This window comes from Pongo abelii, chromosome 16, assembly GCF_028885655.2.
Source record: "Pongo abelii isolate AG06213 chromosome 16, NHGRI_mPonAbe1-v2.0_pri, whole genome shotgun sequence".
Lineage (NCBI taxonomy): Eukaryota > Metazoa > Chordata > Mammalia > Primates > Hominidae > Pongo > Pongo abelii.
The window spans coordinates 78,451,438-78,570,277 of record NC_072001.2 but is presented as its reverse complement, the minus strand read 5'-3'; the positions used below and the strand labels follow the sequence as shown (position 1 = coordinate 78,570,277).

General features: G+C 50.2%; 5 protein-coding genes, 1 long non-coding RNA gene and 2 pseudogenes across 26 annotated transcripts in view; 5 read left to right on the top strand and 3 right to left on the bottom strand.

The window, feature by feature from the left end:
* Positions 1–3,925: 3,925 nt before the first annotated feature.
* On the bottom strand, positions 3,926–9,905 carry COMMD4 (COMM domain containing 4). Of its 3 annotated transcripts, XM_002825691.5 has the most exons (8): positions 8,086–9,905; positions 6,056–6,127; positions 5,770–5,835; positions 5,505–5,544; positions 5,087–5,206; positions 4,854–4,934; positions 4,321–4,497; positions 3,926–4,234 (listed from the first exon to the last, which is right to left on the bottom strand). In XM_002825691.5, the coding sequence occupies exons 1-8, from the start codon at positions 8,086–8,088 to the stop codon at positions 4,194–4,196; spliced, it is 600 nt and encodes a 199-aa protein (XP_002825737.1). In that variant the 5' UTR covers positions 8,089–9,905; the 3' UTR covers positions 3,926–4,193. The 3 variants fall into 3 exon arrangements, with proteins under 3 accessions (XP_002825737.1, XP_054388915.1, XP_054388914.1); XM_054532940.2 differs by lacking the exon at positions 4,321–4,497; XM_054532939.2 differs by lacking the exon at positions 6,056–6,127 and having other exon boundaries at positions 8,086–8,163.
* A 1,976-nt stretch (positions 9,906–11,881) lies between these two features.
* LOC129050516 (putative GED domain-containing protein DNM1P34) lies at positions 11,882–48,770 on the top strand. Of its 3 annotated transcripts, none has more exons than XR_010137194.1 (4): positions 11,882–11,992; positions 37,667–37,766; positions 39,305–39,381; positions 45,399–45,535. XR_010137194.1 is itself a non-coding variant. In XM_063716235.1 (3 exons), exons 1-2 carry the CDS (start codon positions 44,345–44,347, stop codon positions 45,498–45,500), a joined length of 420 nt encoding a protein of 139 aa, XP_063572305.1. In that variant the 5' UTR covers positions 43,625–44,344; the 3' UTR covers positions 45,501–45,574; positions 46,745–48,770. The 3 variants fall into 3 exon arrangements, 1 of the variants encoding a protein (XP_063572305.1); XR_008514230.2 differs by lacking the exon at positions 45,399–45,535 and adding an exon at positions 39,982–40,727; XM_063716235.1 differs by lacking the exons at positions 11,882–11,992; positions 37,667–37,766; positions 39,305–39,381 and adding exons at positions 43,625–44,662; positions 46,745–48,770 and having other exon boundaries at positions 45,399–45,574.
* Positions 21,423–22,490, top strand: LOC100435709 (acidic leucine-rich nuclear phosphoprotein 32 family member B-like; annotated as a pseudogene).
* Positions 33,216–64,305, bottom strand: LOC100444017 (golgin subfamily A member 6C). 12 transcript variants are annotated; one of them, XR_008514224.2, is made up of 20 exons: positions 64,104–64,296; positions 62,300–62,419; positions 60,303–60,383; positions 59,408–59,446; positions 59,099–59,149; positions 58,917–58,998; positions 58,714–58,820; positions 57,626–57,712; positions 57,410–57,517; positions 57,128–57,215; positions 56,199–56,746; positions 55,854–55,922; positions 54,446–54,521; positions 53,923–54,014; positions 53,260–53,362; positions 53,073–53,176; positions 52,842–52,983; positions 39,960–40,094; positions 34,614–34,689; positions 33,216–33,322 (listed from the first exon to the last, which is right to left on the bottom strand). XR_008514224.2 is itself a non-coding variant. In XM_054532926.2 (18 exons), exons 1-18 carry the CDS (start codon positions 64,185–64,187, stop codon positions 52,554–52,556), a joined length of 2,196 nt encoding a protein of 731 aa, XP_054388901.2. In that variant the 5' UTR covers positions 64,188–64,293; the 3' UTR covers positions 49,385–52,553. The 12 variants fall into 12 exon arrangements, 5 of the variants coding, with proteins under 5 accessions (XP_054388901.2, XP_054388904.2, XP_054388899.2 ...); XR_008514223.2 differs by lacking the exon at positions 34,614–34,689 and having other exon boundaries at positions 33,268–33,322; positions 55,809–55,922; positions 64,104–64,300; XR_008514225.2 differs by lacking the exon at positions 34,614–34,689 and having other exon boundaries at positions 33,268–33,322.
* LOC129050517 (uncharacterized) lies at positions 58,873–64,739 on the top strand. 2 transcript variants are annotated; one of them, XR_008514232.2, is made up of 4 exons: positions 58,873–59,262; positions 62,125–62,307; positions 62,973–63,106; positions 64,626–64,739. It is a non-coding gene; the product is annotated as an uncharacterized LOC129050517 (long non-coding RNA). The 2 variants fall into 2 exon arrangements; XR_008514231.2 differs by lacking the exon at positions 64,626–64,739 and having other exon boundaries at positions 62,973–63,533.
* Positions 64,740–69,856: 5,117 nt separating this feature from the next.
* LOC100451399 (MKI67 FHA domain-interacting nucleolar phosphoprotein-like) lies at positions 69,857–71,022 on the top strand (annotated as a pseudogene).
* A 22,095-nt stretch (positions 71,023–93,117) lies between these two features.
* LOC100442840 (taste receptor cell protein 1) lies at positions 93,118–96,087 on the top strand. The gene is made up of 5 exons (XM_024232901.3): positions 93,118–93,270; positions 93,443–93,573; positions 93,902–93,966; positions 94,265–94,404; positions 95,857–96,087. Exons 1-5 carry the CDS (start codon positions 93,225–93,227, stop codon positions 95,952–95,954), a joined length of 480 nt encoding a protein of 159 aa, XP_024088669.2. The 5' UTR covers positions 93,118–93,224; the 3' UTR covers positions 95,955–96,087.
* Positions 96,088–110,623: 14,536 nt separating this feature from the next.
* The window catches only part of C16H15orf39 (chromosome 16 C15orf39 homolog), a 16,521-nt gene continuing 8,304 nt past the window's right edge, over positions 110,624–118,840 (bottom strand). For 3 of the 5 annotated variants that reach the window (XM_063716224.1, XM_054532919.2, XM_003778494.4), the window contains 2 exons: positions 113,964–116,795; positions 110,624–112,037 (listed from right to left, as the gene is read on the bottom strand). In XM_063716224.1, the coding sequence (XP_063572294.1) occupies positions 111,670–112,037; positions 113,964–116,745 (3,150 nt within the window). In that variant the 5' untranslated portion in view covers positions 116,746–116,795 and the 3' untranslated portion in view covers positions 110,624–111,669. The remainder of the gene's footprint in view (positions 112,038–113,963; positions 116,796–118,840) is intronic. The other 2 variants (XM_063716225.1, XM_054532920.2) reach the window with 1 other exon arrangement.

Genomic DNA, 118,840 nt, shown 5'->3' with positions numbered 1-118,840 from the left:
ATCTAAATAGTTAAACACATAGAAGCAGCTAGTAGAATGGTGGTTGCCAGGAGCTGCCGGGAAGGAGGAAATGGGTAGTTGCTATTCAATGAATATAAAGTTTTGGGTTTTTGGCCAGGCGCAGTGGCTGACGCCTGAAATCCCAACACTATGGGAGGACGAGGGGGCAGTGAATCACTTGAGGCCAGGAGTTCAAGACCAGCCTGGCCAACATGGTGAAACCCCATCTTTACTAAAAATACAAAAATTCGCTTTGAGATCCCGTCTCAAAAGAAAATAAAGTTTTAGGTTTTTATTGTTGTTGTTTTTGAGACACGTCTCACTCTGTTGCCCAGGCTAGAGTACGATGGCGCAATCTCGGCTCACTGCAGCCTCGACCTCCCAGTAGCTGGGATTACAGGCGGGGGCCACCACGCCTAATTTTTTGTACTTTTAGTAGAGACAGGGTTTTACCACGTTGCCAAGACTAGTCTCGAACTCCTGACCTCAAGCGATCCACCCGCCTTGGCCTCCCAGAGTACTGGGATTACAGGTGTGAGCCACTGTGTCCAGCCTCAAAGTGATTTTCTAATTGTCATTCTTAATATATTTGATAGAATCCATCTGTCAAGTATAGCTTTACCTCATTGACCAGGGCTATTTGGTTATCTTGACTAAAAAGACAGGATAACCTCTTTTTTATTTTTTTTGAGACAGGATCTCACTCTGTCACTCAAGGCTGGAGTGCAGTGGTATGATCATGGTTCACTGCAACCTCGAACTCCTGGGCTCAGGTGATCCTCCAACGTCAGCCTCCTGAGTAGCTGGGACAATGGTGCATACCACCACACCTGACTAATTTTTGTATTTTTTTTTGTAGAGATGGGGTTTTGCCATGTTGCCAAGGATAGTCTCCTTGTGATTTTTTTTATCACTTTATTCCCAGTTTTAATTTTTGTTTCTTCTTGCCCAACTGTGGCTAGTTGAACATTTTTTAGAATACCAGTTTGACTTATCTATAGTTTTATTTTTAATTGACAAATAATAATTGTATACATTTGTGGGGTACAGTGTGATGTTTTGTTACATGTATATATCGTGGAATGATCAAATTGGCTGGGCACGGTGGCTCATGCCTGTAATCCCAGCACTGTGGGAGGCCGAGGCAGACGGATCACCTGAGGTCAGAAGTTTAAAACCAGCCTGGCCAACATAGTGAAACCCTGTCTCTACAAAAAGATACAAAAAATTAGCCAGGGGTGGTGGTGCACGCCTGTAGTCCCAGCTACTACAGAGGCTGAGGCAGAAGAATCACTTGAACTCTGGAGGCAGAGGTTGCAGTGAGCCAAGATCACACCACTGCACTCCAGCCTAGGCAACAGAGTGAGACTCCATCTCAAGAAAAAAACAAAAAAACACAAAAAAAATCAAATCAGGCTAATTAGGATATCCATTACCTCAAATATTTATTTCTTTGTGATGAGAACATTTAAAACCATCTTTTAGCTATTTTGAAGTATACATCATTATTAACTGGTCACTACGCTATGCAATAAATCACCAGAATTTACTCCTCCTAACTAGAACTTTGTACCTTTTGACCAGTGTCTCCCCTTTCCCCCACAACCCACCCTCTCTCTCCTCCAGCCTCTGCTAACCACCATTCTACTGTCGACTTCTATGAATTTAACTTTTTTTTTCTTTTTCTTTGAGACAGGGTCTCACTCTGTCACCCAGGCTGGAGTGCAGGGTTCACTGCAGCCTTGACCTCCCTGGCTCAAGCAATCCTCCCACCTCAACCTCCCGAGTAGCTGGAACTACAGGCATGTGCCACTGCACCCGGCTAATTTTTTTTACTTTTTGTAGAGACAGGTTTGCCATGTTGCCCAGCCTGGTCTCGAACTCCTGGGCTTAAGCGATCCTCCCACCTTGGCTTCCCAAAGTGCTGGGATTACAGGCGTGAGCCACTGCCCCAGGCCTTTTTTTCAACTCCAGGCGTGAGGTGATGCGGTATTTGTCTCTCTGTGCCTGGCTTATTTCACTTAGCATCATGTCGTCTAGGTTCATCCAAGTCACAAATGACAGAACCTTCTGCTTTTTAAGGGCTGAAAAATATTCCAATGTGTATATATACATTTTTTTTTTCTTTTTTTGAGACAGGGTCTCAGCTCTGTTACCCAGGCTGGAGTGCAGAGGTATGATCACAGCTCACTGCAGCCTCAAACCCCTGGGCTCAAGCGATTGATCCTCCTGCCTCAGCCTTCTGAGTAGCTGAGACTATAAGCACGCACCGCCATGATCGGCTAATTTTTTATTTTTTTGTAGAGACTGAGTCTCCCTGTGTTGCTCAGGCCAGTTGCAAGGTCTAAAGCAATCGTCCTGCCTCTCAAAGTGCTGGGATTACAGGCATGAGCCACTGCACCAGGCCTTTAGTGATTATTTTTTTGAATACTTTTTCCATTCCACTCTCTTCCTCCTTACCTTCTGAGACTCTAATCATGGATGTCAGCACTTTTGTATAGTTCTACAGATCTGTGATGATCAGTTTTGTGTCAACCTGACTGGCCCATGGGGTCCAGATTCCAGGACTTTCTCTGCTGTGTGGAGCCTCAGGTCCTGAGGATCCCAGCCAGGCTAGGCTGCCTTCTCTCCATCGCTCAGTCTTTTTGTTTGTTTTATATGTAACATCCAGGGTTGTTAACTGTACTTAGTGGGAGGAATAGGGAGAACACCTACTTCATTTTTCCAGAAGCAGAAGTCAGGAGTGGAGTCAGTACTTATCTCTTGATGTTCAAATTGTCCCATCTTTGGCCAATGGAACAAGCCATTATTCTTTGATAGGTTCCTTACACCAAAAGATATTCCAGGTGAGTCCCCCTTGTACCCTCCATGTACTCTGGCATCAGCCTTTTCTACAAGGAGCCCTGGCTGGTCTGCGCCAGTCCTGGGAGCCCATCTGCCTTAGTCTTCTCGAGCTGCTATAACAATGTCACAGGCCAGTGGCTTACACCATAGAGATTTCTTTCTCACAGTTGTGGAGGCTGGGAAGTTCAAGATCAGGGTGCCAGCAGACGCAGTTCCTGTTGACAGCCCTCTTCCTGGCCTTGTAGACAGCCACCTCGTGTGCTCACATGGCCCTCATCTGGTGTGCACATGTGGACAGAGGCATATGAATTCTGGAGGAACATGAACATTCAGTCCATAACACCGTTCCTCTTGCCAATGACTGATTCAGGCATGGTCACTTCTCTCTTCGTAAAGAAGATGGCAGTGGCTGGGCGCAGTGGCTTACGCCTGTAATCCCAGCACTTTGGGAGGGCAAGGTGGGTGGATCACCTGAGGTCAGGAGTTCGAGACTAGCCTGACCAACATGAAGAAACCTTGTCTCTACCAAAAAAAAAAAAAAAAAAAATTAGCCAGGAGTGGTGGGGCATGCCTGTAATCCCACCTACTCGGGAGGCTGAGGCAGAAGAATCCCTTGAACCCAGGAGGCAAAGGTTGTGGTGAGCCAAGATCGCGCCACTGTACCATCTCAAAATAAATAAATAAATAACAAGATGGCAGTGAAACCTGGGCAAGAGGAGCGAAACTCCGTCTCTAAATAAATAAATAAATAAATAGAAGATGGCAGTCAAAACAAGGGCAATCTCCTTTCTGTACAAGGGGCATTTGTCTTTGGGGTCACCTACTTGCTGCTAGCCTGAGGACATGGCCAGGGGGCAAAGACAGCAGAGCCAAGAGCATCCCAGATCTGGGAGAGAGAACCCTGATTTTCCTCTCACTAGACAAGCAGATGCATTTTGGTCCTCAGTTGGCCTCACTGTGACCTCCCTCGATCAGCAACTGAGAAAAGAAAATGAGTGATGGACCAGGCAGGCCCGTATGCCACTTTTGTTTCTCTCACAAAAACCCTTGATCTGAACCCAAACAGAACCCCCTGCACACATTCCTTTATAGTTCTGTTTATTTTTCCTGCTCATGAAAACAGCCAACAATTGCCTTTCAAGGGAAGGGAAGGTAATGCTGGGAAAGGTCCTCAGGAGCCCTGAGCCGAGTTCTTAAGAGACAAGTGAGGCAGCTGGGGATCTGGGAGGCCAGAGTCCAGGCCAGGGCCTCAGCATCCTAGAACCAGGGCTGCCTCCCAAAGAGCAGTTCAGAGGGTGTGACTCCATACGGGCAGGGCGGCTCCACACAGGCCTGCAACACCCTTCTCCTCAGCCCAGGGAGCTCATCAGGGTCTGGGCCTGCTTCAGTTCTGCAGAGGGAAGAGGTGGGCAGGCGGGAGGCAGTCAGGCAGATCTGGGAGAGCCTCTTACCCGTTGAGGAATAGCTGAGCCTCACCTGCGAGGAGGACCTGGAACTTGTCTGCTGAGAGGGACATGGCAACAGGCTGGGCTGGGGTCCCTGGGGCAGCTGCCACCTCCAGCCGCAGGTGCACCATGGGCTCTTCCACGGACCGCAGCAGGCTGGAGCTCAGGGTGTAGTCCACCCGCCAGCCCACACCTGCCAACCTATTCACTGTGAGATGGGGTGGGTGGCTCTCAGGATCAAAGCAGACGAGACAAGTGGCCCTCAGCCGACACCCTGGCTCAGCTCTCAACCTTTTAAGGCTATGTGGCCTCTAAGAAGCTCCCATCTTGCTGACCCAGGCTCAGAACAGGGCAGTGCCCGATAATAAGTTTGGATCACCCACAGCAGACCTCAGTGACAAGAAACCTTGGGGGGAGTCAGGAGACCCAGGGCCAGGTCCCAGCTCTACGGCTGCTAGTAACCATGTGACCATGGTTAAGTCGTCTCCCTGGACTCTCCATGCACTTTGCGTGCTGCGTGCACTTTCTAGAATGAGCCCGGACCCTGGCTGGCCTCATACTTACTGCGTAGGCTGCAGATCCGCAAGTGCTTCTGCAAGGGGCTTTGCTTCTCCTCATAACAGCGGCACAGGCTGGCCGCGTGCTCTGGGGGTAGAATGGAGTAGCTCTGGAGGTAGCAGGTGGGAGCTGAGCTTGGGCTCCTGGCCCAAACAGGGCAGGGTACACCTCAGGGTCCGTCCCCCTCTCTAGCAGCCCTTGGCCCACAGGCTGCCCAGCTGCCCACCCACAACCCGTACCTTTGGGCAGCCCCAGCTGCTGCAGTTCACTGGACAAGGATTCGCCATCGACACTGTGCTTGGCCGCACTGGAGAGGATGAAACTCAGCACTGCCACTGTGGCCTTCACATCGCCTGACTCTGAGGGACCCGTATATGGGACAGGGGTGTCACTGTGGGCCCAGCCACCTCCCTTTTGCCCTATTAACTTCAGCTCAAAGTCCCCAGGCCTCCTGGAGCCACAGGCACTGCTACTGCTCCACCAGGAGCTGGCAGAGGACAAGAAGGTGGGACTGTCAGTCTTTCTTTCCCTCATGCTCCTCCACTACGGAAGGTAAGTTAAGGATGCTGCTGGGAGGGGTAGGGGGCCCCTCTGTACCAGGTACCAGGCCAAGTTCGCAGGGTTGCCTGGGGCCTGTAGACTCAGCAAGGTACTCACCAAACTTGGCGTCAGCCGTGAGCTTCAGGATCTTCTCATACTAAGGGGAAAGGAGACCTTCAGGGGGTGCCAGGCCCCTGCTCACCAGCCCCTCACCCCTAGCCTGGATCCTGCGATAAGGAACAGACAAGCTGGAAAGAAGGAAGGGAGGTGCCCAGAGAGGTTGAGAGGCTGGTTCACCTGTCTCCCCGGGTCTAGTGCACAGTTTCAGGGCAGTGGGGGTCATAAGGTCATGGGACAATGGGGTGCTGGGTCTTGTACTCACATCAATTCCCTGTCCCAGCAGCTCCTTTAGTACCTGGCTGCAGAGCAGCCGCAACTTCACAGAGGACTGGAAGGGAAGTCCTTACATCAGCCAGGCTGGCAAACCTCACCCCTCCTTCCTGGGGACAGGCTCAGAGCAGGCCAGCCACTGATCAAGGTCACAAAGCATGGTAGCACAGGCTGAGAGCACTGACGCCCTAACCCCAGAGAAACCTCACCATCCTCTACACCCACAATCCCCAGCCCAACACCCCTCCTCCACCCAGACTAGACCCTGTGCACTCAACCATCTTGGCCAGCGTGCTGATTTCTGCCAAGACCCAGTCGGGACAGTCCAGATCACCACAGAACCGGAACCTCTGCAAGGGAGGGAGGCAGGTAATCAGGCTGGAGGAAGGCCTGAGGTGTGGCCAAGATCCGTGTGTCTCCCACACTGCTGCCCACCAGGGACCCCTGGTCCCCGACATAGATGGATACCCTCTGGCCTCTTGTTCTCCCCTATCACCAGGCTTTTGAGTAAACTCTCTCCCTGACCCACCCTGCCACCAAACCCTGCTCTGAGGTCTACTCCAGGCATTCATCTGCTCAGCAAACATCAATTGAGTGCCTTCTCTGTGCTAGCTCCCAACCTAAGTGCTGGGGGTACAGCAGGGAATAAAACAAGGTCCTGTGCCTAACAGAGACGAGTGACCTCTCTCCCCTCTTCCCCATACCCACACAAGTCCAGCCACTCCGGCTTCCCTGCTGCTGCTCGGGGACACCAGCCTTGCTCCTGCCTCCATGCCTGCTGCACTCTCTGGGTGGCTTGCTATCCTTTTTTTTTTTTTTTTTTTGAGACAGTTTCACTCTTGTTCCCCAGGCTGGAGTGCAATGGCGTGACCTTGGCCCACCGCAAACTCCGCTTCCCAGGTTCAAATGATTCTCCTGCCTCAGCCTCCCAAGTAGCTGGGATTACAGGCATGTGCCACCACACCCGGCTAATTTTGTATTTTTAGTAGAGACAGGGTTTCACCATGTTAGCCAGGCTGGTCTCGAACTCCTGACCTCAGGTGATCCGCCCCCCTCAGCCTCTCAAAGTGCTGGTATTACAGGCCTGAGCCACGGCGCCTGGCCAGTGGCTTGCTATCCTTTAAGTGACACATCAGAGCAGCCCTTCTTTTTTTAAAAAATAAAAAAATAAGACAGAGTCTCCCTCTGTTGCCCAGGCTGGAGTGCCATGGCCATGCTGGTCTCGAACTCCTGACCTCAGGTGATCCACCCTCTTCACTCTCCCAAAGTGCTAGGATTACAAGCGTGAGCCACTGCACCCGGCCAGAACAGCCCTTCTTGATTATACTTCTTAAAATAGCCCCTCATACAAGGAAATTATGGAGGCAGGTGGATATGTTATCTTGATTGTGGTGATCCAAGAGCCAGGAAGATTTGTTCTTGTCCAGCCTCATCTTCCCTAACCTCCAGATGATACTCTCCCAGCTATGGGAAATGCATTCATTCCTGGGGAGCCATGCTCCCTCTCACCTGAAGTCTCTGCACATGCTGTTCCCTGTCTGAAGACACACGTCTCCCACCCTTGCCTCCCAACCCCTGGTACACAAACTGTACTTCAGCCAGCCAGCTCCTGCCATCCGCCTTTAAGGTTGAAGGCATCCTCAGGGAGCCCCCTCAGCACTACACACAAGGCGCAGTTAGGTCTCTGCCCCTGGAGCCTTAACTATGACTCCAGTTCAAGCCTCCGATTTCCCCTTCCCTTGGCAGCTCAAGTCCTCCCAGTGCCTAGTACACTTCATGGTATAGACTAGGCGCTTAGAACCTACGGATGGATGGATGGATGGATGGATGGATAAGTCTCAACCCCCAAACTACTACTTTCTGGCTCTGGAAAGAGCGGAGGGGCTTCCTAACAGTGTGCAAGAGCGATACTGATTCTAAGCACCTTCTTGAACAAACCCCCACAGCAGGGCTGGGGAAGGGGGTATCCTTGGGAGGTCCTCTTGGGGATGGGGAAGACCTGAAAGGACTCCCAGCTCCAGACAAGCCCTAGTCTGCCCCGGGAGGCAGGGGCCCTTCCTTCCGCCAGGGAAGCACCGGGACTCTAAGCCGGCCGGCCTGCGCTGTCTTACCCGCCCCCTACCCCCGCCCCTCTCCGTCTCGGGAGCGGGAGAGCGGTGGACTTTTCCCTACCAGACCCGCAGCCCTCACGCCGCACACACTGTGTTTGCGGAGAGGCCAGTACAACCTCCCCCAGTTTCCGGAGCCACTGGCGCCCCCTCATTCCCGCTCCAGCAGCCCAAGCCTGGCTTAGCCCCTGGTGCCTCACCATCGCGCCAAGAAACCAGGGCCCCGGAATTTCTTTTTCCGGTCCGCAGGGTCAGCTGAGTCGACGATCACGTGACTTGGACTAACGTCCTCTGGGAGGGCGGGGCCTGATTGAGTGAGGCTGGGAGCGGCCGGCAGCCCGCTGGAGGTGCCGGAGGCGAAATGCTGGCGTCTCCTCCTCCGTCTCCCAGAATCCTTCCCTGGAAAAAACTGGCGCCAACCGCAGGTTTAACTGAGGACCGAATTAAGACATTAGGAAAGACAGTGGAAGTTATTTCATTTGTTTAACTTAAGGGGGTAGGATCCCGGGAGCCAGGGGGATTCAGGTCGTTGCCATGTTTTCCACTGTTAAGCGAATAGCATTATACACAGCTGCAGGCTGTGGCAAACGACATATGTTTAAAACTTGAAATATACTACATATACAGAAAATTGTACCTATTATAAAGCTTAATAAGTTTTCATCAACTGTACACCTCACATAACCAGCACCCAGGTAAGGAAATAAACCAGATAACTCCTTCAAGTGCATGGGTATTTTAAATCGATGAATCGTCTAGCCTAGCAAAAAGGGCTGTCATAATTAACTTGCTCAGGAAAACTCCCTACAGCTTCAACATCAATAGATGCTTATCTTAATTTTTGCTAATCTGATGGGGAAGAAAAATCGGTTGCTTAGATTGCAGTGGTAGTCTGATTACTGGTGGCTCTGAGCTAATGGGTTGTCCAGAACAACTAAGTTTCCGATGTTGACTTGAAGAGGCAAAAACAAAAAGACAAAACAACAACAAAAATACATTAGAGAATAGACTAATAACCAGAGACGAAATTAAATACAGTCGTCCTTTGGTAACCTCAGGATGTTGGTTCCAGGACCCCAGAGATACCAAAATTCACAGATACTCAAGTCCCTGATATAATATGGCATAGTATTTGCAAATAACCTGTGCACATCCTTCCGTATACTTTAAATCATCTCTATATTACTATAATACCTAATACAACGTAAATGCTTTGTAAATAGCTGTTATAAAGTTTTGAATTTTTTTTTGAGACGGAGTCTTGCTCTGTCGCCCAGGCTGGAGTGCAGTGGCGTGATCTCCACTCGCTGCCAGCCCCGCCTTCCGGGTTCACGCCATTCTCCTGCCTCAGCCTCCTGAGTAGCTGGGATTACAGGGGCCCGCCGCTGCACCTGGCCTGTGTTTTTTTATTGTTTTACTTTTTCCAAATATTTTCGATGCACAGTTGGTTAAATCCAAGGATCCAGAACCCCAGGATACAGAGGGCTGACCGTAGTTTGAGCTCTCTCCTCAGTTCCATGCCTATCCCATGCAACAGGTGCAGCTGGTTTTATTGTTGCAGGCTTTCAGGTTTTCAAAAGACAGAGTCCATGACAATTAAAGTGCACTATAAAATAGAAATGTAAAGTGTCCCAATTCATGGTAAAATGGAGCTAATTTCTGAAGAGTTCTTTTACAAATCATAACCACTAGCCTGTTGAAAACAACAGTACCTTAAGTTACTAGACTATCCTATACCATGTCAAAAAAATTTTTTAAGAACATAAGACCTTTAATCATAGCACTTTGGTAGGCCAAGGCCGGTGGATCACTTGAGCCCAGGAGTTCTTGACCAGCTTGCGCAACATAGAGAGACCCCAGTCTCTGCAAAAAATTACCTGCTTGTCCTGGTGCACATGTGTTGTCCCAGCTACCTAAGAGGCTGAGGTCAGAGGATCTCTTGAGCCTGGGAGGTGGAGGCTGCAGTGAACCATGATGGCACCACTGTACTCCATCCATCCTGAGCAACAGAAGGAGACCATCTCAAAAAAATAAATAAAATAAATAAAGAAATAAATAAAGGCTGGGCGCGGTGGCTTATGCCTGTAATCCTAGCACTTTGGGAGGCCGAGGCAGGCAGATCACCTGAGGTCAGGAGTTCGAGAGCACTGGCCTGGCTAACATGGCAAAACCCCGTCTCTACTGAAAAAAAAAAAAAATAGCAGGATGTGGTAGTGGGTGCCTGTAATCCCAGCCAGTCAGGAGGCTGAGGCACAAGAATTGCTTGAACCCAGGAGGTGGAGGTTGCAGTGAGCTGAGATTGCACCACTGCATTTCAGTCAGCTTGGGCAACAGGGTGAGACTCCGTCTCAAAAAAAAAAAGATGATTTGACTAATTAGAGCAGTGGTTCTCAAACATTAGAGTGCATCATCATCACCTGCAGGGCTTGTGAAACCAGCTGCTGGGCCCCACACCAGAGTTTCTAACTCAATAGGACTGAGGTGGGGCCTGAGCATTGCATGTCTATGTTCCCAGGTGACATTTGAGACCATGCTTTGAAAACCACTAGTGTAGGGAAATATACTACAGAATATGTTATGAATATTCTTGAGAATATGTATATATGTTAACTTACAGGTTTCTGTCCAGTGGAAAAGATAACACCCAAAGATGGCAGTTTTATTTCCCAATATGATTTTTTTTTTTTTTTTTTTTGAAACGGAGTCTTGCTCTGTCACCCAGGCTGGAGTGCAGTGGCACGATCTCAGCTCACTGCAACCTCCACCTCCTGGGTTCACACCATTCTCCTGCCTCAGCCTCCTGAGCAGCTGGGACCACAGGCGCCCGTCACCACGCCAGGCTAATTTTTTTGTATTTTTAGTAGAGACGGAGTTTCACCATGTTGGCCAGGATGGTCTCGATCTCCTGACCTCGTGATCCACCCGCCTTGGCCTCCCAAAGTGCTGGGATTACAGGCGTGAGCCACTGTGCTCAGCCCCCCTTTTTTTTTTGAGACAGAATCTCGTTCTGTCGCCCAGGCTGGAGTGCAGTGGCACAATCTCAGCTCACTGCAACCTCCGCCTCCAGGGTTCAAGTGATTCTCTTGCCTCAGCCTCCCAAGTAGCTGGGACTACAGGCGCCCACCACTGCACCTGGCTAATTTTGTATTTTCCGTAGTTTTAGTAGAGACAGGGTTTCAACATGTTGGCCATGCTGGTCTTGAACTCCTGACTTCAGGTGATCCGCCTGCCTTGACCTCCCAAAGTGCTGGGATTACAGGTGTGAGCCACCATGCCTGACCTCCCTATAGGATATTAACAAGTTTTGTCTCTATCTCAGAATATATTTCAGAATGCCCTTCCTGGAGCATTACAGACACTGTCTCTCAAAAAGCTCCTTGAACTTGCTTCACCATGTTGCTAACTCCCTTGTGAATTAAAGAAAATATCTTATACATATTCCTTCATTTGTATGAAAATCATGCTTTTAACATTGTGAAAATTATACTTCAGGCTGGGTGCGGTGGCTCACGCCTGTAATCTCAGCACTTCGGAAGGCCAAAGTGGCGGGATCACGTGAGGCCAGAAGTTTGACACCAGCCTGGCTAACATGGTGAAACTCCATCTCTACTAAATAAAAAAATCAAAATTAGCTAGGGGGTGGCACACACCTGTAGTTCCAGCTACTTAGGAAGCTGAGGCACAAGAATTGCTTGAACCCAGGAGATGGAGGTTGCAGTTAGCTGAGATTGTGCCACTGCACTCCAGCCAGAGCCAGAGCGAGACTCTGTCTCAAAGCAAAAAAAAAAGAAAGAAAATTATACTTCGATACAGTATGCTAATATAAAGGATATAATATGGTTTGGCTCTGTGTCCCCATCCAGATCTCACCTTGCATTGCAATAATCCCCATGGGTCAAGGGTGGGACCAGGTGGAGATAATTGAATCATGGGGGCGGTTTCTCCCGTGCTGTTCTCGTGATAGTGAGTGAGTTCTCACGAGATCTGATGGTTTTATTATGGGCTTTCCCGTTTGCTCGGCTCTCCTTCTCCCGCCTGCTGCCCTGTGAAGAGGTGTCTTCTGCCATAATTGTAAGTTTCCTGAGGCCTCCCCAGCCATGCAGAACTGTGAGTCAACTTAAACCTCTTTTCTTTATAAATTACCCTGTCTTGGGTATTTCTTCATAGCAGAGTGAGAATGGACTAATAGAGTGTACTAATAACAGCCCAGACAATAGTATACAGGTACTACTATACTTTGATGCTAGAGGTATTTCCATTAAGGTCAGGAGCAGTATGTGCTATCATTACCATGATCTAACATTGTTCCAGAGGTTTTTAGGTCAGCAATTCTCAACTGGAGGTTATTTTGACTCCCTGGGGATATTTGACAATATCTGAAATCATTTTGGCTGTCACACTGAGGAGTGCTACTGGCATGTAGCAGGTGGAGGCTGGGGATGCTGCTAAACATCCTGCGAGGCACAAATAGCTCCATAACAAAGAATTATCCAGCCCAAAATGTCAATAATGCTGCTGTTGAGAAACCCTAGTCTAGACAAATAAAACATGGGAAATCCATTAACACAAATGTGGGTAAATAATAAACTAGTATTTGCCAATGGCAGTCTAGCTAGGAGGTCCAAAAGAAGCACTTGAAGAACAGTTAGATTTTGCAGGGGCTGCATGGTGGCTCATGCCTGTAACCCCAGTGCATTGTGAGGTCGCAATGGGAGGATCTCTTGAGGCCGGGAGTTCAAGACCAGCCTGGGCAACATAGTGAGACCGCATCTCTACTATAAATTAAAACCAGCCAGATGTGGTGGTGTGCTCTGATAGTCCCAGCTACCGAAGTGGGAGTATCGCTTGAGCCCAGGAGTTGGAGGCTGCGGTGAGCTGTGATCATGGCACTGCACTTGGAAAAGATATTTTTTGAGACAGGGTCTTTCTCTGTTGTATGCTGGGTCTTGCTATGTTGCCTGGGCTGGTCCTGAACTCCTGGCCTCAAGCAGACTTCCTGCCTCAGCCTCCAAAAGTGTTGAGATTACAGGTGTGAGCCACTGCCCCTGGCCTTACAACATAAAAATGAAAAAATAAGCTGCAGGATGTTATGTGGACTGTTGAACGATGTTGGAAACAGTTGTGCATGTGACCCAGCTGTAACCAGTTATAAAAGTATCAGGATTAAGAAATGTACTGTGTCTGGGCTTTCCCAAGTTTAGGTTCCCACTGAAAGAATGAGATGGACCTTTTCTTCCTCCCCTCCTCACCTCCCTGCAAGAACCTGGACTGTGCATTTTGACGGGCAGGCTCTTACCTCTGGCAGGCCACAGGGGGCATGCAGAGCCTTTCTGCATGTGTTCTCTGGGCACTTGGATAAAGACCCCCTGTCCAGGCCTTTGTTTAGGATATCTGGCCCATGGAGGAATGAGGCTGGAATCACCTGGGAGGGATAGAGGGTTCAACTGGAAGGAGGAGTGACCTGAACTCCAGGTTCTGGGCTTATACTTTGTTCCCATGCAGCACCCTGTTAGTGGTGACTGGGTCCTGGAAGTCAGGGACCTTGGTGGCCAAGCGTTGGCTGGACAGGAGGAGCTAAGGGAGGTGAGGGGCATCTCTCCAGCACTGCCCCCCACCCTGTCCCCGAATCAGTGCCCTCTGTCGACTCAGACACAGCCGTGGCCAGCAGCAGTGTGGGTCAGCAAGGGCGAGTGCACTCAGCACGGATCTGCTCCATAGTCTCCACCTCACTTCATCTCGGGTTGAGGAGAGTAAGTCCCTGCAGCACTGATAGGATATCCTGTCAGCTGAGAACATTCAGCTTGATTTAGAAATATAAGGTGGGACATCTCTTGGGCATGGCGTGTGGAGCAGTGCCATCCTCTGTGGCAGCGAGCCAAGCAATAAACCAGAATGTGCAAAACCTGCATCCCGGAATCACCGTTCCTGGAGGAAAAGCCTATATTGTCAAGATGCCCACAACCAAATTAACCCAAACATTCCACCCAGCCTCAAAAAACCAGTAGAACTTTGACATTAACACACTAACCCTCAGGTCTATATGGAAATGTGTAAGAATGGCCACATACTGTAATGTGCGGTCATTGAGAGAGGAACCCGTCAGAACAAATGGAACCAAGTCCAGAAACATGTGTGTCTAGGCACAAGATGCCAGCATGTGTGTCAGCCAGGGAAGCAGACCAGAAGGAGATATTTATTAAGATTTAAAACTGAGCTGCATACCTCAGGCCTATAATTCCAGCATTTTGTGAGGCTGAGGTGGGAGGATCGCTTGAGCCCAGGAGTTTGAGGCTGCAGTAAGCTGTGATCTTGCCACTGCATTCCAGCCTAGATGACAGAGCAAGACCCCGTCTCAAAAAAAAGTGCTGAGATGCGCCCTTACATGAAGCCACCTTGGGCACAGTTTCCAAGACTGGTGAAGCCTCACTCAGGACCAGGGAGGAGGCCCAGCCGTAGCTAAGTTTCCACCACCTGAGTGGCACAGTGTCCTGTAGGTGGCCATAGTGTCCTCAGTCCAGTCTCTGTTGGGCCTCAGATCCCCCGATCATGCCCTTTCTGCCCAAGCTCTGCCTCCTTATGGCCTCCACTGACCGCAGCCTCTTCCACCTTTCCAAAGGGACCCCTGCTCATGCTCTCCAGCCCACAGGAGTGCCTGCTTCTCCAGGAAGCCCAGCCTGCTGGCTCTGGGCTCTATGTAGGAGAGCTGGGCAGGCTGGATCCCATCACTGAGTTCAGTCTCAGGGGTCTCCACCCATGCTAGGCTTCCACTGATGGGACATAAGTGGCCAGGGGGGTTCTTTACATCCACACAAGAGCCACATGGTGACCAGGAGCAGGGTTCTGAGAGGTTAAATGACTTGCCCAGGGCCGCAGAGCTGGCTAGAATTCCTGCACTGCCACATCCAAGGCCGTGTTTGGGCCTCCCACTTGGGGGCCCGGACACCCCTCTGCATCTACCAGGCTGGGAAACACATGTCTGCTGCAGCTTCCTCCGAGTGACTTACAGCAGCTGCAGATTTCTGGGGGGCCTTCTATGGGGCCCACCGCAGCATGGAGCCAAGAACTCTTACAGAGCCCTGCATTCTCTCTCTGCCCCCTTCAGCTCCGAACTCATACTAGCTGGTCCTGATGTAAGAACAGGCCTTGGTGAGGGTGTTAGGGCTCTGGTCAGTAGCCCAGGCCTTCAGCAATCAGGTGATGTCGATCTGGAGAGAAGGTGCCTACTGGGGGGAGCAAGAATGGCCCAGGGCCCTGGCCCCCTGCAGGGGCCTCCCCCTCTTCCTTCCCAGGGTCCCCTGAGAATCCAAAGGCATCCAGAGTAAAGTGCAGTGTTCAGCTGTGTCCTGGGGTCCAGGAAAGCCAAGGAGAAGTTGCTCCACCTGCTGTCCACCAGGCACCCCAGCAGAGAACAGCCTCAGCCCACCCCAGCCCAACACCAGATCCCAGGGATGGATCCACCTGTAAGAGGGCAGCATGAGACTGCCCCCATTGTCCCCAGAGAGTCCCCTCAGTCATGGGCTCTGACCAGGGTGCAAGTGGGTCCAGCAGGCTGGCCCAGCGTGGATGTGGCTGCCCACTGGTCCTCTGAAGAGCCTCAGGGGCTTGTAGCAGCTGGTATATGTCTGGGCTTGGAAGCAGAGGATGTCCCCCAGCCAGAGGGCAGGGGACACTTGTTTTGCATTCCAGTCCTCTGCAAGGACAGGGACCCCAGGCTCTGGGAACCCCAGCTCTGCCCGTCCTGCCCACAGCCTACCACCATTTGGCCCAGGCAAGTCGCCCCAGCTCCCACAGAGGGAGCCACCCTTCCTACCTCCTGATGTTTGTCCACACCAGTCAAGTCCATTCTGGAAAAACCCTCCGCGTCCTTGGGAAGGCACCTCCTCCTTGACTCCTTTCCAGAGCTATCGTCCCCACTTCCATTTTCTACCTATCATTCGATGCAGAGACTAGCTTCTTCCCTGGGCCAGGGCTGCTCTGGAGGCAGGGAGGTCATGGCCAGGCTGTGGGATGTAGCAGAGCACTGGGTATAGACCAGGCTCTCCAGGCACACCTGGGCAGAGAAATCAGAGACCCACAGGTGAATGCCTCTCCTTCTGGCCCCACCCACCTCACAGGCAGAAAGAGGGAGGCTTCACAAGGAGGTTGAGGTAAACAGGGGAGCCCAGGTCACCTCTGTCTGATCTCCTGCCCTCCTGGGAGAAAGCCAGAGGTTGGAGCTGGGAGGCCTCGAGAGCCCTGGCCCAGCCCTGGTTTCACTGATGAGGCGCAGGGAGGGGCTGGGTCAGCCCGAGTCACTGAGTCCATAAGGAAGGGCCCTTACCATAACCCAGGACCCTAGAGCTAGCCGAGGCCCCATCCCTTTCCCACCTAGACCAAGGTAGTGGCATGAACTGGCTTCTGGCTTCTAAGGCTGAGGCCCAGCACACCTCTCCCTCCCCTTGCCTGCAGCTGTTGTCACACATCAAAAGTGAGCTTTTCCCCAAGGGGCCGGAGGCGCAGCTCCTTGGACTGGACCAGGTGGCCAATCCAAACAAGTCCCTGTGTGTCCCCACCAGCCAGGAATTCTCACGCCATGCAGCAGCTGGGGGCACCAGGATACCCTGGGGGATTCCAGGGATGAGCCTTCCCCAAGGCTCCCACAGCAGCACTGCCACCCCCAGACCCACCACAAGCCCCATGTCCATGCAGCCCTCGAGAACCCGGCCCCTCACACACACCTGCCCCACTCCTCACACCTGGCTTTCCTGTGAAAAGTGGAACTGGTTCCACCTGGGCCAGCTGGAGAAGGGCCTCAGGAAATCACCATTCTGGGGATTCATTCAATCATTCATTTATTCACCAAATACCCACTGTCCACTTTTCTGTACAAGGCCAGGGCTGATAGTCAAGTGGAACACATGTCCCAAGGAGCTTTCCTCTCTTTAGAGACAGGCAGGTGGACTCTCAGACTGTGAGGTGCCCTCTGGGCTAGGGGGTGCCCAGGGCTGGATGCAGGCAAGGGCCTTACCCACAGGAGGTGCTGGTGGGTACAGATGTGGAGGACACCATGGGGTGAGGGTACCCAGACAGAGAACCCAGCATTTGCCCGTGCCCAGGCCCAGGGCGTGACCTGGGGCAGGTGCAGGGCTGCTCTATCTGGAAGGCTTCCTGACTCTGCCAACGATAGGCCATGGCTAGATCAGGCTTCATGTCGATTTTTAATATTATATTTAAGACATTTTGATTATGTAACTAAACATGATTATTATGATAAAAATTATGAAATATAGAAAAGCTAAAAACCCAAAAACCAGCAAACCACTTCTCTCCCTAAATAACTGCTTCAACAGTATTTTTGGACTTTTGTTCTCATGTATCTGCAACTATAAACATAAGGTGCACAAGATAGTATCCTTCCCCATATTCTACTTTGGTGCTGGATTTTTCACTCAGCAGTGAATAGAGGCAGGCTTTAAACAGGCCAGGCATTGTGAGGGCCCTGGGAAAGGAGACTGACCATGCTGCTGGGTGACCTTGGGCAAGTCTCGCCTTCCTCAGAGCCTGGATTTTCTCTGTCCAGTGAAGGGCAGGAAGGGCTGTAGTAGGACAACATCAGTGCTTCCCAAACTCAGAACTGCCACATGGAGCTGTGTGAGCTGTCACTGCACAACCCCAGGGGCAGGAGCATTCTTGTCATAGCCTCCGTGCGTGGGGCTCCTGCCCAAAACTGTGGTGTGCGAACCTGGGACCCACAAGAGGATTTTAGGCGATATGCAGATGAATTTATTTTTACCATTACCTTCTATTTGTAGTAAATGAGACCGATTCTCACTGGCAGGGCTTGTTAAACCACAGATCACTGAACCCACTCCTCAGAGGTTCTGATTCAGGAGGTCTGGGGTGGCACCTGAGAATCTGCATTTCTAACGTTCTCAGGTGATGGTGATGCTGATGCTGCTGGCTCAGGGACAACACTGAGAATCACTAATCACAAATTTCCTTTAATTAATTTATTTATTTAAGGCAGAATTTTACTCTGTCACCCGGGCTGGAGTATGATGGTGCAATCATGGCTCAATGCAGCCTCAACCTCCTATGCTCAAGCAATCCTCCTGCCTCACTTCTCGAGTAGCTGAAACCATAGGCGCACGCCACCATGCTGGATACTTTTTATTTTTTGTAAAGATGGAGTTTCACCATGTTTCTCAGGCTTGTCTCGAACTCCTGGGCTCAAGCAATTCACCCGCCTGGGCCTCCCAAAGCAAAAGTTTCCTTTTTAAATACATTTATTTAGGTTTTAAAAATGAATTGACTTAAAGCACATGAATAGATCTTCAACACTAACCACTGGGGAAATGCAAATTAAAACCACAGTAAGATATCACTACAGGTCTATTAGAACAGCTCAAATCAAACATAGTGATAATATCGAATATCAGCGAGGATGCAGACAAAAGTAACTCTCTCATACATCGCTGGTGGGAATATAAAATCGTACAGACACTCTAGAATATAGTTTGGCAGCTTCTTTAATTAAACATATACCTCAATATATGACCTAGCAATTGCTTCTGGGCATTTGTACCAGAAAATAAAACTGATGTCTGCACAAAAACTCATACATGATGGTTCATGGCAGATTTATTTGTAATAGCCGCAAACTGGACACAACCAAATACTCCCCAATAGGTGAATGGTTAAGCAAACTGCTACGTCTATTCTATGAAATGCTATTCATCAATAAAAGGGGGCCAGGCATGATGGCTCATGCCTGTAAACTCAGCGCTTTGGGAGGCCAAGGCAGGTGGATCACCTGAGGTCAGGAGTTCAGGACCAACCTGGCCAACATGGTATAACCCTGTCTCTACTAAAAATACAAAAAGAATTAGCTGGATGTGGTGGCAGGCACCTGTAATCCCAGCTGCTCAGGAGGCTGGGGCAGGAGAATTGCTAGAACTGGGGAGGCAGAGGTTGCAGCGAGCCGAGATCACACCATTGTACTGGGTAACAAGAGCAAAACTTCATCTCAAAAAAAAAAAAAAAATGGCCAGGCATGGTGGTGGGTGCCTATAATCCCAGCTACTCAGGAGGCTGAGGCAGGAGAATTGCTTGAACCCAGGAGGCAGAGGTTGCGGTGAGCTGAGATCACGCCACTACATTCCAACCTGGGTGACAGAGTGAGACTCCATCTCAAACAGAAAAAAACAAAAAGGAACATGCACAACTTGGATGGATCTCAAAGGGCATTTGCTGAGTAGAAAAAAAAAGCCAGTCTCAAAAGGCCACATATTGTGTGATTCCATTTATATAATGTTCTTTTTTCTTTGTTTGGTTTTGTTTTATTTTGTTTTTGAGATGAAGTCTCACTCTGTGGCCCAGACTGGAGTGCAGTGGCATGATCTGGGCTCACTGCAGCCTCCGCCTACCGGGTTCAAGCAATTCTCATGCCTCAGCGTCCCAAGTAGCTGAGAGTACAGGCACTCACCATCATGCCTGGCTAATTTTGTATTTTTAGTAGAGACAGTGTTTTGCCATGTTAGCCAGACTGGTCTCAAACTCCAGGCCTAAATGTTTCCACCTGCCTCAGCCTCCCAAAGCACTGGGATTACAGGTGTAAGCCGCCATGCCAGGCCTTCATTCATTCATTCATTGAGAGAGTCTCACCCTGTTTTTCAGGCTGGACTGCAGTGGTAGGATCACTGTAGCCTCTACTTCCCAGGTTCAAGCGATTCTCCTGTCTCAGCCTCCCATGTAGCTGGAACTACAAGCTGGTGCCACCATGCCTAGCTAATTTTTGCATTTTATAATATTCTTGAAGTGACGAGATTATAAAGACAGAAAGCAGATTAGTGGTTGCCAGGAGTAGGAATAGTGAAGGGGAAGAGCCAGGAATGAGTGCAGAGGAATAGCAGGAGGAGGATTTTCGTGGTGGTGGAATGTAGGGAAAAGAGAGATCAGACTGTTGTGTCTATGTAGAAAAGGAAGATATAAGTAAGAAACTCCATTTTGACCTGTACCCTGAACAATTGCTTTGCCCTGAGATACTGTTAATCTGTAACTTTGCCCCAATCTTGAGCTCACAAAAACATGTGTTGCATGGAATCAAGGTTTAAGGGATCTAGGGCTGTGCAGGATGTGGCTTGTTAACAAAATGTTTATAAGCAGTATGCTTAGTAAAAGTCATCGCCATTCTCTAGTCTTGATAAACCAGGGGCACAATGCACTGCAGAAAGCCTCAGGGACCTCTGCCCTGGAAAGCCGGGTATTGTCCAAGGTTTCTCCCCATGTGATAGTCTGAAATATGGCCTCGTGGGATGGGAAAGAGCTGACTGTCCCCCAGCCTGACACCCGTGAAGGATCGGCGCTGAGGAGGATTAGTAAAAGAGGAGGGCCTCTGTCTCCTGCCTGCCCCTGGGAATGGAATGTTTTGGTATAAAACCCGATTGTACATTTGTTCAATTCTGAGATAGGAGAAAAACCGCCCTGTGATGGGAGGTGAGACATGTTGGTAGCAATGCTGCTTTGTTATTCTTTACCCACTGAGATGTTTGGGTGGAGAGAAGCATAAATCTGGCCAACGTGCACATCCAGGCATAGCATCTTCCCTTGAACTTATTTGTGACACAGATTCCTTTGCTCACATGTTTTCTTGCTGACCTTCTCCCCACTGTCACCGTGCTCTCCTACTGCATTCCTCTTGCTGAGATAGTGAAAATAGTAATCAATAAATACTGAGGGAACTCAGAGACCAGTGCCGGTGCAGGTCCTCGGTATGCTGAGCACGGGTCTCCTGGGCCCACTGTTCTTTCTCTATACTTTGTCTCTGTGTCTTATTTCTTTTCTCAGTCTCTCGTCCCATCTGATGAGATATACCCACAGGTGTGAAGGGGCAGGCCACCCCTTCAGTGGAACAGTTCTGTATCTTGATTGTAGCGGTGGTTAAAGGAGTCTACATATGTGATAAAATGGTATAGACCTAGACACATGACAATGTTAGATATTGTCCTACATTTATACAAAATAGAACCTTTGGAGGAAACTGAGTGAAGAGTACATGAAACCTCTCTGTACCATCTTTGAAATTTCCTCTGAATCTATGTTTCCAAATAAAAGGTTAAAATTTTTAAAGTTGCTTTAGACAAAAATATTAAATAAAAGGCCGGGCGCGGTGGCTCACGCCTGTAATCCCAGCACTTTGGGAGGCCGAGGTGGGCGGATCACGAGGTCAGGAGATCGAGACCATCCTGGCTAACACGGTGAAACCCCGTCTCTACTAAAAGTACAAAAATTAGCCGGGCATGGTGGCAGGCGCCTGTAGTCCCAGCTACTCTGGAGGCTCAGGCAGGAGAATGGCGTGAACCCGGGAGGCCGACCTTGCAGTGAGCCGAGATTGCGCCACTGCACTCCAGCCTGGGCGACAGAGCAAGACTCCTCTCAAAAAAAAAAAAAAAAAAAAAAAAAATTAAATAAAAATAGTGTCCTCTCCACTCCTGTGAGTAACTTGGCTCCGGGGGCTCCACTCGCCTGCTCCCATGCCACCCGCCACCCAGGACTGTGCCGCCGGCCTCTGCCATGAGCAATCCCTTCCGACAGCCCTCGCTGCGTAGGCCAGGAGACCTCTCTCCCATCTGTCCCCACCACCGAAAGTTAAGTTTGAAGACGGGGGAAGAGGGGAACATGGACCTGAAGAGGAGGATCCACCTGGAGCTGAGGAACTGGACCCCGTCAGCTGTTCGAGAACTTGTCTTGGACAATTGCAAATCACAAATCAAATGATGGAAAAATTGAGGCTTAACAGCAGAATTTGTGAACTCAGAGTTCCTCAGTTTAATAAATGTAGGCTTGATCTCAGTTTCAAATCTTCCCAAGCTGCCTAAATTGAAAAAGCTTGAACTCAGTGAAAATAGAATCTTTGGAGGTCTGGACATGTTAGCTGAAAAACTTCCAAATCTCAAACATCTAAACTTAAGTGGAAATAAACTGAAAGATATCAGCACCTTGGAACCTTTGAAAAAGTTAGAATGTCTGAAAAGCCTGGACCTCTTTTAACTGTGAGGTTACTAAACTGAATGACTACCGAGAGAGTGTCTTCAAGCTCCTGCCCCAGCTTGCCTACATGGATGGCTATGACCAAGAGGACCAGGAAGCACCTGACTCAGATGCTGAGGTGGATGGTGTGGATGAAGAGTAGGAGGGTGAAGAAGAAGATGAGGAAGACGAGGAGGAGGAGGATGGTGAAGAAGAGGAGTTTGATGAAGAAGATGATGAAGATGAAAATGTAGAAGGAGATGACAAAGATGAAGTCAATGAGGAGGAAGAAGAATTTGGACTTGATGAAGAAGATGAAGATGAGGATGAGGATGAAGAGAAGGAAGAAAGTGGGAAAGGTAAAAAGAGGAAGAGAGAAACAGATGATGAAGGAGAAGATGATTAAGACCCCAGATGACCTGCAGAAACAGAACTGTTCAGTATTGGTTGGACTCCTCATGGATTTGATAGCTGTTTAAAAAAAAAAAAAAGGTAGCTGTGATACAAACCCTAGGACACCCACCCACCCAAAGAGCCAAAGAATAGTTCCTGTGACATTCCATCTTCCTCCATGTAGTCCCTCTTGGTAATCTACCAATCTACCATTGAGCTTAGGGACTTGACCCCAACAAAATTGTAAGCGTTGTTAGGTTTTTGTGTGAGACTCTTGCTGTAGCATAGATAGCTATGATTGGTGAGTCAAACATCTGTGGCTACCAGTTACACCGAGATTTTAACAGCATTTTTGCTTTCTGTACAACAAAAATCTTTGTAAATAAAATCTTAACATTAAAATAATAATAATAATAATGTTGATTGTATGCAGGCCTGGCAAACCTTTGACACATTGAATGACTGGCATCTCTAATCCATCCAATTCACAATTGCCCCTGGCCAGACCCTGTCCTAGGCTAGGTCACCTGCTGGAAGATAAGACTGTGGATCCTCTCCTGCTTGGCTTTGGGGTAGAGATGCCAGATAAAATATAGGACGCCCAGTTAAATTTAGATTTCTGATAAAAAATAAACTATTTTTTAGTATGTACCATGCATATTTAGGACATACTTATACTAAAACTTATTTCTCTAAATTCTTTTTTCACCATCTTCACAGGTGTTGATATTTCTCTAAATTCTTTAATGTATGTATTTAGTTACTTTAAAGCTCTTGCCTGCTAATTCCAATGTGTGAGCCATTTATGGGTCTGCTCTCTTTTTTTTTTTTTTTTTTTTTTTAGATAGAGTTTTGCTCTTGTAGCCCAGGCTGGAGTGCAATGGCACCATCTCGGCTCACTCCAACCTCCACCTCACCTGGCTGGTTTTGAATTCCTGGTGATCTGCCTGCCTCAGCCTCCCAAAGTGCTGGGAGTACAAGTGTGAGCCACCGTGCCTGGCCCTTTTTTTGTCGTTGTTTCGTTGAGATAAGTTCTCACTCTGTTGTCCAGGCTGGAGTGCAGTGGCATCATCTCAACTCACTGCAACCTCCACCTCCCAGGCTCAAGCCATCCTTCCACCCCAGCCTTCCAAGTAGCTGGGACCACAGGCACGTGCCACCAGCAGTCCTGACTGGTTTCATGGAAGACAATTTTTCCACAGACGGGATCGGGGTGGTGGTTATGGCATGAAACTGTTCCACTTCAGATCATCAGGCATTAGAGTCTCATAAAGAGTGTGAAACCTAGATCCCTCACATGTGCAGTTCACATTAGGGTTCACGCTCCTATGAGAATCTAATGCCTGCTGATCTGATGGGGGTTGGGGTGGAGCTCAGGCAGTAATGCTTGTTGCTCACCACTCACCTGCTGTGCAGCCTGGTTCCTACCAGGTCACCAACGGGTACAGTCCACAGCCTGGGGCTTATGGGCCCCTGCACACCACCACACTTGACTCGTTTTTGACTTTTTAGTAGAGATAGGGTTATGCCATGTTGCCCAGGCTGGTCTCGAAGTCTTGAGCTCAAGTGATCTACTTGCCTTGGCCTCTCAAAGTGCTGGGATTACAGGCGTGAGCCACCATGCACGGTGGGTCTGTTCGTATTGACTGGTTCTCTCTTAATTTTAGGATATATTTTCTCGCTTTTTCACACATCTAGTATTTCTTGAGCTGTTGGACGTTGTGAACCTTCATTGTAGAGATGTGGATTACGTTATCCTACTCTAGTGTTGAGTTTTGTTTTGCAGGGAATTAAATTACTGATGGGTTAACTTGATCATGTGTGTCAAGACTACATTTTAGGTTTTGTTAGGGTGAGCTGTTTTTCAGTTTTGCCCTTATTCCCAGGGAATCTTCCTTAATCCCAAGGCATGGCCTTCTAGGCCCTCTGTGAATGTCTGGGATATTCATCAAGATCTGAGATTCCAAGAGTGGAGATGCTGGCTGAGCCAGAATTCAGATGTATCTCCAGCAGTCTGTGACCACTGAAATTGCTGTTTAGCTTTCAGCTCCCCATTGGCCTCAATCCGCACACTCATTGTTTGGGATTTGGCCAAGGACCTGCAGCAAACTCTATAAGATTTCTGGCGCTCCTTCTCTGCAACTCCGTCCTTTCTGATACTCTGCCACACACATTTTAGCAGCCCTGAGTGGCAGTCTCTGTTTCCTTCACCAAACAAGACTGATCCTCTCGGCTTGGACTCTGCTTCCTCATGCTGTCATTGAAGGTTTAGAAACTTTCCCCACCAGAAAAACGTAGCAGTCACTTCATGTGATTCCCTTCTCTCAGATTGTACATGGAACTGCCTATTGCCCAACGGCTGAAGACAATTTCTTCATGTACTTTGTCCAGCTTTGTAGTTGTTTATGCTGGAAGACTGCCATCAATACAGGTACTCCATCATGGCTACAATTCAAGGTATGATTAATATCATATTCATTCTATTCTAAAAGTAGAGAAGACAAAGACCAACAATTAAGAAAAATGGAAAAAATATATGAAAGTTCAAAGAAAAAGAAACCCAAATGCCGCTGACACACAGGAAAAAATGTTTAACTTCACTGATAATAAGAAAGATACAATTTTAGGCCGTGTACAGTGGCTCACACCTGTAATCCCAGCACTTTGTGAGGCTGAGGTGGGAGGATCGCTTGAGGCCACAAAGTGAAGGTGGCAGTGAGGCAAGATGGCACCACTTGGGGTGATAGAGTGAGAGCCTGTCTCAAAAAAAAAAAAAAAACAGATACAAACAACATCCTGCAACCTCTACATGTGGCCATGATTGCTAACAGGGACCGGATTTGCCTCCCACCTTGAACAACTAGAAAAATGGAACAAAATATAAAACAATAGCTTTCGGACATCAGAGAACAGGTCAAGCAGAACAATGATCCCTAAAAGAAGGTGAACCCTACAGTGTCCTCAGTTTACTGCCGGAAGCAATTACAGGCTCCAACGCAAGGAGGGAAATCCAAAGTTCAGTGGTCTTGGTGGATTGAGGAGACAGAGATCAGAGCTTGGGAAGATCTTCAAGGCTGGTAGAATTTGTGAGGTAGAGTACCAGGGAGGAGGTGGGAGAAGAGAGCACGTGAACTTTGGAGAGCTATGGAAGATGCCCTCAAGCCTTTGGCAAAGGGCTGATGTGGACATATGTGAGAAGAAAGTACCCAGGGAAAGAACTGCCAGAAAGCAGACAGAAGAATCCCCAGAGCTCACAACAGGCTAGAGAGAATTCATATTCTCACTAGTCAGAATGAAAACACTTCATAATACTTAGGAAATGGAAGGGAAGCTTTAGAAAAGTATTGCCTTAATAGTGGGGCTAAATGAGCACTGGAGTAAAGGCTTCTCTGAAACTGTCCTAACAAAGATTGAAAGCAAACCTTGATAGATCCAACTTATTTCAAGTAACTTAACTAGTGCTGAAACAGAGTCCCAAACTATTTAAAGGAAAACAAAATCCAGCAGTCACAACACAAAAACACAATGTCTACCAGTCAATAAAACATTGCCAGGCAATGGCCAGGCACAGTGGCTCATGCCTGTAATCCCAGCACTTTGGGAGGCTGAGGTGGGCAGATTGCATGAGGCCAGGAGTTCAAGGCCAGCCTGGCCAATATGGCTAGATCCTGTCTCTACTAAAAATACAAAAATTAGCCAGGCATGGTGGTACGCAACTGTAGTCCCAGCTACTTGGCAGGCTGAGACATGAGAATTGCTTGAACCTGGGAGATGGAGATTGCAGTGAGGTGAGATCACACCACCGTACTCCAGCCTGGGTGACAGAGTAAGATGCTGTCTCAAAAAAACAAACAAAAAAAAACCAGGCATAATAGGGCCTATAACCAGGAGAGAAATAAATCAATGGAAATAGGCCCGGAAATGACAGAGATGATGTAATTAGCAGATAAGGACATTAAAAAACATATTATAAATATGCTCCATATGTTCAAGAAGGCTAGAAAAATATGAACATTATGAGAAGACAGAAATGGAAGATATCTTGGGAAAAAAAAAAACCACAGGCTGGGCGCAGTGGCTCACACCTGTAATCCCAGCACTTTGGGAGGCTGAGATGCAAGGATTGCTTGAGCCCAGGAGTTCAAGACCAGCCTGGGCAACATAGGGAGACCTATCTCTATAAATAACTTTAAAATTAGCCAGGGATGGTGGCATGCACCTGTAGTCCCAGCTACTCAGGAGGCTGAGGCAGGAGGATCACCTGAATCCAGGAGGTTGAGGTTGCAGTGAGGTGTGATTGTGCCACTGCACTCCAGCCTGGGCACATAGTGAGACCTTGTGTCAAAATAAAACAAAAAGAATTACTAGAGATGAAAAGTTAACTCTGCAGACATGGGATTAAAATGAGTTTTAAAAAGTCAATGAGGCCAGGTGTGTTGGCTCATGCCTGTAATCATCCCAGCACTTTGAGAGGCCAAGGCAGGGGATTTCCTGAGGCCAGGAGTTTGAGACCAGCCTGGGCAACATAGTGAGGCCTCATCTCAAAAACAAACAATCAAACAAAAAAACAGAATAAAAAAATTTCAAAAAATTTAATGAAGACAAAATAAAGACTTTTTCACACAAACAAAAGCCAAGATAATCACCAGCAGGCCTGCATTCTGAGAAGTGTTAAAAGCAGTTCTTTGGTCAGAAGAAAAATGACACTGGATAGAAATTTGAGTCTACACAAAGGAATGAAGACCACTGACATAATAAATACATGGATAAATAGAAAAGATCCTATTGTCTTCTTTTTTGATGTCTAGAAATAATTGACCGAGGCAAAAGTAGTAACATATTGTCATGTTTATAACATGTGGAAGTAAAATGATGACGAGAATGGCACAAGGGACAGGTGGGGAAATGTAAGAATACTATCATTATAAGGCGGCGGTCACAGTTGAGGGAGGTGATAAATCTCTGTGATTCCACCTGGAATACTGCATTGCTCCTGGAAGTGGGAAGAGGGAGTTTCAGAGACTTTCCCCAGGCTCTTCCTACTATTGCGGCTCATACCCACAGGTCAGGGAGTAAAGTGAGAGCTCTGTTAGCTTCTAAGCTTACTCATATCAATTGCATATTTAGGGACAGAGAAATGACAACCAGATGGGGCTGCAGCCTCTTCATCCAGGGATCCATTTATTACCTAGACTTCACATGTCCTCAGTCTTACTGGGGAGGGGACATGGTGGCATTGTGGATCTTATGGTGGCACGGTCAGCTCTAATCCTATATGAATGGCCCTCAAACAGTCTGGGTATTCCCTTTTCATCAGCTACAGTTACTTTCGTCAATGACCCCAGATCCCTTTGGAGAAGGATTGAGGTAATAATTAATGAATATCATGTGGTAATGTTGCAGGATCTTTTTCCAAGAATACCCAGCCTCCCCTACAATCCATGAGCTATAGGTCTCAATTGTCTCAGTCTGAAAACTGGGTAGGAAATTGCAATTTTTTGTTGCAGCCTTCTGCATGCCAGATCTTGTTTTTTCCTGAATACACAAATCAGGAAATGTCCTAGGGCTCACATGTGTAATCCCAACAATTTGGGAGGTCACAGCAGGAGGACTGCTTGAGCTCAGGAGTTTGAGACCAGTCTAGGCAACATAGCAAGACCTCATCTTCACTAAAAATTAGAAAAAAAAAAAAAGCCAGGCATGGTGGTGCATGCCTGTAATCCCAGCTACCTGGGAGGCTGAGGTGGGAGGATAGCTTGAGCCCAGGAGGTTGAGGCTGCAGAAAGCTATGATTGTGCCACTGCACTCCAGACTGGGCTACAGATTAAGATCCTGTCTCAAAAAACAAAACAAAACAAAAAAAACCACCCTAGTCAACTGCCTATATAACTCTCCCCTGGAATGCCATCAGTTTTTAGCCAATACAACAGATCCCTGGAGGTCAAGGCATCCTGGCTATCACTCTAGCCTTCCTACCAATTAAGTTAATTACATCCACCTTGTTGATGATGGTGAAGTGCCACCACCTGGCATCTGCCATTCTCACCTTCCACCATTCCCACTGACACCACGAAGCCTGGTCTCATGGCAACATCTCCTCTTGTCGATCCTGGCCTACCAAGGATAGTGCCACTGGGTCTCTCAAAGATTCAGGTGCCCCTCTCACTAGTGCCTTCCTTGTTAGCCTAGAGAGGGGAGTTCCTGTGAGCCCTCCAAGGGCACATAGTCAAGTGGTGGATTCCAAATCTGCTGGCATATAACAAACCATTCCAACGTTCCTACCTCCCTGTACTTTCTGGCTTCTTTGATGCTTTGCGAATGCAGTTCTATAATCTCCACCTAAGTCACTGCAGCAACTGTTCCATCCACATTTCAAGGAGCCACTCCAGCAGTATGTTAGAGCCCCAGGTGTCCTTGCCAAGCCACTAAATCCTGAGAGTGCTCCCAGGTCACTGTATTCTCGTGTATATAGCCTTTAGTCTCCCCCGGTCCAACACCCTTATGTCTACTCCTTCACCTCCTCTCCCAGATTCTGGCAGTACACACTCGGCAGCTCCTGCATTTTTGGCAAAAAAAATCATTCTCCCAGAGCAGATTGTGCTTGTGACCTTGGGCCATGATGAGGAATGACCATAGCCTGGTGTCAATGTTGGGCAGCAGTGATGACACACCTCATCCTGCTGTAAGGCCTTGTTGGAGGCTCTTTGCCCAGTCTCCAGACAAGGGGCAGCTGCCCTTCTCTTAGCAGGGAAAGGGGGCTACTTCTTTTAGACCAGAACATTTAGTGGAAACTGGAGGTTCAGAGTTCTCAGATGTATCCATTTAAGTTTCCCCATACCAGATATCAGGATCCTATTGCTCCTCTCCCCTCCTCTCCTCTCCCCTCCCCTCCCCTCTTTTCTCTCCTCTTTTCTCTTCTCTTGTTTCTTTTCTCTTATTTCTTTTCTCTTCTCTTCTTTTTCTTTTCTTTTCTCTTCTATTTCCTCTTCTTTTTCTTTTCTCTTCTCTTTCTCTGTCTTTTTCTCTCTTTCTTTCTTTTTGAGATGGGATCTCACTCTGTCATCCAGGCTAGATTGTGGTGATGTGATCTTGGCTCACTGCAACCTCTGCCTCCTGGGCCCAAGGGATCCTCCCACCTCAGTCTCCTGGGTAGCTGGGTCCACAGATACATGCTACAACATCTGGCTAATTTTCATATTTTTTATAGAGATTGGGTTTCACCATGTTGCTCAGGCTGGTCTTGAACTCCCGGGCTCAAGTGATCCTCCTGCCTCAGCCTCCCAAAGTGCTGAGATTACAGGTGTGAGCCACTGCACTCACGTCTCCTTTTCCTTAAGTAATTCTAAATAAAAACAAGACTAAATCATAAAATAAAATTTGTATTTTTTGGGGAAATGACACAAAACTTCCATGACAGCTGACATTAAAATAGTTTATTTCTAGATTTTCTGCTGTGTGTGTGTGTGCACGTGGACATGTGCACACTTGTCCTTGCTTGGCACCCTATGTGTGTACTTGCTATAGCTACTGGGTCAATCTGCACAATGTTTGGCTGCACAATTTCCAGCAAACAAAAGCTCTATGCTCTACACAACCTAATTTTCAAGCAGTTGAGACTGAAGCAGCAGTCTCTTTCTGGTTTTAATTTGAATTAAACTGCCAGGCTGTACTTGTGTGGGAAACTGACAATTTTCAGCAAGAAATTTCCAGGTGAGGCCTGTCACCCTCCAGTGTAACTCTAGGGCCTGATTGGCAGGGGGACTGGCTTTGGCTGGAGGCTAGGTCAAGAGGGCTCTCCTGGCATGGCACTTTCCCATCCCAGGGAGGGAGCTCTGTTGGGAGCATGAGATGGACCAAGAAGACCCATCCATTAGGAAAGTGGTCCTTAGTCTGTCCAGTTTCAGTGGAGGAGGGCGCTTGCTCCAATGGCCACTTCTGATGGGGAAACTAGTCAGAGACATGGGCATTCATGGTCTTTCCCATGTGTGCCCCACCGGGACCCAAACTGGAGGAGTGAAAAGTTCCAGAAGACAGATCAAGAGTGGTTGTACATGTCACGACTGCCCAGGCATGGCCCACCCCACCACCCATTGGTCCTGCCCTCTGGAGTCCTGGGCAGGCTGGTGGAAGCCCTTTTTGTGGTGTAGGTTTTTAGCCAGGATGCCTATGGCTTCCTAACACCCATGCGGGGCAGCCTAGTGTAAAGATCCTGAAAGTAGAACAGCAATTGATCAAGTGAACCCAAGATGTGACTAAAACTATCTCTGATGGCAAAGCTTTTGATGACAAGGAGTCTGGCTCATAGAAAGATGGCCCTGAGCATGGCACCTCTGACCAAATCCCTCATTCTGACCTACTGAGCGTATGAGCCCAGCCTTGCTCACAGTCGGGGCTGGAGGAAGACCTCATGGAGGCCACTCGATACCTGTACTTCCTGTGTGCCTGTCACTGCTGATTCCACCCACACCATCCTCTGCCCCAGCCAGCCCAGCCCTGCCATGCCCTGCCATTGCAGTTAGGGCTCTTTGGATGTGAGTGACAGAAAGTTCACTGGCTTAGGCAAGAAGGGAAACTCATTGGTCAGTAAGTTAGCCATGGGTAGGACAGGGAACAGTTGGGCCTCAGGAATACCTGGACTCAGAATCACCAGTGCTGTTAGGATTTGCAGGCTCCTTTCCTTGTCTCTGTCTCCACCTCAATCTGCAGATCAGTTTTGTGTTCTCAGAGCAACTTTCCCCACAAGGTTGGAGTCAGGCTGTTGGTAGCATGCGGCTTCCATCTTCCTGGCTTTGCCTCCAAGAAAGGATGGGGCTCCCCTTCATTAGTTCCTATTCAGAAAATTCCAGAAGAAAGTTTCTGCTTGGTCTGGTCTGGGTTGGCTGGGTAGCTGGGACACAAAACTGCCAAGCCCTCTAGTGTCATGTGGTTGAAGTAGGGCAGGGAGATGTATTAGTCGATTCAGGGTGCCATGCCAAAATATCACAGACTGGGTGACTTAAACCACAAACATTTATTTCTCACAGTTCTGGAGGCTGGGAAATCCAAGACCAAAGTGCCAGCAAGGTAGGTTTCATTCTGAGGCCTCTTCTCTTGGCCCATAGGTGGCTGCCATATTGTGTGCTCACGTGACCTCTTCTTTGTATTTGTGCAGAGAGAGAGTGAGTGCACTCTCTGGTGTCTTGTCTTATAAGGACACTGATCCTACTGAATCAGGGCCCCACCCTTAGGACCTCATTTAACCTTAATGACTTCCTGAGAGGCCTCATCTCCAAACACAGCCACACACAGGGTTAGGGCTTCAATATATGAATTTGGAGGAGACAGAGACACTCAGTCCATGGTGGGAAGAAAAACTATCCATGAAAAAAGGGGTGCAGTGGTCAGAAAAGGGGGCAGACAAAATGTTCTCCCATTTCCCCTGTACACCACACACACATGGCCCTGCCTTTGCCCCTTCCCCATAAGGCCACTCCCCACCCCATGATTATTTACCTCCCTCCTATCCTGCTCTCTGGAGCTGCGCCTTCCCCTAAGTTGTCCTGTGGCTCACTGATTGCTGCATACAGGTAGGTGCGTGTAAATGTAGCCGGGGCTGGGGGCCTCCTGGACCATGTGTGTCCTGAGCCCCACCATGGGACTGGGCAGGAAGTGGGTCTCACTCATGTCTCCTGTCCTGAGGCAGAGCCTAGCCCTGGGACATGAGCTCAGTGGGTGCTGCAGCTTTGTTGGATTCACCTCAGGCCCCCTTTCCCCACATCCACTTATAAGGTTCCCAGGGCCTTGATACCTCTGTCCTTAGAAGAAAAGAATGTGATTACCCAGCTCACATGAACCTGCTGGTGGCTTCCCACAATAGAAGCACATAATTTTCTAGTTCAAAAGAGTCTACCAAGTGACTAGCACAGTGAATGAAGAAAGACCTACAGCAAGGCACAGCATTGGGAAATTCCAGAAAACTAAGGATAGAGAGAAAATCCTAATATCTTCCAGAGAGAGAAGACAGGTCATATGTAAAGAGCCAAGACTCCGCATGACACGGACTTCTTCCCAACAATACTGGGAACTAGACAATAATAGAGCAATATTTCCCAATGTGAGGAGAAGTTACACTTAAATTAGAGCATTACATCCAGCCAAACTAGTAATCAGGAGTTGGGGTAGAACAATGACATTCTCAAATGTGTGAGGGTCAGAAAGCTTGGCTTCCATTCACTCTTTCTCGGGAAGCCACTGGAAGATGTGCTGCAACACAGTGAGAGAGTAAATCAGGGAACAGGAGATGCACACAGAAGAGGCAGCAAGGAAATTCACACGATGGTGCAGAGCCATGTCAGGATGCCAGCCATGCCACAGACTGAGAGCTGAGTCCAGTTTGGGGCAGAAGGTTGGAAGGCAAGGGAGAGAGGGAAGCCTCCAGGAAAATAATGGGGCTGATAGAGTATCCAGTGTGTCTTAGTTTTTGGGTAATTATCACTAGGCATTTGATAGATTGGTTGGAGCATCTGAAAAAATAGGTAGGTAATTGTTAAAAAAAAAAAGAAAAAGCCAGTGAGGGGTAATAATCTGAAGCAATTATTAACTCCAGGGGAAGAAAGGAAAGAAATGAAACAATTTCAGTGTGGGACTTGGGTTAGGGACAATATTTCGATGGCTACAAGAATGTAAATGCTTTTGATTTCATGTGATTGTGATCCAGTCAAATTGGTGAAATGGAGGCAAGGAAATTAAGACCTCATAGGAAGGTAAGCCCTATACTGAGCTATGCCAGTAACTGACAGATACTGGAGAAAACAAAGAAACAGCAACATAAACATTCTTTAGAAATATGATGATAACATACCAGGGGAAGTCACAAAATGAGTTTAAAGTGATGACATATGGGAATTAGGACTCAAAGGCAAGAAAGGAAAGGGCAGAGGAAATGCTTTTTGATATAAGCCTTTCATTACCATTTTGTTCTTTTCTTCTTCTTTTCTTGTTTTACTGAGGATTTCTTGCTCCAGGTACCATTTTGTTGTTACCGCTGTGTATCTAGTACTTTGATCAGAATGAAATATAACATTGTAAGTTCTGGAGATCTCTTGTACAGCATGATGACTATAGTTAATAATGTATACTTGAAAATTACTAAGAGTAGATTTTGCTTTTATTATTACTATCATTATTATTATTCAAGACAGAATCTTGCTCTGTCGCCCAGGCTGGTGTGCAGTGGCACAATCTCAGCTCACTGTAACCTCTGCCTCCCAGGCTCAAGTGATTCTCCTGCCTCAGCCTCCCGAGTAGCTGGGACTACAGGCACGTGCCACCACGCCTGGCTAATTTTTTGTATTTTTAGTACAGATGGGGTTTCACCATGTTAGCCAGGATGGTCTCGATTTCCTGCCTTGGCCTCCCAAAGTGATGGAATTACAGGCATAAGCCACCATGCCTGGCCTGGTTTTGTTATTTTTAATCAACACATAATTGTATATACTTTTGGGGTACAGTATAATATTTTATACATACATAAAATGTGTAATGATCAAATCATCATTAGCATCTCCACTACCTCAAACATTTATCATTTCTTTGTTCTGGGGGCATTCAAAATCCACTCTTCTGGCTATTTAAAAATATATAATAAATTGTCATGAATTATAGTTACCCTATAGTGCTAAAGACACTAGAACTATTCCTCCCATCTAGCTGTACTTTTTGTTTTTGTTTTGTTTTGTTTTTCTTCCCCAGACAGGGTCTCACTCTGCTCCCTAGGCTGGAGTGGAGTGGTGCAATCACAACTCACTGCAGCTTTGACCTCTTGGACCCAAGTGATCCTCCTACCTCAGCCTCCAGAGTAGCTGGGACCGCAGGCATGCATCAACATGCCTGGCTAATTTCTGATTTTTTTGTAGAGATTGGATCTCCTATGTTGTCCAGCCTGGTCTCAAACTCCTGGGTTCAAGTGAGCCTCCCAAAGTGCTAGGATTACAGGCGTGAGCCACTGCACTCAGCCATGTACTCTTGTATCTGTTAACCTGTTAGCCAACCTTTGGCTACTTTCTCCCCCTTACCCTTCCTCACCTCTAGTAAACACTATTCTAAATAAATACATCTTAAATGTTCTTACCACAAAAAAAAGTATGTGAGGTGATTAAAATGTTAATTAACTCATTTTAATCATTTCACAATGTATGCATATATCACATTGAACACTGTCAATATACACAATTTTTATTTGTCAATTATATTTTAATAAAGATAGGGGAAGAAATGAATATACTGTTAAAACAAAAAACAACTGCAAAACTTAAGAAAATTAATGATCTAGTCCAAACCAGCCTTTTACCGATGAGGTCACTGAAGTGCAGAGAGGTGAACTGACTTGTCTGATGTTACACAGCAAGTCACTGGCAGAGCTTGACCTGAAACCCAAAGCCGAGTGTTTCCTATTACCTCCAGGTCTTTCAGTCCAGCCCTCCCGGGGCTCTGCCTTGGGAATTGGTATTGGTGACAAAGGGAATAGAGAGGAACATGCATAGAGCTCTCCATTTAGATTGACATATTCACACTGTGCCAGGGCATCAGCAAGAAACAGTGCAAGCTCCAAGAGTGCTCACCCCAACCCTTTTACCCCTCCCCATCCTCTCTCATAAGCAACTTCTGCTAAAAGGTCTGAGAAGATAAGGGAATCTCAGATGATTCTCACTAGGGTGTAAATGACTCCCACCATGATTTTTATTTTATCAAGACATAACTCTAAAAACAGTTTGATGGATAGTGTGCCAGGCAGTAGGATGAAGACAGATAGGGAAACTGCCTGGGGTCATGAAGAAGGTGGAGGCACTGAGGCCCTGAGTGATTTTATAAAGAGCATCTTAGCAAATGTCCAGTACTATGGGTTCTTACCTTCACTCAGGACCCACAAGGCCCCACGTTCTGACAGATTTTATCAGAAAAATTGCACTCAGTCATGTTTCATTCATTTTCCTTGGAGAGTTCCCAGGTTACATAGAACTGAGATAATCTCCCACCTCACCGCCACTCCCACGAAGACACTTCATGTTTCTGTTTGCAATACGGTCTTATGTGGATCAATATTAGATTTTCATGGTGCTCTTTGCATTTTGCAACTATTGCTCAAGCTGGAGACCGAAAAAGAGCCCTAGCTTTAGAGTCAAAGACCCCTGGGTTCTAGTTTCAGCTGAGAGACTGTGAGCACATCACTAGCCCACTCTGATCCTGTCTCCTAGTAGTATAATCACGTATTTCCCATCAATTATGAGGCTGGAGAGAAAAGTGCCCACTCTGTGTCCAGTACGCAGTAGGAGCTTAGTAAGCTTAAGCTCTCTTGCTTCCTCACTATCCTAAAGTGTTAGCGGAAAGACAAGAGATGTGGGGAACAGCACCTGAAGGTCTTTTTGCCAAGTCCAAGGCTGTCCAGGTTCAGGGTGGGGAGAAGCAGTTCCCCCACATAACCTGCAGGTGACACCAGAGCAGCGCAGGAGCCGAGGGTTCAGCTCCAGCCTTCCTGGAAACCCGGGCAGGGCAGAATAGGGCGAGGCAGAGGTGGTGCACACCGCTCAGATGGGCAGCGACAGGAGTGTGGCTGTGGATGAGTCCATACTGTTTAAAATGGACACATGGGTCTTCTGGCTAATATCCTCTCTTTGGTAGGGTGATCATATGCTTTATCATCCAAATCCAGACACTTCAGAGAGGTGAAAGGGGACACTGTGATAATTGCACCAGGACAGCAGACATAACCTGAGCTGTACCTTACAAACCAGAACATATGGTCACCATACCCTCCGGTCAATTTTTCTTCCTTGTTTCCATTCTTTTAATTGTTTTTCTTTTTAAACACACAGCATTCTCTTTCTCGAAGCACCACTGTCTTTGAAAATGCCCTTGCCTTTGGGATATTTTCAACCATGCAACATCTGCTTTCGCATCTTTAGTCTGAACAGTTTCTCTGAACACATCTCAAAGGCTGGTTTTAGCTTCCAGTCAGAAGACTCTGTTCCTGGCTTACCATCCCCATGACTCAAGAATTAAAGATGTCAGAGGTGGAACAGTGGCCCTTATGTTAACTTTGGTGCTTCTTTGCTAAATTTATTCCTGTAAATTTTTTTTTTGAGACGGAGTCTCGCTCTGTCGCCCAGGCTGCAGTGCAGTGGTGCAATCTCAGCTCACTGCAACCTCCGCCTTCCGGGTTCAAGTGATCCTCCTTCCTCAGCCTCCCAAGTAGCTGGTACAATAGGCGCCCATCACCACGCCTGGCTAATTTTTTTTTTCTTTTTTCTTTTTTTTTTTTAAAGACAGAGGGCAGTGGTGCAATCTCAGCTCACTGCAACCTCTGCCTCCTGGGTTCAAGCAATTCTCCTGCCTCAGCCTCCCAAGTAGCTGGGACTACAGGTGCCCACCACCACACCTGGCTAATTTTTGCATTTTTAGCAGAGACGGGATTTCACCACTTTGGCCAGGCTTGTCAGAAACTCCTGACCTCTCCAACCGCCTCAGCCTCCCAAAGTGCTGGGATTACAGGTGTGAGCCACCGCACCCAGCCCTGTTTCTGTAATTTTGTTCTGAGTGTTCGTGTCCATCATCTGTTTGAATTTATGTATGTTGGTTTGTTGAATTGCAAGTAGACAAATCCCATTAAGCACGATTTTTATATTTCCAAGATTACTCCATTCAACTCCATATTAGCATGCCATTTATCCCCTTGTTTCTGAACCTCTTCACTTAATGTCTCATGAACATCCATCCATTGCGAAAAGGACTCACACTGTTCTCACTTCCATTTTTAGTTGATTCATTGCTATCCAAGTAATGATTTGTCTGGGGGAGTCATTAGTAGAGAATTGTTCTCTTAAATTTATTTTTATAGTTGGATCCTGCTAGTTAATATCTCTTACTCTGTCCTTCTCACATTGCAACAAACGACTATGGGTTTCTGTCTCAACCTAAAATCCAGGTTAGAAATTTGGTTTTATCTGAATAAGGTATTAATAGATAATGTGAGAAAAAAAGTTAATTTACTGAAACTTTTCTCAGCTAATAATGACACTGATGGTCACAAATATGTATGTAAGCAAGCAGAAAATTGAGCTGTAAATATGTAAACTCTTAAAATATTATGTTTAGAGACAAGATTTTCCTTTTTTCTTTTTAGTAAAGTATATTTGCTATGGTTGGAATGATTGTGTCTCCTTTAAAATTCATATTGGAACTTAAACCCCAATGTGGTATCATTAAGAGGTGGAGTCTTTAGGAGATGACTAAGCTGTAAGGGAGGAGCCCCCTCATGAATGGGATTAGTGACCTTATGAAAGGGCTTGAGGGATCTACCTAGCTTGGTTTTCTTCTTTTGTTTTCCTGTCTTTTCCATCATGTTAGGACATAGTGTTCAAGGTGCCATCCTGGAAGCAGAGAGCAGCCCTCGCTAGACTACACACCTGCTGGCACCTTGATCTTGGACTTCCCAGCCACCAGAACTGTGAGAAATAAATTTTTATTCTTTACCCATTATCCAGTCTCATATATTTTGTTATAGCAGCACAAATGGACTAAGACAGTATCTTACATACAGTGAGGTGCATATACCTTAAGTTACAACTCTATATTTTTTTTGTTTTTGAGATGGAGTCTCTCTCCATTGCCCAGATTGGAGTGCAGTGACTCGATCTTGGCTCAGTGAAAACTCCGTCTCCTGCATTCAAGCAATTCTCCTGCCTCAGCCTCCCAAGTAGCTGGCATTATAGGCACCTACCACCACGCCTGGCTAATTTTTATATGGTAGTAGAGATAGGGTTTCACCATGTTGGCCAGGCTATTCTTGAACTCCTGACCCCAAATAATCTGCCTGCTTCAGCCTCCCAAACTGCTGGGATTACAGATGTGAGCCACTGCACCTGGCCAACTCCATAGTATTTACATATGTGCACTTTCATGTAACCACCACTCAGCTCAAGATACAGAATGTTCCCATCAACACAGAGGGCTCCCTCTTGCCCCTTCACAGTTGCTGTCCCCTCAAAGTTAACCAGGATCCTGACCTCTGTCACCATGGATTAGTTTCACCTGTTCTTGAACTTCATATACATGGAGTCATTCAGTATGTGCACATTTGTGGCTGGCTTCTTTCATTCAACATAATCCTGTGAGATTTAGCCACATTTTGGGTACTGGTAGTTGTTTATTTTTCTGGTTGTGTAGTTTTCCATATTTCATTTATTACCCTTCTATTTTTGTCTCTAACTCAGTGTCTTGTGGGGTCTGTTGGTCCTTTTTAGCTAGATTGATATTAAGCATCTTCTTATCAATGGAGCTTAGCACATTTTTAGAAGACAAAAGCCTAATAAACCCAAGCCCCCCAATCTTAAGCCAAGTTTCCTTCTCACGCCTGCTTCAGTTGCTCTTCTTCATGTGGTATTTTTTCCCTCACAAAACCGATGGAAATTAAGAAACCCAAAAGCTCTTCATCATGTTATCAGCTTAGGGACGCTTGTCATATGAATAACAGGGTAGATATTTATAATCTGAAATGTTAAAATAACTATAGCAAACACTTACATAGCACTGACTGCTGTTCAAAGTGCTTTACATATATTATTTTCATCAAAACAACTCTGTGAAATAGACACTATTTTGTCATCCTCATATTTTAGATGGGGAAATGGAGGCACAGAGAGACCATGTAACTTTCCCAAGATGGTAGAGCCAGGACTTGAACCTGTGTTTTCTGGTTTTAGAGCCTGCACCCTTCACCACCACACCATATTGTATAGCATTATACTTCATGTGGTTAAAGCATTTTCTTCTATTTACTTGGGAGCATTTTCTGAATAATTTGAATCTTATAAATTTGCTTCAAAGAATACAAGTAAATCAAAATGGAAGATCTGATATAGAATGTGTGGCATTTGTGAATAAATTTTAGGACTCTCTGGTTTTAACTAATAATTATTTGCTTATCTTGTGACTTTTGTCAGCAGGGCTGTAATGTGCTTGCCTCATTTTCCTTCTCTTCAACAGGAGGAGATGGGCTCAGAGACAGGCACAATTTATCATAAAATCTCATCACACTTGCCCTCACCATCTGGAAGCTGGAGGTAGGTTTGTGAAATTTTATCTGAGAAAGAGTTGAATGCTGCTTGTAGCATAGCGAGTTTTAAAAAGATGGTTTTACTCTCCAATTCTGTTGCACAGGGTCCTGTGAGTTTTGGCAATTAACATATGTGGCCAACAGTTTTCTCACAAAGATTATCAGGGTTCTAGAGGAAATTATCTTCCAGTTTTAATCTGCTGCTTAAGTGCTCTATTTCTTTATAGATGAACTAATTAATTGTAGGTCACTTGTTTTTGTTAGACATTTCTCTGCCTGTGTACGCTGTGCTTTGTCTCTTTATGCCCAGCCCCAGGTATTGTCTTCTAAGTGCAAGAAAAAGATCATTGAAATATTCTCTCTCTCTCAAACTCCTGGGTTCAAGTGATCTTCCCCCGTCTGCCTCCTGAGTAGCTGGCATTACAGCTGTGCACCACTGTACACACACACACACACACACACACACACAAACATGCATATAGGCACACAGACATCCACATGTATACACACACACAGAGACATACACATATTCATTAGATATACATTTACACAAACACACATGTGCACACATACTCATATACACACCTTGTTTCCATCTTCTTCTCAGGATTCAGGGCTCTCAGAGAGTGGAAAGAGTCTTGTACCATGAGTCCAGGATCGACGGTGCAACCTTGCCCAAGCATCTTCCCTCTTGAGATCTTGTTTATAATAATAAACATCCTTACCCACCAATTAGGGTTATTTTGAAGACAAAACAGAAAAAATAACAGAATTATGGCATGTTGTATATTAAAAAAAATTAATCTTGACCAAAAAGAGGTCTGGCCTTTGTTCTAGACTCCTGGCAGGTAACCATCAACATGTAATGTCTGATAGGAATACCTTTTTCTGGGGATTTTGACTCATTATGGATGGTCTAATAATGAGATTTAGGGTGGGGACTAGCCAGGCCAGGAAAAGCGACTATGTGATTTAGAGTCTGAGCTTTAGGTCACTCTGGAAGGACTGGAGACTGGAAACTGAGAGCAGCCACATGGACAATCAAGCATGCCTCTGTGATGAAGTTCCAGTAAAAACCCTGAACACCAAGGCTTGAGGGAGCCTCACTAGCTGGGAATACTCCATGTGTATTGGCACATAGCAAAGCCGGGAGGGTAATGCACTCTGACTGCATGGGGAAGGGATAATGGACCCTCCATGCCTGGTGCCCTACTGGACTCAGCTCTATGCCTTTCTTCCCTTGGCTGATTTTAATCTGTCTCCTTTCCATGTAATCAAGCCGTAACTATGAGTATAACAGATTTCTGTGAGTTGTAGCCAGTTCTTAGAGGTAAGCAAGCAGAGTTGATCTACTGCCTGCTTGAAAAAAACTATTTAAAAATCCCTAAACCAAAGAAGGCCAGAGCTCTCATGAATCTGACCCAACAGATTTTGAAGCCAAAGCTGAGGGCATTGGAAGCCAGAGCCAGGCCAGACAGAGATGAGCCTCCTGGGAGGGAACAAGTGCAGTCCTGCTCAGGCTGCAGTGTCTCTGGGCTATAGCTGGACAAGGGCTCCCTCTGGGTCACAGCTTCTAGGGACAGAGTTTGGGGTAGTTTGACTGTCTGATTTGTAGGACTCTGGTGATGAGCTCAGCTGGAAAACTGTGGTAATGGGAAGAGAATGGTTTTGCTTTTTTAAATCATCTACCCCCTGCATGCTTGGCTCCACATGAGAACTCAGTGTGGAAACTGCCTTTGAACAGCCTAAGCCTGAACTCTGGGCCATGTGTCCAGTTTCCTGGCCTCCAGCTTTGTTCACTCCTTACCCCTACCCATCACTGATGCCAGATCCATCCTCCCAAATATCCTTTCATCATGTTACCCTCCCCACCACCTCATGGCACCTTCTACACAACAGGAAATGCCTCCCACCTCAGCCTGGCATTCAAGGTTCTTTTGATGTGGCCACCTCTCACTACCCCACCACATCTCCCTGTGGGCCCTGCCAACTTGAATCAATTTTTCCTATCCATGAGCTGAACTTTCCCACCTCCATACTGTTGCTTACACTGTGACCTTCCTGTGCGTGTTCTTTCCCTCTTCCCAAGTCCAAATGCTATAGACTGAAGTGTGTCTCCTGAAAATTCATACTTGGAGCCCTAACCCTGTATGTGATTGTATTTGCAAACAGAGCTCTTAGGAGGTAAAGTGAAGTGAGGGAGGAGGGGCAGAGCAAGATGGCTGAATAGTAGTCTCTGCCAATCACTCCCCCTGTGACCTGGCTGGCTTCAGGTGAGACCCAGCACATTCCCAGCTATGGCGGCTGTGGTGAGAGATGACTTCTGCCTGAGAAAAGCAGAGGGAAAGGTAAAAGGGACTTTGTTTTGCAGCTTAGGTACCTGCCTGGCCACAATGGGGTAGAGCATCAAATGGGCTCTTCTGGTCACTGATCTTGGGCCTTGGCTATTAAACAGCATTTCTGGGCCTTTCCTAGGCCAGAGGGGAGCCTACTGCCCTGAAGTGTGAGTCCCAGGCCTGGAAGCATTCACCAAAAGTGACTTAAGAGCCCTTGGGCCCTAAGTGAACATTGACAGTAGCCTGGCAGCACTCCCTGTGGGCCTGTGGTGGTGGCCACAGGGTGAGGCTCCTCTGCCTGTGGAAAGGGAAAGACAGAGTGGCAAGGACTTTGTCTCATGGTTTCAGTGTCTGCTCAGCCACCTTAGAATAAAGCACCAGGTAAATTTCTAAGCTTTTTGACTGCAGTCCCTGGCTCCCAGACAGCATCTCTGGACCTGCCAGGGCCTGAGGAAACTCATTGCCCTGAAGGGAAAGACACAAGCCTGGCTGGCTTTGCCACCTGCTGACTCTAGAGCCCCAGGACCTCGAGTGAACATAGGCGATAGCCAGGTAGTGTTGACAGTGGGCCTTGAGCTTACTCAAGCTTTAGGTCTGACCCAGTGCAGTCCCAGTGGTGGTGCGGTGGCCATAGGGATGTTGTAACAGTCCACCCCCAGCTCCAAGTGGCCCGACAGAGAAAGGGAGGGAGGGAGGTAGGAAGAGAGAGAGAGACAGACAGAGAGAGAGATAGACAGACTGTTTTTTTGGAGAAAAATTACAGGTAGAGAATAAGAGTCTCTAATGCCTAGTAGCCCAGATAATTCTTCTAGATCTTATCCAAGACCATCAGGGCAGTTCCTCTGAGTCTGCAAGAAGCTTAGCATAACTTGGCTTGGAATGTCCCCTAATAAAGATACAGTTTAGATCACCACACCCACATCATTTCAAATACTTGGATAGCTTTCCCAAGGGTCGGTACAAAGAAGCCCAGGCTGAGAAGACGGTGGCAGCTTGAAATCAGCCATGGAATATTTCCACCACAGAAAATGGCAAACACTACAGAACAGACTTCTGTTCCCTCCCCGACGGAGAGCGCCCCTTGTGTAACAACAGCACACCACTGCCCCATCCCTGAGCAGAGTGCTGTGTGTTGCAGCAGAGTGGGGGTGGGTGTCTTCTCCCTTGGGCTACAGAATACACATTTTTTTCCTCAGCACATGGATCATTCTCAGGGATAGACCATATCTTAGGTCACACGACACGTCTTAAAACATTAGAAAAAAATGAAATAATATCAAACATCTTCTCTGATCACAATGCAATAAAACTAGAAGTTAGTAACAAGAGAAATGTTGGAAACTATACAAACACATGGAGATTAAATAATATGCTCTGGAATGACCAGTGAGTCAATGAAGAAATTAAGAAGGAAATTGAAACACTTCTTAAATGATAATGGAAACACAATATGCCAGAACTATGGGATACGACAAAAGCAGTACTAAGAGGAAACTTTATGGCTATAAACACCTACTTTAAAAAAGTAGAAAAGCATCAAATAAACAACCTAACAATGCATCTTAAAGAAATAGAAAAGCAAGAGCAAATCAAACCCAAAATTAGTAGAAGAAAAGAAATAATAAAGATCAGAGCAGAAATAAATGGAATTGAAATGAAGAAAACAATCAAAAGCATCAATGAAATGAAAAGTTGGTTTTTGGAAGAGATAAACAATGTTAACAGTTTTAGCCTAAGTAAGACTAAGACATAAAGGAGACACAAGTGAATAAAATCAAAGATGAAAAAGGAAAATTACAACTGATACCACAAAAATTCACAGGCTCACTAGTGGCTATTATAAGCAAAGCTTTGCATACAATAAGCTATTGTATCCAAATAAATAGGAAAACCTACTAAAAATGGATACATTTCTAGACACATCCAGCCTGCCAAGATTGAACCATGATGAAATCCAAAACCTGAACAGACCAATAAGAAATAATGAGATCGAAGCGGTAATAAAAAGTCTCCCAGCAAAGAAAAGCCTGGGACCTGGTGCTTCACTGCTGAATTCTACCAAACATTTAAAGAAGAACTAATACCAACCTTACCCAAACTATTCCAAAACTAGAGGCTTTACCCAACTATTCCAAACTCATTCTACAAGGCTAGTATTACCCTGATACCAAAACCAAAGATACATCCAAAACAGAGAACTACAGGCCAATATCACTGATGAATACTGATGCAAAAATCCTCCACAAAATATTAGCAAATTGAATTCATCAACACATTAAAGTTGGGGTGCAGTGTCCCAGGTTCACTCAACCCTTCCCCTTTTCCTGTGTGCATCTACTTTGGCTGTGCTCCCTGGTGGCAGCGGTGGTGGCAATGTTGGTGTGTGGGCCTCCCAGGACAAGGGGAAAGTGAGTATGCCCTTCTCTTGCCTCCTGCCAGGCGCCTGTAGCCTGGCACCAGCTCTGGCTAGGTCTTCAAGCAAGGGATCTGGAGATATTCTTTTCCAATTTCTGGATTGGGAAATGGAGGCAAATTCTGGGTACTAGAATCAGAACTAAGATGAGGCTGAATCGGGAGAGTCTGGGGTCCTGAGAGGCAGAGACCTGAGACCCTCTAGATTGTGTGGGGAGCTGGATGTGTGTCCTGGCCAGTTGTTTCTCCCTGTGCCTCAATGTTCCAGGTACGCTTGGAGGGACTGAGATCCTGGGGATGCCTGGAGCCTGGCTGCATGGCCTGGCCACCCTGATGCCTTTGTGTTCTCCGTGGCAGGCCAGCAAGGCCAAGGAGAATGGCTCTGACAGCTTCATGCACTCCATGGTCCCACAGCTGGAGCGGCAAATGGAGACCACCCAGAGCCTGGTGGAATCCTATGTGGCTGTTGTCAACAAGACCGTGTGGGACCTCATGGTTGGTCTCGTGCCCAAGACCATCATGCACCTCATGATCAACAATGTGCATGCACTGCCTCATGGGGGCAGGGGGCTCCTGTGGCACTGGGGGTGCAGGTGGCTGTGTTGACCTGGCAGAGATGACAACCAGCCCTGTGGGACCAGGTCCAGAGAGAGGGGCACGGTCCAGACCAGAGCTGTCCCATAGAACTATAACGTGGGACTGGGCACAGTGGCTCATGCCTGTAATCCCAGCACTTTGGGAGGCCAAGGCAGAAGGATCGCTTGAGCCCAGGAGTTTGAGACCAGCCTGGGCAACATAGTGATACCTGGTCTCTGCAAAAAATTTTAAAAGTAGCTGGGCCTGGTGGTGGCACGTGCCTGTAGTCCTAGCTGCTGAACAGGCTAACCTTGGAGGATCACTTTGAACCAATGAGGTTGAGGCTGCAGTGAGCAGTGATCTTGCCCACTGTACTCCAGCCTAGTGACAGAGAGAGATCCTATCTCCAAAAATTAAAAACTGAGTAGACAGGTGTCCTGGTGGCATGATAGGTCCTGGGTCCCCTCCCAGATCTGTGATCTTGGGCAGGTGGCTTTTCCTCTGGACCTCAGTGTCCCCATCTGAGTGAGAAAAGGTGGTGAGGAGTTGGGTCTTTGAGTCTAAGCGGTGTAGAAGCCGCATCTGAAAAGCCATACTTGGGGCTCCAACTGCAGCACACAGTCCCAGCAGGAGCTGGTGGGGTGGCCAGAGTGGCACAGGCATCAGGTCCCAACCTCTTTCCCTCTTTGCCCACTCTCAGGCCAAGGAGTTCATCTTCTTGGAGCTGCTGGCCAACCTGTACTTGCGTGGGGACAAGAACATGCTGATGGAGGAGTCAGCAGAGCAGGCACAGCAGTCATAAACACAATCAGCATGCCCATGGGGGCCCGTGGACAACTCCTGGCTGCAGGTGCAGAGAATCCTAGCTGGATGCAGGTACCAGGGCTGGCCCCCATGGCCCCAAAGTCCCCCAGCCTCCATGGCTGAGCCTGTAGGCTCTTGGAACAGGTTCCATGCCCAAGTTGGCAGACGTGGGTGCTCTCTAGAGTCATCAGAGAGGGCAGAGAACTCATGGTTTATGGTGTAGGGGCTGGGAACTTGGAGGGCATTGTGTGTGGGGCTGGACTCTGAGGCGGCCAGAGGCCTAGGAACGTCATCCTGGGCACAACATAACTGTTGTGCAGTCTGAGTCATGCTGCCAGGGCAGGGTATCCAGTTCCCAGTCTGGGAGTGCTGAGAGTCAAATCCACTGCAGAGCAGGGGAGATAGGGTCTCACCTCTTCTATCTGTTGGCAACCCAGTGGTGATCTAGGATAAAATCTTGAGCATCCCATACACATGGTCATCCCACAACACACCTCACAGGCCAGGCAGGAACACACAGCCCCCTTCCCTCCCTCCCGGGTACCACCATAGCTGCTAGTGTGTGACCGAAGTCAGAGTCCCTGGCCCCTGCTGAAACACTACCGCCAGCCAGCGGGCTCATGCACCTTGGCCTGTTGCTCCTACGGGTCACCTGTGCTATTCAGCCAAGGGGGCCACAGTCCCTGCTGGCCCAGCTGAGCTCCACCAAGCTAGCCCACCCAACTCCCCTGCCACAGACTCTCCCTCTTCTGCTTTTCCCAGCAGGAGGGGCCCAGGCTCACCTATGCCACCTGCAGCCCCCCGCAACCAGCTGAGGCTCCCCTCTTAGACTTATAAGTCTATGACCAGTGGCGTATACCCTTCCTGCCTCCCCAGGGTCCTTTCAGAGGGTCCTGGGCTTTCTGACCACCCAGAGGGGCCTCTGGTGCTCACTCCAGTCCAGCCATCCCTTTTAGCTTCACCATCCTGGGTCAAGCAGTGTTCCTTCTCTATCAGGCCTGGTGGCTGTTGGGTGGGGCTCCCCAAGGCGAGAGGTGGCCCTGGGCCAGTGGGTTGGAAGGGAGGGTGACCAGAGAAGAGGGAAGCCTGAGAGGGCTGAGCATTGGTCTGAACTGTGGGTGCACTGCCTGGGTGCCATGGGAGAGGCCAGTGTGTGTGGGCTGGGGAGGGCCACCGCAGCCCCCAGGCACTACCTGTGAAGCTCCGGCTCCTCCCTTCATCTTCCTTCCCTTTTCCTTCCAGCCCCTCTTTTCCAGGAACCTCGCCACACCTGCACCTGCATCCTCCCCTCCCCGGCCCTCCCACAGCCACTGCAGCACGCCGGTGCTCTGTGCTTGCCTCACCAGCTCTCTGCTCACTTTTCTCTCTCCTGTTTTCTCTCTGCTTTCTCTCCAACTGCCAGGTGATCGGGTCAGGCAAGTCCATCCCGTCCTGAGAGCCCCAGCCCCACTCTGACCTCTAAACAGATCCTCCTCTTCTCGGAGGCCTCCCTTTCCAAGCCTGCCTGGGTGGGTGTCCAGTGACTTGACAGTGGCTCCCCAGCCCCAAAGCCAGCCCCTTTCATCTGTGACTTAGTCTGTCATAGTGGTGAGCTGACACATCCAGATGTGACCGTTGATGAAAACTTGTGCCCCCTCTGTGGTATGCCCCTGCCCTGTTCTATAAATATCTATAAATACTCATATATATATATACATACACCTACACATGGCCAACCGCCTCACCTCTAGCACCGGGAATCAGTCACGGTGCTGTCCTCATGGAGTCTTGTGGCCCAACAAGAGGAAGGTCTCCCCGACACTGCCCCTCCAAAGTGTGCCACCTCTAGTGAGCCTCCCTGTCATGCCCAGCCTGTGGACAGCCAGCCCCTGCCATCCCTCCCACCCCCCACCAAGCATGGGGTGCTGTGCAGGCAGCCGTGTGGCCTGACAGTCTCTACCAGTCCTGCTGTCCCTCGGCTCAGAATCAAACCCATTTCTGGATGACGGGGAATGTGTCCTCTGCTGGCTGTGTTCTCTGTGGAGCTCAGGGGAGGGAAAAGGCCAAGCCATTTCTAGGGTGCTGTTGGGAGGACTGAAAGGGTCACACCCTTTCCAAGGGACACTTTTCCTGGAAAGCCCCTGGAGCTTAGCTCGCTTTTATCCTGCGAAGCCGGCTCTGGCCACTTGGGGGCAGGGCCATGAACTCAGCCTGGAGGAGCCTGCGGGGCAGCCAGCACTAACAGGCCACAAGGTGCACTGGAGGGACAGACAGAACAGGCCACTGGGTGCAGACAGGCGAGGGAGGCAGGGGGATGGAACAGAAGATGCCTGGGGTGGATGGAAGTCAGTGCCCTTGGGTGCTGGTATCTGTCTTCCCGGCCACCGCTACATCAGGTTTCTGAGCCTGTTGGCTGTCAGGGCCAGACTGTGCCCCATAGGCGCCATGACAGTCAACGTGAAATCCACCAGGTGTCACCAGGCAGCATACAGGTAACAGGCCTGGAAGGTTCCCAACAGCCCAGCTGGACATGCTCAGACACTCTAGGGCTCCTCGTTCAGTGGCACAAACTCCAGGACCCAGTGAGGGAAACGGGAACCCACCAGGCTGAGCAGTATGGCTAAATCCATTTACTCCAAAATGAAAAGCGAAATAAACGGGAGTCACATCACCAGGGAGCCACAACCCCGTCCCCGCCTCCTTCTTCTGTCCTATGCTATCAATAAATAAGTTTCCCAGCCACAAATAATGAGTAGAATCTCCTCCTCATATGCCAGCTCCAACCTCCGCTAGGTACGATACAGGGGGCGGCCCTACCCCCTGGAATATACAAAATGTTACACAGATACTATATGTACACTGGGGAAGGGGGTCCACCCCAGCAGCCCGTGCCCTCTCCTGCTCTACAGTTAGCCCCACTGTCCCGCCTCAGCTGCCTCTCTGAATAAAAAGATGGGAGCCCCCTTAGGGAAAAGTTGCTTTGGTGAGACTAGGGAGGCCATCAGGCCTCCTCCAAACAAACCAGCTCTACCAGCCTCTGGCTCTTAAATAACAATCATCATCATCCAGAAATTTAAGGACTCAGCCCTGGTCAAGGGGGCAAAGGGTCTGTTTGTCTCCCCCCATTAGACAGGGGTCTTGTCTTTCTACCCTAATGGTAAAGGGGTGACTGGGAAGGGGTGGTAGGAACATGGTGGGGATGGAGACTCCAGCCCCACTTCTCCAGGCTTATGCTGACAGGGGCCTGCTTTTATTTATTTTTATTTTTATCCCATGACTTATTTTTTAATCCCATAACTTCTTTTTCATAATACTTTTTTAAGCTTTTGTTTTTTTTTTTTTTTGAGACGGAGTCTCGCTCAGTCGCCCAGGCTGGAGTGCAGTGGCGCGATCTCGGCTAACTGCAAGCTCCGCCTCCTGGGTTCATGCCATTCTCCTGCCTCAGCCTTCCGAGTAGCTGGGACTACAGGCGCCCGCCACCACGCCCGGCTAATTTTTTTTTTGTATTTTTAGTAGAGACGGGGTTTCACCATGTTAGCCAGGATGGTCTCAATCTGCTGACCTCGTGATCCACCTGCCTCAGCCTCCCAAAGTGCTGGGATTACAGGCGTGAGCCACCGCGCCCAGCCCTTTCTTTAAGCTTTTCATAAAACTTTTACTTTTTTTCCACAACTTTTTTTGCCACAACTTTTCCACAACATTTTTTATCCCGTAACTTTTTCATCCCACAACCTTTTTTATCCCATAACTTTGGTTTGTGTTCTTTAAATAAACACACTTGCATAGTTACATTACAATTTTATAAAAATAAAAACCGATCATCTCATGCCAAGCGTGCCCAGCATTTGCACAGTCTCAATACCTTTAGCACCACAGTTTTCAAGGCACACAAAATTTTAAGGCAAAAACAGCACTTTGCAACAATTTAATAATTTATTACATTACAGTAGCATCACAGTAGCAGTCAATAATGCCACTTTAGGCAACAGTGTTTCAGTATTTCCATTATACACTCTGTTTACAAGAATTCATAAATTGGTAAAAGTCATTCTAAGAAAACTTGGCAAATAAAGCTTTGCATTGGAATTGGCATTTCTTTCTCTACTTTTCTTTCCCCCAGTTTCTTTCTTTTAAACTACAGTCTTCATATTTTAAAATGTTTTAACTTATTTTAAAACTTAAGATAGCAGTTACATTTTTGAATAGTTATATTCTTTTAAAATGACTCTTTAAAGTTTTAGAGAAACTATATTATGGATAGGGCTGATTTACATTTTCACATTTTCTAAATATCAGCTTTGGTTTTAGAACTGACTTGTTTTCATTTCTGGAAAATCTATCAGGTTTAATAAAATACTTTAAAAATGATTATATATTGCAATCTTTAAATAGGTTTTTAATTCTTTACTTCCTACAGAAATTCAAATTTATTCAGTTGAACCAACACTTTAAAATCTATGTTTCTGATTCAACTCTACCCTTCTAATGTTGCTTTCTAAGCAAATTGAAAGCTGCCTTATACTGAATGAGGAAGAGAACAAATACTTGGCTGAATGAGGTATTGCAAAGGAACGCATGAATTTTGAAGAAAGACTTCAGTTATTGTTATATGATTTACATGCTATTTAATTTTTCTTAAATATATGACAGAATACCTACACAAAGAGTGGTATTTCAGTTAATATAGTACATTTATTTTCCAGACTGACATTCAGCTTAAATATGCCAGTATGTGATTTAATCCATAGGTACCTGATGAACACATTATTGTCAGATTGGTTACAGATGCTAAACGCTATCTGAAGATCATTCCTAGTCATTTATATTTATCAGGGTAAAAGTGAAGTGATTTGAACTATAAAAATACCTTTGAAATAATTTATCAATGTATTAGGTAAACCCAGTTGCAGAATTATAAAGAAAAACTGTTAGACCAAATAAGATGGCTAATTAACAGTGGTATGATTTCTAGCCTGAGGGTCTAAATTGGACTTAAACTGTCTTTAAACTGAACTCAAAGAATGCAAAAGTGGCAAGTTCAGAAAATAAAAGGCAAGAACAAGACTTTAAGTCCATTTTAAACCCTCGGGCTAGAAATCATACTACTGTTAGTTAGCCACATTAGTTGGTCTAACATTTTTTCTTTATAATTCTGAAACTGAGTTTATCTAATACATTGATAAATTCATACAATTTGGAAGAGTCAGTTGAAGTCACAAGGACTTAATATTTGCACTCTTTCAGTGAATGCAGGCACATCTGTTATTCCATCTGTAAAATCATATTATTGCTGTCCTATTAATGTCATATGTATAAAAGTATCATGAAGATGCCAAATGCTAAAAATGGAGATGGTCTAGTAACTAGAAATGGGCACCCCAGGGAGCGCACATACATCTCTCCCTGCATCCTAATAACGTGATGTATTTTGGAACACAGACATTAGAACTTCATGAAATTTTAGCTGTTGATTCTTTCCCAAGCATCTTAAAGTTATGATTTAGGCAATGTATGACTGAAATAATTCATTCATCATGTATAGGCACATTAACATAAATATGGCACAAAATATGCCTCTAACTGAAACCGAGAGGTATAAAAACATATTTCACTCTTTGTGAAGAACTTTGTGAGGAAACAAAACTCTGTGATTGTATAGACACTTTTCCTCATAATACTTGGACATTCACAAACATTAGATTGCACTGCAGCTTGTAAACATTTTTCATTGCATAAACTTTGCCTTTTCATGTGTAGTATAATACTGTCTACTAAAACTCCTTTTTGTTTCAACTAAGTACTCTCTCATATATTGGTTTATAATAATGGTTGTTATTATTTTTAAAGTGTTTTCCATTCAAAGAAAAGAAGTAAATTCCTATGTCAGAGTAAGCAATGTAGCTGAAGAATAGGTATTAGCCAGAGAGGTCTAGATGGTAAAAATCCATCTTCTAGCCTCAAAGAAGCTCCATGAACATAGAGGAAGGCCAAGTGTCACACAGCTTTCCTTCACTCTAATTCATTCTTGACTAGAACCTGTATGCCTGTTCTATGGACGCTTAAACTCTTAAAGGATTTCTTATGATCTTTACTAAATACATTAAGAAGAATGCCAACCAGTGCCCTTTTGTGTACTGGGACATATACTCATGTGATTAAAACAGGTAACATGAACTCTGACTTTAAAATGTATTGTAGATATAAATGCTCTAAGCTAGAAAAGGTTTTCCACATCCACAGTCAATGATGGGAGCCTTTCATTCCTCAGAAATAATCCCTTTTTAGGTCATCGAGAAAGGGTACAACTGCTGCAGCTCATGATGCAATATCTTCCTGAGCCCAGAGCACATACAAATCCTAAGGGAACCACCATAGTACAGCGCTCATTCTTGGCACCAGAACAAATGAAACACTCTATCCTGCACACACCTGCCAGAGCAGGCCACTTTCCTCTTCTGTGAGATTTAAAAAGCTCCCCAAAATGTTATTACTCCCATCCCCAATACACAGAAAATAGGGGAAAGGCTGTTTCCAGTTCTCGGCCTTTAAACAACTCTAAATGTCAGTACTCACAGTGGCATGTTACAAAGTAATAAACAGTGCACACTTGAGGGCAAACCACATATTGAGCTAGTGAAGAGCTCACTGTGGTTAGGATTCAATCAAACATAATAGCAGAATATAAGCAAATTTTATCTGAATTCTGTAATGAATATACACGCTGCAATAACATTAAAAAAGCGTGGCAGCCTGTTCCAAACCAGTAAGAATAGTTTTGTGCAAATAGTGGGTCTTTGTGTGTTTGAATTCCCATCACCTAAGGGCAAACTCGATATGCGTGCTAATGACCTACAATTATCAAATTAAAAACAAAAATGCTAAAGGATGCCAAAGTGAACATCAGGGAAAGACCAACTCTCCCTTAACTTTTTACAAATAAATTTAAACGGTAAATTAGAAACATAAATAAATGTGAGTGGCTCTAACATTCAAATGGAGTAAATGAATGGTGTAGGAGATTAACCCCATAACTTTTTGTTGTTGTTGTTGTTTTAAATTTCTTGACCAGCTCTTAGATGATGATGATGTTTATCTCCCTGTTCTCGGCTGCCCGGTAAAAGAATGGCACGCAGGGTTTGCTGGGCAAGCCTGGGTGCTCCTGGGTGTCCTGCATTATAGGAGGCAGCTGCACGATCTGCTGTGCAGAACCCTCCCTGGCCGCTACTGGTGCAGGCTCCATGCTGTCGTCCAGGCTCACCTCATAAAAATCTTCGGAGAGAGGGAGGCGGGGGTCTGAGCACAGTGCAAGCCTCCCCTGCTCCTGCCTGCCCCCCCGCCCCCGCCTGAGGGCTCTACTCACCATCCGCCCCAAGTTCCTGGGGGGCTGGGGCCCCTGGAGCGGGCTCATCAGCAGGGTTCTGGGCAGTGGTGAGGAATTTGCCTTGACCCTCGTGGTTGCCCACAAGGGGCAACACCAGCTCCTGCAGCTCCAGCAGCTTCACCTGAAGGGAGGGGTGCTCAGCTCCCACCCTGGAGCCTGCGCCAGCACCCATGCCCAGCCCCACCCCCGCAGAGATGTTGCATGCCCTACCTTCATCTCCTCCTCCTTCTGGGCCAGGCTGATGACATCCTCCATCTCCTGGTGCCGCGTGATTGGCACTGCCCCCTGGCTTTCATATCCGGTGAAGGACTCTCCTGCGAGAGGACATGGCTCAGACACTAGGGTCCCTCTGATGGCCCTGCAGCTCCCCTTGCCCGTGCCCTGGCCTCCCGCTCACTCATGCCATCTGTCGCTCCAGAGGGCTGGATGAATCCATGCTCCAGTGTTTCCACCTGCTCCTTCCCATCCGCTTTCTCCTTTGGGAGGTCCATAAAGCTGCTCTGGAGCCAAAATAATGGGGTCACATCTCGGGAGCGACCTGTTCTGTCCTGCCCCCACTTTTCTTGGCCCATGCCAGGACTCACTTTCAGCTCCTCCATGGCCTCCTTCAGGGCCTGGTAGCTCTCCCAACACACACACTCATCCCCAGTCCTCCCTGGGGCTGGGGCCTCTGCCTCTGGCTCCTTCCAGGCTGAGGCCACCAGTTGAGCCAGGTGCAGGCAGCACAGCCTTCGCACCTTCCACTGCCCACATAGCCATGCCTGCTCCTCCTGGGAACTGGCTCCAGCGGAGTTGAAAAATGCCACTTGAAGGCAAGAGGTGAGTATTCTTGTAGGGGCATAGACAGAACAAATGAGGCAGGGAGGTGGAGCACAGCCCTTTCACTTGGGGCCTCAGAGAGTGCACCTGTTGGCCACAGGTGACAAGGTGTCTGACCACTGGCTCCTGGAAGGGGTGAGGAGCCAGAGAAATCAGAAGGCAGGAAAACCAAGAGCATAAGGGGGTCTGGGAGGGACCACAGAGGAAGGTGGCAAAGCGGGGCGGGGAAAGTCAGGCTCACCGTGGCCTCCCAGCTCTCCAGGTCCTCTGGGATGTTTGGCACGGGCAGAGGTGCCTCCTCCTCCTCACTGTCCAGATGTCCTCCTCCATCTCCTATAGGGAGTTGGCCAGAGGGGTCCTCAGACAACCCAACAAGGGAGGTACTGTGGGCCCACCTCTGTCCCCACCCTGACCGTGTAACCCTGAGCCGGCCTCTCCCCAGAGGTGAATGAGCTGCTGTTCTTTATTTTTCCTTTTAAGAACCAAGATCTTGCTGTGTTGCCCAGGCATAGTCCCACTACTGGTGAGTGCGGGAGTCCTGACCTGCTCCCTTTCTGATCTGGGCCAGTTCATTCATCCTTAGGCAACCTGGTGGCCCCCTGCTCCCAGAAGGTCACATATTGATGCCGAACACAGTGCAGACACCCAGTTGGCATAACTACCAGCTGTTCTAAAGGTCTCTTCCAACCCCTCAATCCTATGCTGCTAACAGTCCCCCATTCTTCCTGGGGTGCTCTCCTCTTCCTCTGAGTGGTCTCCTGTACCTTCTCCAGGGAGAGCCATGAGGCTCAACTGGGTCTCCAGCTGTTGGTTCTGCTGGCTGGCAGCTTCTAGGTGCTCCTAAGGGGATGGAAAACAGAGTGAGAAGGCACAGAGGTTGCCAAGTCATCCCCCTCTGGGCCCCGTCCTCAGCAACTCCCTCCTCCCCTGGGTCTCCTGCAACTTTTGGCCGGCCATCTCAGCCACCACATTGTCCCGAGCTTCCTGCTGCTGCAGCTGGTCCATGAGCTGGGTCTGCAGCAGTAACTGCCTGTGCAGTGCCTCCTTCTCAGAGGTCAGCTGCTGATAGGTGGCCGTGTACTGCTGCAGGTGACCCAGGTATTAATCTCGCTGCTGCTGCAGACTCTGAGACTCTTGGCTCTTCAGCTCCACCTGCAGGAAGACCCTGGGCATGAGGGCGTGTGGTGGCTGGCTTCCAGATTCTGGACCCATTAATAGGGTAGCCAGGGCACTGTGGGGCTCTGTCACCTGCCCAGGACCCTGGTCCCTTGCTCCAGGCCTAAGAGGCTTCCTCCCTTGCCTAGAACCCCATGCCTCCTTCCCCAGCCTCAAATCTCATGTTCTTCTTCCCTCAATTTAAACTGTAGGCCACAGACTGGTGGAAAAGCAGAGGGAGCCAACCACCACCGGTTAAGTGTGCTACATGCCTAATGCTTTCCATGTATCCTCTCATTCAATCCTCAGCACCTCTGCAAGGAAAATGCTAACTTCCTTTTGAAGTTAAAGAAACAGAGACTTAGAGATGAACAGTAGTTGAATGGTGACCAGTGGAACCCAGGCCAGAATCCAGTTTGAATCTAAGGAGGCTTTTTTGTTTTGTTTTGAGACAATGTCACTCTGTGGCCCAGGCTGGAGTGCAGTGGTGCAATCTCAGCTCACTGCAACCTCCACCACGTGGGCTCAAGTGATTCTCGTGCCTCAGCCTCCTGAGTAGCTGGGATTAAAGGCATGTGCCACCATGCCTGGCTAGTTTTTTATTGTTGTTGTTGTAATTTTAGTAGAGGTGAGGTTTCGCCATGTTGGCCAGGCTGGTCTCAAACTCCTGACCTCAAGTGATTCTCCTGCCTCAGTCTCCCAAAGTGCTGGGATTACAGGTGCGAGCCACCATGCCCAGATAAGGAGCCTCTTATCACTGTCTCTTCCCCTATGATTGGGCAGCTCCATACATCTAGCTGGGATGATGATGTCCAGATCTGGGAGGAGCCCAGGGCTACCCACCTCTAAAAGTCAGAGGGCAGGAAGCAAGAAACAGTCATAGGGCTGCCCTGGAGGGTGCTGGGGTCACCTGCCCCCCAGCTGGAGCTGCCTTTGGCCTGGCACTTCCCCTCCCCAGAGGCTGGTGCCCACCTCCCAGCCCTTCTTGGATGGGGTGGAGGTTACCATCTCCTTCACCTCGTCTAGCTTCTCCTGCAGCTCATTTACTTGCTGCACCAAGTGCAGTGCACTCTTGTTCTCGTTGTTCTGCACAGAGAGAAGCAATCAGTTTCCATCCACTGCAGCTGGAGACACCAGGACTTGGTGTCTGCCTCCCATGTCACCGGGAAGGGTGGAGGCAGGTTAGAAAAATCATCCCTTCTCCCCCACAGCCATCAGAGCAGGGCCTGATGAGCTGTAGCTCACAGGTGCCTTTAGAAGTACCATTTCATGTGAGGGCTACACTGCCCCATTTTACAGGTGGGGAAACAAAGGCCTGGAGGGATAGGGATGAGGGCAGGCTCCCCAGGTGGGACAACCCACCAGATCCTTGAAGCTGCACTGTGGCTCAGCCAGCTGCTTGTCGAGCTTGTGGTTCTGGGAGAGCGCGAGCCTCTCCTGCTTTCGCAGCCTCTCCTCCTGCTTTTGTAGCCTCTCCTCCTGCTTTTGTAGCCTCTCCTCCTTCTTCCACAGTCTCTCCTCCTGGTCCCACAGCCTTTTTTCCTGCTTTCGCAGCCTCTCCTCCTCCTTTCGCAGCCTCTCCTCCTGCTTGCGTAGCCTCTGCTCCTGCTTTCGCAGCCTCTCACCCTGCTCCCCTAGCATCTTCTGCTGCTCCTGAAGCGTCTCGTTTTGTTCACACAGTCTCTTCTGCTCCCGCACCCTCCACTCCTTCTGCTCTCGGAGCATCTCCTCCTGCTCCTGGAGTCTCTGCTTTTGTTCCTTGCTCAAGAGACTCAAGGCCTGATTGTTTTCCACCTGGGATTGGAGCTTTCCCTCCAGACCCTCCACTTCCTGCCTCAGGTGTTTGGCCTCATCTTGTAGCTGTTCCACCACAGAGGTCACTGCTGGGGGCACCAGGGATGGGGGCTCAGCTGAGAAACAAAGCAGATAATAAGGACCTATGGATTCCCCACCTCCCTCCAAAAAAAATCCCTCTTCTTGATGCACAGCTCCTCTCAGGCTTCCCAAACTTGGTCTCACTGTTAATGATTCCTCGCACCCGATGGTAGCCAATTTCCAAGCCACTTTCACATAGAGAGCACTGTGAGTGGCTGACAATGGGCACTCCTCCCTCTTTGCTGATGGGGACCCCGAGGCTCATGGAGATGACAAAACTTGCCATCTCCTGGCACAGACCTCTTTCCCTCTGCCTCAAAGCCCTTCCATCCACCCACCTCCCTGGGGCATTCTAAGCCACCCCCACAGACCTCTGATGCCAGTCCTGCTCCCAGGTCACACCAGCCCCACCTTACCCATCTGGTTTTTGAATTCGGACAAGCTCCTCTCCAGCTCCTGTATCCGATGTATGTCACTCTTTTTCTCTTCCTTCAATGTGCGAGCCTGCCCAAAGCACAGGGGAAAGGGCCCTGGGGAGAAGGGCTGGTGGCTGGACAGGCTACGATCTCCCTCTCTGCCCCCATCTGCACAAAGCACAGACCCAAGACCACCTCTGGCTGTACTATTCCCATTTTACACAGATGCCCAGAAAGATCCAGTGACCTATCTAAGGTGGGGGCTGAGGGGTCAGGTCTCACCTCCACCGACATTTTCCGCATCCTCTCTTGCCACCGGGCCCTCTCTCCTTTTATGTGTTCAGCGTATTCGTCTTTCTGTAGCTGGACTTGTTTTAATGATTCTGTCATCTGCAAGAAATGGGCACAGAAGTTAGGAAGGGCTGTCACTGGTCCTCACCTGCTCCTGACCACCTGGGGTCATCTTCCTTCCACATCCCTCCCTCTGCAAAGCCTCACCTGTGTCACATGTGCGTTCAGCAGCGCCCGCTCCTTTATGGTCTGCTGTAACCGCCGCTGGAGGACCGCTTCACTGCAGCTCGAGGACTGGATGGTGAAGAGTGAGAAGTTTTGATCTGGGGAGCCCAGGCAGTGCCCCTTAAAAGGGCTAGGGCTAGGCTCAATATACAACTTGGTTAGTAAAGATCAAGGCATTTCCAAGCCCATGGCCTGGTTATTAAAAGAACTCAGTAAAGTTGGAAGGGACAGGGAAAGAAATTGAATTTACAGCTGGCTAACAGAGGCCCAGAGAGATCAGATAATATTGCTGTTGTTATTACTGTTATTGCTACCACTGTTTGAGCCGTCATGGAGTGCTTCACCAGGTTCCATGCTACAAGCCCATTTCATCCTCACAAACACCATGTGAGACAGTTACTAGGATTACCTCTATTGTGTAGATGAAAAACATCGAGTGTTCCAGGTTAAGTGCTTGCTTAAGATCACTTAGACAGAGCTGGGATTTGAACACCCATGTCTATCCTATTCTCTAAGCCCATTTTTCTTGTTGGGGATGGGGGCACAGATAGGAAGGGGGAAATTAATCTTTTGTTCACTTTTTGAAAGGATAATACATTCATATAGTCCAAAACTCAGAAGGTACAAAAGGGAGGTGTCTCCCAGGCAACCTTTACTCTCTCCTGAGTTTTTTATGAATGCTTGCAGATGTGTTTTTGTATATTATCATAGTACACACACACACACACACACCACACCCCTTTCCTCTCTCTACAGAAACAGTAACATACTAAAGATACTCTTCTGTACCTTCACAGAACAACTACCCAATACCCCACCTAGGAAAGGGCAGGGCAGGCACTTGGCCTCTGAGCTCTGCATCCAGTGCTCACTCCCCACAGTGCCCCCCAACTCACCCACAGCAGCTGACTCAGCCCCAGGCTGCCTCTAACAACCATACACAAAAGCAGTGAGAAATGAGCATGCTGCCTTCTGGGCAGGACACTCCATCCTGCAGAAGGGACTTTTAGGCTCACTCCTCCATCTGGGAAGCCAGGCTGCCAGGGGATGGGGCAGCTGGTTGGACTCACCCTGTCCTCTTCCTGCTGCTGTGTAGACACAGCACAGAGAGCCCGCTCCAATTCTTGAATACGCTGTAAGGAGTATTGCAGGCGGCCAGCCAGATCCTTGGACTCTTCTGTAATGAGAGAGGTTGAGATGGGGCCCAAAGGACTCCCTGTAAAGACCTGTCAAAGTGCCAGGTTGAAGGATGATGGGATGCCCAGATTCCCACCTTCGAAGTGTCGGGCAGCATGTTTAGTATGGTAAAGGGTGGTCTTCAAGTCTGCCTTTTCCAATGTGAGGATGTTGATTGTCTGGAATTGAATGTTTGGGAGAAAAGCCAAGCAAATGCTGAAAGACAAGGAAAGACACATTCTCCAGAGGACAGGAGAAAGCTCCCCACCCTCCACTCACCTCTAACTGCTCCTTTTGTGCTTTGTGTATTTCATTGTTTGCTTTCTTTGCCTATAGGAAGAGGAAGACAGAGCTCTTACCACGGGGAGGCAGAGATGGCACAGCAAGGGACAGGCCCCTAGAATGCCACCAATGCCCCAGGACAGGCCCACCCATGGGACCAGGTTATCAGGGACCCTGTGGGGATGGGGCGGAATCTGAGGGGTGAGCCTTCTTCCCCAGGCTGGGAGTGGGTAAGATGAGACTGGCACCTCTACATCTGAGTGCCCCCCAAACCCAGCAGTCATGTGAGCAAAGAAATCATGTTACTTCTTCCAGCTGATGTTCCACTTGTTTCTTCTGCTCTTTCTGTGGGGAGAGTCAAATTCAGGTGACTGAGAGTGGCCCCCTCAACTCTATTCCCCAGACCAGGAAGTGGTAGGCGGGGACCAGGAATGGATTTTAAAGGCAACATTCTCAGACCCAATGGCAATACAAACTGGCCAACACTCCTCAAGCTCCCAAGGACAGAGGATTTGGGTCTTTGTTGGTTTTTGCCCACAGCCACAGAACTCAAGGTCTGAATCTGGATTCTCTTGAAAGGACAGTAACATAAACCTCTAGAGAGGGAGTCTCAGGAAGGCCCACCCTTCTGCCAGCTTGTGAGTTAGAAACGTGCCTTCATTCAACAAACTTTTACTGAGCACATATGGGCCAGCTACAGTTCTTCACAGCAGATATAGGATGAAAAAGGACAGACAGGAGCCCTTGGCCCTCAGGTTTCCATTCTAGGGGCCTTTAAATCTCAGACTCTCAGAGCTAACAGAGACCTTTGATGCTCTACCTCCTCCAGAAACACGAGCTCAAGGAGGACAGCTGGCTTGTCCAGACTCAAAGCAAATTAGGGACTGAGTCAGGGCAGAAATACAGGTTCCCTGACAACCAGTCAGGCTAGCGCTTCCCTGAGAGGTGACAACCCCAGGGCATGTGTGGCAAGGACTGGAGCAGGGGTGTCTGGAGAAGAGAGAGTCGGCAAAGAGGGCAGCGACAGAAGAGCCACGCTGCATGCTCCTTGCTCTGGGGTCCCTCCCGGTGAGGCCTGTGTGCTCCAGCTCCCCATTTGCCATTGGCACCAGGGTCCCCCAGCCCCTTTCTTCAGGGCCCCAAGGGGAAACTAAAGCCCAGGATTGGCAGCATGGAATCAGGGGACCCACTGGACTCTTACCAATGATTCTATGTTTTCATTGAGTTGATTGATAGTCACAGAGCTTGACTCCAGGCCTACTGCTAGTCCTTGGTACTGGCTCTGAGGCACATGCAGAGAGGAGGAGTTGGAAGAGGATTGTGGGGAGAGGTAGAGAGAACAATCATTAGGGCTGGGGTGTATGTGGGCTGTCTCAGGTGGCAGAGGGTCACCCAGCCCCCATTGTGAGAGGAGGTTGGAGGGCTGGCCTGCAAAGTCACTGCACCTCGGCCCAGGGCCTCTTACTTCCAGATCCTTCAGGGTAACAGATGATGCAGGAGTAATAAAAATGAGAAATTAAAAAAAAAAAGAACTTACATGGGAAATAGTTATGTATATAGAGAAAGTATAAAAACAGCAAGGTGCCGGGCACAGTGGCTCACACATGTAATCCCAGCAGTTCGGGAGGCTGAGGCGAGTGGATCACTTGAGGTCAGGAGTTCAAGACCAGCCTGGCCGACATGGTGAAGCCACATCTCTACTAAAAATACAAAGATTAGCCAGGCATGGTGGCAGGTGCCTGTAATCCCAGCTACTCGGGAGGCTAAGGCAAGAGAATCGCTTGAACCCGGGAGGCAGAGGTTGTAGTGAGCCGAGATCACACCACTCCACTCCAGTCTGGGTGACAGAGTGAGACTCTGTCTCAAAAAGAAAAAAAAAAGGCCCAAATCCCACATGCCTGCTCTGTACGTTATTCCCAGATTACTTTTAAACTTTTAGGTGTCACCATTTCCAAGATGATAAAAGATGCGGGGAAGGAAAAAAACCCACCAATCAAGCAGGTGAAGAAGCAGACAGAAACAGGCTGAAGGTTAATGGCAGCAACATAAAACAAGGCAGAGGCCAAGTATCCCCCAAGCCAGAGAAGCCTCAGGGCCATGCACAGCTGGAGACAGCAAGCCAGAGGGGGGTCTTGGCACTGCCTCAACTTTCACTTGTCCAATGGGAGAGTGCTACCCCATTGGAGTGGTTAAGGTTGGACACCGGCACCTTCAGAATGTCCTGAATCTACAGGAGGTGACAAGGGAAAAACAAGGGCAGGGGGCAAAAGACAGAAGTGGCTTAGAGAGAAGTAAGAAAGTCAGGGTAGGAGGAAGATGTGGGTTCAGGAAAAGGAAACACTGAAGAAGAGCAGAGGAGATTAAAACCATGGCCTGTGCCATTCTTCCAAATGGCCACCTGCTGCCTTGCCAGGGGCAGGAACAAATAGATGGAAAAGTCCCCTGAGTGATGCAGTCACAGAGTGGAGTCAGCTGACCAATGCAGCTCTTAATATGCTCACTGGACCCCTCTCCTCAGGCCCAGGACATGGGTGATGAATCTGGTAGAGCTCCAGACCTCCACCTCCATTAAAAAAAACAGACTCCTGAGTAAGAGTTCACCTGAACTAAGGGGTCTGCAGCTAAAAAAACAAGTTTGAAAGACACTGATCTTATCCAGAATCATCTTACAGAGGAGGAAACTGAGGCCCAGCAGAGAAAGTGATTTTTCTGTGGTCACCCAGCAAGCTGGTGGCAAGTTAGAGCTTCTCTTCCTCCTAGGGCCTGGGGCTCTCCTCACCACACCCTGGACCCCCTTCAGTGACTCCTAAAGGGACAGCCTGATGGCAAGTGGCTGTACTCATTAGCCCAGCTTCCCCTTGAGAGTGGGGATCAGGAAAATCAAACAGCAATGACCATTTCCTGGGTATCCTGGGTGTTTACAGCAGGCCACGTACTAGGGGTTAACATGAAAGCAACAATAATAAGGAATCTCATTTAAACTTCACAAATGGAAGTCAAACAATACTACCCCTATGTTACAGATGTGAAAAGAGAGGCCCAAAGAGCTCAAGCAACTTGCCATAAATCAGATCCCTAGCAGATGGAGAAGCAGGATTCAAACCCAGAATTCTTAACCAGTACCCAGCAATCTCAACAGTTACCCTCTACTGCCCCTTGGGCCCCCTGTCCCCAGGAGCCTGGCCAGCCAAGACTCACATCCCCAGGTGAGTGGCAACCACCAGAAGTGGTTGTCTCAGGGCTACTGCCAGTTTTTTTCTTTTTTGTCTTCGCTCCTTCTGGAACACCAGAGCTCTTCCTTTGCTGATATTCTTTTAGCTGTGGGAAAGAAGAGTAGTAATACACATGAGAACTACCAGCCCCTACAGCCACACCCTTCTTACAGTTTTTGCAAAATACTCTTATACACCATCTGATTTAATGCAACCAACAACTGTACAAGGTGTTGTCACAATCACTTAGTGATTGAGAGGGATGGATATTATGGCTAAAAAAAAGTGGGGTGGGGGGCAATAATGGAACTTAAACTCAGTCTTCTGACTCCAAGCTCTGGGGTTTTGCCATGAATCAGCAGCTGCCAGGGACCAAATCCAGAGGCAGAGGTAGAAAAGTAAACATTACATAGGCAGGAACTACACACTGTGTGGTTTAGTCATACATCCTCACATGTCTGTTAGTGTGAAGAAGTGCACCAGTATCTCTCACACTTTTATATCAATGTGTCCTCATGGCAGAAGGCAGCTTTTTTGTTAAATCTGGGAATTTATCAGAAAGAGGACAACCCAAGTCTCATTTCAGAAAGAAGTCTGGTATACTCTTAGAAACCTATGTGAGGGTCATCCCTAAGTACATTAATGTTTTTTCTCTCAAGAGAATCAAAGGAAACTGATGCTTCTGAAAGATCTCCCACATTCATCCTGTGGCATTCAATGTACCCCAAGTTGAGATGATATGAGGAAGATTCAAGCTGTCAAGTTCAGTTTCCCAAGATCTATTCCACAGAAGGTGAGCAAATCTCACTTCAGAGACCACTGACTGAAGGGCAGTCTGGTCCCAGAACCATGGAGAATTAGAATATGAGGTAGAGAACTCAGAAAAAAAATGTTCAAGTCTCTCTGGAGAGTAGAATCCTGGGAGAAAACCAAACCAAACCCATTCTGCCATTACCACCCAGAGATACTGCCAACGTTTTGAGCTCACAGGGGAAGTTTAGGCTTTTCACACTGTCGATGTCTATGTGAAAGGAGTAAGGCAGCCTGAAACCTCTTGCTCCTAGTTCCCATAGTCCCCATTTCTCTTCTAGCTGGAAATTTGTGCTGTGACCAGAGGAACCAGAAATGGGGTGAGAATGCTTAGGGGACTGGGTTGTAAGATCAAAGGCCGGTCTTGCAGCAGTAATGACAGTTCCTAGGGGGACTGTGACATCACTACATTCCACTCCTCCTGGGGGTGGGGGGAACGACATCGGTGCAATGGCTGAGTTGCCGATCCACGATGGGGGAGGGGGGCATAGGGCTGGGACCCAGGTCCTTGGAGATGCCAGTCCAGAGAGCCCAGGGAGGTTGGGCTTGGGTCGGCAGGAGGGGAGAGCAGAGTCTGCTCAGGGAACCCCAGGAGTCACCAGCCCAAAGTCACCCAGGGATGACTGGAGATGCTAGGGGGTTAGGGCTCGGGGTCCCAGGTCCTTGGAGAGGTGAGCCCAAAGAACCCAGGGAGGTTGGGCTTGGGGCAGCAGGACGTGAGGGCTGAATATGGAGTAGGGAGCCCCAGCAGTCACCCGCCCAAAGTCACTGCAGGGTGATTGGCAAGGGCAGAGGCTGGGCTGCTGGCTGAAGGGGCGGGGCTGACTGACAAGACTTTGGTGGAGGAGCCCAGGGGTGCCGGGGTAGGGGGGCCCAGCCCGGTGTGCCTCAGGAGTGGTATGGACTCTGGGAGTGGTCTTGTCATCGGAGGGGATCTCTGGCTAGGTTGGGGGGCCATGACCTTTTTCTTGGCTTTTTACCTTTTTCTTGGCTGCTGCCAATTTGTTCTGTCGAGTTTCTTCTAACATCATGGGGTGGGGAGGGAGGTAGGGTTGGGGCCACATCAGCGAACACCTCCAGTCACCTACCAGGCTGCTGTGTGACTGAGCCAGAGGAGCCGTAACCAGGACCACACTGGAATGCAGAATAGGGGTGTGGCCTTAATGCTCCAATCCCATTGGTCAATGAGAAAGATGCAAGGGAAAGGAGGCGTGGCCAGGCAGCAGTGTGTCCAGAGGAACCTGTGACATCACAAGGAAAGCTACCTATGCGACTGCTGTCCCCGCCCACTTGGGGAGAGGGGCGGGGCCTGCCTACTCCAGGAGAGGAGAGGGACGGTTTTTGCTTTAAAATGTTAAAAATAAACTTTAAAAAATATATGTGTTTATACTTTATATATATGTGTGTCAGTGTGTGTGTGTCTGCATGTTCCTCCAGAGCTGTCCTCATTATCCAGCTTGTATACATGGTCTATGATTTTGGCCTACATTTTTCATCTTCAGATGGAGTACAAGAATTACCAGTATTACCCCAGTTAAGACACAAATCCTATAAAAATGGAAAATCCATAGCATGTTTGATGATTAATGAATGAAGTGGACTATATTATCCAACATTCCAATCATTCCAATGAGGTAAAATAATCACAATGATTTCTCTGTTTTGGAAAAAACATTTCTCTTATTCTCCTACATTATTAAGAATTTTTAAAAAACAAGAAACATGTCTAATATCTTTAAAAACACAAAGCTTTTGGGCTGGGTGTGGTGGCTCACACCTGTAATCCCAGCACTTTGGGAGGCATAGGTGGGTGGATCACCTTAGGTCAGGACTTCAAGACCAGCCTGGCCAACATGGTGAAGCCCGTCTCTACTCGAAATACAAAAACTAGCCAGGTGTGGTGGTGGGTACCTGTAATCTCAGCTACTCGGGAGGCTGAGGCAGGAGAATCACTTGAACCCAGGAGGCGGAAGTTGCAGTGAGCCAAGGTCACACCACTGCACTCCAGCCTGGGTGACAGACTGAGACTTCATCTCAAAAAAAAAAAAAGTCAAAAATAAATAAAAACACAAAGCTTTCCATTTAATAAGCACTCAAAGCTCTTTACTGGTTTAAAGCAAACACAAGGCCTATTTTTCTAGAATCACCTGGCCTCTCTAGGCCTTGCAAATGAAACTGAATTTCTCACTTGATACTTGGCTATGACTTGCAATCATGAAAACCAAGAATTGTGTTATGTCACTGTGTATTGCTTGTTACCCGAATTCCACACTAGGCTGGGATCAAGGGTTGAATCTTTCATGATTTGCTCCATAACCTGTGAGTTTCTTTTCCTACACCAAACTAAGCTTTGTTCTAGAGTTCTGCAATTTACAGTTAGTAGACAAGAGTGGTTCTCAAAAATGTAGTCTCTGGACTAGCAGCACCAGCAGAACCTGAGAACTTTTTATAAGTGCAAATTCTCAGGCCCCACTCTGGACATGGTGAATCAGAAACTCTGGAGCAGGGCTCAGCAATCTGTGCTGCAGTCATCCCTCCAGGTGTTCAAGGACCTCTGGCATACAGCAGGTAGAAAAATGTGTTTCCTTCTGTAGGTCAAAGCCAGGGATACCATATGTTGTTCTGTCTTGATATGAAACAATGACATGCAATTAAAAGACATAAATCTCCTTCTTACTCCCACCCTCCATCCAACGTGTTCTATTTTCATGAGTTAAATAAGAAAACAAATGGCAATCAGAGATTCAGCCTAAAAGGTATATTTACAAGTGTCAGTTCTCATCCAACCTGATCTCATACAATACCATTTACACCCTCTTACCTCTCAAGTTTTTTAAAAAGTGTCTTCACAATGTAAGTCTTAGGCACACTAGCAGTTCTGTAATAAAACACCAAGTAGATCAGAACGTCCAAACTTACTAGAGAAGAAAAGTGGAATCACTGGCTGTATTTTCAAATTGCATTTAACAGGAAATGTAAGTTTTGAATTCTTTCCGCCTTCACACTTCCAAGTTAATAGCATTAAATCAGAATACTCCATTCTTCCAAAGCCTCTAGCCAGGCAAAGTTTTACTGTATTACTTCTTGCTTTCAATGGATATAAAGCAGAGTCCTGTTAGGCACATTTTGTATACCTGCAAAGATGCAGAACTAAACAGTTCCATCTGTTCAATATTACAACAAAAGTCCTGCAAACCTCGGATGGCGAGTGTAATACTTCAGCACTAGCACCAAAGCCTCAAATATAAAAAGATACCAAGATCACCACTAGCAAACAAAATGAGCTCTCGGCCGGGAGCAGTAGTTCACGCCTGTAATCCCGACACTTTGACAAGCCAAGGTGGGAGGATCACTTGAAGTCAGGAGTTCAAAAGCAGCCTGGGCAGCATAGTGAATTTGCATCTCTACAAAAAATTTTAAAAATTAGCTGGGCGTGGTGGCACACACCTGTAGTCCTAGCTACTTGGGAGGCTGAGGTACGAAAATTGCTTCAGCTCAGGAGTACAAGGCTGTGGTAGCTATGATCATGCCACTGCACTCCAGCCTGGGTGACAGAGCAAGATCTCGATAATTACAGTCTGTCCTGCTCCTGTTTATGTTAAAATGCTTTCAATCAGCAAGATAAAAATTAAGTGAAATGTGACTTGGGAGCTTGGCCAGAAAATAGGCAATGGAGAAACAGGCACTTCCCACAAGAATAAAAATGGCCAATAAGCATATAAAAAAGATTCAAGGCCAGGTGCTGTGGCTCATGCCTGTAATCCCAGCACTTTAGGGGGCCGAGGTGGGTGGATCACCTGAGGTCAGGAGTTTGAGATGAGCCTGACCAACATGGTGAAATCCCATCTCTACTAAAAAATACAAAAATTAGCCAGGCATGGTGGTGAGCACCTGTAATCCCAGCTACTCAGGAAGCTGAGGCAGGAGAATCACTTGAACCCAGGAGGCAGAGGTTGCAGTTAGCCGAGATTGCACTGTTGCATGCCAGCCTGGGCCATACAGCAAGACTCCATCTCAAAAAAAAAAAAAAAATTTCAAAAGCACTAGAAACCAAAGAAATGTAATGAAAACAATGAGATTTTCTCCTTAAATATTAGCAAAGAGGACAAATGGAAGGAGGACACTGGAGCTCTGCCCTTGTTGGGAGTAGAAACTGAACCAATTTTTCTGCAGGATAATTTGAAAATTTCTATTAAAAATCTTAAAACTATTTTATGTTATTTTCCTCCAGAAATTCTCCTTCTGTGAATTCAGCCCCAAAATGCTTGCTCGCATCCATTAAAATATATATATAAGAAAATTTACTTCTGGGGTGGCAATGATTAACTTAATATACATCAAACTTTTAAAAAGATGATGCCAAGGATATAGTTACTGCCATAGAAATATGCCCAAACATAGTGACAAAAGACTATATATTACGATTCTACTTTTTAAAATGTTCATATGCATAAAAAAGTATGAAAAGCAACAAACCAGAATGCTTTCAGTGGCAAAATTAAAGACTTTTCTTCATATTTTGTCTTCCAAATTATTACTAAAAGAATGCAATTTACTTTATAATCAGGGGGAAATATTATTTTCATTTATTTACATATAAATTTCTTTTCTTTTCCTTATTTTTTCTCATGGATGTATCACATGTACCATAGAGAGCTTGAATCCCTACCTCTTGAGGTACATCAGACCAATTCTGTCTCTATCAACTTTCCTTTTTTGGACATTTCAAATCAATGGAATTATACAATATGTGGTCTTGTGTCTGATTTTTTTACTTAGCTAATGTTTTTGAGGTTGGTCCATGACATATAACAGGTTTTGGTAGTTTGTTCCTTTCATTACTGAGTAGAAGTCCATTGATGGATATACCACATTTTGTCAGTAGAGAACATTTAAACTTTGCTTTCAACTTCCTATGGTCTAAATGAAACCCTTGGAACACAGGACTTACAGCGAAAGCTGCTGTGAATGTCAAAAGAACTGCTTATCAGAACCAGATTTGTCATCAGGAGCCTGAACTGCTGCAGAAATTTTTGCCATTTTGCAACTTCCTTTTTCCAAGCAACTTTTGTGCTACTACACATCAGGACTTTTGAAGCATCTGATACATCCATCTAATAAGTATGAGCATGTGTCTGAGTGGACAAGTAAAACCATCTATGCTACACTGCATATTTTTTCCTCCCCCAGACTGGACCAGGGAATCTCTCAACTTTCTAGAGTATCCTGTCTCCATTGACAAAGCTGAACAGTATTAAAGATCCTGCTGCCTTCGTTAGGCAGATTTGGAGGGGAGGCCCAACAGCAAGGGTGGAGAGGAAAAAGAGAGGGGAGTTTGTGGAACAGGAAGCCCCCCAGAGTCTGCGCATGGCTCCCAGCTGTTGAGGATGTTGTGGATGGGAAAGTGCAGATGGTGTCCCCAGGCAAGCCTAGCACCTCCATTGGGCCCAGAAGGTCTTGACTTTGGACCCTTACCCATGTTCCAGAAGTGTTTACAGATGTTTTTGCTTTTGTTATTTTCCTAAATAATCATTACTTGGTAGTTAGTTATTAATCTTTCTTTGGGAGAGAGACAGAGCTTTAAAACTGAAGAACATAATTTTCATTAAAATATCAAAAATGGAAAAAAGTTACTTTGTAAACAATTTGCTATACAAACCAAATGGCAGCTGTTGAGAATCTCAACAAAATGTTAAATGCATTTGCTGCTGTTAGAAGAAATACAGAAAAAAAATTTTAAATAAAGAAAAAAATGCATTTGCTGGCAGTGGTACCATTTACCCAAGGTTGGGTCGCTGTGTCATCATGCTGTGGTGGGGGGTATGTGTGGTGAATATGTGTGAAACTTTTCATCTCAGGATGGGTCATAATGTGAGCTGCAGTTTTCCTTCCAAATAGGGTTACAAAGTAGTAAAACATGGGCTTGGAAGTGACAGACCTGAGTGAATCAGCCAGGCTTAAAGAAAAACCCAATAAAATTAACTTATAATAACCCTGAGGTTGGTTTTTGAAACAATAGATACAATGATTTACTCTAAGCATCTGGTTATGATTTTGAATCAGTAATGCATACTGTCTCGACCCTTTTTTTTTTTATGGAAACAGAGGTTTCACCCAGAAAACCCCAAAACAGTGACTTTTTTTTTTTTGAACAGGGTGTTACTCTGTTGCCCAGGCTGCAGTGGAGTGGTGGATCTCAGCTCACTGCAGCCTCAACCTCCCACCTCAGCCTCCCGAGTAGCTGGGACCACAGGCACCACCATGCCTGGCTAATTATTGTATTTTTTGTACAGATGGGGTTTTGCCATGTTGCCCAGGGTGGTCTCAAACTTCTAGGCTCAAGCCGTTCACCCACTTCAGCCTCCCAAATTGCTATGTCTACAGATGCGAGCCACTGTGCCCAACCTGCAGTGACTTTTTAAAACATAAGTTCAAGCATCTCTTCTTAACTCCTTTAATTGGAGGTATCTCTTCTCTCATTCTCCTCATCTTTGGTGTTCCCCTAGAGTTCACTGCTGTCTGGATGTACAAAATATGTTTCAAAGTCAAGCCTGGGTGTGGTGGCTCATGCCTATAATCCTAGCACTTTGGGAGACCAGGGCTGGCAGATCACTTGAGTCCAGGAGTTCTAGACCAGTGTGGGCAACACGGCGAAACCCTGCTTATATTAAAAATATAAAAAACTGGGCATTTCCAGGAGTGCTGCATGGAGTTGGTGTTAGCCGCTTTTGGCATGGAGGCCTTTTCCAGCCTGGCTGGGCCTGTCCTGTCACTGAACCCGCAGGTAGATGCTGAGTTTCAGAAGGAGGTGGCACAGGTTTGCAAGTGCATAACCCGATGAAAAAAACAAGAATAACTGGCCGGTCGCCGTGGCTCATGCCTGTAATCCCAGCACTTTGAGAGGCTGAGGCAAGCAGATCACCTGAGGTTGAGAGTTAGAGACCAGCCTGACCAACATGGAGAAACCCCATCTCTCCTAAAAATACAAAAATTAGCCGGGTGTGGTGGCACATGCCTGTAATCTCAGCTACTCAGGAGGCTGAGGCAGGAGAATCACTTGAACCCAGGAGGCAGAGGTTGAGGTGAGTTGAGATCTTGCCGTTGCACTCCAGCCTGGGCAACAAGAGTGAAACTCTGTCTCAAAAAAAAAAAAAGAACAACTTTCTCCTGGAGTAGCCTATGTGCGCCACCTACATAACCTACTGAATGAAACCCAGATCCTTTCCTATTTCTCCCAGTGTGGCACTGTTACTAGGTTCAGACTATCCAGAAAGAAAAGGACTGGAAATAGCAAAGGCTATGTGTTTGTGGAGTTTAAGTCTGAGGATGTTGCCAAGATAGTTGCTGAAACAATGAACTACTACATGTTTGGTGAAAGACTCTTGGAGAGTCATTTTATGCCACCTGAAAAAGTACAAAAAGAACTCTTTCAAGACTGGAATATTCCAGTTAAGCAGCAGTTATATCCATCAGTGAAATGTATAATCAGAATCGGCACTTACAAAAGAGCTACGGATGGAGGAGTGATTTAAAAAGAAAGAAGGATTACTCGGGAAGAAATCAGCTTAAAAAGGAATTGGTTATGATTTTCCTTCTTTGATTTTACAGAAAATGGAAAGCATTTCAAAAACAAATCATCAGACATCTACAAAAGGCCAGGTTTTATGTAAGAAGAAGAAAAAGGTTTTAGGTACTCCTGACACTCCTGAAAATACTGTGGATACCTAGCGCCCCACACTGGTTTGTACATCAACATTTTTAAAGAGACAAAAATCTGAAGTGGCTGAAATGAATGATGATGATGAAGATAATGAAATAGTTTTCAAACAGCCTGTATCCTGTGTAAAAGAAGAAATACAAGAGACTCAAACACCTACACATTCACAGAAAAGAAGATGAAGAAAAAGCTATCAGTGATTTTCAATGTATTATATATAAGATTTCTTCTGAACAATATTTTTATGAGAAAAATACAAAAAATTAGCTGGGCATGGTGGCTCTTGCCTGTAGTCCCAGCTACTTGGGAGGCTGAAGTGGATCACCTGAGCCCAGGAAGTTGAGGCTACAGTGAGCTGTGATCGCACCACTGCACTCCAGCCAAGTCAAGTCATTACATTTATCTTAACCTATTCTAGGCTGGCTTAAGTGGGATTTGTATTAAGAATACTATAGGCAACCTCACAGACATCTAAGTACAGAACTCAAAATACAACCACACCATGGAAGGACTGGGCTGGGAGGTGATTTTGCTCTCCTGCATGCCTTCACTCTGGACTTCTACGCCATGCTTGTGCTTTGCTCTGCAGATGAACATATGGCACGTGCTCCAGGCTCCTCCAGCCTCTGAGACTTTGGCTTACCCTGGCAGTATCCCTGGTCCCAGTGTTACTGGACCTTTCCATACAGATGCTCCTCTGCAAAAAATCTATCAAACACTCTGTGTGTCATTTCCAACGAGCGGGATAGAGAATCTGATCTGCCTGGCAATGGGGGTGGGAGTTCCCTAGTTGTCCCTGGATTTGTAGTGCTGCCCTTTCCAGAGACTCGAGGAGGGGCTGAATATCCAAAAAGAGGGTGTGGGTGGGAATCAGTAATACAGTCTACTTCAACAAGAAAGTATAAAGTAGAGGCAGCGGCTCATACCTGCAATCCCAGCACTTTAGGAGGCTGAGGCAGGCAGATCACTTGAGCTCAGGAGTTTGAGACCAGACTGGGCAACATGGTAAAACCCCATCTCTACTAATAATACAAAAAATTAGCTGGGCATGGTGGCACATGCCTGTAGTCCCAGGTACTTAGGAGGCTGAAGTGGGCATATTGCTTGAGCCCAGGAAGTAGAGGCTGCAGTGAGCCGAGATCATGATGTCACTGCACTCCAGCCTGGGCAACAGAGTGGGACCCTGTCTCGAAAAAAAAAAGTATAAAGTGGCAGCATCTGTATGCATGATTGAAGTCATGCTTTCCATCTATTTTTTTCCACCTTTTCTTTTTTCTCTCTCAAACACTATATCTTAAGGTTTTCCTCATGTTATCAAGTACTCATAAGCATCATTTGAATGGTTGTATCATAATCCATTATCTGGACTCATTGTCATTTATCCGTCTGCAGTTGCTGGAGATACTGCCCTTTCTGCCACACTCAGTCACCCTTCTGACTTTGCACTGTGTCCAGTTATCTACTCATACACATACTGGTCATTTAGGACTTAAGAATAAATAGTTATCATGGTTCCTAACACTTAAAAAGAATATATCTTCCTAAAAATAGAAAGGCTTTGTGGTTATGACAATTTTAAAGCAAAATAGACAAATTGATGTTGAAATTAATGTTTTGTTTTATTCTTGTATCTATTTTTCACTTCTCTGTCATTTTGATGGATGAAGTTTCAATTGGAAGGATTTTTATTTCAAAATAGAAATAGCATATGACATGAGAATGGGAACTCTGAAAGGTTTAACTTTCTAGTTTCCTAAGATTGTCACAAAAGCTACTGATAATCGATCACGATTGGCCTGTATTGAAAGTGAGTTAACATTATGTACAACTTAAGCACTATACTTTTTATCAGATATAGAAAAATAGGTGGTGTGTTTGGAAAAGTATTGGGCTAGGAGTCAGGAAGCTTGACTGTTAGTCCCAATCCTGCTTCTTCAGCTGAGCACCCCGAGGCAATAATTTAGCAGCTATTTCTTAAATACCTAATGAATTTCAGGCTTTGTAGTTGGGCTGGGAATATAGACATAGATACTGCATTCGTGATTCTCCAAGGCTCCCTTCTTCACCCCAGCTCACAGTGAGCTTTCTTATGCATTGTGTAAATTTGTCTCCTAACCGGCCCCAACGCTCTCTCCAACCTGCTTCCCAGGGCAGTTGTGAGGATCAAATGAGCGAGAATATGTGTGAAAGCAAATTCTAAATGATTTTAAAATGTAACAGAAGTATGACCCATGGAAAATTATTTAAAGATCCTTAGAATTTTAGATAAACAGTACATTAACCTGAGTTCTCTATGGTTTTTATTTTAAATAGGTATGAAAGTTTTACAATGGACCACTGATATGTTTGAAAATCTTGGCTTGATTTTTCTCCAAGAAAATGACACAGTGTGATTAATTTTCTAAAATTGCCAGCCAAAAAAAACCAAAACCTTTTTTGAGTTGATTGACTAAATCAGTCAAAGGAACATTGACTGTATAATGGAGAAATGTTTTCTGTGTTCACTAAAGGCTTGCCTTTGTTTGATTCCAGCTGCAGCATATCGTGAGTGATGAGATCTGTGTGCAGGTGACTGACCTTTACCTGGCAGAAAATAATAATGGGGCCACCGGAGGCCAGCTGAACACACAGAACTCAAGGAGCCTCCTGGAGTCAACGTATCAGCGGAAAGCTGAGCAGCTAATATCAGATGAGAATTGCTTTGAGGTGAGAGTTGCTCAGATAGTCGAAGACCTTGCTGGTGACAATGTCAGTTGTTAGGATTCTCTGAACTGGAAGTTAAAGCTGGGGTACTTTGACCCATGATTCTACTCCTGGAACTTTTAATGAGTTCACCAGAGAAATACAAAGTGGAAGTAACTATCTTCCTGGACAATCTACTTTCTTTCTTGCCTTAAAAAAAAAAAAAAACTAGTTATATATGATTGTTACAATTTTGTAGTCTTTTTCTCTGAACATTTTTCATAGGATGCTTTGTAAATATTACTGTTAGAAAAATGTGGTACATGAAATCCATGGTCATGATCATTATAGAAAAGAAAACAGGCCCAGCATACATGGCTCACACTTGTAATCCCAGCACACTGGGAGGCTGAAGTGGGCGGATCACGTGAGACCAGCTTGGGCAACATGGCAAAACTCCATCTTTGCAAAAAATACAATAATACAAAAATTAGCCAGGTGTGGTAGCGTGCGCCTGTAGTCCCAGCTACTCAGGAGACTGAGGTGGGAGGATCGCTTAAGCCTGGGAGGTCGAGACTGCAGTTAGTTAGCTCTGATCACGTCACTGTACTCCAGCCTGGGTGACAGAGGTGACCCTATGTCAAAAAAATAAAAGAAAAAAATGCAGATAACCAAAAAAGTCACCTCAGAATTCTTTCCTGAAATCACCATTGATGACATTTCTAGACTTTTATATGCTTGAGTATATATTTTGAAAGAGTTTATACTGTACAAACAGTCTTTAACTTTTTCAGTTTTTGAGACAAGGTCACGCTTTGTTGCACAGGCTGGAGTGCAGTGGTGCGATCTTGACTCACTGCAACCTCTGCCTCCTGGGTTCAAGCGATCATCGTGCCTCAGCCACCCTAGGAGCTGGAATTACAGGCATGTGACACCACACCAGCTAATTTTTGTATTTTTGGTAGAGATGTGTGTCAGATCCCGGGGTCCAGGTCCAGCCCATGCTGAAGTCTGAGGAAAGTGGGTGGGTGAGCGGAAAGAACACTCAATGGGGCCGTAGGCAGGTGAAAGATAGTTTTATTCAGCAGCAGCTCTCATTAACAGCTTTCTTACACTAGCCCTCTGCTTAGCAGCTTACCGTTCACCCTGTCTTGGCGGCTTGAGCCAGCTGCCCCCACACACAGCTGCGCAGCCGGCTCTCCCTCACCTTCAGGGTCAGCAGCTTAACTCTTTCTCTGGGCATGAGCAAGCCCAGCTGTGTCCTGGCTCCCTCCCATCCGTCCGCAAAATGGACAGCTTTGGCGCGCTCTCTCTTTCTCTGGGCGCCAGTGCGCCCCCCATGTTGAGCCATGTTGAGCTAAGACCAGCCAAGCCCCCAAGAGCCATGTCTCTTATGCACAACGTCAACAGGGCAGTTACACCTTTTACAGACAATAGTGGCATAAAGCCAAGTATGAACTTACACAAACAGGTTATATTACAAATGGAGGCGTGTGTTTGCATGCCAAACTCCTGAGTCACACAGGCCTGGATATCCACCTCAGCCTATTCCTTGACCAAAGCACATCCATGTACCTTACAATGTGGTTTCGCCATGTTGGCCAGGCTTGTCTCAAACTCCTGGCCTCAAGTGATCTGCCCGCCTTAGCCTCCCAAAGTGCTGGGATTACAGGTGTGAGCCACTGCATCTGAACTGAAATGGTCTTTAATGTATTTTTGCTCAATCAGCAACACTTCTGGGTCTTTAATGTCTTTTTTATGGCTATTTGATATTCACTTTTTAGAGAATTAATGCCTGTATTGTTGGACATTTAGGTTGTTTCCAATTTTTCACCATTATAATGGATAATTATAGAAGCAAATAGTTGGAAACAACCTAGACGTCCAACCCACTATGGGGACTGGTTAATGACATCCTGTTATGAATACTGGAGACAGATTTTGCAATTCTTAAATTATAAATTGTGAAAATGCAGGGTCTGCCCCCCACAACACCGAGATCTATTTTGGAAATAACTGTATTTGTGTGTATATATTATGTTATTGTCAGGTTGTAAGCTTTACTAGCAGAGAGCAATTTTTAAAGCTTTAAAAGAAAAGAACACTGAGCTAGATCTAGCTTCTGGCTCTGTGTGTTTATTGACTAGTTGTGTGCCTCGAGAAACCAGAACTCTCTGAATTTCAGTTTTGTCTCTGTGTAAAATGAAGAAGGTTGAAATAAAAAATTCTCAGGTTTCCTTCCAGGCGCTGGTCTTCTCCAGGTGATTCTGATAGTTACCTTGTCTGCAGAATGCCCTTAGGGTACTGAGAATCTCAAGGTTCTGAAAATGGAGATCCACATGCCATCACCATTGATAGTTGTTTTGTGCAAAACATGGTTTGCTTGCCTCTATTGGTGTGTTGCTTTTAAGTATGGAATTTTTTTTAATCACACAAATAATATTAGTGGAAGTCAGAATTTCAGGAACTTCGTATACAATTAGTGCCATTATAGCAACACTTTTTTTGTTTTGTTTTGTTTTTGAGACAGTGTCTCACTGTGTTGCCCAGGCTGGAGTGCAGCAGTATGTGTGAATGCCATCAGTTTTTAGCTAACACAACAGCTCCCTGGAGGTCAAGGCATCCTGGCTATCACTCTAGCCTTCCTACCAATTAAGTTAATTACATCCACCTTGTTGATGATGGTGAAGTGCCACCACCTGGCATCCGCTGTTCTCGTCTTCCACCATTCCCACTGACACCACGAAGCCTGGTCTCATGGCAGCATCTCCTCTTGTCAATCCTGGCCTACCAAGGATAGTGCCACTGAGTCTGTCAAAGATTCAGGTGCCCTCCTCACTAGTGCCTTCCTGTTTACCTAGAGAGGGGAGTTCCTGTGAGCCCTCCAAGGGCACATAGTCAAGTGGTGGATTCCGAATCTGCTGGCATATAACAAACCATTCCAACATTCCTACCTCCCTGTACTTTCCGGCTTCTTTGATGCTTTGCGAATGCAGTCCTATAATCTCCACCTAAGTCACTGCAGCAACTGTTCCATCCACATTTCAAGGAGCCACTCCAGCAGTGTGTTGGAGCCCCAGGTGTCCTTGCCAAGCCATTAAATTCTGAGAGTGCTCCCAGGTTAGTGTATTCTTGTGTATACAGCCTTTAGTCTCCCCCGATCTAACACCCTTATGTCCACTCCTTCACCTCCTCTCCCAGATTCTGCCAGTACGCACTCGGCAGCTCCTGCAACATTTTTGGCAAAAAAAAAAAAAAAAAAATCATTCTCTCTGAGCAGATCGTGCTTGTGACCTTGGGCCATGATGAGGAATGACCATAGCCTGGTGTCAATGTGGAGCAGCAATGATGACACACCTCATCCTGCTGTAAGGCCTTGTTGGAGGCTCTTTGCCCAGTCTCCAGGCAAGGGGCAGCTGCCCTTCTCTTAGCAGGGAAAGGGGGCTACTTCTTTTAGACCAGAGCATTTAGTGGAAACTGGAGGTTCAAAGTTCTCAGATGTATCCACTTAAGTTTCTCCATATCAGCTATCAGGATCCCTTTCCTTTTCTTTTCTTTTCTTTTCTTTTCTTTTTGTTTCGTTTCGTTTCGTTTCATTTCTTTTCTTTTCTTTATTTTGAGATGGGATCTCACTCTGTCACCCAGGCTGGAGTGCAGTGGCATGTTCTCAACTGACTGCAACCTCCGCCTCTCAGGCTCCAGCAATCCTCCCACCTCAGCCTCTTGAATAGCTGGGACCACAGGTGCACAACACCATGCCTGGCTAACTTTTTGTATTTTTGATAAAGATGGGGTTTTGCCATGTTGCCCAGTCTGGTCTCAAACTCCTGAACTCAAGAGATCCACCCACCCTGGCCTCCCGAAGTGTTGGGTTACAGGTGTGAGCCACCGTGCCCAGCCCTTTCTTTGTCTTCTTCTTTTTTTTTTTTTTTTCTTCTTTTTTTTTTTTGACATGAGGTCTTGCTCTGTTACCCCGGCTGGAGTGTAGTGGCGTGATCATGGCTTGCTGCAGCCTCAACCTCCTGGGCTCAAGCAATCCTCCCACATCAGCCTCCTGAGTAGCTGGAACCACAGGCATGTGCCACCACACCTAGCTAATTTTTAAATATTTTGTGGACAGGGTCTACCTATGTTGCCCAGGCTGGTCTCCAATGCCAGGTCTCAAGCATGCAGCAGTGCTGCTGCTGATGATCCAGGAACCAGATTTGGAGAACTTCGTTCTAGCGCTACTGCATCAGCAATGCCTGCCCTTCCACCTGTACCATATCCCAATCCACAGTAGGTGAGTTTCCTAGTGATGGTATTGCTATAGCACACCAGCACATCACTACCCTACTTACCAGCAGCAATGGATCCTGTTGCCACCTGATTAGTGAGTTCCAGAATCCTGTCTTAAAAGTCCACTCTCTAGGGCTACTTTTTAAATTTTTTAAACATTTTTATTTTATTTTTATTATTATTTTTGAGATGGAGTCTCGCTCTGTCACCCAGGCTGGAGTACAGTGGCATGATCTCAGCTCACTGCAACCTCCACCTCCCAGGTTCAAGTGATTCTCCTGCCTCAGCCTCCTGAGTAGCTGGGATTACAACCACACGCCACCATGGCTGGCTAATTTTTGTATTTTTAGTAGAGATAGGGTTTCACCATATTGGTCAGGCCGGTCTCGAACTCCTGACATCAGGTGATTCACCCACCTCAGCCTCCCAAAGTGCTGGGATTACAGGCATGAGCCACCACACCTAGCCCAAATATCTTTATTTTGTCTTCTTATCTGACAGATATTTTCAGTAAGAATGGAACTTGAAGCTGGCAGTTATTTTCTTTTGGTACAGTGAAGGAAGGTGTCATTCCATGGTCTTCTGGTTCCTGAGGTTTCTGTTGACTGTCAGCCTAATTGTTGCTCCTTTGAAGGCAATCTGAATTTTTTCAGATACTTTTTTTTGGTAGGAGAGCAAAAAAAGGGATCATACACTCCCAAAGTGCTGGATTACAGGGTCTCACTCTGTCATCCAGGCTGAAGTGCAGTGGTGCAATCTCAGCTCACTGCAGCCCAGACCTCCTGGGCTGAAGCAATCCTTCGACCTCAGCACTTCAAGTAGCTGGGACTCCAGGCATACACCACTATACCTGACTAATTTTTTGTATTTTTTGTAAAGACAGAGTTTCACCATGTTGCCTAGGCCGGCCTTTAACTCCTGAGCTCAAGCAAACCACCCACCTCAGCCTCTCAAAGTGCTGGCATTACAGGCATAAGCCACCATGCCTGGCTCAGATACTTTTAAGATTAAAAAAATGTTTTTGCCTTTGGTTTTCTGCAATTTTACCATAATGTGTCTAGGTGTACTATTATTTTTATTTGTCCTGCTTGGGGTTCATGAGGCTTCTTAAATCTGTGAACTATTGTTTTTCATAATTTAAAAAGTATTCTCTGTCATTATTTTTAAAAAATATTGCTTCTGCCTCATTATCTCTTTCCATTCCTTTATTTCATTTATTTATTTATTTTGAGACAGAGTCTTGCTCTGTTGCCCAGGCTGGAGTGCTCACTGCAGCCTAGAGCTCCCAGGCCCAAGAGATGCTCCCAGATCAGCCTCTCTAGTAGCTGGGACCACAGGCATGCACCATCACAACTGGCTAATTTTTGTATTTTTTGTAGAGTCGGGGTTACACCATGTTGCCCAGGCTAGTATTGAACTCCTGGGCTCAGGCGATCTGCCTGCTTTGGCCTCCCAAAGTGCTGGGATTGTGTGAGCCACTGCGCCTGGCCCCTCTTTCCTTTTTTTCTGGGATGCTGATTAAAGGTATATTTGGCCTAGTCAAATATGTGGTGGTGTGCACCTGTAGTCCCAGCTACTTGAAGGGCTAAGGTGGAAGCATTGCTTGAGCCCAGGAGGTCCAGGCTGCAGTGAGCCGAGATCGCACCACTACATTCCAGCCTGGGTGACAAAGTGAGACCCTGTAATCCAGCACTCTGGGAGTGTATGATCCCTTTTTTGTCCCTCACCCCCCACCCCAGAAGTATCTGAGAAAAAATTCAGGTTGCCTTCAAACGAGCAATAATTAGGCTGACAGTCAATTTCTCAACAGAAACCTCAGGAACCAGAAGACCGTGGAATGATACCTTCACTGTACCCAAAGAAAATAACTGCCAGCCTCAAGTTCCATTCTTAGCGAAAATATTGTCAGATAAAAAGACAAAATAAAGATATTTGGGCCAGGTATGATGGCTCACGCCTGTAATCTTAGCACTATTTTTTTTCAAAAATGACAGAATATTTTTAAATTATGAAAATATACCTATAGAGGATCCCTAGTGTATCCTCTGTATCACTTACTTTCTCTTCTGTGTGTTTTAATTTTTTTTTTTTTTGGTCCCTTCATGTTTCATTCTGAATATTTTCTTCTGAATTACTAGGTTGGTGAAAAAGTAATTGCAGTTTTTGCCATTTTATTTTATTTTATTTTATTTTATTTTATTTTATTTTATTGAGATGGAGTTTCACTGTCGCCCAGGCTGGAGTGCAGTGGCACAATCTCGGCTCACTGCAACCTCCACCTCCTGGGTTCAAGCAATTCTCCTGCCTCAGCCTCCTGAGTAGCTGTGAGTACAGGCTTGTGCCACCACTCCTGGCTAATTTTTGTATTTTTAGTAGAGATGGGGTTTCACCATGTTGGCCAGGCTGGTCTTGAACTCCTGACCTCAGGTGATCTGCCTGCCTCTGTCTCCCAAAGTGCTGGGATTACAGGCATGAGCCACCGTGCCTGGCCAGCCATTGTTTTTAATATCTTCCAGTTCACTAATTCTCTCTCAACTGTGTCTAATTGGCTCTGGAAACCATGAGTGGAATTATTAATTTTAGTTATTGGATTTTGTCTTTCTTTCTTTTTCTAAGAGTCTTCTTCTACCACCCAGGATGGAGTATAGTGGTGCGATCATAGCTCAATGTAACCTCAAACTTCTGGGCTTAGGTGATCCTCCCACCTCACCCTCCTGAGTAGCCAGACCTATAGGCACAGACCACCACACCTGACTAAGTCTTTGACTTTTGTAGAGACAGGGTCTCGCTATGTTGCCCAGGCTGGTCTCAAATTCCTGGGCCTCAAGCAGTACCCCTGCCTCGGCCTCCCAAAGTATTGGGATTATAGGCATGAGCCACTGCGCCCCAAGTTAATGCTATCGTACTTTTCAATTTAGAATTTACTTTTTAAATACCTGTGGTGCTATTTTTTTTTTGTAGTTTTCTAAACTCTTGCATCTTATATTTTACTTCCTTGACCATATTAAGTATAGTTATTTTGTAGCCTGTGTCTGATTCCAATATCTGGAATCTCCGAGTATGTTTCTATCATTGCTTCTTTCTGATAGTTCTTGGTTCATGTTGTGTTGTGTCCTACTGAGTCTAGCTACCTTAGGTGTGTGCCAAACATTTTTTAAAAATCAGTTTGTAATGTTTTGAGGATTACGATAATGTTGCCTTCCTCCACAGACAATTCTGTTTTCCCATTCCACATACCTGAATGCACTAGCAATCCAAAAATTTTAAATTCAATTTTGGGGATTGAGGCCGGGTGCGGTGGCTCACACCTGTAATCTCAGCACTTTGAGAGGCCAAGGCGGGTGGATCACCTGAGGTCAGGAGTTTGAGACCAGCCTGGCCAATATGGTGAAACCCCATCTCTACTAAAAATACAAAAAAATTAGATGGGCATGGTGAAAGGTGCCTGTAATCCCAGCTACTTGGGAGGCTGAGGCAGGAGAATCACTTGAACTTGGGAGGTGAAGGTTGCAGTGAGCTGAGATTGTGTCACTACACTCCAGCCTGGGCAATAGAGTGAGACTGTCTCAAAAATAATAATAATAAAATAAACATAAAAAATTGGGGGAATTGAGACTTAAAGCTGGACTGCAGTCTCTGTGAGGTTTAGTTTACTTTCAGAATACCCTAACTCTCAAGGTACAGCCTTTCATTGTCCCCACCTTATGGTCTGTGGGTTTATGAGAGCTACACACAATACCCTGCCCCAGGCTTTGGCAGTCCCTGGACTCAAACTTTTGTCCCCATTGCACCTAGAGGCTGTTCAACGTGTACTGCCCAGCTTCTCAGCCACCTTTTTAGAGGTGGGAAACATCCGCATGTGAAAAGTAGCTCCGAGTGCTGAGTTACCTCTCTGGATTGCTGTCTCTTCCTGTGTCTTAGTCTAGAAATTCTTCACTATTGTGTTAATTCTTTGATGCCTTCAAACAGATTTTGGGGGGTTTTTTGTAGCCAGTTTTTATTAAAGGTAAAAATTGCACAGTTTTCCCATTTTTTTCCTTGGTTAAGTCTATTCATACTGTCTGCTCCTTGAGTCAGAAGCAAAAGCATGGAGGTAGGAATGAGCCTGGGAAGAATGAGGGGTCCCCTCATCTAGAGTGAAGGGTGTTCACTCCAGACACGGAGAAGGGTAAAAAGAAAATTATGAAAGGCCAAAAAGGCTTGGAAGGGTAGGCTGACTGGAAGGGAATGCCTGCCCACTGACTGCCCTCCGCCTCCACTGACTGAGTCCTACTTGTGTCGGCTGAGTTGGGTGCTGCCAAGGTGGGGCAGGGATGTGCGTCAGGCATGACTTCTGCCCTGCATGGATGTATAAATCAGGCGAGGACAGGGAAGAACAGAAAGCCCCAAATAATAGTGGCTCAAATGAGAGAGAAGTTTATTTCTCTCTCACACCAACACAAGTCTGAAGGTGGCAGTTCACAATGGGTAAGGTGACTTAACAAGGATGTCTAGTGCACTTACAGCCTCATGACACTTTATCCTATTGGCCAGAACTGCATCACACAGGCACACCCACCTACAAGGGAGGCTGGGGAATATAGTCTTTATTCTGGAGCGCCATGTGTGCAGTTAAAAAGCAGGAACACTGTTACTAATTTAGGATGTGTTAAAAGATAAACCTGGCCAGGCGCGGTGGCTCATGCCTATAATCCCAGCACTTTGGGAGGCCGAGGCAGGCAGATCGCTTTGAGGTCAGGAGTTTGAGACCAGCCTGGCCAACATGGAGAAACCCCGCCTCTACTGAAAATATAAAAATTAGCTGGGTGTGGTGGCACATGCATGTAATCTCACCTACTTGGGAGGCTGAGACAGGAGAATCGCTTGAATCCGGGAGGCGGAGGTTGCAGTGAGCCAAGATTGTGCCATTGCACTCCAGCCTGGGGGACAAGAGCGAAATTCCATCTCAAAAAAAAAAAAAAAAGAAAAAGAAAAAGAAAGAAAGAAAGATAAATCTAAGCACTTAGAATTTTAGGAGTTTGAGCGGACAGTGCTTCAAGAATCAGGCAGTGCCAGACAGCGAGTGGTTTGGAGCTCAAGGGGAAAGCTTGTATAAGGTGCACACAAAAGCAAGGCAAAGAAAACATTTGATTGGTTAAAGTGGAGCAGTGGCCTTAATGTCCTTAGAAGTCAGTTGGTGGTTTCTGATTGGTGAAGTTCCTAGTTAGTGATTAGCGGGTGATTTCTGATTGGTAAAGTCCCTAGTTAGAGGTTAGTTGGTGGTTTCTGATTGGTAAAATCCCTCGAGGACAGTTGGTGTTTTCTGATTGGTGAAGTCCCTAGTGAGAGGTTAGTTGGTAGTTTCTGGTTGGTGAAGTCTCTAGTTAGAGGTTACTTGGTGGTTTCTGATTGGTGAAGTCCCTAGATAGAGGTTAATTGGCAGTTTCTGATTTTGTAAAATTTTGTTTCCTAGGATATGGCTGTTCATGATGAGTGGGGTTTCAGTTTGCTTACAAAAGAACCTAGGGTATGGCCAGGCATGGTGGCTCACACCCGTAATCCTAGCATTTTGGAAAGCTGAGGCAGGAGGATCACTTGAGGCCAGGAGTTCAAGACCAGCCTGGGCAACAGAGCGAGACCCTGTTTCCAATTTTTTTTATAATAAAAGAAAGAACTCAGAGTACTATAGCCACCTCAGTCACACTCCCAATTAATTATTTTAATAAACAAGAGGATTACTTGGGGACAACTAGTGATCTCTGCTAGTCCCTCTCCTCTCCTCCCTTGTCTTCTCTTCCTCGAGGAAGCCTGCCCTGACATCTCCAATACTTCTTAAGTCCCTCTTCCTCTGCCCCACAGCTCAGAGAGACAGACCACTGTAAGAAAATTTGGAATAAGAAAAAAACATTATTGGATGTCTCCAATGGAAAACTGCATTGTTTTGATTAGAGCCCACCCTTCTGACTAATGATTCTAGCCCTTCATTGCCTTCTAGCTGTTTTACAACTCTGTACCTTGCAGATGACAGATCGCAATGCAAAATCATTCATCTCTATATTCATGCAAGTAAATGGTCCAGTGGAGGTTAAATTGACTCCCTCCCCCAAGTAAAAAAGCCAGCTTTATACATCCGTTTGTAAATTTATTTCAACATTCCTTGACTCCGTATAAATATATGCTTCTTTGACTTCTCCTTTGAACTGGTTGTAACATCTCCAGGTTCCCTCGTTAATAATGAGTTAAATACAATCTTTTACATATGTTCAATTTTTATCTATACGAGAATCAAGATCTTCCTTTCTAAAAAAAATGATCTTTCAACACCATGCATAGAGGATCCAGGCAGAGGCTCTAGCAGGACAGATACCAGCCTGGCCTGAGAGCTCAGGAGGAGTGAGTGACATTGGGTGTCAGGCCCCTGACCAGGAAGAAGTGCCTTTGGAGATAAAGGGAAAGTCTTGGTTTTGGGGCCGGGTTTCCTGCCTGGGACACCATTATTCCTAGGGAGAAGGGACAGGCAGCCAGTGAGACTAAGGCTGGGCAGGGAGGCAGGTAGTCTGCCTAGTTCAGCAGGGACATCCACTCATCCTTGCCCCCCACAGCAGCTCACAGAACAATTCCGACCCTTTCAACCTGCTTGGAAGATGTGTGTGACATCCATTCTGGATATCTGGGTGATGAGGCAGTGAGCAGGGCTGTAAACCCAAGACCCTTCCCAGGCCCTCAGAGAGCCTTGGCTGGGTCCCTGGGTTAGGGAGGGAACTGGAGGGCTCTGGCATGTGACCAGAGGGATGGGGGAGAGATGGGACTGTGAGCACTTCCTGGTCCACCCAGCCCCGGGACTGAGGTCAGCAAGGCAGGCTGCAGCTGAAGCACCGAGGCCTTGAATGCCACATGGAGAATTCAGAATTTGCAGACGAGGTGCAAGGTCCCAGGTTCCCCAACCCTTTTCTCCCTGTTCTTCCTGTGAGCCTCAAGTTCTGTCCTGATCAAGGGGCCTGGGCCCCCAGACCTTCAGAGCACTTCTCTCTGATGAGTAAGGTAACAGATAGGAGATTAAGGTCTGGATCTGGCAGGCACTTGCCAAGGGCCACACAGGAGAGTAAGATGGCATGCCGCCCCACCTCCACCGGAGCTTGGGCTGCGAGGCAGGAAAGAGCAGGCCAGCTTGGCTCCCCATCCCTGCAGCTAGGGAAGCCTGCCCTGGAAGGTACACAGGCAAAGTGCATCATCCGCTGGCCCCATGGCCCGTTTGTCTAGGCAAATGTCTTCCTGGTTCAGCCCCCGAGTGACCTGCTTCTGTCCTGCTCCTCCCCTTGAGGCCCCACCTTGCCCGCTGCCACCCCACTCTCCAGGACCCTTTGGGGTTCCACACAGCCCCTCCTCTGGCCCTGGAGGAGGGATACAGGATGACCCTCAGTGCAGCCCCCTCCTCCTGCCCCAGGGAGCCAAGTGGAATGGAGCAGCTGGGAAGCCAGGCCCTGAACGGTCAGTGGGAGAAGGGTCCCCTCTGTGCTCAGCTGTGCAGGGAGGCACATGGAGGGGTGTGGAGAGGGGCAGGACTCTACCATGGCACAGCAGGGTGTAACTGCAGCTGGACTGCAGGCCTGGCAAGGCTCTGGAGCTCAGAGGAGAAGGGGAATGCTGTCATGGACTGGAGGGCCAGGGAGGTCCTGGCCCAGGGGGCTGAAGCTGGCTCATGACAGGAGGAATATCACCCAACCCTCAGGGCCCAACCCCCATCCTGTCCTGCACACTGCGGCTGTTTTCAAAGTATTATTGTTGAAACATTTATCGATGTGAGGCCAGAGTTCCCATCCAATTTATTTCAGGTATCAGGACGGGTTATTTCAGGTCTTTGGATGCCCTCTGATGAGAGGCTAGGGCAGGGGAAGAACAGTGTGAGAGAGAGCCTAGGTCTAGCCTGGCACGCATTCAAATTCCAGACTTGCCTATCCCTGACCCCACACTGAGTCCTGACACTTGTCACAGACTTAGCCCTGATCCTGGCCATTCTCTGAGCCCTGATCTTAGACATAGACTGAACCCTGACCCTGGCCCACACAGAGCCCAGATCTCCAGTTCTTGGTTGAGTTTTCTCCAAAATTGTCCTTGGTCAGGAGAGGGTGTTGGTGGGAAAAGGGAGCATGTGCCTGGCTTCCTGCATCACCTCCCCACTCCTGGAGCCTGAGCCCTCTGCCCGATGGCATGGAATGGCCTTCAGTTGTGTTTCTGTCCCTTATCGCTCATCACGTCCCAGGGAGCTGCTGCTTTCCCCACTGTTGCCAAGCAGGCCTCAGCACCGACAGACTCTCGGCAGAGGCCCAGCAATGCCAGAGCCCTGCCCCCCAGCTTTGGCTCCAGCCAGCCTGATCTGGAGGGGACAGGAGATGAGGACCCAGAGTCCTAGGGTGTGGGCAGAGCCATCAGAGAGCAGATTTCCTGGCCCTGAGTGTGCCAGGGAAAGGGGTGGCCCTTCCAGGCCCAGCAGGGGTTGGGCAGAGGGTGCTGATGCTGCTTTCACCCCTCCTCTGTGGGACACCAGCGCCTCCACAGACAGAGGCTTCTCAGCAGCACCAGGTCTACCAGGTGAGACCTGGGCATTCTGGGGGCACAGGGAAGGGAGGCAGAATGGGGGTGCTAGAGTGGGTTGACTGTCCTGGAGATGGGGTCACGGGCCCCTAGATGGGTGGCCCGTGGAAGGGCTTGGGGGATAATGGGGCCAATGAAACCAGGACTCGAGGTAGAAGTTGCCAAAGGCCCAAGCCTCCCTCCCTGTCCTTGGGAAGCCATCCGTCCCCACCCCGACCTGGCCAGGCTGGCTCCTTAACTTCTCCCAGAGGAGCCAGGAAACAGCGGAGGATGCAAGGTTTCCAAACAGATGAGTTGTAGTGAACTGGGGCTGCTTTGGGAGGTGTGTACAGCCTGGGTTACACGCCTTGCGGTGGAGGGGTGGGTTGTGGAGGATTGCTTTCCCCAACGCTTGGAAAATAGCTCCAACAGGGAGGGGAGACAGCCCTGCCCCCCAGCTTTGGCTCCAGCCAGCCTGATCTGGAGGGGACAGGAGATGAGGACCCAGGAGATGAGGGAAGGGGTATCCAGGTAGAAGGAGCTGGGTGGGGAGGACAGGAGTCTGGCCAAGGCCCTCTCCAGGTCTGATTTCCTACTGAAGGTTTCCAGCCATTATCTTCCCACCAGAGGAGGCTCTGGTGACCTGGGACAAATCACGGCAGGGTCACACAGATGTCAGGAGCCTGGTGGGAGAGGCTTTGGAAACTCCCCAGGACCCCAGCAGGTGGGGTGGGAGGCTAGGTCTGAGACCTGAGCCATCCCACGAGGCGCCAGCCTCCCGCCCTGCCTGTCCTTTGGCAGCTCTCTAAGCCTCTTAGGGCTGCCATGGCCCTTTCCTGTGTCGGAGGCTGGGGAGGGGGCAGGGGCATGAGAGGAATGCGCAGGGGACCCGGGAAGGATGGTTCTACCCAGGCGCACCCACCTCCACACTCACCCTGACCAGTCCAGGGCTCTGATCAGGATTCCACAAGGGAAAAGTGCTGCGGGAGGGGGACTGTTCTCTTCTGATCTTCCCCTCTCCAAACCCCCACGCAGCCTGATGGAATAGGAGCAGGACCAAACTGGGACAGGAGCTGGCCAGGGGATGGGACAAGGACCAACCCCTCCCCAGTGAGCTCCATGCCACCTGGACACAGAGCTCCCACCACAGCCACAATCAGCACCTCCAGCATCCCTGCAGCCACTGTCCTCACATCTACACTCACCACAGTCATTCCACATCACACCCAAACCCACACACATACCCCCATCACCGGCATGGTCACCACCTCCATTTGAAGACTGGATAGGACTCTGAACTCCTCCTCGATGTGTTTTCAGGCCCATAACCTCCCAGGCTGTGGGGCAGGCACAGGCCGCCCCCATTCAAGACTCTGCAGCCCCAGAGGTCAAGGGCTTTGCTGGAGACCACCTGGCGAGTTAGGGCAGCCAGGCTTGCACCCCCAGCCACAGGGGTGGAAATGTGGGAAAGGCTGGGCAACATCAGTCCTTTCTTGAAGGGAAATTCGAGAGTGTCTTCGTGTTTGCCACCTGCTTCTGAAGCCTTAGAAGCCTAGAGAGCCTTCAGCATGGGCGTGCAGTGGCTTCTGGCTGCTGGGATTCTCCTGGCTGGTAAGGGAGTAGGGTGCGGCGGGCTGGGCCTGGGCCAGGGGTCCTCCTTCTCAATCGATTTCCGCATCTGGGTTGGCCTTCATTGTCCTCATGTGGGTCTGGCCATGAACAGCCTGGGGGATACCAAGACGTGGCCAGGGTCCACTCCTCAGTCCCCCAGGCTTGGGGCTCCCAGAGGGCACTCGGGGTGACCAGCTTTGGGGAGCCTGGCACAGGGCAGACCCCGCATGGGTCTCAGTGTACACTTGCAGGTAGGTGTGGAATTAGCCCCCAAGGCTTTCAGAGCTGCCCACCGCCCTCCCCACAGAATACTTTTAGGTCCAGCTGTCAGCCTCCTATGTTCTGAGGATGTGATAAGGCAACAGCCTTGTCTTATGATGAGGATTGCGCAGCACTTCCCGGCACCCTCAGGCTGGCCTGTACCTCACAGGTCATTCAAACAGAACAGTCCAGGGCCCCCAGCCTGGAGACAGCATCGCCCTGGGGAGCTCTTGAGGCCCTTGGGGAGGGACCCTGCGATGGGTGGTGTTGAGGTGGGAGGCACAGGGAGGGGTCCTTGAGGAGTGTCAGGGTCCCCTCCTGCTTCCCTCAGCTCTGGTGGGTTAGGATCAGCACGTTTTCCTGGGGTAGCTCAGTGGTTTGGGGCCAGAGCTGGGCCAGGGTTTGGATCTCCGCAGGCCCCTTCCCAAACGAGGGAGGTGGCAGGGAGGGTGTGGTGTCTGACAGGCTGTGGGCAGTCCCACCCCCAGCCCCCCGGGTGGCAGGCAGAACAGGCCTCTCCTGTTTGCAGCTCTCTGGATGGTCTCAGCTTCCGCCCTGAACCTTCCTTCTACTCACAAAGACCCCGGTTGGCCTCCCTCAGTCCCTGGCACGTCTGCTTTGCAAGGCAACAGCAAAAAGACACTCCTGTCACTGAACACCCTGCCAGCCATTGTTGATGTAGTCTCTCTCTCAGTGGAGAGGAAAGGGGAGGCTCCTAGCACAAGGGCAGAAGCCCTCTCTCCCGAGGTATCTGGGGACCAGGAAGCTCCTCTTGCCTTGTCTTTGGATTCCTCCTCGGACCAGCCTGTCCCTTCAGGAACTGCTGAGTTCCCAGGCAGGGCCCCACCTGGACCAGCCCCATCAGCACTGGCCTGGCCTATAGCCCACAGAACCCCTGAATCCCAGCCAGTGTCCTCTGTGGCTGGACTTGTGGCTGGACCTGTGGCTGGACTTGTGGCTGGACCTGTGGCTGGACCTGCAGAGGAGACGTTGGTCCCTGGATCTCCAGAGATTGCTGCCACATTACCACCACCACCTTCTCTTGGCCCAAGGCATCTCGAGTCTGGGCAAAAGTCCAGTGGGGCCCCTGGGTTGTCTGTGACAATTCATGCTCCTGCCCCTGCAACCCTGAGGACCTCTGGCACCCCCAGACCCACCCAGCAGCCAGATGGAACATCCTCTGCCCCCACCACCTCTGCACCCATATCGGGATCCCCAGCGCGGATGCCCTGGCTCCCGAGCAGGCACACCTTCAGTCCCCATGCCTGGATGCTGTCTGCGTCAGGGGCTAGCAGCTTTGGCCCAGAAGCCTCCTCATCACTGACATTGCCTCCAGGGACCACGGGGAAGGCTGTGTCCTCAGAACCCCCCAGCCCATTTGTGCTTGCGTCGATCGTTAACACGTTGGCTGTCACAGAGCCTCTTACCCCTGTAGGTCCAGGGTGGTCAGGGTTGGCCATGACCTCCCCAGTCCTCATAGGGGATTCAGGGTCACCCAGAGAGGCTGTGGCTTCCAACCGGGGCCCGGGGCCCAGTGTTCCTTTGACATTGCCATCACCCTCAGCAGCACCACCTTCACAACCATCATTGTCCTTCTCCCCACGCCTCTCACCTGTGTTGGCGCCGTCCTCGTCCCCACTACCCATTGTTCCATCTTTGCCGCTGTCACTGTCACTTTCCCCACCACAATGGCCATTTCAGTCACCAACTGCATCACTATCCCTAATCCTGGCCCCAGTTTCCCCTGTAAGTACTAGAGCCAGAACCTCTGCAGACCCTTCTGTGTCTGTTCCCACGCGCAAGCACAGATTCTCCCACTGATACCTCCAGCCTCCCACCCACCCTACCACCCTTGATGGTTGCAGAGCCAGCCACTCTTCAGGGGACAGTCCAGCCTGGGCCAGGGGTCCCTGCCAGCCCAGCCACCACAGCCACCTTCCCTCTCAGATGTTCCTCCAGCCTTCCCTCTGCCCCACCCAGCCCCAGCTCCCCAAGGGTCCCTGGGGGTGCTGACCCCATCCAGTCTTCCACCCTGCCTCATTGCAGCCAGACCTTCTTATTCCAGGACTCAGTCTCCTCTACCCCAGGACCCAGTCACATGACCCGCTCCGTGACCTTCACAATCACCAATGAAGCCTTCTCGGCTGCACTCTTGAACCCTGCCTCCTGGAAGCACCAGCTGCTGCGTAAGATCATCCGCCACCAGGTGAGGGCCCCTCCTCAATCACGCAGGTGGCCAGTAAGGCAAAGTGAGGCAGAGTTCCTGCAGCCAAAACCAAATCCGCCTCCGCATTGGTTCTGGAACCATGGGTGCCCTAGCCAGCAAGTGCCATTTCTTGCCTGGCATCCAGGGGGATCTCTGAGTCTCTGTCCATTAATTTCTTGGTTCATCCCTTCATTTATTCAACTAGCTCATTTCTTCCTACCACTAACTGAGCACCTACTGCACCAGGTATGGTGCTAAGTGCTGGGAACACCACAGTAAGCAAAGCAAGCATGGCCCCTGCCCTCAGGGAGCCTGCAGTCTGGAGGAGAAGACAGCCCTACAAGGAGTGATCAAATGAATCCAGATGTCATCGTAGTTGTGATAAGCTATGGAAAGGGGAAGTGCAGACAGGAGAGGCAGCGAGAGGGGGCTGCTGGGGAGAGGGGGCTGCCCAGACAACACTTTTCTGAGAACTGGGAATTTTAACTGGGACACAGAAGGTGGCCAGATGAAACACAGAGGGGCTTTCTAGGCAGAGAACAGCACCTGTGATGACCCTGAGGTGAAGAGGTGGTTGGAGGCAGCAGAGGCCGAGGGATACCGGGGAGAGGGGCTGTAAGGAGAAGCATTTGGAACAGGGGTGGGAGAGGGAAAAGGAGAGGCCTGTTAGGAGTAGGGTAGTCGTCCAGGTGAAAGAGGTCTGGATGGCAGGCCAACACGGCAGCTGTCCAGTGCAGAGCTGAGAATGACTGCACTGGAGAGCGATTTTCAAGAAAATGGCAGAGAGGAAAAAACCTAGGAAGGCTGGGTGTTTGCTGCAGCCTCTGCCTCCTGGGCTCAAACCATCCTCCCACCTCAGCTTCCCAAGTAGCTGGGACTACAGGTACACACTACCATGCCTGGCTAATTTTGGTATTTTTGGTAGAGAAGGGATTTCATCATGTTGCCCAGGCTGGTCTTGAACTCCTGGGCTCAAGCAATCCTCCCGCCTCAGCCTCCCAAAGTGTTGGGATTACAGGCGTGAGCCACGACGCCCAGACAGACCTTGAGGCTTTCAGCAGAGGATGACTGGCAGGTTATCTCTGGCCACTGTGTGAGGAACAGCTTGGGCAGGGCCTGGGACTCCGAGGTGGTCCGTGAGGAATCATTGCAGGGACCATGCCAAGATGATGGAGGGTGGACGAGGGTAGGTGGTAGGGTCAGAGAGGGGGTGGGTTATGGCAGGAGGGAAGGTAGGGGGTGGCACATGCCGGCCTTCCATGCTTCTGCCCATCCTCAGCTCCAGCCCCTCTACCATGAGGCCTTCCCTGGCTTCCAGGGCATCGGTGTCCTGGTCTTCAGGTGAGTGCACATGACTCTCAGGGCCCACCCATCACCCACCAGCTGCTCTGACCCTTCTCAGCCACAAGGGCACTGTCCCAGATGCCTAGCCCTGCCCGTCCCACCCCCTGTTCAGGAGCACCTGGGGACAGAGGCAGGAAGAGCCCTGGACAGGCAGGGAGGAGGCCCACGTCTGATTCTGCCACTGGCTATGCTGTGTGACCTCAGATGCCCTTTGGCCTGCCCTGAGCCCTGATTCCAGCTGCAGGATTTGAGCAGGAACGTCAGGCGTTGTCTGAGTGCAGCGGGGAAGGCAGGGGCAGCAACGGCAGCAGGCGTGTAAATGACATGCAAACCGATGCAAATCCCTTGGGCAGGGCCCTCCACTCTAAGGGTCTGGGGGAAGAGGATGTTGAGGGAGACCCGAGACCACATTTGCCAGCGGAGAGCAGCCCTGCCATGCCATGAGAAAGGCTGAGAAGGTCCAAATCGCTGCAGCCCCACTTGAGTTGTGAGCTCAGTGTGGGCTTCGAATCCTGTAAGTAATTTAAAGGCTCGAATGCTCCCAGTGACAGGAAGCTCACTCTCTCTCCAGGCCGTGCTCCTGAGCTGCTCAGACAGTTTTCCCTTTTAATAAATGGAAGCCTTCTATGACTTCCCTGCCCTGGGCCTGAAGAGAAGTTTTCTCTCCCCACTCCCAAGATGCACAGCACACAAGTGCTCAGGGGAAGGACAAAAGTTATTCTGGATTCTTATTTGTTTCCTAGTCTCTCTCCAAAAGCTCCTTCAGTGCCTTACTGAGGCCAGGCTACCTCCTCAGGCCATGGGCAATTGGTCCGTCTCCCACTGGCTTTCAGAGATTCTCCAGGCCTGTCACCTCCCTCTCTCCAGAGCCCCTGCTCCTTGTGATGCAGCCAAAGATGTTTTTCTCAGTGTGACCCAGATTATCACCCTGAGAGCTCACAGCCAGCTGCAGCCTGGCTGAGTAACCCTGCCCTGGGTGCTCCCTGGGTGGGATTCATGGTATTCCCATGACAGCTGGCTTGTTGGGGTGTCCAAGGGAACTCAGTTTCACTGAGTGCCTGCTGTGGATGCTGGTGGCTGAGTCATTCAGGCCTCACAGCAATCCTCTGGGAAAGGGATCATTATCTCCCTTTTACTGAGGTGGCAGCTGAGGCCCAGAGGGGTGAGGTGACTTGCCTTGAGTTACACAGGGAGGCTCTTCTCTGTGTGGCCCATGACTTCCCCTGTGGACTTCCCTCCCTTGGGATGCCAACTCGTGCACCAGCCAGGCCCCCACCGGGTGCACAGGACCCCTCATGCCCCCACTGGCCCTGGCTGAGGATGTGGCTCTGCCCCCACAGGCCTAGCTCTGTAGCAGTGAACGCCTCCCTTGTATTTGGGGGCCGTGCCCCAGGCCCCTCTCCCTCTGAAGTCCTCTGGGCTTTGTATCGCAAAGTGAAGACCTCAGGGCACATGCTGGGAAACCTCTCATTGTCTGAGAACAGCCTCACCTCTGATGGTGAGTCCCATCCCCAGCCGCCCCTACCGCAGTGCCTTTTCACCTGCCCAGGGGGAGCACTGGGTGGACTTCCTAGAGGGATCCAACTCCTGCCCTGACCCCAAAGCACCTGGTGGTGTGGTGGGCGAGGAGGGTCCTGGTGCCTCTGGAACTCCCACCCATGGCTCTACAGGGGCCGACCTGATCACCTTGGCCCGGGAGACCATCAGCATCCGCTTCACAGCCATGAGGCCCTTCCTGCCGCAGCTCCTCATACCGGGTTCTGTTTCCTTTGTCCTGCTGGAAAGGCAGATCCTTCAACAGGTGAGGTGGCATAGTGAGGACGCTCACTATGCCTCCCTTGAAAGCAGGCCTCCCAGCATGGAGGCAGCACCCAGCTGTGGCACTACGGGGGAAGGCAGTCATAGAGGGCACCACATCCTGGGGGAGAGGGTTCTCTGAAGGAGGAGGTGACTCTGTCCGAATGGGAACACAGCCAGGATCTGTAAGCAGACACTCCTACCCAGGGCACCGTGTTTAAGGGTGCGCTCCCTCCCAGGTCCTGTCTCCCGCCTCACCTGGTGCCCATCCCACACTGGGTCTCAGGAGAGACAGCTCCCAGGCCCGCCCCGACCTCCAGGGTTTCCCACAGGTCACACCGGTGGTGTCAGGATTCTACAAGGCGAGTCCCCAGGAGAGGCCCCTGCTCCTCTTCAGGTGGGTCGAGTCCCCCTCCCGTCCACCCAGCCTGCCCTGCTGCTCTCTTGGGGGCTGCCCTGGGGCAGAAGGAGGCAGCTCTGTGACCCAGAACCAGGATGTGGGGGTGTAGGTTTGGGGCTAGCTGGGAAAGGACTTTGCCCCAGGTAGCTGTAGCTTGGCTGTGTAAGCTAGCTCTGCCTAGGAGGTAGGGAGCCCCCACGCCAGAGGGTGTGCATTTTGGGGGACTCTACCTGCTTCTAGAAACATGCTGGCAAAGAGCTTGTGACCCCTGCACTCTCCCCTTGTGCTTCTCTAGCAATGCGGACCAGTGGGTGGGTGTTTATATCGAATACAAGTTCCAGACTCCCATCACCACCCACCTCCAAGGCCTGGCTAATCACTTGGCCCAAAACGTAACAGATCCCATCCTCCAGAAATCCAGCATCGTGGCCAATGGTGAGTCGGGGCTGCAATCCCTGTGTGTCTCTGGGCCAGCAGGCTCTTTCCCTCTCTAAACCTTGGTGTGCCCCTTCTAGAGAATGGGCAGAATTTCCTTCAGACAATACTTGCTCATGTGTTGGGGCCACAGAGAGGATGAGGCATAGAGCTTTAGCAAGGAGCTGGACAGAGGCGAGAAGCAGTCAGGATCAGAGGGATGAGAGGGTCCTGTCACCTCCCTGATTGCCAGGACCTCACTGAGTCCTCACATGCGTGACAAGATCTGTCCCACCAAGTCAGGGGCAAAAGCCCTCAGCTCTGCCCCAGTGCAGGGCCTGTAAGAAGCCCATATCTCCTCTTGGGGCCTCCTGATAGGATGACTTCTGCAAGCTCGTGCCATTCAAACAGGGAGAGCCGTTCCACACCCCAGTTAGGAGAGCGCTGGGCCAAATCAGTCCCCTCCAGCCACACACAGCCCGGAGCTGCTCTCCGAGGACCCCTCAGCCACAGAAGGCGCTGGTCCTCCTACAGTGCTGCCACACCTCCACCACCACAGCCTCCTGGGGGTGCGGTCAGGGGTGCCCTCCTTCGGGCTCTGCTCCTGCACCCACTCCTACACAACTACTCTCCCTGCCGGCAGCCCCAGAGACAAGATTGGTTTGGGCCTCTGCCTCCACAAGCCCGAACCACCATCTCTTCTGCTCCCCAGAAAGCCAGCTCCCAGCAGACAGGCAGCGTTCCCTCTTCATTCCTCAACACAGAGGGCCCATCACAACCCTCTCAGCAGATGGTAGAGCTCCCCATGCGTCCTTTTAAAGAGGCTTCACCGTTGATGGCCACAGCCCCACCATGACCTCCTCCCAGGGAGTGAATTTTCTTACGTGTCTCCCGCCAGAGCAGGGACAAAATAAAACATAAAAGCAGCAGCTGTTAAATTATCAGCAACATTTCCTACTAGGATCAACTCTTTGGAGTGAGCAGTGTAATCCATTAGATGGATCAGTGCAGGGGTTAGCAAGCGTTTTCTGTAAAGGGCCAGATGGGAACTCTTTAAGGCTCTGCAGGCCACTGGGTCTCTGTCACCACCGACTCAAACCCTCCCCTGTAGCAAGAAAGCAGCCCCAGGCAACATGTCAACAAATGAGCGCGGCCACATTCCTGGAAAACTTTCTTTATGGACGTGGAAGTTTGCATGTCACGTACTTCTCATGTGTCACAAGATACGATTCTACTTTCCATGTTTTCAATCATTTAAACATGTAAAAGCCATTCTTAGCTCATGGGCCACACAAAAGCAGGCAGCAAGAAATTTGTTTTTTTTTTTTAAAAAAAAAAAAAAAAGAAATTTGGTTTTTAGACCAGCGGTGGCTGACCCCTGGATGGAGCATTAGAGCTTGGGTGTGTGTACCATTCCAGGGCTTCCAGGAGAGGGGGTGCAGGCTGATGCCACCTCCACCCCCATCACTCTAGGGGAGAAGGCAGAGTTGGTGCTGTATGAAGTTTGGCTGCAGATCCTGGGCCAGCCCTATACCAAGGCCTTGGAGGACAAAACCAGCCTTGAGTTCTAGGCACTTCAGGGGCAACTGACAAGATGGGTAAAGTGGCGGGATGAAGTCGGGGGTCGGGAAAGAGGCCTCGGGAAGATGGGGGATGACTGGACAAGACTCTGGTAGAGCTGTGACCCTCTTCATCCTCTCCTGAACCCCCAGCTGACCCTCGTGCTCAGGCCTCTGCAGAACTTTTACCAAGTGGTGGTGGAGGAATTCCGGTGGGTCCAGGGTGGCCCTGGGTGACCCAGGGCCCAGACCAGGGTTCTGGGATTGAGGGCAGGAGGCTGGAAGAGGTGACTTCCCCTAGTCCCCTAAGGCTGCCCAGGCCCCCTGAAGTCTGTGATGATCCTCCCACCAGGCCGGACCCACTGACCGCCAGAATGGGTGCCACCTTCTTCAGGGCGGCGCCAGCCCAGGCTCTCATGTGGAACCGTTTGTGCCAGGGTCTGCACACCCTGGGGGAGGCAGAGGGCCTCTTGGTGGAGATGGTCATCCCAGACCTCGGTCAGTACCTCCTTCCTTCTGCAGGCCCCCTCCCTCTGTCCATCTGCCTCCTCCCTTGGGCTCGCTGCCTCCACATGCCCTGATCTGAAGCCTGCCTCCCCTCCTCATGGAGCCCTCCAAGGTGCTCCTAGCCCCAGCTCCCTGGTCCTGCAGCACCTTCTGGGCCCAGATTCTGCCTTCTCAGAAGTCTGGGAGGCAGGGCCCCGCCTGGCCATGGCCTTCTTGCTCTGCTCCAGGCACCCCCAGCCCTGAAGTCTCTAGTCCACTGGATGCCTCCATCCCTGGCTATGCCGTGGCTCTCCTCATCCTAGGCCTCCTGCTTGTCACACTGGCCCTTGTCCTGGTGAGTGTCTGGCTGGGCCCTGGCGCCTTCCTGAGGGGCAGGCTAAGCCTTTAACCTCTTGAGCCTTTAAGCCAAGCTGAGGGGTGAGCAGGCCCCTTTACACCCCTGATTCCCCCACCCAAGCCCAGCATCTCCTCATCCTCTAGCTGGCGCTGCAGGGTTTGGGGCCAGGGGGCTGGGCCTGATCCCAGTGTCCCCACCCTTCTTGTCCTAAAGTGGAGGGCATGCCTCAGGGTGTTCAGCCTGGGGGCGTAGAAGCACACAGTGTCGTACAGAGGACCCTCTCCAGACAGGTAAGTGGGGGGGCGGTTCTCCTTGACCCCACCCCAGGTGTTTGTTCTGGGTGGGGTCCACCACTGCCACCACCCCCTTCCCGCCAAGGCCTTTTGCAAACATTCCCCGGGGGCTGTCATTGGCAGTGCCTGGGTGGTGCAGTCAGTGAGCCAGAAAAGCTCCCCACTACTGTGGGCAGTGGCCCAGGCAGTCAATCAGACTCCCCCAAGCAGGCCCCAGCTACCCCTCGCCTATTCCCCGCTGCCTCCCACCAACCCTAGAAATGATACTGGGGGCCGACAGAGACTGAACTTAGGAGCACGGGAGGCCAGGAGACCTGGGACAGAGAACAGGAGGGGTGGGGAGGGAATCTTCCTTCCCCCACTTCCCACTGCATGAGGGCCAGACAGTGGCGCCTCCAGGTCCTGGAAGGACATGTGTGGACCCAACTCAGTTTCCCCTTTGTCTCGTGGCCTCTCTTCTCCCTCCCCCAGGGCCAGGTGGATGTGGGAGGAGACGCAGCACCGTCCTGGGCGCACTCACACTCATTCCTCACTCCTGGCCTTCATTCCCTTTCCTCTACACACAGGTGACCCCTCACGCTGCTGTTCCCTCTGCTGAAACCCGAACTCCAAACCTCTCCTCTCCCCGCCTTCACCTTGCCCCACGGCTTCCACAGACAGTGCCTCAACCCTGAGGAATGAATCCGGAGTTCCAACACCACTGACTTTCCCCGGAGCTCAGAGCCAGAGAGGGCCAGGGTCCAGCCGGAGGTCACACAGCCAGGGCTTCTTCCCTCCGAAACCCCCAAGGACTGGACTTGCAGGGCTGGGACAGAGGTGGGGTGGGGGAAAGCAATGCCTTGTCAACCCACGCGGGGAGCCCCACTCCCATCCCCAAGGTGCATAAAGTCGAGGAACACCCCTGCTCCCGCGTCCATGCTCACTCAGGGCCCTGCTCCAAGTGCTTGGCACTCACACCAGCCTCCCGCCCTCCATGCCACAGCTATCGGTCTCATTTACAGAGGGGGAAATGGTGGCCAAGAGCCTCCCCCAGCACACACAGCTAGACCACACAGAGGACTTAGGCACAGCTCGGGGGTCCGCAGACTCTGCTGACCCTCCTGCCACTCATGCTGCCAGGGACCACACTTTGGAGAGGGAGGAATGAGAGTGAACTGGGTGCTCACACACAGGGCATGGGGTTGGGGTGGGGAGATAGGGAAGGATCAGACAGGAGGAAAGGGCAAGGTGTGATCCTGTACATACACATCACAGAGCCCACGGAGGTGGGGGCACTCAGGCCAGCTCTGGGCATGGCCCAGCACGGCGGGCCTCAGACAGCAGAACACGGCAGCCTGGCAGCCCTCCCGTGGCGCTTTGCAGGGCATCTTCATCCCCACAGAGCTGGGTTAAGTTTCTCTCCCTGGGGCAGGAACTCAGCTACAGAGGCAGCAGGAAGGGGACAGAAGCCCGCCCCAAAGAGGGCTGAGGCAGGGGCACCCTTACGCCCGCCTGGTCTGGCCCAGTAGGGCTGGAGGGACTGTCAGTCCTAAGAGAAACGCTGGCCCTTTGGGGGTATGGAAAAGTCAGGAAGCAATCCAAAGTTGGTATTTAAAAAATTGATTTCTAGATACTTAGACGGTCATATGGTGTGAGGAGCTGGGGGAGCCCGAGGGTAAAGTCCACAAGAGGAGGAAGACTGAAAAGGGGTTGGAGTGGGAATGGGGGCTGCTGAGGGCAAGGCCCACCCGCCTCCCTGACCCCCCGAACCCAGCCACAAAGCCAGTCAGCCTCAGGCCAGAGGGTGTGAGCAACGGGGGCCCTGGTGCTCTACAGTGGATCAGAGCCACTGGGTGTGGGGGGTCTTCCAGGGCAGGTGTGGGGCCCCCAGGGCAAGGTAAGGCAGGCTCCCAGGGCAGAGACTGAGGCTGACTCCTGCAGCCCCCCTAGTGCAGGGAGGAACACAGGGATAGGCAAGGGTCTTAACCCAGAAAGCCCCAGCAGCTCCTGTGCCCATCAGGACACCATTGAGGCTTGGCAGTGGTGGAACCCAGGAATGGTCTTTGAACCCATGACCTGGAAGGGGGACCAAGGATAGTCCTGGCCTGAAGGCTCCTCTACCTGCAGGCAGTGGGGAGGCCCAGTGAGGGGACCCCAGGAGCCCAGACCATGAGCTTACCTGGCCAAAGACAGCAGCCAGCACCAAGACACCAAAGAGGGCGGGTAGAAAGATCATCACATAGGGGTGACTGTGGCCGGCACCAGGTTCCTCTGTATTCTGGAACACACAGGCCTCTCCTTCCTATCCCTGAAATGCCCCTGCCCCCACCCCAGCACCCCAAAGACCAGCCTAATATATGCATTTGTCCTGGGTCAGCCCCACTGTCCAAGCAACTGCAATTTCTCACTAGAGAGCCAGGGCAGGGCAGGGTGTAGGAGGGGTCCCTGGAAGATGCTCCCTGGAATGTCCTGATGCCTAAAATGTTCCCCGTTGAGCCTTCTCAGGGAGGGAGAGTTAAGGCAGCCTTCTTCTCTCCAGCCACCTCCATCACCACTGGAGCCCTTACAGGCGTCACGGGAGAGAATTGGCTCACTGGAGCCAGGAACAGCATGGACACAGCCCTGGGGCTGAGGCTAAGTGGGCTCTGGGAGACCGTCACTCTCTCTTCAAGCTTTGGTCTCCCGGCCCTCTACAAGCCAGGCTGTTTCAGGCTTTGCATGAGGCTTTGCACACAGACAGAGTTCAAACACAGCTGGTGGACACAGTGGGCTTTAGGGAGGGGGCACATAGCTGGGGGTGGGGGCTGGGTAATAGGGAAAGGGGGCCCTGTGGCTATTGTGGCCTGTCTGGTGGTGGTGCAATGGGACCTGCACCATGAGAGAAGAGAGGGTCCACCTGGCAGACTGGACCAGCCAGATGGCCACCAAGCTGGATGGCCACCACCAGAGCCTGCAGGACAGCAGAGGGGGCTGGGAAGGGACAGAGGATAGCTGGGGGGCAGGGAACATGGGTTCCTCCATACAGACACGTGAGTCTTCCCCAAGTGGGTCTTCCCCATGGAGGCGAGGGGGCATTCAAGACACACCTCCAGCCCACCTCAAACCATCTCAGGAGGCCACCACCAACTCACACAGGCCAGCTGAATTGTCACAGTGACCCCAGAACAGCACAGCCTTATCCTTCAGATGAATAAACAGAGGGAGAGACGCATCTCACAGCCAGGAGCTGCGACTTGGACCCAGGTCCAGCTGCAGTGCTGCCTCGATGGCTCTGCCTGCACCTCCTCTGGGACTCAGTTCCCGCTAACAAGTGAGCACCTGAGTACGGGTGAAATAGGTGCTATTATCCCCATCTGGCTGCTGGAGAAAGGGAAGCAAGGCACAGGTGACTTGCCCAAGGCTAAAGTGACAGGGCTGGTTCAACCCCATCTGTCTCGGCCAGCACATCCCCATGGCAGAGGCTTTACTGTGATCCAAACCTGGAAGGTGGAACTCCTTCCAGTGTCCCACCCAGGGCACAGAGCATGCAGCCCCATGTTTGAGGAGGTGACAGTGTGGGAAAGAATCCGGCTAGGCCAAGGCCTCATGGAGCCCAGGGTTCCCTAGGGCCAGGAGAGCTCTGGAGCCCACCCCGACACCCATTGGAAACCTGGAATCCGCACCTGCAGGAGATCAGGAGAGGAGTTCGGCCTCCGATGCACCTGCAGCAAGGTGAGACAGGCACAGGTGGATGCCCTGCTTCCAACCAGCGTCAGGTGGGCCGGAAGCAGATCTCCTGCCTGACCTTCCTCTCCTGCCTCCCCCAAGCAGAGGAGATGGGGCAGCCGCCCATCAGGCCATTGCCCAGACTGAAGCCGCTGAAGCCAGGTCCCAACAGGTGAGTGTGACCCCTGACTATCCCAGGCCCGGCCCAAGGCAGTCATGTCTCTGGTGAGGACCTGGTAGACAGATGTGATGTCCCCAAGTGGCTCTATAAACCTCTGATTGAGGATAATCAAGGAAACAGGCAAGACCATCACACTCAGCCAAGAACACGAGGGGGACCAGGGGCAGGCAAAAGTCAGTTTGGGCCCAGGCCTGGGCCCTGGAAGGATGGTGGACGAAGGGCCAGCCACAGTGAAGGGGAATGGATGGCCACGGGCTGGGTGGCCAGGGCTGTCAACTCCTGCGGCCCCTGCGGAATGTCTGCCCAGGCCTGGCTCTGCACTCAGCCTTCTGCCTGGAGCCACAGGTGCCTGGACACTGGCCTCAAGTAGGGATGGTGGTAGGAAAGGCACTTGTGGCCACATGTGGGCACCTAAGCATGGGACAGAGGGCTATCATGCCCCAAAGAGACCATAGAGGCCAAGAATGTAAGCATATGTGACACCATCAATAAACCCCCTTCTCCTGGGTCACATCAATTAAGTCAGAGCCTACCCTGACCCTGACGCTACAGCTCAGTCTGGTTGAGACTCACAAAGAGATGTTAGTGCTGGGCAGGGGGCCTGGCCCAGCCTGCGATGTCCAGCAAAGCTGTGGGCTGGACAAGAATCTCTGAAGATTAGTCCAGGACAAGGACAGCTGTGTCTGGGCAGGGAGTGGGGGCAATGCCCAGGAGACCTGAGGACCTTTAACTAGGTAGGGTGCCAGGTCAGGATGTGCAGAAGAGAAGGTGGCAAGGCAGCATCCTGCCCGAGGCCAGGCTGTAAACCTAGGGGCCACCTTGTCTAGCCTAAACCATGCTGCCACCCAGACGCCATCCTTCAAATGCAAGAGGCAGGGCTGGGAGAGCCCCCAGACCCCTCATCCCTCCCGCCCCAAGCTGGTTCCCATCCCTCACCAGAAGGAAAGTGAACTCTTCTATGGGGCACAGCCTGCCAGGTTCTCTGTCACCTGGTGGAAGGGGCTGTGGGGCGAGCGGGGGGAGCTGCAGCTGGGTGAGAAAGAACTCAGGTCCCACTCTGTTCCTTCCTGTCAGGTGACCTTGGGCAAGCTGCTTTCTTCACCTGGGGCCAAGGAGAGTCACATGGGAGGGGCCCGGTTAAAAGGGCTCCACCCTGGAGCCCAGAGCTACCCACAGAGAAAACCCCCCATCCTCCCAATTCTGCTCCCAGCTCACGCTGCTGCAATAACATCCTCCCCATCCGAGAGGCCGTGGGAGGCAGAGGCTGACCTTTGCTCCTTCAGCCACCTCAGTGGGTTTGGGTTCGCCTTCATCATGATCAGGGAGGGGGTCCCTGGGATCACAAAGGTGAGGGGCAGCTTCTCGGGCTCTAGGTGCTCCAAGGTAGACCCTGCAGGGCACCAGAGCTAGAAGGGCATTGGGGAAGGTCTTGAACCAGGCCAGGACCTGACCTCTGCCTGGCCATGGTGACTCTCAGCCAGGTAACCCTACGTTAGTCTCAGTCTGTCACTCTGTCTCACGGGGGATGTCAGCATTGCCTTTGGAGTCAAAGTAGGTAAGCCAGGGTAACCAGAGTTCCCAGCAGGGACCAAGACCAAAGGATGCAGGGGTCGAGCCTATCCCAAAAGGTCAGGCTGGAAAAGGAGCTGTGTCAAGCTGGGGCAGCCGAGCTCCCGCCCTTCAGGTTACAGGCATCTGGGTCCTGGTCTAGACCCTCATATGCCATCCAGAGACCCAACCCTAGGGACAATTCCTCCCAGGCTGGTAGCAGAGAGTCGATCCTTGTACTCACCTTCCCAAAAGCTCTGAAATGAGGGGGCCTGCCGGTGGGGAAAAGACTCTTCAGGAAAAGGTTCTCGGGGCAGGGAAGGTTTGAGCTGGGCCTTAGGGCAGCCAGAGAGGTAGGTGACAGGTGCCCTCACAAAGCCTACCAGAGAATGCAGGAGGGACACAGGTGTAGTGGTGGGAATGTTCTGGAAGACAGCAGGAAGCCTCCCACTCACTGATGGGGCCGAGTGAGCTCAGGTCCACACACCAGGAGAAGCTGACATCCACACACTGGTGCACTTTGTTTCTTGTTTAGAGACAGGGTCTTGCTCTGTTGCCCAGGCTGGACTGTGGTGGCACAATCATAGCTCACTGCAGCCTTGACCTCCTGGGTTCATGCAATCTTCCCACCTCAGCCTCCTGAGTAGCTGGTGAGGGAAGAGACAGACCCTCTCATATTGTTTTATATTGTTTTATACTCAGTACCTGTTTTAAGAAAAAAACAAGGAAGTGAAATCAAAGACAGGCAGCCCAGCGCCAGGCCCAAAACCAGGCCTGGGCCTGCCTGGCCTAAACCTAGTAGTTAAAAATCAGCTCATGACTTAGAACCCGATATTACCCATAGATTTCAGGCATTGTATGGAAGAACATTGTGAAACTCCCTGCTCTGTTCTGTTTCACTCTGACCACTGGTGCATGCAGCCCCTGTCACGTACCCCTTGCTTGCTCAAATCAATCATGACGCTTTCATGTGAAACCTTTAGTGTTGTGAGCCCTTAAAAAGGACAGAAATTATGCACTCAGAGAGCTCGGATTTTAAGGCAGTAGCTTGCCGATGCTCCCAGCTGAATAAAGCCCTTCCTTCTACAACTCGGTGTCTAAGAAGTTTTGTCTGCAGCTCGTCCTGCTACACTGGGACTACAGGCACACGCCACCATGTCTAATTTTATTTTTTGTAGAGACAAGGTCTGGCTATGTTGCCTAGGCTGGTCTCAAGCGATCTTTCCACCTCAGCCTCCCAAAAACACTGGGATTACAGGGACAAGCCAGCACTCCTGGTCATGCTGGTGCATTTTGGCTGCCATGGTGCACAGGAGGTATGAGCTGGGGGGCAGAATCTGCTCCTGGACCTCTAACCAGGCCTGCACCCAGACTGACCCCTGGGCTACAGGGAGCAGGTGTGGAGAGAATGCAGCGAGCAGAGCGGGCTAGCCAGTGATGGAGACCCAGGCTGGGACTAGGAGAGATAGGGCTCCAACACTTGGCCTAGTGGCCCTGCCCAACCCCATGAGGCCAATATGACTTCCTAGGAAGCCAGGCATGGAAGCCAGCATGCACCTGAACCGAGGACAGGAGACTCTGATGACAGGGAGGCCTCTGACATAGTTTGGATACTTGTCCCATTCACATCTTGTATTGAAATGTGATCCCCAATGCTGGAGGTGGGGCCTATAGTGTGAGGTGTTTGGGTCATGGTGAGGGATCCCTCATCAATGGCTTAGTGCCCTCCCCATGGTAATGAGTGAGTTTTCTAATTTCTAACTTTTTTTTCTCTTTCTTTCTTTCCTTCCCTTTTTTTGAGACAGAGTCTCACTCACAGCCCAGGCTGGAGTGCAGTGGCATGATCTTGGCTCACTGCAACCTCCACCTCCTGGGTTCAAGTGATTCAATGAGTGAGTTTTCTATTAGTTCACAGGAGAGCTTGATGCCTCCTCTCGCTTCCTCTCTCGCCATGCGACATGCCTGCTCCCTCTTTGCCTCCCGCCAGGAGTAAAAGCTTCCTGAGGCTTCACCAGAAGCCTAGCAGATGCTTGTACAGCCTGCAGAACTGTGAGGTAAATAAACTTCTTTTATAAATTACCCAGTCTCAGGGCCAGGAGCGGTGCTCACACCTGTAATCCCAGCACTTTGAGAGGCCAAGGCGAGTGAATTACTTGAGATCATGAGTTCAAGACTACTGGTAAAACCCTGTCTCTACTAAAAATACAAAATTAGCCAGGCATGGTGGTACACGCCTATAATCCCAGCTATTTGGGAGGCTAAGACATGAGAATTGCTTGAACCCGGGAGGCGGAAGTTGCAGTGAGCCGATATCGCACCATTGCACTGTAGCCTGGGCTACAAGAGCGAAACTCTATCTCAAAACCCTGTCTCTACTAAAAATACAAAAAATTAGCCAGGCATGGTGGTCCATGCCTGTAATCCCAGCTACTCGGCAGGCTGAGGCAGGAGAATAGCCTGAACCCAGGAGGCAGAGGTTGCAGCGACCTGACATCGTACCACTGCACTCCAGCCTGGGTGACAGAGCTAGACTTCGTCTCAAAAATAAATAAATAAATAAATAAATAACCCAGTCTCAGGTATTCCTCTAGAGCAACACAAAACGGGCTAATACAGCCTCCACGCTTGGTGTCCAATGGACCTGGTGGTCCACTAGACACTCAGTAATCTTGACTCTGCCATTAACAGCCAGACTATGACAGAGTTGTTCCCCTGCTCTGCCTCAGTTTGTCCTCTCTCAGCTGAGCAGAGCAGGGATAACTGCTTCTCATGTGGGCCACAGGACAAAACAAAGCCCTGAGTCCCACAGGAAGGTAGGTGGGCTATGTCCAAGGGAAGACAGACCTGGGGCAGTATTTTATGTCCCCGGAGTGGCAGAGGGACATGGAGAAGATGCCTCCTTTGTGGGCAAAGGAGAAGGGAAGATAAGCAGAGAGGCGCCAGACACCTGCCTCACCCCCACCTCCCCCCCCGCCCACCAGGCCCATTCCCACTTAGCCCCCAACTCAGGCTGCACCGTTGTCCTTACTGTCAGCGTGACTTCCCAGCCAAGCTGATGGAAGCCGACAGCTTGGATTCATTAGGGACAGCACGTAGTGTAGGTGATGTGCAGGACGGAAATGGAGAGGGGACACGGGAGCCGTGGTGTCAGGTCTGGGGCTGCCAACATGGTACCTGCCCTGGCCATGGGCAGACCATGCTGGTCCACCCTGCCAGATGTGGCCTCTAATTCTAAGGTCTCCAAGTTCCAGGCCAGGACTGGAGCCAGACGCCCCTTGGAGACAGGGGACACAGTCCACATAGACATCACCTGTGCTTTGGGCAAAGCCAGCTGGACAAATGAATGGGAGAGGCCCTGCTGGAGGGTAAAACTGGGCCTGGGCTACTCAGACCTGCCTCTGTGACAGGATGGTCCCATCCTTCCAGTAGACTCCTGAGCTGGAAGCCCACCCAGCCAGGGAGTGGGGAAGGGGTGGCCTGCAGTCTCCCTTGAGTCCGTAGCCCCTCCCACCCAAGGGAGCTCCATAAGAAAAGATGCAGAGGCCGGGCACGGTGGCTCACGCCTGTAATCCCAGCACTTTGGGAGGCCGAGGCAGGCAGATCACGAAGTCAGGAGATCGAGACCATCCTGGCTAACATGGTGAAGCCCCGTCTCTACTAAAAATACAAAAACAAAATTAGCCAGGCGTGGTGGCGGGAGCCTGTAGTCCCGGCTACTCAGGAGACTGAGGCGGGAGAACTGCATGAACCTGGGAGGCGGAGCTTGCTGTGAGCTGAGATCGCGCCACTGCACTCCAGCCTGGGCGATGCAGAAACACCAGGTGCTTCTTCTAGCTGCCGGCTGCTTCCTGGCTTGGCCTCCAGGACCCTGGATGAATCAAGATGGGGCTGCCAGCAGCTGGGGGCAGGGGGAAAGCTGGGCAGATGTGGGAAAGCTGGGAAAGTGATGGGCCCTCAGGGCTGAGCCCCTTCTGCCCAAGGGGCCTTGGTGACATGCCTGCTGCTGAGCTCAGCCCAAGGAGTCAGGGCCTGGTGCCAAGTAGCCTCTCTGCTTGCAAAGACAGTCCTGGGATCGTTACCCCTCTGCCCAGATCTCAAGTATCCAGGCTGTGGGAGGGCCAGCAGTCAGAAAGAAGGGGGCTGTGGGTGTGGGTCCCCCAGCAGTCAGGGGCCTTGGTGGACAGGGCCCCCTATGAGTGGTGTGAGGGGGAAGGGAGACTGAGCTATACTCCCCACCCCGCCGAGGTCTGTGGTGCCAGCCTCCAGAAGGGGACCCTGGGGGAAGACCAGCGTGACAGGAACTGCTGCAGATGCCTTTGGGCACCTACTCTGCAGGGCTGGGCCAGCTGGAGGTTGAGGGCCCACATCAGAGGGGTGGGCTGGACGCCACAAAGAATGAGGCTTCCTGCTGGGGTTGCAAGGAAAGCAAGTCTGGTGTGCAGAGGGGCACCCGCTGAGCTGGCAGAGGCCTCCCCACCAGTCCCAGGAATGCTGGAAAACAGGCTGCCAGGGGATTAGGGCCAGAAGTACCCAGGAGGCCAGGGGAGAGGTCTAAGCTAATGCCAGATGGGATAGCATTCACAGGTCTAGAAGAAAGCTCCAAGCTGGCACACCCAGAAGGGGCTGGGCTGCCAAGGGCTGGGGGCTGGGGATGCCCACTGGCCTCTGGGGAAGCACTGGGCAGATCTGGTGGGGACCAGTACTTCAGTAGCTAGGGACTCTTGTGGCCTGCTGGGCTTAGAGATGCCAGGGTGGCAGCAGGTGGCAGGGTGGGGCTGGGGAAGACCTGGCCCCCTGGAAGCTAGGGTCCTGGTATGTCCACAGGGCCAGGAAGTGGCAAGCTGAAGGGCGGCAGCAAAGGATGGACAGGGATACCCCAGATCTAGCCCAAGGGAGGTACCAAGCCTTGTGGAAAGGCAGGCAGGCTCCCCAGGTCTGTTGGAGAACCCAGGCCTCCTTGATTAGGGGCTGTCTCCAGGGTCTCTTAATCTACTTAAGGCAGCTGGGAGCCCAGGCCTCACTGAGGAGTTGTCAAGGCCTCAGCAAGAGGCAGAGAAGCCCTAGCTTTCTGTGTAGTAAGGCCCAAGCTGAAGCCCCAGCCCCTCTGAGGGTGTGGTGGGATTGGGTCTAAGAGGTTTACAGGGTTTGAGGAGGTGCAGCCACCAAGCTTGGGACCCCAAGTTCTGAATTATATGGAGAGGAGCTAGGGGATATAGGAGGGGCCTGCCCTGGTCCCATCATCTAGATCTGAGGAGGAAAAGGGTCTGCAGATGCCTTATCAGAGGCTCTTGGAGAAGCAAGGGATCCCTTGCCAAACCCAGAAATCATAGAAGAGGCCCCTTGAGGTCCTTCCAAGGGGCTCAGCACCCCTTCCTAGGACCCTGGGTTCCAATTGTCCCAAGAAATCACAGGGACCTGGAAGCTGGGCCCCTCTTGGACAAAGGCAGGGTGTGGGAGGAACAGTGGCCAGGCAGGCTGAGGCTAGGGGCTGTGGCAGGAGGGGTGGAGGGCTCATCGACACAGGCACCTCTGAATGGGCCATAGCTAGAACATCCAGAGTTGGAGTCCCCAAAGAGGCAGCAGCGTCCTCAAGGAGGACCCCAGCTTCCCTCCACCCTGGAAAAGGGGTCCACGTGCAGTGGGAAAGAGAGACAGGAGGGGCTCGGCAGCACTCCCCATGCCCATCTCCAGGGCAGACAGGGCTCCGGAAGAGCTGCACTGGGCGCTCCCCACTGAGGGGGTGTCTGGAGGTGGGGTCTTGGGGAGCTGCTCATGGAGAAGGCACAGCATAGAGCCAGCAGCAAGGCCATGTCCACGGGCTAAAGCGCCCCCGCGGCCCTCCTCCCGCCACCAGCTGGGGCAGCAGGCTGGGCTGGGGGTTCGGACCTCCCATCTCCGGCACCGGAACTGCAGGGTGAGAAGAGTCACAGCCAGTCAGGTCAGAGTCAGGTCCTGCTCCCAGGATCCCCAAAGGAGGTTTGAGGGAAGAACCACTTGGCTCAACCCAACCCCCTTAGTGAGAACAAACTCACGGGAAGAGGGACATCAATGAGGCCAGGAGTGACGGAGGGAAGGAGGCGTCTGGAGTCACGAAGGGGCTTTGGGGTCTTGATAACACCCCCAGATATGGGCGTTGCCAGCAGCAACATGGCAGAACAAGGCCTCAGGACAAGCAGGGCTCAGCACCAGGGTCCCTGCCGAGGCCAGGTTGGGGTAGTGTAGTGCTGAGCGTGGCTGGAGGTGCTGTTCCCTGAGACGACTCTGTCCGGGGAGCCCCTCTCCCCCTCCCAGCTCCTACTCTCTGAGCCCCCCAAGACAGGGCTGTCGTCCCTCCCACTCACTACCTTGCTAGCTCCACTCCACTGGCCGGCCGCCCAGGCCGTTTGCCTTTTGTATTGGGCTAGGATGCCAGGTGGGGCATGGGGAGGCTGGGCCTCACCTGAGCCCCATTCTTAGGTGGACCTGGTGGGGTCTCCTTGAGGGGTGGGGGCGGGGCCAGCACACTCCGCTGCCCTCACTCCTTCCTTGCCCTAGGGGTGGCAGCCCAGCCCTAGGTAGGGCGCTGCCTCCCTCAGACTAGGTGTCCTGGGCAGAGTCCGGTTCCTGCCCCCACCACCTCAGACTGGGGGTCCCTGGGACGCTGTCATATCTCCTCCCTTAGACTAGAACTCCCAAGTCCAGGTTAAGTCTCTCCCCTCAGACTGGAGCAGGGGAAGAGAGGGCCTCCCTGGGTAGAGCTGTTGTCGGAGAGCAGCACCTCACTCCAGGCAGGCCTGGCTCTACACCACCCCAGCCTGGCCTCTGCACCATTCTGAGTCCTCTGGGGCCACAGAGGAACCCAGGTGCTAAGCCCTGCCTGTTCTGAGCCCTCACTCTGCCTGGTCACCATTGGCAAGATGTGTGTCAGGCATACAGCAGGGGCACAGGTGTGAAGGGAGGGAGGGAGAGGAGAGGACGGCGGGAAGGGAGGACCGAAGGAAAAGAAATACAGAGCTCACTCCATTAAGGTGCTGACGATGAGATGGATGTGACCGATGGGGCTGACGAGGTGCCCATGACTGCCCAGGGCCTGGGGGGCCCAGAGTTCAGAAACTCCACCTCCACTGCAATTCTTTCCTCCCTGTAGTAGTGTCAAATGACTCCACGTGGCTCTCACCCCCATTCCTCAGGTTGTGGGACTGAGTCCCTGGGTTGCTGGATTTCTAGCCAGGCTTCCAAGCCCTGCCCCTGCCCCTTCTGGTTCTGGGAGCTCCAGCCTCGCCTGGGGATTTTCCTGTTCCAGACTCACCAAGACTCTGCACGTGTGGTTCTCTCTACCCAGACCCCACTTTGCATGTGATTTCGTGTTTGTCTTCAAGGTCCAATTCAGGTATCACCTCTTCTGGGACCCAGGGACCCTCCACCCAGGTCGTCACTGCAGCAGCCACAATGTGTTGTGGTTACCTATCCCTTCAAGGCCCAGTAGCTCTTCTTGGGCCTATATGAACAGTGGAAGGGGACGATGGCAGCTGCCACTCCAAATTCCAGCCTAGTGTTAAGGCCAGGCTGGCACAGGAGGGACAGCGCAGCTGGGCCCAGTGACCACCACCAGGATGCCACACAGGTCCAGCAAGCCCCAGTGGACTGGCCCCTGGCCCAGGGGGAGTGGGAAGACAGGCCCAGGAAGTCACCTTAGCTGCCCTGAGAACGAGCCTCTGGGGAAACAGAGCCCAACAGGGGCAGGGTCTCTAGAGGGTGGGCCCAGCACACTACCCCCCACCCTCCAAGCTAAGGTCAGTGGAATGCATGGTCACCAGCAACGAGGAGGCTGTAACAGTTCTACCCAGACCATGAAAGACATGTTTGGCTCTGGGAGAGGGGCACGTGCTGGGGTCTAATGACCAGCATTTCTCACCAGGCTACTAGTAGCCCACAGACCAACCACCACCAGGACCCACAGGGTCTCAGGAGAGAGGGCTTTCCCAGAGCAAGTATGTGTGTGAGAGGGGTCCACAGAGCCACAGCCATCTGCATGAGGGTGCAGGAGCACCTTCTGGACTGGGAGCAGGGAGAACAGTCTGTGAGCAAAGGGCTAGGCACACAATGATGGAACATGAAACCCACCATCCCCAAACACACGGACAGGCCCCACTTCCAAAAATGAGCCAGATGCTTTAATGGGCTACCTCCAGGGCCCATCGGCTCATCACAATCCCTTAAGTAAGGCCCAGAGCTTGCCAGCCTTTGCTTCAGCTCAGCACTCCACAGGCAGGTGGCTCACAGCAGGCCTGGCTGATGGGCTCTGGCTTGGGGAGCAGCAGGGTCCTCAGTCCAGATCTTCAGAGACCTTCTAGGAATGAGCTGCCACTCAGCCTACCTGCACCAGTCCCTGAGTCCCAGCAGCTGCTTAGCTTCTAGAAAACATAAGTTTCCTGGGATAATGCCAGGGGTAGGGGAGGCAGTTCAGGGAAGCACTGATGTCAATTCAGGACAAGCCTGGGGCCTCCTGGGGTGGCAGCAGCAGGCCCAGAACAAGGACGCCAGCTCCAGGCTGCATCCCTGCACCAATAGCGGGGATTGGGAGCAGGGAGTGCAGGCTCCCTCAGGGAGCTCCAGGCTGGAGTGGGGCCAACCCAACCCCAAATGCTGGGGGGTGACTCCTGAAAGTGAGAGTCACATCCACTGCCTAAGGTACCACTCTACGACAGCCAAGTCCTAGGACACACAAAGACTTTCTATAGGAAGGTTCTCTGCCTCCAATTCTAGGCCCTGTCTGAGAGAGGAAGCAGAGACCAAATGGTGACAGGGTATGTATCAGGCAGCATCCCCACAACAACCCTGTGAGGTAGGTTGTGTTGTCCCATTTTACACATGGGGAATGAGGGCTCAGCAGAGGTGAAGTTTCTTGCCCAGGTCCTGCAGCAAGAACACGAGCCGGGATTCAAGCCCAGGTCTATCGGGCTCCAAAGCCCATGTGTGTTCTCTAGGCAAGAAATAGGGAGTAGTCCTATCCAATAAAGACCCTCATGTTAAAAGCTCAGGGGCTCTTCAGCCCACCCTGAGTGGGCCCCAGGGTCAGAGATGGAACCCCTCCAGGGGAGCAGCCACGGCCCCAGCATCCATTCGTGGCCCCGGGGCAGCTGGGCAGGCAGAAGGGAAGGGTGGAGAGTGCTATACACACAGCACCGGCAACCAGTGCTACAGGTGATGGCTCTGGCTGTCCAGCAGCTGTGGGTAGGGTGAGGGCCGGTCTGGTCTTGAGGACTTGTGGCCCCAGGTGGGCAGAGCCAGGCCATTAAGCCAGGTGGTCTCCAGCAGACTGCGGAAGCGGGCCTTCAGTGTGGGGCCAGGTGGGCTGGCACTGGCAGCAGCGGTAGGGGAGGCACCACAGGACTCTTCCCCAGCAGCTGCCTCTGCTTTCTCCAGGCCAGGGGTTGGTGGCTTCCTGCCTGGCTTCCTGACCTTGGGGGCCGGTGACTTCCGAGCCAGGGCTAGGCTCTCTGACTCATCTCTGGCCACAGCGGGCTCTGAGGAGGACACAGCTCCAGCCTCAGTGTCAAAGTCACCTGGAAAACGAACACATAGTCAGCCTGCAGACCCCATACCCTCAGGTCCCACCTCCTGGCTTCCAAAGCCATCCAAACAGTGGTTCTGCTCTGCCCCAAGTCAGGCTGGCATCACAACTCTTCCCCACACATGCCTACTGGCCAGACCATCCAAGCAAAAAAGCTGTGCTTCTCCCCAGGTGACACCAGAACTCTATCTGATGAGAGCACCGCTCAGGAGAGGCTGTTTGGGTACAAGGATGAGAGCCAAGGGGCTCAGCAGGTCAGGAACCATTGGCGTGGTCCAATACCCATTGTCCAGATGGAAAACTGAGGCATGGGAACAGAGAACCCTGCCATATATAAGACAGCCATCATGTTTCTGCCATACCAGCCCCAGAGACCAAGCCCAAGCCCAAGGCCAAGCCCAGGTAGGGACTGCCCTAAGAGCCATGCTGGGGGAGCACAGGAACCCACCCACAAGAAAGGAAGGCAGGGATAACTGTCTAGGGGCACACAGAGAAAAACGGCCTCCAAGATGGGAGGAAGTGAGGACAGGGGCAACAAAATTCAGCCAGAGGCCAGAAGCCTGGTCTCAATCACTTCCTTCCCAGGCCCCCCGATTGTTGCAAGCTCCAGTCAGAGCAGCCTCGGACTGTGTGGAGTGCCCAGACTCCACTGCCGATCAGGCAGCCCAGGAGAAACGGACCTGACCCTCTCTGGGCCCCAGACAGCCCAACTGTATGGGGAGAGGACTGAGCTGGGCAGCCCAGCCCTGAGTCATGTGGGACCTTCACTCAGTAACAGATCGCCTGAGTCTGGATTTCCTTTGCATCCCATTAAGGCATCTGCTCCAATTTTGTAAGTATTCAGGGATCAGGAATTCTGGTCAGCCAGCCCCTAAGCTCATCTGCACCTCACTGCCACAGGCCCTTCCCCATCCCAACCAGATAAGGGCCCGGGGCAAGGCTGCCACTATGGGGATGGAACTAGGAACAGTTTCTACAGGGAAGAGGCTGGGCGGTGGAAATGGGAGAGGGTGGAGTTGGAGGCAGCAGGGAGAGAAAAACTAGAGGGGGCCTCAGGCTGTGATGCCAGGTGTACTGACGCAGGAAGGGCAATGACAGAATCCACTTGGTCCCATCACCAGATCCCTAGCTGAAGAAGTGTGATCATACAAACCACACAACACTTCGGCAGCTGTGTGGTCCTCCAGGACATTAAAAGAAAACAAGCTGGAGAACAGCAGGCACAAGACATCATTTAGTAGAGGAAAAGCAAACCACAAAACAATGCGACTTATGGGCACACTTCTGTGTATGTAAGGGTCGGAGAGGACTGCAAAACTACACGTTCAAAAAGGCAAATGTGGCCCTTACCAGGTCTCGAGCATGAGGAGCTTTGTGAAAGGGGGTGCCCTTCACTGACAAGGAAAAGAACTGGGGGTGGGAAGTGAGCTGAGGGGAAGGCTCAGGAGTGTGATTTGGTATGAGTTCAGTGTGGGAGAGAGACCCAGGGGCTGAGGCCCAGCATGCAGTGGGTTATTTAGGGCTAGAGCTCACAAAGGGGAGGCTAGGCTGGAGATCAGGGAAATGATCTCAGCTAGAAAACAGGGCCTAACCAGAGTGCCAAAAACACTGCACCAAAGATGGAGAAGGCACAGGCAGAGGAGGGAATCCAAGAAGGTGCGGCACCAGGGGAGGCCGAGGAGTTTCCATGGGGACAGAGCAGCTGGCATGTTCAGAAGCCTACAAAGGAGGCTATAAAGGTGCTCACTGATGTCTGGAGGGTCAAAGTGTGGGGGTACCTACAGCCCACCCTAAAGCCCCCTACCCGGGCAGGAGTCCTTGGAATCACTCAGCCCCAGCTGTGACGCACTCACACAGCACACACACCTGTCACTTGCTCACACAGCTCCGGTGGCCACTGGGGCTGCCCCATGCTCACCCAGCTGGCGGCGTACACAGTCACGCCACTGCAGGCCGAGAAGGTCGGGGTAAATGTCGGGCAGCTGGCGCAGCGCCAGTAACTTCAGCATGCGTGAGGTGCAGCCCGGCAGGGCAAGCTCCCGCAGTGCCCGCTCCTCCGACAGCGTGGTGGGCCGCAGCTCCACACGATGCTCCTGCAGCACATGGTCCACAGAAGCGGGTGGCAGCCGAGGGAAGAGCCGCTCCTTCACTAGGTGGATGGGCACGAAGATGGCACCAGCTCGCACCACATGGGGGAAGGGGCACCGGTGGGTGCGATCGAAGCGCTGCAGCTGGGACAGCAGCTTGGCCAGCAGCCCCTGCACACCCTGGCAGTCCTGCCACGCAGCCTGGCCCCAGGGCCCAGCCGTCTCTAGCCACTCGCGAAGCTTCTCTGGAGGAGAGTGGGCCACGGAGCCGGAAATAGCATCACACAGGGACGCGTGTAGTCCTGTAAAATGCTGCTCCGGGGAGTCCCCTGGGGCTGAAGTAGATGCCGGAGTAGGGCCTGCAACTGGAGCTGGAGCTGGAGCCGGATCCCGGGCCGAAGCTGGAGCCTGAGCTCGAGCCGGAGCAGGGGATGGAGCTGGAGCAGGGGCAGGGGCAGGGGAGGCCACAGCTACGGCTGGAGTGCTGGGCAGTGCCAGGCTGAAGCAGGTCACGGACAAGGGCTGTTGAGCGAGAATCCGCAGTCCAATGGGCCCAGAGGTGGGGATGGGTGCAGGCTGTGTGGGAGCAGGAGCTGAGGTGGGTGTGGACGGGACCACAGCTGCAGGCAAAGGTGCCGGACGGAGGATCTTGAACTTTCGGAACATGAAGGCCACAGAGCTGTGGAAGTTGGTCCTTGGCATGGCATCTGTGGTCACTGGCACCCCAGGCAAGCCTGGTGCTTCTGTGTCTATCTTTTTCAGGCCTGGCAGATCTGACACCATGTTGCCCACATCTGGCACATCCATGGCTGCAGTAGGCTTGGCATGTTCCACAGAACGGGACGCCTTGACAGGAGAGGCCTCTACTGTGGGCTTCCTCACACTCAAATCCAGGGCTACCTCCTCCTTAAGTGAGCCCCTTAGGGGCTTACTCCCTGAGGGGCCCTCCTGGGTGGGCAGGGTTCCCCTGCAGCCTTTGTCCTGACCTTCACTGGTGGCTGGGGCTGAGTCAGGCTCAGCTGTGGCAGAGTCAGGCTCAGTTGTGGCCTCAGGTGCCGGCACATCCAGATAGTCACGGTAGGGGGCCAGGCTGAAGACATTGTCAATGACAGGCATTGGTGGAGAGCTGGGTGGCCTTGCGCCCTCCTTCTGTGGAAGAGACTGGCACTCCCGGGCACAGGGGGGCAGTGCTGGGGGGGTACAGGGAACTGGACTGTCTCGGATGACGATGGGCGGCCCAGAGTGCTCACTGAGCCGGGGCTGGAGCTTCTCTTTCCTGCAGCTGGGCAGCCAGGTCTTCTCTTCGGCTTCCTGTGCAGGCCTCATGGGCTCTGAGCAGGGCTGGCTCGCTGGCAAAGGCTGGCATGCCCTCTGGAAGGCACCGGGCTGTGGCACAGCCCGCACATTGTTCTGGGAAGGTGGTGTCCCTCCAAGCCCAGGGGATGCTCCATAGAGAGAGAGGTCATCCCTGGCATAAGGAAAACTCAGTGTCTGGGGGGCAAAGTCCAATGGGCACCGTGGAGCGAGAGGCGGCTCCAACTTGAGGCCTGGAGAGGGTGCTGGGAGAGGGGTAGAGGGGTAGGGGTAAGCGTCCAGCCCCAGCGGGGGAATGTAAGGTGCCTGGGCTGCCTGCTGCCTCAGGTAGGGGCTGCCCAGCCCACCAGCCTGGTACCCGGTCCCCTTGTGGCCCCCCAGAGGCTGCAGTGGGAGTGCTGGGCTGTAGCTGCCCTGCTTCTCTGGGTGGCGACAGGCTGGAGGGCAAGGCAGGGCCTGTGGAGGGTGGGGTGGTGGGTGGTGGGGTGGTGGGTAGTGGGTGGGCCCGGTGTCCTGACAGGGTGGCCCCAGGGGCTGGGCCAGCTGGGTCCAAGGACTTGAGGGCCCCTCAGACATTGCTTGCTTGGAGTTCCTAGGGTAAGGACCTGTGTACCTGGAGGCCAGGAAGCCTGTGCTGTGGATGGTCTGATATTTCTCCAGGAAGGGATGGCAAGGGGAGAAGCTCCCCGAGGAGTCTTTACTGGACCCCTCAGCTGGCACCCCCCGCAAGAAGGTGCCATCCAGAGTCTGGCCCTTGCTAGGAGCTGGGGCCAGAGAGCAGGGTGGGTCAGCTGAGGGCAACAGGGGCCCAGTTGCCAGAGTCCAGTCAACATCCAGTGGCCTCTTCACTGCTCCTTCCCCCAGGCAAGCTGAGAGCCCATAGCACAGAGGGTTGCGGTAGACAGGTTTGGGCGCTGCCAGTGGTGGGCCTGGGTAGGAGTGAGCCTGGGGACTGAAGGGCAGGAGCTCAACAGGGCTGGAGTCCTGCATCTTCTCAGGGCCTTCTGCTGGCGAGCGGTAGAACAGGCAGTTGGTCAGCAGGTTGTCCGCCTGAAGTGGGGGTCCTGCCATACCGGTAGAGTACAAGGGTGGGTATGGGGTCCAGGACACCAACTGCTCAGACTCGGCCTTGGGAGTACCCACCATGGGGCAGGAGAAGTAGGACCCCTTGTAGGTGCAGGGATCCTGGTTACCAACAGAGTGGGGCAGGCTGTGCTCAGGCCCCGAGTCTGTCTCTAAGCGGGGCAGCTTGCCATACATCACAGGCCCCAGGGTTCTCAGGGGTCGCTTCTCTGCCATTGCTGTGAAGGCTTCGAGCCCTCCTAGGCCCCTGCTACTCAACTTCTGACCTGGGATAGAGGGAGAAAGGCAGAGGCTGTCAGGAAAACAGGCTACAAGCAAAGCAACAGAGGGCTGCTGCTCTCATCAGCTCACTGCTACACCTAAGAACCTGGCGCTTAATTGACGCTCAGTTAAGACTGGGAGTGCATGAGCCACATGACAGAGGTTTCCAATTCGTGTATGTATTTTTTTGAGGCAGGGTCTCACTCTGTTGCCCGGGCTGGAGTGCAATGACATGAACTTGGCTCACCGCAGTCTCAACCTCCTGGGGTCAAGTGATTCTCCCAACTCCCAAGGAGCTGGGACCACAGGCGCCTGCCACCACGCCCGGCTAATTTTAGTATTTTTTGTAGAAACAGGGTCTTACTATGTTGCCCAGACTGGTCTTGAACTCCTGGACTCATGTGATCCTCCCATCTTGGCCTCCCAAAGTGCTGAGATCACAGGCATGAACCACCTACTGCACCTGACCCCAACTCGTATATTTTAAAAGCTGCAGAACCCTTTGTTTAATGAATTATTCTACACAGAAACCCCACCCACCCCCACTCCAGGAGCCCCTTCTGTTCAATTTTCCTCCATACAACTCCCAAGACCCCCTCCTTCTTGGGATTTCAGAATTTGTAGGGGCACTGGTTCTCAGGGTCACTTGACATACCCTGCCGCCACCCCCTCATATACAGATGAGGAGACCCATTCATCCCAAAGTCACCAATGAAATAGACACAACGAGAAGCAGGCCTCCTGCCTCCCACCACAGGGTCCTATTCCAAGGTGCCACAGTGATGCCCACTGCAGCCAAAACATGGAATCTGAGTATTGTCTACAAATTCACAGATTTCTTGTGACACTCCTCTGACCTGCTGATCTTGTCAAAAATGGCAGAGTCGGGCCTCCAGCCCAGGTCCCTAGGCCCAAAGCCAATGCTGAGATACTGGACTTGGCTCTGGAGAGCAGTCCCCTAGGAGAGGTAACTGGGGACATCAGTCTGTACAAGCCACACCCCTCTCGCCCCACTCCTCCCCCTTCGCAGGAGTCAGGGCAGCCCAGCAGATGGTGCTGCAGCACCAGCAGGAAGGTCCCAGAGCATGAGGAGCCCGGATCCACCCCCAGCCCCCACGCTGCAGATGGCGATTCCTAGGCACATGGCGGGGCGGGGGCAAGACAGCGTCAGGGGCGTGTGTGAAAGTCCAGGGAGGTGGCTAGGTGCTGTGGCTCACACCTGTAATCCCAGCACTTTGGGAGGCCGAGGTGGGCGGATCATTTGAGGTCAGGAGTTCAAGACCAACCTGACCAACATGGTGAAATGCTGTCTCTACTAAAAATACAAAAAAATTAGCCAGGCATGGTTGTGCATGCCTGTAATCCCAGCTACGCAGAAGGCTGAGGCAGGAGAATTGCGTGAACTCAGGAGGCAGAGGTTGCAGTGAGCCAAGATTGTGCTACTGCACTTCCAGCCTGGGCAACAGAGCAAGACTCCACCTCAAAAAAAAAGAAAAAAGAAAAGAAAAAAGCCCAGGGAGGCAAGCCCCAGGGGCCAGAGTGCTACTTAGTTAGCCACTACTCCCATTGTATTGATGGAAAAACTATGTGCTGAAAAAAGACAAAGCTCTAAAACAAGACCAAGGAAGGATGGGGACTGAGGCCCCTCGGGGCAGCAGGCACCCAGTAACCCGTGAGAGGCTCATCTGAAGCCCGTCTGCTGGGGCCACACTGACCTACCTCTACCTCCCGCAGCCAGCACCCTGCTCCTGGAAACTCTCAGTAGCTTAGAAAGGACCACCTAGCTCAATCTTGCTATGATGAGGGCAAAGTGTCACAGGTTTCAGTCACTGGCAAGCAAGGACCAGCCCTCTCCTTGCCTCTTCTGGTTGGAGCCAATGACAGCCACAGGCTGAGTTAGACAGGCACATTTTGGGGCTAGGAAAGGCAAGGCTAGTGTGGGGGCCAATGCCCACTTCCACCAAGGCAGACTCAGAAAGCAAGCTGGTTCATCTCCTGGACAGAACCCCACACCTCAGGCCAGCCTAGAGAAGACATGGAGGGGCCATTA

Bases quoted from the DNA above. Each gene is read 5' to 3' on its own strand.
- LOC129050516 (XM_063716235.1), top strand. From the start codon at position 44,345: ATGTGTGTCCTGGCCAGTTGTTTCTCCCTGTGCCTCAATGTTCCAGGT. The intron at 44,663-45,398 runs GTGCATGCACTG...GCCCACTCTCAG, and splicing joins TGCACCTCATGATCAACAAT to GCCAAGGAGTTCATCTTCTT.
- LOC100442840 (XM_024232901.3), top strand. From the start codon at position 93,225: ATGCTGGGAAACCTCTCATTGTCTGAGAACAGCCTCACCTCTGATG. The intron at 93,967-94,264 runs GTGGGTCGAGTC...GTGCTTCTCTAG, and splicing joins AGGCCCCTGCTCCTCTTCAG to CAATGCGGACCAGTGGGTGG. The intron at 94,405-95,856 runs GTGAGTCGGGGC...CCATCACTCTAG, and splicing joins ATCCAGCATCGTGGCCAATG to GGGAGAAGGCAGAGTTGGTG.
- LOC100444017 (XM_054532924.2), bottom strand. From the start codon at position 64,187: ATGTGGCCCCAACCCTACCTCCCTCCCCACCCCATGATGTTAGAAGAA. The intron at 55,923-56,198 runs GTGGGTTGTCCC...CTCTCTGTGCAG, and splicing joins AGTGCAGCTTCAAGGATCTG to AACAACGAGAACAAGAGTGC. The intron at 53,363-53,922 runs GTGAGCCTGACT...TTTTGGCTCCAG, and splicing joins TGGAGAGCTGGGAGGCCACG to AGCAGCTTTATGGACCTCCC.
- COMMD4 (XM_002825691.5), bottom strand. The intron at 5,545-5,769 runs GTGAGTACAAGA...CTTTCCCCTTAG, and splicing joins TGCTGGGACAGGGAATTGAT to TATGAGAAGATCCTGAAGCT. The intron at 4,498-4,853 runs GTAAGTATGAGG...CCCATCTCACAG, and splicing joins GCGGATCTGCAGCCTACGCA to TGAATAGGTTGGCAGGTGTG.